Source organism: Cavia porcellus, unplaced genomic scaffold (genome assembly GCF_034190915.1).
Source record: "Cavia porcellus strain 051 isolate PalLab524CR breed Dunkin Hartley unplaced genomic scaffold, mCavPor4.1 scaffold_50, whole genome shotgun sequence".
In the NCBI taxonomy this organism is placed as follows: Eukaryota; Metazoa; Chordata; class Mammalia; order Rodentia; family Caviidae; genus Cavia; species Cavia porcellus.
Genome location: NW_026947533.1, coordinates 4,444,966 through 4,570,642, shown reverse-complemented (window position 1 = coordinate 4,570,642; position 125,677 = coordinate 4,444,966). Strand labels below are relative to the sequence as shown.

Below are 125,677 nucleotides of genomic sequence, written 5' to 3'. Positions count from 1 at the left end.
AATCAATCTCTTGAAAAGAAATCTTGAAAATTTGTGTAGCATTCTCTGTTGGAGAAACCTCTCTTCTTAGTCCTGTGAGGTCTAATGACGGTTCTGTATATAGCTGTGATGGGAGCTATGGTACAGGATTCTGTCCCCCATGTTCTCTTCATTGCTGTTCAGCTCCTGCCTTAAAATGTGCCATTGGATGGGGACACAGCACATCTCAGTGATTTGTGCCTGTGCTTATCAACTTTGGGAGGCTGAATGTTTTCTGCACCTGTTGGCCACAGGTGGTGATTTCCTTTTGAATTACAAGACTTTCTCACTTCTCTCACAAAATGAACTGGTGAGACCTCTTTTACTCCGATAATTCAAACCCTGGGAAGGTGAAGCACTTTCATCACCAATCACAGCACTAAACAATGAACCAATCACAGATGCTAGGTTTAGCTGCCTCTTTGACTTCAGGAGGCTTTGGTGGGGACACCCAGATACAAACAATAACACCTTCAAAAGTAAATCCTCTGAAGATGCCCATGCTCTGAACTAGAAGATAATCCTTGCCTTAGTCCAGGGTTTATCTTATTTTATTTTATTAATTTATTTTTAAATCTCTCACTGTGTAGTTCAGGCTGGCCTTCAATTCACTATGTAAATTAGGCCGACCTAGACCTTGGAATAATCCTCCTGCCTCAGCTTCCTAAGTGCCAGGATTACACGCATGTACAATCACACCCAGCTATTGTTTGTTAAGCTGTATTTATTGATTTACTTGAGATTACTCAATTCAATTACGTTTGTTATTCTTAAGTATACAAAAATGCTAATAAATGTAATAATTCCAGCTCAATGTAAACAATTTAGCAACTTAGCAAGGCCCTGTCTGGGAATAAATTATGATAAAAGGACCAAGGCACTGGATTCAATCTTCAGCACAGCAAAATTAAATAAATCTATAAATAACAGACTTTGTATAAAATAATCTATAAATAAACAATACTGCTTAGAAATAAATCTATAAAAAACACAATTGCTTGTCAGTAAATCTATAAGTAAATAAAGCTTTTGTGGATAGCTCAGATCAGAAGTGTTTTAAAAGCAATTTTATTTCATTATAATTGACATACAATGAACTAACAGGGTTAAATACAAAATTGGATGAAACTTGACATGGGTCAGAGATGTAGCTCATTGGCAAAGTGCTCCCTAGCAATCACAGGGTACTGAATTTGGTTCCTGGTACCAAAAATAAACAAATCTGAAACTAAAAACAAACAAACCTCTAGGAATCTTGTCATACATGAGCCCCTTGAAAATCATAACCGAAGTGGTGATGTATACGTCGCCTTCACATTTTCCTTATGGTTCCTTATACTTGCTTCCTTCCATCCTAAGCAATGTGTCTGCTTTTTGTCTCTGGGAAACACTTTGTATTTTCTAGAGGTGACAGGTCTGTAACTACACAGGATGCTGGTATACTAAGATGCTAAAAATTAAAATAGTTGATTGAAAGATAATTAACAAAATAGTTACTTAAAAATATAGTTATTAGTAATATTGTCATGATGTACTAAGCTCATTACCCTAGTAACCAAGCACCAACCACATAGTTATAAATTAACTGACTGCGTAGTTCTGCTGTTCTGTAATGCGTCACCCCCCCCACCTTAGTGACCTGTGTGCTATGTCAACATTTGTTCCCCTTGTAAGAGACAAATGATCTTGTGTCAACCAATATTCCCTTTATGAGAGACAAATATTCCCAGAATTGGCTGCCCAAAGGCTATGAATTGGCTAACCACCCACTGTGAAATGCCTCTTACCTCTGCAAAGGGGAACAAAGTCCCACCTTATTTCTGTTTCTCATCACTATGTACTTAATGATCAATGAGCTAATCATAAATGAACTATAAAAATCAGTCAAAACTCTAACTCAGTTGCAAAGCTATGCAAATTCCATCTGCACTGTGGTGCTGGGCCAGCTAAAATAAAAGCGATTCTTTTAAAAAAGACATCTTGTGCCTTTGTCATCTTGGGGTCTTGCCCATTTTTCATCATGGGTCCCTGTTTTTTGAGTAGAGTACAACATTTGGGGGCACTCCGGGATAACATGGGGACCCCTCCCCACATTTTTTCACCAATCGATCGGCTTGAAACATCTGTAAGTATTTGGATCTTTTATTCTTTGTAATTTGAGTGCGCACCTTTGAAGTTGTAGAGAGCTTGGCTGGTTCCTTCTGCACTGGAGCGGGATGCCCTCCGGGACAGGGCTTCTAGGCCATTTGTGATTTGGGATTTTTTTTTATCTATTTGGTTTTGTGCTTGGCATATTTTTACGGTGGAGCCATTTGTTCATTTGAATCTGTTACCTCAGTACTAACATTTAGATTTCTTTTTTCTCTGAAACTACTGTTGCAGGTTCCATGTGGCTTATTGGACTTAACGGTCATAATGAAAATTTATTTCGTTTTAGGTCGCTGAACCATGGACAGAAAATCCTTTGTTTTTGTCTTTAATGTTGGTCTTGTCTTTTGTGGCGCCTTGTTTAATGTTTTAGTTCTCAACTGATTATGTACAACCTTGGCATGTCTTCAAAAGTATTTTTCTGGTTAAAATGTAAATATATAACAATACATATATATTTACACACACACACACACACACACACACACACACATATATATATATATATATATATATATGGCTTTTAAAATCATATTGGCATTACTAAATAAAGCCAGGTCATACTATTATTGAGCCAGTTTAAAAAGTTACAGTTTTTAAAGTGTAACATTTTAAGATGGTAAAAAGACATAAAATGATTTAATATATTTTAGACTACTAAGAAAGTCACTTCAAGGATTTTGTTAAAATTTTTAATGTTGTCTAAAAAGCTAGAAAAAAGGTAATTGGTAATAAACAGAAACAGAAAAACAAATGTGTTCAGAATTTGACAGTACTGGATCAGTAAACCTTTACTGCAAAATGTTTCCATTAAAATGAGATTGTATTCTAAAAAGGGGAGGACAAACTAGAGCCCTTTGTCATCCCAAGTTTATATAATGATAAAAAGTCAGTGTTGACCATATATAAAATATATTTGCCTATGAAAATAAAAATTAAAAAGGACTGTAATTCTCAGTCCCATCCGGACTAGAAACCATCAGCATTCAGAATTCCTGTACTCCTCTTCCTCACCCCCCTTTTTCTAAGGACCCTTGGGGCCTTATTTCTCTTGTGAAATTTGTCTTCTCCATTCATCACCCCACTTGGGATGACTGCCAGCAGATTTTACAAGTTTTGTTTTCAGTAAAAGAGAGAAAAAAAAAAACCCTTCGTGTTGTGGGATAAAAAGCGGTGTGCATTCCAAATAAAAACCTGTCCTCTGACCCCAAATGCCAGAACCATGTTTTCCCTTTGTCCTGCCCCAATGGGACAAACAGAGGTAAGAAGGCTCTCATTCAGTATTGCCAGTTGTTCTCAGAAGCCTTTAAGGGCTGCCAGAAAACCCACCAATTTGTCCAAGGTAACAGAGGTGAGACAATTAGATGATGAGTCTTCCTCGGGGTTTCTAGAGAGATTGCTAGAGGCCTATTACATTTATACACTTGTAGATCTGGTAGCACCTAAAAAGGCAAGGGCCATTAATAATACCTTTGTAACTGTCAGCACCTGATATTAAGCAAAAGTTGCAAAGAATTAAGAGACTTTAAAAAATGTCCCTCAGTTAGTTATTAGAGTTTTCTTAAAACTGACTCTTTCCTCCAGCTGGTGCAAGCCATTCAACAGATTCCAGTTCCTGTGACTAAAAAACAAATATAAAAATTTCTAGGAGCCATAGGATATTGCCTGCTTTAGATTACAGACTCACGAGACCAGGCTTTTCAGCAATTGAAATCAGCCTTAACAGAAGCTCCAGTTCTGGCTGTGTCAAAGTTGCAAAAACCTCTTTCCCTCTATGTTGATAAAAAACAAGGGATAGCAAAAGGAGTACTGACCCAGAGTTTAGAACCATGGCAAAAGCCTATTGCCTATCTTTCCAAGAGACTTGATAATGTGGCAGGGCAATGTCTGCCTTGCCTGCAGATGATTGCCTCGGTGGCCCTCCTGGTGAAACTGGCCCAAAAGGTGACATTTGGACAAAAACTTTTAATTATCTCCTCTCATTCACTGGGGACTCTCATCAAAGCTTCACCGGATGGATGGCTGCCTATCAGGCATTACTTCTAGATCTGACTACCATCAGTTTCAAGGGGACAGTGTCTTTAAACCCAGATACTCAGCTGCCTGATGATGACCTCTCCTTGCCCCTCTGATCATTTCATGGGGTTTTGACCAGCCTTGACAGATGAGCCACTGTCCGGAGTTCCATCATATTTCTCTGATGAAAGCAGCCACATATATCAAGGTAAGCAGCTCATGGGAGCCACTGTCACAGACTCTCAGATTCTATGGGAACAAATCTTAGAGCCAAAAACATCAGCCCAATGGGCTGAACTCATTGCCCTCACTGAGGCCCTCAAGTTGTAAGACTGGTAGCGGATATGCATTTGCTACTGCCCATGTTCATGGGGCCATTTATCAGGAATGTGGTTCACTGACTTAAGGGGGCCACAAGATAAAAATGCTCCCCAAGTTTTGGATTTGTTAGCTGCCATTTGGATGCCAAGGAATATGGCTATTAAATAATCTAACAGATGCAGCTCCCCATAAAGCAGCCACAAAATCAGTGGGGATTGAGACAATCCCGGCATTGCTACTGATTCCACCCACTCTGTCAGAGCCCCTTTGCACTCAAAAAGACTTACATTTGGCAGCACATCTCCAAGCAAAGTCTGATATCCCTGGGGTCTGGTACCAACTGCTTCATACTCAAGTCCTCCTCTGCAAGGCCTTGAGATAAAAACTCATCCAACAAGCTCATCTGTCCACTCACATGGGAGGATCAAAACTCGCTGCCCTTTTTGAGATCATTTCTTTATCCCTCAGTTATCAAAGCTTACTCAGTCTGTGAGCCTTAGAGGCCCTCAGTGCCACTTGGTAAAACTTAAGCAACCACAACAAATGAAAACCACTTGGTATCATGGGACTGTGCCTGAAAAACATTGAGAATTAGATTTTACAAAAAAAAAAAAAAAACCTGGACTTCAAGGGAATGAGTACTGGTAGATAGCTTTTCCTAATAAGTCTTGAGTCAGCCCTGATAGCAGTTTTCCCAATTTGGCCTCCCTTTATCCATGGGGTCTGACAATGGCCCGGGTTTTATAGCCCAGATAACTGAAAAACTAACCCAAGCTTTGCAGATTGATTAAAAACTCCATTGTGCTTACCGGCCTTAAAGTTGAGGACAAATAAAAAGGATAAACCAGACTTTAAAAATGGTAGTAACTAAGATGACATTCAAAACTGGCGAGAACTGGGTGAGTCTCCTTCCTTTTTCCCTCTTGCGTGCACAACGTACCCCCTATATTACAGTTGTTTCCCCTTTAATGTTCTATGTGGGAGACCTCCTCCTCTTATTCCTAAGATTTCTGAAAAAAAAATTAGCTGATCTGGCTAATCAAGATCTTGCTAAGTTCCTCCAAGCCCTTCAACTTGCTCTGACTTCCATCCATCAGTTATTCTGAGAACAACAACCTCTGCCTACAGCCCATCCTGAAGACAACCGTCCTGCCTTGAAACCTAGGACACTACTCATCAAGAGACATCACCGTGAGTCCCTCAAACCATGGTGAGAAGACCCTTACACAGTGGTTCTCAGCACTCTGACTGCCTTCAAAGTCACAAAAAAGCCTGCCTCAATTCATCATTGCCACCTCAAGCCAGTTCTGGCCTCTGACAGCAGTCAACCTAAAGGTAAGTGGACTGTTGTTCTCTCCAAGGATTCTTTAAAGCTTAAGGTTGCCAAATGTATCTGATAATCTTGTTATTAGGTGGTATTCCTTATGGAGACCCCAAGGAGATACCTTGTAACCCACTGTTTAAAACTTACAATTACTGACTATTTCACTCTTAAATTATTGGAAGCCAAAGCTACTGTCTATAAGATAATTACAATAAATTTATGTTCCCTATTAGATAACATCCCAGCAAAAATTAGACAAAAATTTGTTGTTGGGTTTGCATGTCATGCTGCCTGATTGGTTGCTAATAGTGACTTACAGGGACCTATGTATTCAAAAAAAATTACAGTACACTCACTGGTATCTTTGTCCCCAAAAGCAACAGCCAGCCTCTGATAATAGGTGTTCACAATCTGTAGAGATGAAATATTTTTGTAGACATTGGGGTTGTAAATTTGTATCTCCTTGACAGGGAAATAAATGGGGTCATTAACTTTTTCCTCACTTTTGAGACCCAATCTTCTGTTCTCCTCCACTAGACTTCCTGCTCCTGAGACCTTTTTGCCCTCTGCGATTTCTGTGACATCTCTAGCCCCTTCTTGCCTCTGGACATTGCTTATGGAAAAACAACTTTTAAATTCCTATACAGATGACACCTTTGTTGGTGGGATGCTAAGCTCACACCGGACAATGTACAGGGTGTTCCAGGAATCTGTGTTTACTCTGCCTCCTACTCCTTGCACACTTCCCCTAATGCTGCACTCTGTAATCCTACCTCTTCAGCTTTGATTTATACTTTTTCCTATCCTGCTAATCAACACCTTGTTGCTCCCAATGGAGCCTGGTTTGCCTGTACTTCTAATATAACTCCTTGCTCCATGCCTCACCTGTTTACCCAGTGCTCTGAGCTTTACATATTAGTCCATATCTTTCCCCAAATGTATTGGTACTCTAGAGATAATGGTAAGAATCACTTGTTCCCTACCTTTGACTTAAAGAGTCCAGTAAGAACAAAAAAATATCCTGTATTATTACCTGTTTTACTAAAATTTGAGATAACAAGGTCAATAGGTTTAAGAGTGTCCAGCCTAATAGTCAAAAGACCAAAATTATAGACACTTACATGCACTCATTGACCAAGATTTAGCAGCCCTTAGTGACTCTGTCTCCAAATTAGACGATTCTTTAAATTCACTGACTGAGATGGTTTTACAAAACCGGTGGGGTTTAGATCTCCTGTTCTTAAAGGAAGGAGGCCTTTGTCTGGCATTAGGAGAAAATTGTTGTTTGTATGCCAATCATTCTGGGGTTATCAGACAAAGTATGGCCAGCATTAAAAGGCAGCTACAGGATCAAGAACAAGCCAGAGAAGCTGAACAGAATTGGTTTGAGCGATGGTTTTCTCTATCTCCCCAGTTGACAACATTAATCATAGCAGCTCCAGACCTCTGTTAATCTTACTTACTTGTTTAACAATTGAACCTTGCATTATAAACAGATTAGTAAATTATGTCAAAGACCAGGTTCAAACAATAAAACTATGGTTTTAAGGACACAAGTTTATGAACAAATAGCACTGCTTGAAAATTCCATGAGCCAATGATTTGGTTCACTGACAAAAATCAGTGGGGAATGTTATACTAGGATGCTACAAATTAAAATAATCGATTAAAAGAAAACTTTAAAAATAGTTACTTAAAAAGATAGATATTAGTAATATTGTCATTCTGTACTAAGCTCATTACCCTTGTAACCAAGCACCAACCACATAGTTATAAATTAACTGACCACTTTGTTCTGCAATTCTGTAATGCGCCACCCCCCCACCTTAGTGACCTGTGTGCTATGTCAACTTTTGTTCCCCTTGTAAGAGACAAATGATGCTGTGTCAAATATTGTTCCCTTTATGAGAGACAAATGTTCCTGGAATTGGCAGGCCAAGGGCTATGAAATGGCTAACCACCCACTGTGAAATGCCTCTGATCTCAAGCAAAGGGGAACAAAGGCCCACCTTATTTCTGTTTCTCATCACTATTTACTTAATGATCAATGAACTAATCATAAATGAACTATAAAAATCAGTCAAAACTCTAACGCAGTTGCACAGCTTTGCAAATTCCATCTGAAGTGTGTCGCTGGGCCAGCTAAAATAAAAGCGCTTCTTTTAAAAAAAGACGTCTTGCCCCATCTGTCATCGTGGGGTCTTGCCCCGTTTATTCATCATGGGGCCCTGTTTTTTGAGTAGAGTACAACAAAGAGCTGAGTGCCAATTAGTGACAAGGGAACTATACGGCAAGGGAAAATTAGAGTTTGAAGTCCTCGGGCGTCCCTGCCTCATCAGAAGGAAATGTTTAATTGGATTAGGAATTTGGTTCCATTTCAGCAATAATTATAACCCCCATGCTTGGCAATATGGTCACTTTCAGAATTCAGCATTTTTATGAGTCTGAATGAGTATCAAGCTGGTCTTGGAGATGCTTGCTTTTATTTCATCCTTACTGTGTTGCAGATCATTTAAATGTGATGTCTTCACTTTACACGGTAACCGTGCTCCTTTTGTGTTCACATACTGGGTTTCTAGGTGGAAAATTAATAGAAACAAATGAAACTCATGAAAATGAAGTCTGCTGCCTCTAACACAGACTTCTGACTCTCTGTTCTTTTGTGTCCCGCCGTGGCCTGTTCTCAGAATATTTTCTGACATCAGTGGATTTTTTATTCCTGGAGGACTGAACCTTAATCCTGAAAACATTTGCAGCCTATTATGGAAAGAGTCTACTGATCCTTGAAAGAAAGCAGGGGTAGCTATGAAATGGCAGGGATAAATAAGAAACTTAGAGAAGACCTAACACCATCACTTCACAAAATTTAATGAAATCGAATGGGAAATGGTACTTCCCAATTCATTCCTGGAAGCAAGCTCTGATACCAAAACCAGAGAACAATCCAAATAAGAAAGAGAATTACAGACCATTCTGCCTAGTGAACATTGAAGCAAAAATCCTCAATAAGATACTGGCAAACAGACTGCAGAATATCATCAAGAAGATTTTACACTGTGATCGAGTGCAATTATTCCCTTTGACGCAGGGGTAGTTCAACTTACATAAATCCAAACATATAATACACCGTATTGACAAATCCAAAACAAAAATCATTTGATCATTTCAATAGATGCAGAAAAAGATTTTGACAAACTCCATCACCTATTCATAATAAAAAACATACAGAAATTGGGAGAGATGATCTTTATCTCAATATGATAAAAGCGTTTTATTACAAACCAACAGTCAACCTCATACTAAGTGGACAAAAACTGGAAGCTTTCACTCTAAAATCAGGAACAAAACAAGGATGTCTACTATCTCCACTCTTATTCAATATAGTCCTGCAAACTAGCTGGAGCAATTAGACAAAAGAAAGAAATAAAAGGAATAAAGATAGGAAAGGAAAATCTTAAACTATCATTATTTGCAGAATCTATGATACTCTACTTAGAAGACCCTAAAAATTCCACCAAACTTCCAGTTTATGAAGCAAATTCAGTAATATAGCTGGTTACAAAGGCAACACTCAACAATCAATAGACTTCATAAACAAGAATAAAAAACTCATGGAAAGAGAAATCAAGGAAACAGTAACTTTTACAATAGCATCCAACAAAATGAAATACTTAGGAATCAATCTAACAAAGGCTGTAAATGACCTCTACAATGTAAACTACAGTACTCTCAACAAGGAGATTGAAGAAGATATTCTAAATTGAAGAGCTATCCCATAGTCTTGGGTAGGGAAATTCAATATAGTGAAAATGACCATACTTCCAAAGCTATTGCACAGATTTAGTGCAATCCCAATCAAAACCCCGTAGCAAATCTCAAAGAATTACACAAAATAAATCCTAAAATTTATCTGGAACCAGAAGAGACCTAGAGTAGCAAAGGTGATGCTTTGAAACAAAGGAAAGATAGGGTTCATCAAAATCCCTGACTTGAAATTATACTATAAAGGTATTGTGATTTAAAAAAAAAGGTGCGGTACTGACAAAAAACAAAACAAACAAAACCAGAGCCAAAGATCAAAGGAACAAATTAAAAGATGGAGAAACAACCCCAGACCACGAAACCATCTTATCTTTGACAAAGGTGCCAAACAGAGTCATTGGAAGAAAAGAAGTCTCTTTAATAAATGGTGCTGGAAAAACTGGCTCTGTATGTTCTGAATATTATCTTTCAACGTGAGTTAAGCTAAGATCAGAATAGATCAAAGATCTTATATTAAAACAGAAACATTAAATCAGCTGCAAGATAGAGTAAGTAAAACTATTGAAGACATTGATGTAAGCAAAGACTTTATGAAGAAAACTTGGATTGAACAGCAAAAATCAAAGAGAATTATGTGAGAATCTCACCTTAGTGAAAAACTTTTTAACAGCAAGAGAAGTCACTAACAGAGTGAAAAGATAACCCACAACATGGGAGAGAATGTTTGCCAACTGTTCCTCAGACAAAGTATTACTATTGAGAGCACGGAAAATTAAAAAAATTCAGTCTTCCCAGATTTAAAGACCCAATCCAAAAATGTGCATCTGAGGTGAAATACACAGTTCTCAGATGAAGAAATACAAACAGCAAATAAATATGTGATAAAATGCTCTGAATCAGTCGTCATTTAACAATTGCAAATTAAATAACACTGATATGTCACCTTGCCCCAGAAAAAATGCCTACTGTCAAGAAATCAAGCAATAACGAATGCTGGAGGAGTTGTGTGGATAAAAGAACCCTTCTCCATTGTTGGTGGTAAAGCAACCACTGTGGAAATCAGTGTGGAGATTCCACACAAACTAGGTCTACAGGTCCCACTCAACTCAGCTATTCTCCTTCTGGGTATCTACCCAAAAGAATAAAAATCATCATACAACAGTGTTATATGTGCACCCGTTTATAGCAGCACAGTTTGTGGTAGCCAGATCTTGGATGGAATGCAGGACTTCTAGCATGCCAGGCAGGCACTTAAGCTAAATCCCTGGACCACTTTTTTTACTTTTTAACTTTCAAATAAAATGGGTTTGGGATAAAAAAACAAGGACTGAGGTAAAGACTTTCGTTGCAAATACCCATCAGAGGAGCTGAGGTCAACATTCCAGAAGACAGCCAGCTCCAGAAGCCTCCACCATCTTTCATTGGGGATCCACAGTTACAGGGTGGGTTTTTTTTCTGTAATTATTCTTGGTGGGGATGGTAGGCAGGAGAGCAGGAGCCAATCAGTGATGAAGAGGCTGGCTGTAAAACTGTCCAATCAGGCGGGCCAAGGTAGGCGGTCTCTTCCGGTGTCATAGCGTCAATTGCAAGGTCAGGGCAAAAAAGGGAGCACTAGATATTTGCTAGACCAATATTTTTTGCTTCGATTCGCTGTGGACTGCTTAGAAAGAACCTGGGAGACCTCCAAACTACGCAATGGTGATGTTATGGGATGGGAGCAGTGAAATGGGGTGGAATCCGGTTGAGACCAGTTAGAAGTTTTTTGAAGGGGCTGGGGGTTTAGCTCAGCGGCATAAGTGCCTGCCTTGAAAGCAGGCAGTCATGAGTTTGATCCCCTGTACCGATAAAAAGGAAAAAGACAAAAAAAAAAAAAAAAAAAAAAGAAAGAAAAGAAAAAAAAAAACAAATGGTGAGAAGCAGCTGTGCTGTCTAGAGCCTGTGTGCTTAGCCTCAGACCCTGAGGTCGTCTAGTGCTAGCAGTGAGTCATCCTCTGACCCTTTTACCTCTCCCTCGGGCCAGGACAGTTCTGGGTCCCTAGAACGCTGTCGCCACTGTGATACCACCAGGCCACAATGCTATCTTTGAAATCGCCTGTTGCCCTTGCTCCTCCAACAGTCTGGGCCCAGGAAGGGGCATGAGGAGAGCCTGATTCCGATGTGGTTTCAAGCTGGATGCAGCTGTAATAAGCTAGGTCTCTGCTCTCATTCCTATCAGCAACAGATCTGAAAGCCAGAAGTTTATAAATGTCTGTGATGCAGGACCTCATAGCCACAACTGCTCCTTAAACTTATGCATTTATGTATTTTGTGATCGCCTAAATTTATACTATATTCTCGTATTTCCATGCTCATGAAAGGTGGAAGCAAAGGTTCTGAGAATTCAAGGATGTGTAGTGATGTGCCTCAGTGGAGGAAGTCTTCCCAAACACTGGATGAACTGCTGTGTATTATACAGAACAATGCAAAGAATTTCTGAACATACTTTATGTGACACATGTGCTCATAGACAATGTTTGGGAGAACATCCATAGAGGTTTAAATTTTGAGAAAAATGAAGCAGATATAAATGTGTCATCCAAGGCAGGTGTGTTTACTAAGGACAAATTCCAGAAAGAGCTGCCTGTTAAATTCTCATTGAAAAATGCCTAAATGTAGTCATTTGTATGAACATATACACGTGATATCCTTCTGAATGGAAAGGAATATGGGTGTCATCTCCGAATTAAGAGCTGACTTAATAGCTTGGTTGATCATATACATTGTTGAAATATGGAAATGCTCTGCAATGGACTTTACTAAGTGGTGTAAAGGAGATGAGATAAATTGAATTTGTGCAGGGATATAAGTAGTTTAGTCATGAAGGGTTTTCTACTTAGGGTGGATCAGACGAGCATGGAAAGGATGTGGAAATGACTGGCAGGATGCAGTGTACCAATAGCAGTACATACAACAGAGAGGGTCTTCCCTGAAAGTCAGGTAGTTCTTAGGGTAAGCATGAAGATAAAGTTGTCTTATGATTTCTTCCTTGAGGTGAAAAACACCAGCTCTGGTAAGAATCAGTATTCCACATCCTTGTCAACCCATGAATTCTGTGTTCTTAACTTGAGATCTAATTTTGATTATCTCTAATTGTGACCCAGTGTCATGAAGGTGAACTTTGAATTTTTTTGTAACAGGGATCGAACTCATTATCTCAAGTTTGCTAGGTAGGTGTTCATGCTGCTGAGCTAAATACCCAGCTTTGAAAATGCATTCTGTATAATATGTATGATATCAACATTGTTCCTCAGAAAATGTTGAATATTGTGGAATTTTTCTATATTGTATGGATATAATTTTTAAAGCAAACCAAAGGTGTCGTATGCAGTCACTTTTCAAGTTTCACATTGTCTGTGGGGTGTCTCAGTCAGGGTTTCTATATTTCAGACAGCTCTGAAACTTAGGCTAGGCCCAAACTCAAGGAAGTTCTCCTGTATCAGCCTCCCAAGATATATTTCTTATATCTGAATGGAGAGTGATCACTTGGTGACACTGAGCTATAATTTGAAACTTGTACCTGGTTTCATTGTTTATACATTTTTTACATACAGCAGTTTTCGATGAACATTTGAGTTATTAATTATGTATAATATTTGATGTTATTCATGTTTTGTTCTATGAAACCAAATTTAAATATCAAAATGCTGCTTAAGTATATTAAGAACAAAGGACTCAGTGGCCTAAATGAGATTTGAAGAGATATCATTGTTAGTACATCAAAGTGATTCATGAGATATTTGTCTGCCTCTGTGCTTTATGGATGCTGGTCCTGTAGGCTCTCACTATGAGCTCTGCTTTAGAGACAGTGCACAGGGACTCTTGCAGTGACTCATCATAAGAATCAGTGCTCCTATTTGGCTGTTACAGTAGCTGTGAGTTGCAATAGAGCATTAAATTTGCTGTTTCAAAAAATGTGTCTATACCAAAAATTAATCCCCAAGATGTGGAATTAAGATTTGAAGAAATCAGTCTCCATTCAGCTGTTTTGTTTGGTTTTATTTGCTTAGTTTTGTTTTGTTTTATTGAGACAAGTTTTCTCTATGTATATCAGCTAGATTTGAACCCTTATGGAGTGCAGAATTGCCCTAACCTCAAAGCAACAGTTCTGTCTCAGCGTATTGCGTGTGGCATTATAGATATGTGTGCTTTTACCCTAGAAAATATTGAGGCTTGTAACTTACCTGTGCTGTTGATTGGCATAATAGATGCCATCTTGAGCTTTGCATTTAACTAGTGCCCTGTATTTCACTCAGAAAAATGGAAAATCACCCAGGGTATAAATCCCAGGAGAAAAGCAAAATGAGCTGTAACCCCCCAAAAAATTAACCTGCTCAACAACAGAAGCGGAATACAGTTTTTATCCAAAAAGTATTATAAGATTCTAGCTAAATGATTTCCAACTGGATCTTTTTGTGATTTTATCTTTTAAAACATCTTCAACTTTCCAGTTCAGAGCCTCTTGTTTAGATCCTGAAATGGGGGTAGTGGTCCTGACACCAGCTAATGAAATTCCACATTTCTCAATTGGGTTGCTTGGCTTCCTATATTATTGTTCACAAACTCACCTGAAACTGCAGAAACCTTACTGATACAAGCAAACCTCAGGATTAAATGACAGTACCCCTGAAATGAAAGAATAGTAGTGAAAAGGAGAAGAGAAAGAAGACAAATGCCATGTGCTATAATGCCCACCTCTTTTCCCCAGCAATGAAGAGGCTGAAACAGGAGAATAGCCATGTATTCAAAGACAGCCTAACCTACATAGTGAGTGCAAGGCTGGCTAGATCTCCAAAGTGAGACCATGTCTTTAAATCAGAAAACTAATATGAAAAAAAAGCAACCAAGTGGACAGAAAGACTTTTGAAAACAAACAATAATAGAGCTAAGTGAAATTTGAGTTATGTAAATGGGAATTATTGAATGATGCTGCAGAGGAAAGAAGGACATGTAGTGGCATCCAGGAGGCAGTGACAAACACAGACTTATGAATGGCACCTATTATGCTACAGGACAACAGTGACCTTCCTCCAATACATTTGCAGTTCACTAGACTGAGGACTTCTAAAAGCTCATGGAAATGTTAAACTCAGGGCAAACAAGCAGCTTGAAATTCAGGCTTTGGAACAATGCCTTTAGCAGACATTTCATATTTAAATTGAGATAAGAGAAATAAAATCTTGCCCTGTTTGATATCAAATGCATCAAGTTTAATGGCTCATAACATTGAGAAATGAAGTCATAAACCAAAAGAAGTTCAAAAATTTTGTTAGAAAAAAAAGAGAGAAGAATAGCCCTGAATTTTCAGGAGTGGTCTTCAGTGTTTTGGCCACAGTCATATTGTCACGGGTCATTTATACAGGATAGTCACAATGTGGGCAAAGTGTGTGTCTCAGACTTCAATCAACCTATAAGCTTATAGCTGCTTAAAATATTATTCATCAGGGGAACAAATCAGCCAGAAAAGGTATGTGGAAAGAGCCAAGGCATTTTGTGGGAACAATAGTCCAGTAGATCTGGTCATTGAGTATGGTAATTGATTCCCATCTAAACTTCCTGGAGGAGGTGATGGTAACTTTAGTACATTTCAAGCTGTTGTTTTTCTCTTCAGGAGCATGTAGACCTGGTCACTGCATCTTCACCTTCAGGTCTGGCTTTTTTCAGCTTTTCCTGTAGCAGTGATTGTTGTATAATTTTTTTGCATTGACTATTTGAGGTTCCAGTTCCTCTCTGATTGTATAACAATTTCTGTCTACATTGACATCCTTTGCTAAAAATCACAGTACTATTTGAATGAATAAAGTGAAATATTCATTAATACAGGCCAGGAATTTAGCTCAGGAGGCAGAAACACCTGGAAAGTGCTAGGTTGTAACTTTGATCCCTGATACCTAAAAAAAAAGTAATTTAAACCACAAGGAAAGAAAATAATTTCATTTGTGAAAATGTAGGTTTACAAAATTTATAACTAAATATGTCAATGGCAAATTAAACATTGTTAATAGTCATATTTAGTATCTAAAGTTGTTGGGGCTGGGGAATGAGCTCAGTGATACAAGGAGCTGCCTGGAGAGCACAATGTCATGAGTTGAATCCCTCATTACAGAAAAAAATAATCACAGTTGTTAACGATGCAGTGCTATGAGTACATTTATTGAAACTGATACTTGGTATTTAATAGCTTAATTTTTCTTTTGTGGTCTATGAAATACCTGCAGGTGGCATGGCAATTACAGTGAAAGATATAATGTCCCCTGTGGGATTTCTGTTTTCTGAGTTGTTTTCATTTTTGTTTTCCCACATACTTGAAAGTTGAAAACGTTGGCTGGTGCTAGGTAGAAAAACTGTGATAATCATTTTTTCAATTTAATGATATATTTCCCTATATTCATTAAGAACATTTTATTTGCTACAGTTACTCCAAGTCAAATTGATAAACAATTCTTAAATCTACAGGCAGCTGAGTTAGTTAGAAATAGAGGCAACCATATCATGATATAGTGGAATGAAATTCCTGACCTTCTGTATCTGGTAAGAGTTTGCAAGAATGCAAGAGTGAATTTTAGGAACAACAGAGTTGAAGAGCAGAATATATTTACTGAGAGAAAGAAAGTGAAAGTATAGAATATTTTGGAAGTGGATGTGGGACCAGGGGACTTTTAGCTTGAAGTCATTTTCCTCTCCCCTATTCAACCTACCTCTGGCCAGAAAAGTATCTCAATCAACTAGTTGCATATCAGCAATGCCAACTTTAAGCCCCACCCAAGTCAAAAAGCATATGTGTGCTGCCCACACATTTCCAGAAAAAAAAAGCCAGACCTCCAGTGGTCATGGGGTTGTCTCCATGGTGTTAGAATAAAGGCCATTTTGACTTTATATTCTCTTCTTTAGTACACCAAAAATCCTATCAGAAAGCTTCTGTCTGAGAGAAACAGGAGGGATTCAGAGCCAGTAGCAAAGGACTCTGATTTATAGAATAAAATCATGTGGTGTGTGTGATAGCTCGGACCCCAGCATAAAACCCAAGGAAGCAAGAAATTAAAATTTGGGGAGCAAAGGCTTTATTTTAGGCCAGGTCAGGTGATGCCATCTCAGGGAGCCAACTTGGAGACTGTGTGCCTTACAGCTAAAAAGGTTGGGTTTTAAAGCTGAAAACCACAGGAATGTTGTGAACTTTGACCCAGTTTGATAACTTTCTTGTAGTTAAACATTTCTTAGGGACAGTACATTGTATTGCAGATAGGCTGAAGGGGGGGGGGTAACAAGAAACTGAAACTTAAAAGATTTTTTGGGAAACGGAGACTTAACCTAAGAATGGGGAGGCGAGGGGAAATTACAAGAAGCTGAAACTTATGTCTACTGGAGATGGAATTTTATTCTCTATTTAAATGGCACATATAGAACAGAAAGGGGGCACATTGATTAGAACTAGGTGAGATAGGTTTAAAGTGGGTTAGATTACTGAGGTTACTGAGGAGGTAAATTAGCACAATAGAGAAGCAGAATACAAAAAATGTAAAAGTGGCCTTTTATTTAAAGAATGTGGAGAGGAGACCATAGCCACCAAGGTTTTGGCTCCCCTCCCCCTGGACTAACTATGGGGTTATGTGGTTGTGATAACTCAGACCCCGGAATAAAATCCAACGAAGCAAGAAATTAAAATTTAGGGAGCAAAGGTATTATTTTAGGCCAGGCCTGGCAAGGAGTCTCTGGGAGCCAATTTGGAGACTGGGCATCTGACAGCTAAAAGTCAGGGCGTTTATCTTGTAAATCCACAAACAGATGCTGGTCACATAATGCAAGGAGGGGGATGGGGTGTGGTGCACTACAAAACAGAAACATGGTGCCTTACATTTCATGGGAAGAGCAAGATTCAGATAACAAGTAAGTTTTCCTGTAAACAAGCAAGTTTAGATAAGAAGAATCCTGTTTTCCTCAGCAGAGACTAGAAGTCTAGCAGTGATTAACAACTTCTGTTATCTTATCTTAGCATCACATCTGTTATTTTTAGGGGGCAACAAAGGTTAACGTATCAATTAGGTAAGATTTTACAATTCTTTACAGAGGAGAGCATTGATTGACATACTAATTAGGTCATCCAGCAGGGGAAGGGAAACACACATATACAGTAAGGCCAAGTTACAGGTATTGCTATGATACAAAAATAACGAAGATATTTTTCTAGACTACAACAGAGGTATATGTGACTTTTGAGTGGATCTGATGCTTGGAGGGGACATTGATGTCATGCAAGGAGCTGATGGGAATTTTCTTTAGGGCCCTGGGAGAGAAAGAGGAAGTTGTAATCAAGGAAAAAAGAGGAAGTGGCCATATGAGTAAGCATCCCTGATTTGCCTTCTTCCACCTTCAACTACCACCATGAGGTTCTGTAATTGTTTCTAGGGCAAAACTCTTTCAAGTACACCCTTCAGTTTCAAGGAAGAAATCAAAACAAAGAATTTTTGCCACCTGTCTTCCTCTATGGCTGGTAGTAAACCATTCATAAGAAATATTGTTAGTCATTTCCTTAATGCATTGTAGATACCATAACCAAAATTACAGATCATTTCACTTTCAGAAAACAAAAGTAGCACTTAAAGGCAGGAATAAAGCCCTTTAGTGCAAGCATTCCTGGAAAGGTGAGATCAACATTGTAGAATACAAACTACTACTGATTTATCTGACTTCAGGAAAGAGAAAAATTTATAATGATATTGCTATAGAGTAATGAATCTCCCGGTCTAATATGTCTGATATGAGTTTGTGTTCTCTAAAGTCAAAGAATGAATTTTAGGAACAACAAAAATTAAGAGCACAATATACTTATTGAGAGAAAGAAAGCTACATGAGAGAGAGAAGGAGTCCTGAGCGGGATGCCAAACACTGTCCTTCTAGGGACCTTTATAGAGTAAAATCATGTGGTGAGATGAGTTTAAGGTGGGGAAAAATTGGAACTCACAATGCAGATGGGCATAAGACGGGACAGAGCTGTGGTAGCCAATAAGATTATAAGTTCATGTAAAGTTGATTAAATTGGGAACAAAGTTGGAAGGGAGTGTCATAGAAAGCAGGAATTCTTAGGCAGCAGTGACTTTTCCCTTAGGGTTTTGGGAGGGTGACTCATGAGTTCATCAGGATGATAGGAAATATTTAAAATGTCCGTCTTTAGGATAAGGATCCTTTTCTTTGAATGGTGACTCCTAACCTCCTCAGAGTGCTATGGAACTATTTAGAATATCAGTCTTTAGGATATGGATGAATTTGCTTATCATTTGTCTTGAGACTTGGCCCATGGCATGAGGTGTTATAATAGATACCATAACCAAAACCAAAACCATAACCAAAATTATAGATAGTTGCCCATAGTTGCATGGTATCTGGTCTCCTGCATAGACTCCTTGGAGGACCTAGCCCTGCCTCATGCCAATACTATTTAAATAACTCAGGTGCCTGTAACAGTACTGCTTGGAAAATTGATTACAGATGTCTTGTGCTTGGGGTGAATGATCTGGGAATGACAGTGTGCAATGTATATACCAATGTTGCCCCCTGATTGACATGTTTTGAAATTTAATTTTAGTTGATGTGTTCTTTTTTCACTGAAATAAAATGGATTTGAAAATTAAAAGCCTGAGGTGAAGCTCTTCAGTACAAACACTCCTCTGGTCGAGATGAGTTCACCACTATAGAGGAATGGCAGCTCCAGAAGTCTCTGCACTACAGTCTATCATTTGGGATCCTCTCTTGCAGGGAGGGATTTCATTCCCTGTTGATTCTTTACTCAGAAGGAGGGCAGTAGAGCAGGGGTCAATCAGTGATGCAGGGGCAGGCTATATGAACTGTCCAATCAGGTGTTCCATTGCTGGCTGTGACTTCTGTCTTTTCCAGTATCTCAGCATGATTTACCTGTTCTGCATACAACAGTGGTAGCAAAATGCTTGCTGGATCTCACTTAGTACTTTTGATGTCCTGTGGCCTGATTAGCAAAGAACCTGAGAGATCCTGCAGCCATGGAATGGTGAAGCTGTGGATGAGAATCCAGAAATAGGGTAGATTGGGTGAAACCAATTACAAGTATTTAGGAGTAGTTCTGCTGTCTGGAGCCCCAGGTATTTAGTTAGCTTTAGCTCCTGAGGTCCTCCAGCATTGGCTATGGTTCATTCACTGACCCTTTTGCCTCTTGCTGTTGGCAAGGGTGATTTAGGGTTCGCAGAACCCTGGCTTCACTATGACAGTAGAAAACTCAAGTATCATCTTTGAAATACACTGCTGGCCTGGTACCTCCACCATCTTAGGCATTGGAAGGAGCTTGGGAAGACACTGGCTATGATGCTTTTTGTAGCTTCTAGAGCAGAAATGAGCTAGATCTATGCTCTCTTTCCTCAGAGTAGCAGATCTGGAATGTCTGAAGTTTATTAATGTCTGTAATGCAGGGCCTCATAGCCACAATGGCTCAACTTAAACTTGGGCTTTTTTGTATTTATAATGATCTCCTAAATTTATATTCTCTTATTTCCATCCTCAGGACAGGTAGTGACAAAGGTCCTGAGGATTCAGAGATTTGTAGTAGTGTGCGTCATTGGAGAAAGGCTTCCCAAACACCTGGTGAACTCCTGTGTATTATACAGATCATTGCAAATTATTTCTGAACATAATTATTTAGGTGGCACTACTGCTCACAGACTAGGTTTGTGGGAATAGCCATAGAGTTTTGAAGTCTGAGAAAAATGAAGCAAATATGAAGTTTTATCAAGGCTAGGGTAAAAGTTTGTGAAGGACTAATTCCAGAAAGTGCTACATGTTAAATTCTCATCGAAAAATGCTGAAATTTAGGCATTTGCATGGACATATACTGGGGATATCCTTTGAATGGAAAGGAATACAGGTGTCATCTCTGAATTAAGAGCTGATTTAGTAGCTTGGTTGTACATAGACAGTTTAAATATGGAAATGCTCTGCAATGGACTTTTCTAAGTGGTGTAAAGGAGGAGCCATCAATAGAAATTTTTCATTTATATCAAAAGTTAGGCATGAAGGGTTTTCTTCTTAGGATGGAACAGAGAAGTGTAGAAAGGATGTGAAAATGATTGACAGGATTTAGGAAGCAAATAGCAGGACATACAACAGAGAAGGTCTTTACTGAAAGTCAGGTAGTTCTTAGAGTAAGTATAAAGTTAAAGTTGGGTTCTGATTGCTTCATTGAGGTGATCAACACCAGCTCTGGCAACAATCAGTATTCCTTATCCCTGTCAACCTATGAATTTTGTGTTTCATACTTGAGATCTAATTTTGATTATCTCTACTTATGCCCCAGTGTCATGAAGGTGAAATTTGAATATTTTTGTAGCAAGGATCAAACTCATGATCTATGCTTTCCAGGCAGGCGGTCATGCCAGTGAGCTAAATACTCAACTATGAACATATTTTCTGTGTAGTATGAAAGATATCCACATTGTTTCTCAGAAAGTGTTGAGTATTGTTGGAGTTTTTCTGTATTGTATGGCTATAATTTTTTAAAACAAACCAAAGCTATTTTATGTAATCACTTTTTAGATTTCACATTGTTTGTGGGGTATCTCAGTCAGGGTTTGTCTATTTTAGACAGCTCTGTAACTTTAGGATAGCCGCAAGTTCAAGGAAGAACTCCATCACCAGCCTCCCAACATATAATTCTTATATCTGAATTGAAAGTGATCACTTGGTGACAGTGAGCTATAATTTACAGCTTGGGCCTGTTTTCATTTTATATACATATTTTTAAAATATAGCTGTTTTCCACTAACATTTGAGTTATTATTTATGTACCATATTTGATGTTATATATGTTTTGTTCTATGAAACCAAATTCATATTTCAAAATGCTGCTTAACTATATTAAGAACAAAGTACTCACTGGCCTAAATGAGATTTGAAGATACATCTTCCATAGTCTATCAAAGTGATTGATGAGACTTTTTTCTTTTTTTAAATTTTGAAATAGATAAAATACAACAGAAGAAGGCAGAATAAGCCCAACTAAGATCATACAGTGAAATTGGTACACAACTTCACAACAGGTTACTGGGATAACAGTAGTAGGTATCACAGTATATTTCATTATCTTTATAATAGTTTTTCTTTCAAACATGTATATCAAAATGAGATGAAATACAGAACATTATAGAACTTATCAAAACAGAATATTGAATAGAGCAGTACCATTAATCAGTATAGAGCCAAACAGTAATAAAAATATTTGCCTTCAAAGAGATAGTAGAAGAAAGTCCCCCTTATTTGCTATGGTCAACTTCCAGGAGACGCTCAGATTTCTAGTTCATTTGCTAACGGGGTTGGGGGGGGGTAGGGGAGTGACAGGAGTAGAGGGGTAGGGGAAATGGAATATTTGACTCTAGGTGGTGCATCAGTAAGTTCACTATTGCTTAGTAGAGAGACAGGATGGTGTTTGGTTTCACAGCATCCTAAGTTTCAATATTGCATGTATCTCAGGAGCTGCTGCTGGTTCTCCCCCTGGAAGGACTGCAGTTTGGAGACTGCCACTGCTCACCAGGGAAGGCAGATGCTTGCCTGGCTTCCCAGTGTCCTAAGTTCCAACATGGCATGGATCTCAGGAGCTGCAGCTGGTTCTCCCCCTGGAAGGGCTGCAGTCGGCCAAACCGCCACCACTTACCAGGGAGTGGTGGTGCTTGCTTGGCTTCCCAGTGTCCTAAGTTCCAATATTGCATGGATCTCAGGAGCTGCTGCTGGTTTTCACCCTGGAAGGGCTGCAGTCTGCCAAACCACCACCGCTGACCAGGGAGAGGAATTGCTTGCTTGGCTTCCCAGTTGATTGATGAGATATTTATTTGTCTCTGTGCTTTGTGGTTGCTGGTCCTGCAGGCTTCTCACTGTGAGCTGTACTTTAGAGACAGTGCACAGGGAATCTTGCAGTGACTCAGCACAAGAATCAGTACTCCTATTTGCCTGTTACATTAGCAGTGAGTTAAAATCTAGCATCAACTTTGCTGTCTTCAAAAATGTGTATATACACAAAATTAATGACAAAGACATGGATTTAATTTGAAGAAATCAGTCTTCATTCAGCTGTTTTTTTCATTTTATTAGTTTAGTTTTGTTTTATTGAGAAAAGCTTTCTGTATGTATATCAGCTGGATTTGAACATCCTATGGAGCCTAGAATTGCCCTGACCTCAGCGAAACCATCCTGGCTCAGTCTTTTGAGTGCTGGGATTATAGATATGCACCACCACACTTTGCTTTTGATTCAGATTTGTAGGAGAGAGTTTAAGATATCCCAAAACTGGGGTCTCAATCTTCCTTTGAGAAATATATGTATGATCCTTTAGGACGCAGTGATCTTTGAGGATGTGGTCGTGAACTTCAGCAATGAAGAGTGGACTTTGCTGAGTCCATTCCAAAAGAACCTCTACAGAGATGTGATGGGCGAAACTGTTAGCAACATGATTGCGATAGGTAAGGATGAAATCTTTTTGTCACTCACGCTGTCAGAATATTGTTTGTTGCTCATCAATGCTGTTTCATTAAAAAGAACATGAAAATATTTTTAAAACTACCTCAAATCTGGACACGTTATATCATATATCTAAACAAAATGTATTAATTTGTATATATTACTCTAATGAGTCCTGGTATTTCTATGTCTACAATTCAGGAGGACTTGGGAATATCCAGGAAGCTGAAAAAGAATGCAAAATTTACTGGAGATACTTAAGGTAATCCACATTCACAAGGACAAGGAATGTTCCTGAGTAATTAGTGAGTCAATAGAAAAATGACCACCATTCAATTTAATGTCAATAATATTCTCTGAAGATATGTAAGCTAGGGTATGTATAATGAGTGAATTAAATCATGGAAATGTATGACATTGCATATAGATGTATACAAAAGGCATACACTTTGAGTTATGACATTCTGTCTTCAGTTTTTGTACACATATATACATGTGAATGCAACACATTCATTATCTAACAAATTTTGTACCAATATATACATGTGAATGCAACACATTCATTATCTATAAATTGCTATGATTGCAATAGATTTGAAATAAAACTGAGTGCTCGTGTTTCCAAGCCATGTTCTAGAGAATCAGCCATTCTAATTAAAATTCTTAGTAGGCTGGTGGAATGTTAATGCACTCATTTTGAATATCAGTATGCAGTTGTCTCTGGAAATTGATCCCCTCATACTTGTCTTGGTTATATTTTTAAAATCTCAAAATATGCATAAAATACTGATACATGCTTACTCATTTACAAAGCAGATAAAGTTATAATAGATCAGGCCTTGAAGAAGCTTAGCTATCTATCACTGGATTTGTGAAGAAGGAAAATGTTAATAGACTCTCTGTGATTGTGCATTCTTATAAACCCAGCACACTATGAATCAGATTTTGCAGAATGGCAAATTCAAGTTCAAACTTCAAAGCTTAATGATCAATGAAAGTCTCTTAAAACGGATTTTAAAAAGCTATAGATATTATGCTAATACCTGTTGTTCATTTCCAGCCTGGAAAAGAAAAAAATGTTTTACATAATGTCAAAAAATAAATAATATAATGTCATTTGCCATAAGAAACAGATGGGCCTTTCCCCCAGCATTTGAGAGAAATAGCTCAGCTATAAAACGTAAAAGGTCACAGGGTTTCTTTTAGATAGGAAACCAAAATAAAAATTGTGGAATGAAGCAAAAGAGAATTAATAGATAAAAGTAAGACTGACCATATGAAAAAGGGAACTACAAGTTAAGGACAGAAGCAAGATTGTGATGGGGAACCATATCAGAATAATCTGTCTGTGATACACGTAAGTGCCCATGCCCAAAGAGAAGCTAAATATTCTGCATTTCATAAGGTACCACCTTTTAAGATTTCTAAATGTGTACCAGTCTTTTGGGAATGGCTGTTTTCAGGCCATTCTGTTGCTTCATGGTCAGAATTTCTTAGGCATTAAAAACAGAACTTGACATTAATGCAGTCATTAAACTGAGACCCATTTCACTGTGAATTTTTCTTTTTTTTTTAATTTAATGTAAGGAAAGATTAAATAAAACAAAGTAAGTAGAAATAATACTACATTCAAAGTGAAAATGAACAGTAAGAAATCACAAGACGATGATTACATATGCTGCTCATAGAAATAGTTAATCAAATACAAAAGTGAAACATATGAAATAGGGATTCAAAAAGCAAGACTGCGAACAGTTTTATTCAACTCTCCAACAAAACTTAGTAATATAGTTATCAATCTGATATATGATTTTTTTCTTTACAGAAATGACAAGCTAGGGAAATTCTATGGACATACATCTTGGAATCTGTGTAAAGAAGTATTCCTTTGTACTGCAGGAGGTAATGTGAATGTGAAAGAAACAGAAACACACCACAATGTTCAGACCCATGAAAAATATTGCAATGGAGGGAACCCCTATGTATGTAAGAAATGTGGGAAAGGTTTTAACACATGGGGAAATTGTGAGAAGCATGAAAGAATTCACACTGGAGAGAAACCTTATGTATGTAAGCAATGTGGGAAAGCTTTTATGACACAAGGACATTGTAAGGAACATAAGAGAATTCACACTGGTGAGAAACCTTATGTATGTAAGCAATGTGGGAAAGCTTTTACCAAACACGGACATTGTAAGGAACATGAAAGTATTCACACTGGAGAGAAACACTATGTATGTCAGCAATGTGGGAAAGCTTTCAACACAAGGGGAGGTTGTAAGAAGCATGAAAGAATTCACACTGGAGAGAAACCTTATATATGTAAGCAATGTGGGAAAGCTTTTACCACACATAGATATTGTAAGGTTCATGAAAGGATTCACACTGGAGAGAAACCTTTTGTATGTCAGCAATGTGGGAAAGCTTTTAACACACGTGCACATTGTAGGATTCATGAAAGAATTCACACTGGAGAGAAACCCTATGTATGTAAGCAATGTGGGAAAGCTTTTACCACACATAGATATTGTGAGGTTCATGAAAGGATTCACACTGGAGAGAAACCATATGTATGTAAGCAATGTGGGAAAGGTTTTAACACACGGGGAAATTGTAAGAAGCATGAAAGAATTCACACTGGAGAGAAACCATATGTATGTAAGGAATGTGGGAAAGCTTTTAACACACGTGCACATTGTAGGATTCATGAAAGAATTCACACTGGAGAGAAACCCTATGTATGTAAGCAATGTGGGAAAGGTTTTAACACACGGGGAAATTGTGAGAAGCATGAAAGAATTCACACTGGAGAGAAACCCTATGTATGTAAGCAATGTGGGAAAGCTTTTATGACACAAGGAAATTGTAAGGAACATGAGAGAATTCACACTGGCGAGAAACCTTATGTATGTAAGCAATGTGGGAAAGCTTTTACCAAACACGGACATTGTAAGGAACATGAAAGAATTCACACTGGAGAGAAACCATATGTATGTCGGCAATGTGGAAAAGGTTTCACCATATCTGGACATTGTAAGCGACATGAAAGAATTCACAGTGCAGAGAAACCATATGTATGTAAGCAATGTGGGAAAGCTTTTAAAACACAGGGAGATTGTAAGAAACATGAAAGAATTCACACTGGAGAGAAACCATATGTATGTCAGCAATGTGGGAAAGCTTTTAACACATGGGCAGGTTGTAAAAAACATGAAAGGCTTCATACTGGAGAGAAACCCTATGTATGTAAGCAATGTGGGAAAGCTTTTACCACACATAGATATTGTAAGGAACATGAAAGAATTCACACTGCAGAGAGACCATATGTATGTAAGCAATGTGGGAAAGCTTTTACCACACATAGATGTTGTAAGAAACATGAAAGAATTCACACTGGAGAGAAAACGTATGTATAAGCAATGTGGGAAATATTTTACCACACATAGATATTGTAAGAAACATGAAAGAATTCACACTGGAGAGAAAACATATGTATAAGCAATGTGGGAAAGATTTTACCCTACATTGACATTGTAAGCAACATGAAAGTTCACATTCAAGAGAAAACCAATGTATATAAGCATCATGAGAATGATTTGAGCACACATACATATTTCATAATGCATGAAAATCTTCACACTTGGCAGAAAACTTATATATGTAAGTAATGTGGGAAAGGTTTCAGCAGAAATGCTCATTGTCCAATACATGAAAAAATTTACACTGTTGAGAAAGCCTGTGTATGTGAAGAATGTGGGAAAGCTTTCATCACACATGGATACTGTAAAATACATCAATGACTTCACGCTGGTGAGAAACCCAATGTATATAACAACGTGGCAAAGCTTTTACTGCATACAGTCATTGCAAAACACATGAAAGAATTCACTCTGGGAAGAACCACTGGCTATGTAAGCAAATGGAGACACTCTCAGCAGCCAGATTGTAAGTGAAATACATGAAAAAACTCACACTAGAGATAAATCCTATGTGTTATGGGAATACTCTCAGCACACATGATCATTGTTACATATCTGAAAGAACTCACTGGGTAGAGATCCTATGTGGATTAACTATGTGAGAAATATGGCAATCCATGTTTGTTGTTAAATACATAGAAAAAGCATCGCTCCTCAGACAGTTTAGATCTAAGTTTACTTTAAAAATCCCAAGGAGACCTGAAGAAATAACCAATACAGAAGTTTGATATGAATATTTCTTCACAAATTTTCCAGAAATGACAAATCTGTGGTGGAGCTCTACTGGAGTGCACATGTTGTATGGTTGTCAGTTAACCACTTGTACCTCTTTAGATTTTTTAAAATGTCTTTGTGCTTCAACATGGCATCTTGTAATTAAACATGGTAAACTGAAATGGGCTTTTAACTTTCAAGTATGGATAGTGTCTATGTACTTAATATTTTGTCTTTAAAATTGAATTTTTATGTTTTTTGGTAAATTGCAATGTTTATTTAAAGAGATAAAACAGAAAAAAGTGTAGAAATAATACAGAATTTCAGAAAAATAAACAATAAGAAATCACTAGTTGATTAGTTACATATTGTCATCTTAGGAGTAGTTGTTCAAGTTACAAAATAAAGCATACAAAGTGATATTCAAATAATGACACTGCGAACAGTTCACCTCAATGATCAAACAAAAACTTATTAATATGCTTATCTGTCCTTCACACTTGTTTTATTTCTTAAAGAGGGTAAGATTAAACATGACAAAACAGAACAGAACAGTTCATAAGTAAACAAGTTAAGGAAACACAGATTTCAAAGCAAGTCCACTGGAGATGTTCACTGTCTATCTTACTGTCTCTAGTTTTCTTCCAAATAGTTGTTCCCATCTAGAATGCATTGAATATATACTGAAGGTTATAGAACTAATCAAATAATTACAGGATGATGTAGGCTTTTTCAGTCTTCAAACTGATTTTGGGGAAGTCGATAATAACTACCACAATGTCTCTCATTCTCTTCATAGTAGCTGTCTTTATCTTTGTGTATGCTGAAATTGAACATAAGAGAATAGACTAATATCACTCTCAACCGTGAAAAATAGCATCCTGAGAAGGAGAAAGGTGAGGAATTGCCTAAAAAAAAAGAAGGCAGAGGGCATTGTTAAAAGTGTATCAGGATTTAAAAGTTACCGTAGACTTATTGCTCTGGTTAGTTTGATTATATTTTGTTCCAGCCTGTCTACTCACATTAGATTTGAGGGCACAGAGAGATAATACAAAAAATAGCAGGTTATAACATGGTAACTATCCTTAATTACCTATTAACTTAAAATGAAACCCTGTATTACTTATATTGTCTTCTATGACTGATCTTCTTTGAAGCTGGTTTGTTTGAATGTTATTTGGCCTTGACTGATTTTATTCACATTTGGTATGCTTGCTTGTACCAAGTCCAAGAGCAGAGGCAACTACTGTGAAGATGACAAGATGTAACATATGTACTTTGGGGAGCAGGGGATTTAGCTCAGTGGCTTAAGAACCTGCCTGGCAAGTGTGAGGTCGTGAGTTTGATCTACAGTACCAAAAATAATTTAATAAAAGATATCCGTTCCAGGTTTGATTATTTTTTTATTTAAAGAGAAAAAAGAAAGGAAATAAAAAACAAAGCATTAAAAGTGTATAAATAATACAGAATTTCAAGAAAAATAATACAGTAAGAAATCACTGGTTAATAGGTTACATATTTTCATCTTAGAATCAGTTGTCCAAATTATAGAATTAAAGCGTATAAAGTGGACATTCATACAGTCAGATTGCAGACAGTTCCATTCAATGATCCAACAAAAGCTCAGTAATATGGCTTTCCATCCTACACACTCAAACATGCAGTTATATCCCTTATACCACCTTCATTTCCTCTCTTTTTTACAATAACAATTACACTTTTTGTGTTTTTTTACTGCCACAGTTCTAACTACTTTTTTTGAAGAGAATAAAACCTAACATGACTAAAAAACAAAAGATTCGGTTAGAACAGAAGGATGGGCATAGTACATGATGCAAAAATAGAATATCAGGTGATCAAAAATGGGTAAGAGTGTGCCTCTTGCTATTTTTAAAAAGAGTTGCCCATCTCATCAGGTATAATAGAATTGATCAAAACAGTACAGAACAAGACCAATAAAACCTACACTGGAGACCTTACAGTATTTCAAAACAAGATAATAATCAAACCATAATGGGCATTATAGTAAATCTTATTGCCTTCAAAGTGGTTGCCTATACCTTCAAACTTGATACTATCAAACAATATAGAATTCAGTAAAATCAGACAGAAAAAGATGAGGAGAGCAATAGTGGGGTTCAAATCAGGCTAATAAGAAAACAAAAATGTTACTATAATATATCCCGCTATTTTTTAATTTAGTTTTCCCTTAATTGAAAAAAAATTAAGAAAACATAGATCGATTTTTGAAAAAGAGTGGAGATTCAGATAAAAGAGGACATTGTAATAGAACAACACTGGTCAGAACCGAACTATTTAAGCATCATTGTGTTTCACCCCCCAAATAATCTAACATAATATTAGTCACCATAGTGCCTCATTCCTTGAATTATTTGAATATAACTTTGTATACTGTAGCATCAAGCATATCAAGACAGTGTGAAGCCATTCAAGAGAATGAAAGAATTACAGGGTATTTAGAACCAGTTAACAGAAAATGAAAAATGGTTTCTATATTATCTCTTTGCCTATAAAAATTTTGCTTATATTGTCACGTATAGTAAACTATAGTAAGATACAACATGTTAAAGCCAGTGGAAACAGATGTACAACTGCTTGATGGGACTTCGAAACAAGACGATATTAAATCACTAGCTTTTAGGATGTGTTGTTTTCTTCAGAATAGCTATTCATTCTATCACTGACACTAAAATCGAACAACCCAGGTTAAAACCATTGCACTTAATGAGTATGTTTATTTTTTTATCAGGATTGCATTGAATCTGTATAAAATTTTTGGGAGAATGGCCATTTTCACAATATTTATTCTTCCTATCCATGAGCAAGGGATGTCTTTCCATTTTCTGAGATCATCTTCAGTTTCATCTTTCAAGGTGTTATAATTTTCCCTGTATAGGTTTTTTACTTCTTTCATGAGAGTAATTCCTAAATATTTCATTTTTTTGGTTGCTAGTGTGAAGGGTGTGATCTCTCTTATTTGTCTCTCTGTAACTTTGCTGTTAGTGTATAGGAATGTATTGATTTTTGAATATTGATTCGGTATCCAGCTACATTACTGAATTTCTGTGTTCTATCTAGGGGTCTTTCAATGGAGTTTTGGGGATCTTCTATGGAGAGTATCATGGCATCTGCAAATAGTGATAATTTAACTTCTTCTTTTCCTATATGCATTTTATTTCTCTCTCTCGTCTATTTGCTCTGGCCAGTATATTCAGTACTATATTAAATAGGAGTGGTGATAAGGGACCTCCTTGTATTGTCCCTGATTTTAAAGTAAATGTCTTCAATTTTTGGCCATTTAGTATGATATTGACTGTCGATTTGTCATAGGCAGCCCTAAGCATATTGAGGAAACGACCATCTATTCCAATTTTCTGTAAGGTTCTTATCATAAACGAATGTTGAACCTTATCAAAAGCTTTTTCTGCATCTGTAGAAATGATCATGTGATTCTTACTTTTGGCTCTATTGCTATAGTTTATTACATTTATTGATTTACATATATTAAACCATCTCTGCATGCCTGGGATGATTCCCACTTGGTCGTGGTGTATGATCTTTTTGATTTGCTGCATCCTGTTTGCCAATATTTCACTGAGGATTTTTGCATCTGTGTTCATTAAGGAGATTGGTCTGTAGTTCTCTTTTTCAGTTGGGTCCTTCTCTGGTTTTGGTACTAGAGTAATATTTGCTCCTAGGAACAATTTAGGAAGAATTGCTTCCCTTTCAATTTCATTGAAGATTTTGAGGAGTGTTGGCATTAGGTCTTCTTTGTATTTCTTGTAGAATTCTGCAGTGAATACCTCTGGGCCTGGGCTCTTCTTTGTAGGTAAAGATTTAATTTCATCTTCAATTTCATTAATAGAAATTGGTTTATTCAGTGGTTTTACATCTTCATTACCTAGCTTTGGTACTTCGTATGCTTCTAGGAATCTGTCTATTTTCTCTGTGTTATCAAACCTTTGAGAGTAGAGGTTTTTGAAATAGGTGTTGATGATCTTCTGTATTTCTTTAGGGTCTGTAGTAATTTCACCTCTTTCATTCTTTATTGCATGACTTTGAGCTTTTTCTTCCCTTTTTTAAATAAGGTTAGCTAGGGGTTTATCGATTTTATTTATTCTTTCAAAGAACCAGCTCTTTGATTTGTTGATTTTTTGAATTGTTTTTTAGTCTCTATTGTATTGATTTATGCCCTGATTTTTACCATTTCTTCTCTTCTTTTGGCATTGTGCTTGACTTGCTCTTCTTTTTCTAGATGTTTGAGGTGTGACATCAGGTTATTTATTTATATTCATTCTGTTTTCCTAATGTGGGAACTCAGTACAATAAATTTTCCTCTGAGAACAGCTTTCATTGCATCCCACAGATTTCAGTAAGTTGCATTTGTGTTTCCATTTGTTTGTAGGTATTGTTTAATTTCTTCTTTAATTTCCTCTGTGATGCACTGATTATGCAAGAGTGTGTTATTCAGTTTCCATGTGTTTGTGGGATTTTTGCAGTATCTTTCACTATTAATTTCTAATTTCATAGCGCTATGGTCCAATAGCATGCAAGGAATAATTTTGACACTTTTGCATTTTAAATATGTTCTATGAGTTAATATATGGTCTATTTTAAAGAATGATCCATGTACTGCTGAGAAGAATGTGTATTCTGTTATTGTTGGGTGGAATACTCAGTATATGTCTATTAAGTCCATTTGTTCAAAGGTGCGATTCAGTTCTTTTATTTCTTTGTTGATTTTCTGTCTGGTTGATCTGTCCATTGATATCAATGGTGTGTTAAGGTCTCCTGTTAAAATTGTGTTACTGCTAATTTGGTTTTTCATTTCTGTTAGTACTTGTTTTATATAACTGGGTGCTCTGGAGTTTGGTGCATATATATTTAAGATAACAGTCTCTTCCTCTTGGAGTTTTCCCCTAACCAGTGTGTAGTGACCTTCTGTATCCCTTCTGATCATTACTGGCTTGAAGTTTATATTGTCTGCTAATGGAATAGCTACCCCTGCTTTTTGTGGGGTTCCTGTTGCATGAAGTATTGTTTTCTATCCTCTGACTTTTAGTCTGTGAATATCCTTTTGCATTAGATGGGGTTCTTGGAGACAGCATATCAATGCATTTTGTTCCCTGATCTATTCTGCCAGTCTGTTTCTTTTAATTGGTGCATTGAAACCATTTACATTAATGGTTAGAATTGTTGTATATTGGTTTATTGTTGACATGTTATCTTTCTGCTGTTGCAACTTTATCTTTCTGCTCTGTTTAATTGTCTGCTTTGTTAATGGCTTTTTCCTAAATGTATCTAGGCTGTCTTTCAGTATTCTTTGCAGGGTTGGCTTGATGATCATGAAGTTTTTCAGCTGTTCTTTGTCATGGAAGTATCTTATTTCTCCATCAATTTTGAAGGACAGTTCTGCAGGGTACATCAGCCTAGTTTGGAAATAATTTTCCTTTACAATCTGAAATACTTCACTCCATGCTCTTCTTGACTTTATTGTTTGTGCTGAGAAGTCTACTGTGATTCTGATAGGTTTTCCATTATAGGTGATCTGTCTCTTCTCTCTGACAGCTTTAATATTCTATTCTTTTGTTCAGTTTCTGTGATGGTCATTGTTATATGTCTGGGTGTAGATTTATTTTGGTTATGGCTATTTGGAGTTCTATATGCTTCATTGATCTTGATATCAGTTTCCAATCTCGTGTTTGGGAAATTTTCAGCTATTACTTCTCTAAATATCCTCTTGACATCCTTTATGTTGTCCTTCTTTTTCATTTATCCCTATCAACCTTATGTTGTTCTGCTTTGCGTCATCTTGCAGGTGTTGAATAGTTATTTCCTGATTTCTTGTGGTATTTTTAAAAGATCTTTCCTTTCCTGTTCACTGGCTGCAATCTTGTCTTCGAGGTCTGAGATTCTATCTTCACATTCATTGAGGCAGTTTTTACAAGTTTCAATGGAGTTTTTGATTTCCTGTATATCAGTTTGCATCTGCTTTATGTATTCTGTTTGTTTCTTATAGAGTTCATCCAGGGATTCTATCTTTTTGTTTAGTTCCTCCAATTTTTTAACTGTGTCTTCTTTAGATATGTTCAGAATATCCTTCATTTCTTTTAACGTTTCTTCTTTTACCTATGAGATTATTTCTAGTTTGAATTTCTTTAATGCTTCCCAAAGTTGCTTCTTTATTTCAGTTACTATTATTTCAGGTATTTCAGTTATGTGGAATGTGTTTTCTTCTATGCACATAGCTCCTAGGCTTTTTTGGGATTGCATGGATGTTTGAGATTGCATTTTGGACTATCGTTTTGTCATTTTGCTGTATTTTCAAGATTCAAGTGTTGTTCCAAGTGAGGGAGCGAGTTCCCCCGGGATTCCATGCCTTGGCCAAACTTGCTGGCAAGTAAGGAGTTCCCCCTTACTGGAATTGGAATCTGTACCTCAGCCCCACTAGCTGGTCCCAGCAGGAATCCGCAGGCTGGTCCCCAGGTGAGGAAGAGTTACCCCAGACTGGGAAAGGATTCTGTGCCTTGGCCCAACTCCCTGGTTCTGACTCGCTGGTCCCAAATCACTGGTCCCGGTGGGCAACCATGGGCTGGTCCGCAGGTGAGGAAGGGAGTTCCCCCAGACTGGGATGGGACTGTGTGCCTCAGCCCAACTTGCTGGTCCTGGCAGGAAACCACGGGCTCTACATCAGGTTTGATTATTAACTGCTTTCACATCCTATAATGTCTTCAAAGCTGTGTTTTTATAAAAATAGCTATATAATGTTGTGCTTAATTATATAGTCCCTGATGAGGTGGACAATTCTACTGAAAATTATAAGAGAAAGCATAGTAAGTACTGTATATCACCTGATATTGTGGTCTTATATATCACTTTCATATCATGATTTTCTAGGAATTTGTTTTGTTGTCTTATTTTGAGCTGTTTTCCCCCATAACACAGAAAGCATAGATATACAGATAGAGAGTCACACATGGGAAGAATTTCTAACCTATTTATTGGAACAAATAATATAATGCATAATGTAATGAACAAATACTCTGAAGACGAAGTGACACTAAGAAACCCAATGCTAATTCTGTAGCATTATGATATAAAATTGAGTAATACTATTATTCACTGTTCAGAGTGATATTAGTCTAGTCTCTTATTTTTTTGGGAATTGTAATTTTAACATGGCATTGCTTTAATCTTTTGACGCACATGCTTCATTTTCTCTTTCATAAATGATGTTTATGAAGTTGATGCAATATTTGGCATTAAGATATACATTTGTAGAGGCTTGAAGTATGTGTTTTTGACAAAGTTGTGTTCTTTTCACATAATTTGTACATTAATGAATGTTGTGTTTTCCAAGTTGTGACAAGACATCTGCTGATTTCCTAACATCACTGGATATCATACCATGTAAATTATGTTGCCTGATTTTGTTTCTCAGTGGAGTCAAAATTTGTCATTTAAGTGAACCTTTGTTTTTCTAACCATCAGAATTTTACTTGTTATGTTTATATTACATCTTTATTTGATAGCAAGGTTTCCCCACATGTACCAAATGTAAACCATACTGCTGTGAATTTCTGATTGTGCTATACTGACAGCATCATAACTTGTCTCCAATAGCACATCATGATATATATATATCAATATCTCCAGAAATTATAAAATTTGGCATGATTTATGAGTAACCATAATTTGAAATCAATTTTTCTTAACTGTGGAGTTGTTTTGGTTTAAAAGGTTGTTATTGGTTGTATCATGCAAATGCCTTTATTTTATTTCTTGATGCTGTTAATGCATTATATGTTTAATAAAATATTATTTAATAGGGCCCTGGGTTTTACCTCAACAGACAGAAGTACCTGCATGGCAAGTGCCAAGTTGTGAGTTTGATCCCAAGTACCTAAAAAAAGTGATTTAAACTGCAAGGAAAGCAAATAATTTCATTTGTGAAGATGTAGATGAACAAATTTCAATTGAATCTGTCAATGGTAAATTAAACAGTGGTAATAGTCATATTTAGAATCTAAGGTTGTTCAGGCTGGGGATTGAGCTCAGTGGTACAAGTACCATCCAGGCAAGCACAAGGTCATGTGTTCAATCCCTGGAACCAAAAATAATTTTCTACAATGCTCAACGATGTATGCTATGAGCATAATTATTGAAATTGATAGTTGTTCATTCAATGGCTCAATTTTTCTTTTGTGGTCTACAAAATATCTACAGATAACATGATAAATGCAGTGAATTTTATACTGTCCTCTATACTATGGGTATTTGCTGAGAGTTGTTTTAGGTTTTATTTTTCCACATACTTGAAAGCTGAAAATGTTTGGTGATGCTAGGTAGAGAAACTGTGATAATTAGTTTTTCATTTTAATCATATATTTCACTATATCCATTAAGTACATTTTATTTGCTACAATTATGCTAAGAAAAGTTGATAAATGATTCTTAAATTTATAGGCAGATGAGTTAGTTAGAAATATAGGCAGTCAGTGATATAGGGGAATGAAACTCCTGACCTACTATGTATCAGTTTAGGTTTTCCAAAATTGAAGAATGAATAATTAAGCACAATGGAGGTAAGAGCAGAATATATTTTTTGAGAGAAAAAAATTGAGAAGATTTTGCTCCAGATGGGGTATTTCAGCACTGGAGGTGGAACCAGGGGACATTTACCTTGAGGTCAATTTCCCTTCTCTTTTTTTTAAATTTTATTTAAAAGGAAAAAGAGCAAAACAAAGCAGTGTAAAGGTACAAGTAATACAGAACTACAAAAAAAAAAAAAAAACAGTAAGAAATCACCAGTTAATAGATTACATATTATCATCTTAGAGATAGTTGCTCAAATCACAGTATCAAAGCATACAAAGTGGACATTCAAACAGTAAGACTGCAAACAGTTGTGTTCAATGATCCAACCAAAAACATTAACATGGTCAGCTATTTAACACCCCTAAACACACTTGCAGTTGTATCCTTTAGAGCTCTTTTTTTCCCTCTCTTTCTTACAAAAAAATTTACACATTTATTACTCCTTAGTTCTTATTACTTTTTTGGGGGGGAGAAAATAAAGTCAAATACAGCAAAACAAAGCTGTCAGTCAAAACCAAGGATAGACATAGCACATGATGTAGAACAGAGTACAAGGTTATCAACAATGGTTATCAACGTTGTCTCTTGTTTCCTTAAAAAGAATTGTTTATCTCATTAGATATTATAAAGTTGGATAAAACAGTAGAGAACAAGACCAATAAAACTTAGGCATTGTAAACATTAAAGGACTTCCAAAGGAGACAATAGTCAAACCAGAATGGGCATCTTAGTGAATCTTATTGCCTTCAAATAGTTGCCTATACCCTCAAACTTGATACTATCATACAGAATGGAACAGAGTCTAATCAGTCAAAACAAGATCGTGGGAGTATTACAGGACTTCAAAACAAGTTAATAGGAAATCAAAAAGAGTTACTATTATATATCCTATTTTTTTACATTTTTCCCCTTAATTAAAACAAACATAAGAAATAACTAAATATTTTTTTAAAGAATAAGGGAGAGATTGAGATAAAACAAGACATAACAATATAACAATAGAGGTCAAAGCATGACTGTTTCAGCAACCTAGTGCTTCACCACCAAATAACCTGACTTAATAGTAGTTACCATAGTGTCTATCTTTTTCCTTGAAATATTTGGATAAAACTTCATATACGATAGCTTCAAATATATCCATATCAAGAAGCCCAGAATAAAGCCTTTCTAATTAATAAGTGAAAACTTTATAAGGCTTCAAGGCCACATAATGGGGAATCATGATTACCACATATTTTTATATATTTGAATCATTACTTACATTAGGGAAACTATTCGGTATTCACACATACGAGATTGATTTATTTCACTTATGAGTATGGTCTCAAGCTGTGCCCATTTATTGATAAATATCTCAATGTGATCCTTCTTTATAGCTGAATAATGCTCCATTGTATAGAAATACCACAACTTTTTTATCCATTCCTCAGTTGATGGACACTTGGGTTGTTTCCAAGATTGGGCGATTACAAACTGTGCTGCTATAAACATAGGTGCACATATATCACTGTGGTATGATGCTTTCAGTTCTACTGGGAATATGCCTAGAAGTGGAATAGCTGGAATAAATGGGATTTCCAATCCCAACTTTTTGAAAAATATCCAGATAGACCTCCACAAATGTTGTACCAGTCTACACTCCCACCAACAGTGCAGGAGAGTTCCTTTGTACCCACAGCCTCTTCAGCATTTGTTTCTGTTGGTTTTCTTGATCCTGGCCATTCTTTCAGGAGTGAGATGGTATCTCAGTGTGGTTTTAATTTGCATTTCTCTAGTGACCAATGATGATGAGCATTTTTTCATGTATTTATTTGCCATTTGCATTTCTTCATCTTGGAATTGCGTATTCATCTCAAATGCCCATTTTTGGATTGGATCTTTGAATTTTGGAGGTTTATATGTTTTAGACAAGAGTCCCTTGTCTGAGAGAGAGTTCACTAAAATCTTTTCCCAGTTTGTGGGTTTTCTTTTCACTATGCTGGAGATTTCTTTTGACATGCAGAAACTTTTTAATAAGAAGTGGTCCCAGTTATTGATTCTGGGAAGTATTTCCTGTGCGGTTTGAGTCCTGTTCATGAATTCTCTACCTACCCCTACGTCTCCAAGGTTTCTACCCAATTTGTCTTCCAATAGATTTAGTGTTTCTGTTTTAATATTCAGAACTTTGACCCATTTAGATTTTAATTTAGTACATGGTGACAAACATGGGTCTAGCTTTAGTGTTCAGCAAATGGAAAGCCAGTTTTTCCAGCACCATTTATTAAAGAGACTGTCGTTCTTCCAGTGAACCTGCTTGGCTCCTTTATCAAAGATAAGGTGGTTGAGTGTGTTTGTAGTTGTGGTTCTATCTTCTAATCTATTCCATTGATCTTCAGCTCTGTTTTGATTCCAATACCATGTTGATTTTACTACTATTGCTTTGTGGTATAACATCAAGTCAGGGATTGTGATGCCTCCTGCTTTGTCTTTGCTGCTTAGAATTGCCTTTGCTATTCTGGGTCTCTTCTGGTTCCAGATGAAATTTAGGAGTGATTTCTCTAGATCTATAAGGTATGTTGATGGTATTTCTATTGGGATTGCATTGAATCTGTATAACAGTTTTGGGAGAATGGCCATTTTCACGATGTTTGTTCTTCCTATCCATGAGCAAGGGATGTCTTTCCATTTTCTGAGATCATCTTCAATTTCCTTTTACAGTGTATTATAATTTTCACTGTATAAGTCTTTCACTTCTCTTGTAAGAGTAATTCCTAAATATTTCATTTTTTTGCTTGCTAATGTGAATAGTCCAGTTTCTCTTATTTCCCTCTCTGTGATTTTGATGTTCGTGTATAAGAATGCTATTGATTTCTGAGTATTGATTTTGTATCTAGCCACATTACTGAATTTATTTATTGTATCTAAGAGTCTTTCATTGGAGTTTAGGGGGACTTCTATGTAGAGTATCATGTCATCTGCAAACAATGATAATTTAACTTCTTCTTTTCCTGTCTTTACCCCTTTTATTTCTCTCTCTTGCCTAATTGCTCTGGCTAGTACTTCCAGTACTATATTAAACAGGAGTGGGGATAAAGGACATCCTTGACTTGTGCCTGACTTTAAAGTAAAGGCTTTCAATTTTTGGCCATTTAGTATGATGCTGGCTGTTGGTTTGTCATAAATGGCCTTTATTATATTGAGGTAAAGACCATCTATTCCAATTTTCTGTAAACTTCTTATCATGAATACATGTTGGACCTTATCGAAGGCTTTTTCTGCATCTATAGAAATGATCATGTGATTCTTATTTTTGGCTTTATTGATATGGTGGATTACATTTATTGATTTACATATGTTGAACCATCCTTGCGTTCCTGGAATGAATCCCACTTGGTCATGGTGTATAATCTTCTTGATGATTTGCTGCATCCTATTTGCCAATATTTTATTGAGGATTTTTGCATCTGTGTTCATTAGGGAGATCGGTCTATAGTTCTCTTTTTTAGTTGGGTCTTTCTCAGGTTTTGGTACTAGAGTAATATTTGCTTCCAGGAATGACTTAGGAAGGATTGCTTCCCTTTCAATTTCATTGAATAGTTTGAAGAGTGTCGGCATTAGGTCTTCTTTGTATTTCTTGTAGAATTCTGCAGTCAATCCGTCTGAGCCTGGGCTCTTCTTTGTAGGTAAGGAGTTAATTAAATTTTCAATTTCATTAACAGAGATTGGGTTATTCAACAGTTTTACATCCTCTTCATCTAGCTTTGGTACTTCACATGTTTCTAAGAATCTGTCTATTTCTTCTGTGTTATCAAACTTTTGAGAGTAGAGGTTTTCGAAATAGGTGTTGATGATCTTCCGTATTTCTATTGGGGCTCTAGTGATTTCACCTTTTTCATTTCTTATTGCATGAATTTGAGCTTTTTCTTCCCTTTTTTGATAAGGTTGGCTAGGGGCTTATTGATTTTATTTATTCTTTCAAAGAACCAAATCTTTGATTTGTTGATTCTTTGGATTTTTTCTTAGTCTCTATTGCATTGATTTCTGCTCTGATTTTTATAATTTCCTCTCTTCTTTTGGCATTGGGCTTGACTTGCTCTTCTTTTTCTAGCTATTTGAGGTGCAGCATCAAGTTATTTATTTGTATTCGTTCTGTATTCCTGATGTGGGAATTCAGTGCAATAAATTTTCCTCTCAGGCCGGCTTTCATTGCATCCCACAAATTCCGGTAAGTTGTATCTGCATTTTTATTTTCTTTTAGGTATTGTTTAATTTCTTCTTTAATTTCTTCTGTGACCCACTGATTACTCAAGAGTGTGTTATTCAGTTTCCACGTGTTTGCAGGATTTTTGCAGTATCTTTTATCATTAATTTCTAATTTCAGAGTGCCATGATCCCATAACATGCAAGGGATGATTTCAACGCTTTTGCATTTATTTCAATATGTTCTGTGAGCTAATATATGGCCTATTTTAGAAAATGATCCTTGTACTGCTGAGAAGAATGTGTATTCTGATGTTGTTCGGTGGAACATTCTGTATATGTCTATCAAATCCATTTGTTCGCAGGTGTGATTCAGTTCTGTTATTTCTTTGCTCATTTTCTGTCTGGTTGATCTGTCCCTTGGTATCAATGGCGTATTAAGGTCTCCTGTTACAATTGTGTTATTGATAATTTGAGTTTTCATTTCTGTTAATAGTTGTTTTATATAACTGGATGCTCTGGAGTTTGGTGCATGTATATTTAAGATAGTATCTCTTCCTCTTGAAGTTTTCCCCTTACGAGTATGTAGTGACCTTCTTTGTCCTTTATGGTCATTGTTGGTTTAAAGTTCACATTGTCTGCAAACAGAATGGCTACTCTTGCCTTTTTTTGGATTCCTGCTGCATGAAGTATTGTTTTCCATCCTTTCACTTTCAGTCTGTGAGTATCCTTCTGGGTTAGATGGGTTTCCTGTAAACAGCATATGGTTGGATTTTGTTTCTTGATCCATTCTGCTAGTCTGTTTTTTTGATTGGTGCATTGAGACCATTTACATTAATGATTATTACTGTCAAATGCTGGTTTATTGTTCACATATTAACTCTCTGCTGTTGCATCTTTATGTTTCTGTTCTGTTTAATTATCTGCTTTGCTTAGTGGTTTTTTCCTTTGTGTATCTAAACTGTCTTTCAATATTTTTTGCAGGGTTGGTTTGGTGTTCATGAAGTTCTTCAGCTGTTCTTTGTCATGGAAGTATCGTATTTCACCATCAGTTTTGAATGATAGTTTTGCAGGATACATCAGTCTAGGTTGGAAATCATTTTGCTTTAGGATCTGGAATACTTCTCTCCATGCTCTTCTTGACTTTATTGTTTGTGCTGAGAAGTCTGCTATGATTCTGATAGGTTTTCCTTTATAAGTGATCTGTCTTTTCTCTCTGACAGATTTTAATATTCTACTCTTGTGTTGGATTTCTGGGATGGTGATTATTATATGTCTGGGTGTAGTTTTATTTTGGCTATGACCATTTGGATTCCTATATGCTTCACTGATCCTGATATCGGTTTCTGATCTCATGCTTGGGAAATTTTCAGCTATTACTTCTCTAAATACCCTCTTGACGTCCTTTATGTTGTCTCCTTCTTCTTCATTCATCCCTATCATTCTTATGTTATTTTTCTTTTCATCTTCTTTCAGTTATTGAATTGTTGTTTCCTGATTCCTTGTTATTTTTAATAGATCTTTCCTTTCCTGTTCACTAGCTGCAATCCTGTCTTCAAGGTCTGAAATTCTATCTTCACTTTCATTAAAGCGGTTTTTACAACTTTCAGTGGAGTTTTTTATTTCCTGTATATCTCTGTGCATCTGCATTATGTATTCTGTTTGTTTCTTATATTGCTCGTCTAGGGATTCTATCTTTTTGTTTAGTTCCTCCAATTTTTTATCTGTGTTTCTTTAGATATATTCAGAATCGCTTTCATTTCTTTTATCATTTCTTCTTTTACCTGGGAGATTATTTTGAGTTTGAATTTCTTTAAAGCTTCCTGGAGTTACTTGTTAATTTCAGTAGCTATTGTGAATGGCTGATATTTGAGGTGAATGGCATATATTTTCTTCTATATACATTGCTCCTAGGGTTTCTTGAGATGGGCTGGAGGTTTGAGGTTGTAATTTGGTCTTTCGTTTTGTCATTTTCCTATATTTCTGTGTTTCAAGTGTTGTTTGAAAGCTTCCTCAGGATCTGTTGGAAACCCCCTTCTATGTTTGCAGCTACTGAGACTCTGGCACCACCTTACCCCAAGCCACTGGGCCTTCAGAACCAATGGCCCTCCTCTGCCTGTTCAGAACTCTGCAATTCCAGATAAACTGGGCCTCAGGGACACTGTGCACCCATCTGCCTGTTGGAAGCTCCACAGCTCTCCAAGTGCAGCTGGGATGTGGAGGTGGATGTAGAGGCCTCAAACCCACTTCTCCACTTCACTGCACCTGGAAGCTGGGAGGGTCCTGAACAGTCTGGGATTTGGGCAGAGTGCACTGAACACTCACCACAGGCCAAGGTGCCTCTAGAACCTGCTATCCTACCCTGCTTGCTGAGATATCCACAGTCCTCCAGACACACGGGGAGGCTGATGCAGGTGCCCCAGATCCACCCAGCCCCTCCTCTGCACACTGATGGCGAGGTGCGGGAGTCCCAAACAGGCTGGCCTCTGGGGATAGTGTGGGCCCGCCAACCTGTTGGAAGCTCCACAGTTCTCCAATTCTTTCCCTTCTCCTATGCAACTTACCGGTGGCATGAAAAGAGTCCCAATCAGCTACTTGCACATCAGCAATGCCACTTTTAAGTACCACCTCAATGGAAAACTATATGTATGCCCGCACATGACATTTTTACTTTGTATTCTCTCTTTTACCACGCCAAAAATCCTATCATTTGGTTCCCTGACCACTAAGGCAGATTGAGTGGTTCCTGGGAATCCCTCCCATTTTGAGTTCCTCTGCCTTAAAACCACCTCTTTCTTTCTCTGGGACAGTTTGCTTGCCACTGCTAATCTGCATACAACTACAGCCTTACTCACTGAACATGGATGAGACACCGTCTGGGTTTTGTTGTTGTTGTTGTTGTTGTTGTTGTTGTTTGTTTCTGTTCATTAGCCAGCTTGGGGTTACTAGTTTCCACACTCCTTAGGCCACATGGCTAGAGGTAACACTGAGATTTTTGTGTGCTGAGATCCCGCCCTGCTCTCATGGTTACCTGCCAAGAAGAATGGGTGCTGGGACTTTGCCTGTCACACTTTCAAAATAGATTATGATCTCTTATGTTGTGTGTGACTGAGCACAGCTTCCACGTTCCTTGGGGGAGCTACAGCTCTTAGTTCCTGAGGTGAAATTATTCTCTCAGCTCCCTTATAATTCAGTCATGGGGACCACTTCCTGTCCTCCACAAAACACACCTCTGTGGTGCCTGGTTCATAACCTTGGTGCTTTTGGCCTCTAAAAGGCTACAACAACCAAAAAGTTGATCTTTTATTTATGCTTTTGTCACAATGTTGACAGGTTGACAAAAACCCTTCATCTTTAGGCCTTCTTCACTTTAAGGACGTGGTTTTCTCTCACTCTGTCTTCTGTGATGGCCCAAGTACTCCTGACTCACTCTGCTCCACCAGGATTTCTCCGTTCCCCTCACTTATGATGCAGCTTCTGTCTTTGCAGCTTCTCCCCATATCTCTCATACCAAATCGTGCAGCTTTCTCAGCCAAAGGTTTCTATACCCCCTGCATCATCTGCTCCTCCTCCTTCACTCCCAAGGGTCTCCAATCCTCCCCCTAGGATCTCCAATCCTTCCCCTAGGGTCTCTAATCCTCCCCCTAGAATTTCTCACCAGGCTCTGACTTCTCAGTCCCCCTCCTCTTGCTGTCTGCCCTGTCTGAGGGTTCTTTTTCTCTTTCCCCTGTATCGCCATTTTCTCTGCCTGCCCACCATACTGGGTCTCAGGCATTGCAGCCTTCTGGAAGGCCACATGGTTGCCAGCAACCATGTTGATTACGCACATCCACCTGCTGGGCTCATCTCTACTGCTGCTTTGGGAACAGGCTGGACCTAAAAGATTAACTAATATTTGTATTCCTTCTTTTTAACTTTCTGAGCTACCTCAGGTTAACCATCAATTAGGGTCCTTTTCTGGTATTCTTTTTTCATGAGATCTCTATTAATTGATCTATAAGAAGGTTCACTCTATTATAGTTCAAGTTGGCCAAATATATTTGAGGGCATTCTAATTTTATAAGATGATTGTCAGTTCATATATATCTGTTATCCATTTGTCCAATTGTCTGCTTTGTTAGCAGCTTTTTCTTTTTATTTGAGCTCGACAACTTTTTCCTCAACATTTATATTTTCAGATCATGTAATAAAGGTTTATTTGGGTAACAGATTTAAAAGACATGCTTCCACCTAAGTTGCCAGCTGGTCAAAATGATGCTAAAAGTGGTTAAACAAAATCCATTGGTGTGAGGCAAAATCAGACAGCACTTTAATTGATAGACAAGAAAGTGGCACCTGGTAACTTTTTTAAAATTTTTTTTAATTTTAAAGAGATTAAAGTAAAAGAGCACCTAACAAACATGATTGGAGCACAACAGTTTAATCAATACAGTATTTCAACACAATACAACCTGACATATCAGTAGCTACCATAGTGTCTCTTTCCTCGAAGTAGTTGAGTATATCTTCATACACAATAGTATCAAACATAACAAAATATTATAAAACCATTAAAGAGCATGAAATTATTACAGATTATTCAGAACCAAATAACACAAAATGAACAATGGTCACTATATTATCTCATTGTCCATAAAACTATTTGTTTATACTATCACACAAAATACAATCCAATATGATGCAACAAAATAGAACCAATGGAAACAGAAGACTAAAAGCATGTTTGCACTTCAAAACAAGATGATATTAAATCAGCACTGACTAGTAGAATGTTTTGTTTTCTTCAAAATAGCTATTCAAATAATCATAGATAATAAAATCAAACAACCCAGGATGAAACCATTCTGAGTAATGAATGGGAATATTATAAGGCTCCAAAGCAATGTAATGGGGAAGCAGGATTACCACAAACTCTTATGTACTCTTACCATTTCTCACACTAGGGAGACTATATGGTATTTACACATGAACAACCAGGTAACTTTAACCAGGTCAGCTTCACTGATTGGAGGTGCAAATACACCTTATACCCTTATGGGAGAAAGCTCAAGTAAAGTTCATATTACTAAGACAATTCATTTTGCTGATCTCATGGTATATTCATGCCTTCAAATATAAAATTGTGATTGTTTATGATGACAAATGTTTTCTTTCATATCTAGATGTCTTATGCCTTTTTCTTGTGTTCCAGCCTGGTGATTTAGATCAGAACAATACATGGTCACCAGTCAAATAATATTTTTTAACACAAATTTATGTAATGTAATAGTGAGCAGTCCAAAATATGTCACACATTTCTTCAGTGCTCAAATGTTAAAACACCCATGGTTAATAGAAAATAACAGTTCCATTTAATGTTCTATATTAAGTTTACTGCTTGTCCTTGCACTGTATAGTATTAATCTTCTGGATGTTTAACAGCTACAGTTAAGAGATAATTATAAATTCCCTTTGGATTCCTTGTGCTAGGACCCACCAGATATTTTCTAGAAAAAAAAAGCTTCTATGATGCAGGGGGCAACAGAACAATGAGACCAGCAATGGGGCTGAGACTGGGGCAGCAGCCAGGTCAGAGCCAATCCAAGCCTGTCTGTCAGCACTGGCTCAGCACTTAGGATAGGGATGCATTTGCTTGATGTTTTGTCTTGTGGCCTGACCCACAACAGGAGGTATCCATCTCCCCCATGGTTGCAAGGTATCTGGGCTTCTGCATTGGCCACTTCTAGGACCTAGTCCTGTCTCACTGCCTATATATTTCTATCTAAGTCAACTGCCTGTAACAACAGGGCTGGGACCTCAAAGGAGCAAGAGGATAAATTCAGATTGCTTATAGCCTTGGAAGAGACAATCACCTCCTGCTCTGGGCCAAATCTCAAGACAAAAGCCAACAGAAATACAACCAAGTGCTAAGGACCAATAGTCCAAATAATTCTATATCACCCTGAAGAAGTCAAGAGTCATCATCCCAACTCCCTACAGGAAGAGTCTCTGCTGTTAAGCAAGCCCACTTATTATGTGACATAGTCCCCCATTTGTTCCTAACTGAATCAATTTTACCTGAGCAATTGACCTTATTGGTTGAACACAGTTCTATCCCGCCTTATGCTCACTTTGCAAATTCCCATTTTTCCCCTCTTTTGACCCATTTAGCCTCCCGTGTTTACTCTATAAATGTTCTTCAAAATACAGAGTCTTTGGCAACCCACTCAGGACCCCTTCTGTCTCTCAGACAGAAGCTTTCTTTCTCTCGATAAATATAATCCATTCTTAAACTCCATCATTCCTGAACTTTATTCTTCTATTTTAGAGAACACAAACTCATACCAGACATATAGTAGGTCAGGAGTTTCATTTCCCTGTATCATTAACACGAGCCAAATTAACATAAATGTCTTTATGATCTGTCTGAATGATTTTCACTTTTCTTGCAGTTTTAAGTGATCAATACAACTCACAGTGGTTGTATTCCTGGCAATGTATAAAGTTGTATACATCAGTCATTATAAGTGTAAAATACTTAGTTTGAGTGTATAATTTAGCAAGAACTAGATATTGCCATGGCATACGTTACCTCATATAAAAGTGAAGGTTCACCTAAAATTGTCAGAACAATTTCCACATTACTGGCTGCTTCAACAATTTTAAGATACATAAACTGTGTATTTTTTCCTTTTTCTAGAAGGCTTCATTATGTTATTGAAAGAAGTCTGTATGCCTGTAGGACCCTGTTTATATTTTGATGCTTTTTCTGCACTGAAGTTTATATGAAGATTTATTTTTACCTTAGGATAAATCTCACTGCATTGACACTGATGGAGTGAAGCAACAGCCCACTACATTAATTTCAATTGGATATTCTTGGCATTGATCATATGAATTACTGAGAAGGTAAATTAGCTACATGCATAGACAAGAATCAGTATTGTTAATATTTTCCGTTGCAATAGAGAAGCAGAATATTAGAAAAAGTAAAAGTGGCTTTTCTATTTAAGGAATGTGAGGAGGAGCCCAAAAAAACCAAGGGATTTTTTTTGACTGACTATGGGGTTAGGGGTATATGTGACTTTTACCTGGATGTGGAAATTGGAACAGATATTTCTCCCACTCCCTGCAGCTCCACATGTGGGAAGCTGATTGGAATTTTCCTCAGGCCCCTGGGAAAGGAATGAGGAAGTTGTAATCAGGGAAAAAGAGGGAGTGGCCATATGGTTAGCATCCCTGAATGGGCCTTCCACCATTTTGAACTACCACCAGGAGGTCCTGTAACTCATTCTAGGGCAAAACTCTTTCAGGTACATCCCTCAGTTTGAATGACAAAACAAAAATTAAGAAGTTTTGCTATGTGTCTTCCTCCAAGGCTGGTGGTAAACCATTAACAAGAAATATTTTGAGTCATATCCTTAATAAATTGTAGACACCATAACCAAAATTACAGATCAGTTTACTTTCAGAAAACAGAAGCAGCACTTAAATGCAGGCATAAAGGCCTTCAATGAGAGTTTCCTTGAAGAGGTGAGATCAACATTATAGAGCACAAACTGCTATTCATGTTGTACTCTAAGAAAATAGCTTCCTTGTATGTGTATTATAACAAAACCTGTAACGGGGCTTATTGTTTGTTTTTTCCTTCTTATGTCTTTGGATGACCTAATTGATTTGTTAAACAATGTTCTTCTCTGTAAAGAATTGTAAAATCTTACCTAATTGATATGTTAACCATTGTTGCCCTCTACAAACTACAGAAGTTGTGCTAAAACAAGCTAACAAGGGTTGTTAATCACTCTTAGGCACCTCTATTCTCTGCTAAAGAGCTAAAGAAAACTAGGATGACCCTCTAATTTACACTTGTTTGAAGTAACTTGCTTGTGTGCAGGGAGATTTGCTTATTAGCATAACCCTTTACCTGACCTTGATCCCCCTCCCCAGAAAGAAAGAAAAACATAACTGCCGTTTTCTGTTCTGCATGGCACCTTATTGCCTCCCTCTCCCCTTACCTGTCTATCTAGGCTAGGCCATAAAGATTTTGGGTTTCTGGTGGCCTCTTCCTGACCCAGTAGTGGTCTGTCATAAAATGTGCCTTAGCTTCAGAAAAATTACAGGAAAATGTTGTGGCTTAACCCTAATGCACCAAAAGGGTTAAGTTCCAAATCCTTGTGAAGGCTTAAGTTTCAGTTTCTTGTAACTTTCAACCCCTTCCCACCTGTTTGTGTTAATGAGCTGTCCTGAGATTATTAGCTTTCTACTTTCTTCTTCAAATGTTATTGCAGATAATTCTTATCTGCAAGATGGGTGTAACTCAAAAGGTGCCAAAGGCTCCCAAGGTTGTCAGAACTAAGTGGACTGCTATACAGTTTCCAGATTCGGGTCAACAAGTTTGATGGCTCTGCAGGCTTCTTTGTTTCTCCCCCACCCTTTTCCTCCAGCCTCTTTTTAAAGTCCTCCCTTCAGTCTCTGGCACGCAGTCTCCAAATTGGCTTCCAGAGACTCATCACCAGGCCTGAAAATAAAGCCTTTGATTCCCAAATTTCAGTCTCTTGCTTCCTTGGATTTTATACCAGGGTCCGAGTTATTACATTTGGGGGCTTGCCCTGGATGGGAGCAAGACCCCAGACTCATTTCTGAACATTTGAAAGTAAGTACTCTGGAGGGTTTGTTTGGGCCCCAGTCAATTTGTAATTTTGAGGGGATGCCCTCAATTTGGGGAGTGGGAACCTCCCGAGCACAGAGTCAATTGGTTTTTCAGATGACTTCCGTCCATTTGTGACCCTGCCCCGGGTGGGGAACCGCTCCATTGGGAAGCGGACGCCCTCAATTTGGGGAGTGGGAACCTCCTGAAGACAGAGTCAATTGGTTTTGGTTTTGGGGACGAACCTCCATCCGTTTGTGACTCTGCCCCAGGTGGGGAAACTGCTCTGTTGGTTAATTTGTTAATTCCCCCAGATCCCAAAACTGGACTAATTTTCGAGCAAAGGCCATTTTGCTGCAGCTTGTCTTGTTTTGTATGTCTGTGTGTGTGTCCATTTGTTCTAATTATTCTCCTTTTGGTTACCCCAAATCTAATGAACGTTCTCTCCTAGGAACCCCTTCTAACGAGCCCAAAATGGACAAAGGGATTTAGATATTGATGTGAAGTGTTTTTGTACTTTGAATTGTTGGCCAGTTTAAATTTGTTACTACCTTAGGGGATTGCTGCCCATTTCTGTTGCAGGATCCATATGGCTTATTAGACTCAAGGTTCATAATAATAAAAAGATTATTTTCTTTAGCTCACCAAACTGTGCACAAAGCAACCTTTGTTTTTGTATTTAATGTTGTGGCACCTTGTTTAATGTCTTAGTCCTTAACTGATTACTTGCAACCTCAGCATGCCTTTTAAAAAGAGTATTTTTCTTTCTGGTTAAAATGTAAACATATGTACACATATTTGTATATATATGGCTTTTAAGAATCATATCAACTTTACCAAGTAAAAACCAGGTCATACTGTAATTGAGCTAGTTAAAAGGTTTCAGTTTTTTTTTTTAAATACAGCATTTTAATGTGGTAAAAAGACATAAAACAATTAAATATGTTTTAGACTACTAAAAGGTGACTTCAAGAGTTTTGTTGAGAGTTTTAATGTTGTCTAAGAAATGAGAGGAAAGGTAATTGACTGGTAATAGTAAAAAGAGGGACATAAAAAGTGGTTTGTCTTCAAGTAAAATTATCTGGCTGTGCCAGAATGTGAAAAAAGATAAAACTTGGAGGTATATTGTAAGTTATAGAAAGCTCAAGATGATGTAAATTTTATTTGTCTTGGTTTATAGTACTGCAAATAACAGGTTTAACAAGAAGTAAATCTGTTCAAAATTTGACAGTATTAGATCAGTTTTGGTAGATTTATTTATAAGATTGGTAAACCTTTGCTGCAAAGTGTTTCCATTAATATGAGATTATAGGTGATAATAGAGATAAGATGCAAGTTCTTGCATGTGCTGTGAACATCTGGGAGATTATAAAGCACAATTTTGTTACCTATGAAAAAGCCTCTTTTCGTTAAGTATGTAATTTCAGTAAAATGATGGCCTGCCATGTGGCACCCTGGGACAAAAGGTGGTGTGCCATCCAGATAAAGCCTGCTCTCTGATCTGGAATGCCAAAACCATGTTTCCCTTTTGTCCCACCCCACTGGACATCCAGAGGTAAGGAGGTTTCCCCAGTATTGCCAGTTGTTCTCTTTGCAACTCAGTCGGCCCGACATGTTAGACAAAAATTACAAAGGTTTGAGAGTTTTGAGAAAATGCCCCTCAGCCAGTTAATAGAGATAGCACAAAAGATCTTTTAAAACAAGAAAAAATTACCATCTACTGGGAAATTTGTCTGGTGTACCAGAGTCATCACAAACTGACTTAAAGTTAAAACTGTTAAGTAAATAAAAACAGGAGATTCCAAAAGTCTGGGCAGAAGACAATCCTCCAGGGCTAGCAATTAACCAGGTTCCCCTTGTGGTGGAACTCTTACCCAAAGCGTGCCCCATCTGCTTGTGGCAATACTCGATAAGCCTGCAGGCCCAGAAAGGGATTAAAGTCCGCATACAGAGGCTAAGAGACAATGATATTCTCATTCCTTGTGTCTCTCCCTGGAACATGCCCTTGCTTCCAGTACAGAAGCCAGGAACAAATAACTATCACCCTGTACAGGATCTCAGAGAGGTTAATAGATGAGTTCTGAGTCTACACCAAACAGTGCCAAATCCTGAGAATACCTGGTACTCTGTTCTGTATCTGAAAGATGCTTTCTTCACTTTGCCTCTTGCTCTGGTGAGTCAACCCTTTTTTGCCTTCAAATGGACTGACCCAGATACAGGGGTAAAAGAACAGCTGACATGGACACATTTACCTCAGGGTTACAAGAACTCTCCCACTCTTTTTGATGAGGCATTAGCAAGAGATCTTTTGGAATTTAGGGAAGAACACCCTGAGATAGTGCTCCTCCAGTTTGTGGATGACTTGTTAATAGCCTCGACCCCCCCCCCCAGAAGCTTGTAAGCTTGTGAGAGGCAACTGAGGAACTGTTAAGGACTTTGGGGCGATTGGGCTATAAAGTCGTGGCTAAAAAGGCCCAATTGTGCTGTCAGGCTGTGACTTATCTGGGCTACAAATTGCAGAAAAAAAGAGGACTTTGTCTAAAAAAAGAGTCCAGGCTATGTTGTAGATGCCATCCCCAGAAACTAACAAACAGGTGCTCGAATATCTGGGAGCTGTCAGATACTCCAGGCTGTGGATTCCAAATTTTACTGAAACAGCTCACCTCCTATATGACTCCCTTAAGGGAAAAACTCACTGAACTGGACTGATAAATGTGAACGGACCTTGCAGCAGCTCAAATGGGCCTTGACAGAGGCCCCAGCCCTGGGACTCCTTGATGTTACCAAGCCACTCACCTTGTTCATAGATAAACTCAGGGGCATTGCCAAAGGAGTCCTAACCCAGGACATTGGCCCTTGAAGAGGTCTATAGCCTATCTTTCTAAAAGACTAGATCCAGTGGCAAAAGGGTGGCCTCCATGCCTAAAAATTCTGGCCGCTATGGCAATGTTACTAAAAGAGGCTAAGAAACTCACTTTTGGACAGAAGATTTCTGTAGTGACCTCCCATAGTTTAGAGACTCTTATCAAAACCCCTCCTGAAAAATGGCTTTCAAACACTAGAATTTCACACTATTAGGCCCTGCTCCTATACCAAGTTGGTAGTTTTCTTTTTTTTTTTTTTTTTTTTTTTTTTGGTCTTTTTCGTTTTTATCGGTACCAGGGATCGAACTCACAACTGCCTGCTTGCAAGGCAGGCGCTTATGCTGCTGAGCTAAATCCCCAGCCCCAGAGTTGGTAGTTTTCAAGACTTCTTCAGCTTTAAACCCAGCCACCCTTATGCCTGACAATGACCTGAGGAATTTCACAGATGGAATCAGCTTCATCCAGAACGGCAGATGAGTGGCCAGGGCAGCAGCGACCACTGAAAAGGAGGTACTCTGGGTTAAGCAGTTAGAGCCTGGCACCTCTGCCCAAAAGGTGGAACTCATTGCTTTGACTGAGGTACTAAAACTAGCCACAGGAAAGAGGGTAAACATTTATACTGATAGTAGATATGCTTTTGCTACTATACATGTACATGGAGCCATCTATTAGGAGCGAGGTCTCTTAACCTCAGCTGGGACTAAGATAAAAAAAATGCTCCACAGATCCTAGACTTGCTGGCAGCATTCTGGTTGCCTCGGTGGGTTGCTGTTATTCATGCTAGGAAACAATTTGGCAGATCAGGAGGCTCAAAAAGTAGCAACCACATCAGAGGAGCCAACCAAAAAAGTAACTGCTCTGATGCTAGTCCCTCCAACCTTGTCAGAACCAGTCTACACAAAGAATGACTGCACTGCAGTCATTCTTGTGAGCATTGTTGTGAGCCATCCAACCGATTCTAGTCCCCTGTGACTAAAAGGCAAGTGAAAAATTTCTAGGAGCCACAGGACTGATCCAGAGTTTGGGACCCTGGCAAAGGCCTGTTGCCTATCTTTCCAAGAGACTTGATTCTGTGGTAGCCAGATGGCCACCCTGTCTGTGGTGATTTCCTCAGTGGCCCCCTCATAAAGGAGGCTTAAAAATTGACTTTTAGACAAAAATTGTTTCCTCCTATTCACTGGAGACTCTCATCAAGGCCCCACCAGACCGATGGATGTCTAACTTCTGAGCCATACATCATCAGGCACTACTTCTGGAAACAGCTGCTTCAAACTCGGCTACTTTGCTGCCTGAGGACGACCCCTCGTTGCCTCACCACAATTGTACTGAGGTCATCAATCACCTCACGGGACTTTGACCTGATCTAGTGGATAAGCCACTATCTGGAGTTCCATGCTACTTCTCCGATAGAAGCAGTTACGTGTCTATCAAGGTAAGTGGGTTGCAGGAGCTGCTGTTATACACTCTCAGGTTCTATGGGAACAAATCTTAGAGCCAGAGACATCAGCATAGTGGGCTAAACTCATTGCCCACACTGAGGCCCCAAGTTGTCTTTATCAAAAATGGTGTTTATTGTCTTCTGGGGTCAAAAGATTGAAAATGCTCCCCAAATTTGAACTTGTTGGCTGCCATCTAGATGCCAAGGAGAGTGGCTACTATCTGCTGTATGACCCATTGGGCAGAAGATGATCTTGTTATATGGGAAAATAATTTGGCAAATGCCACCTTCCAAAAGACAGCCAGAAAGCCCCAAAATCAGTGGGGATTGAGATAAGCTTGACATTACTGCTGATCCCACCTACTTTCTTTGTCAGAGCCTATTTGCCCTTGAAAAGACTAGCATCTGGTAGCTCAACTTCCGAGAGAAGTCCCCAGGTGGGGGCTAATATCAAGCTAGCCCAGTCTGTGAGCTTTAGATGCCCTCAGTGCCAATTGGTAAATCCAAAAGAACTGTGACAAATAGAAACCACTGGTTATTGTGGGACTATGCCTAGAAAACACTGGAAAATAGATTTTGCAAAAATAAAAGGCCTGAATTTCAAGGATATAAGTGTTTACTTATGATGGTTGATACTTTCACTAGATGGGTAAAAGCGTTTTCTACTTAGTCTGAGTCAGCTCTGATAGCAGTTTCCCTGATTTGGTCTCCCTTTTTATCCATGGGGTCTGACAATGGCCTGGCTTTTATAGCCTAGTAACTCAAATTAACCTAAGCTTTGCAGATCAATTAAAAAACTCCATTGGGCTTACCTGCCTCAGAGTTCAGGAGAGGTAAAAAGATAAGTCAGATTTTAAAGACCATAATTATAAATGGCCTTAAAAACTGGTGAAAACTGGGTCTCTTTTCCTTTTGCCCCTTTTGCGTGCATGATGTACCCCCTATGTTGCAGATATTTCCTCTTTTGAGGTTTTATATGAGAGACCTTCCTCTTATACTTAAAGGTTTCTAAAAAAATTAGCTGATTTAACTAATCAAGATCTTATTAAGTCCCCCCCCCCAGAATTTTCAGCTAGCTCTGACTTGCATCCACTGGTTATTTCGCTGCTGCCCACTTCGAGCTGGAGAGCCTAGGCACCTAGATAAAGCGACCTCACTGTGAATCTCTTGAGCCGCAATGGACTGTCAAAGTAGCTGAAAGCCTGCCTGGATTCATTGTTCCTACTGCAAGCAGGTCCGGGCTTCAAAAGACAATCAGCCTGCAGATAAAGGAACTGTCATTTCTTCCAAGGACACTTTAAAGTTCAAGATTGTCTAATGTAACTGATAATTTTGTGTTCTCCTCCTTGGTAGAGACCCCGAGGAGGCCTCTGTCTGACTTAAAAATGTTACTTGTATGATAAAACAGAGTAAATTTAAATGTTGGTTTTCTTTCTCCTTTTGGTTAACAGCTTTAATGACAGCTGCAAGACCTTTGCTAATCCTCTTACTGGGCCTTGTATTGTAAACAAGTTGATAAACTATATCAAAGATCTTAAAAGCTTATGATTTTAAAGACACATGCAATGTTATAAACAGATACCAATGAGTCAATGATTTGACTCACTGACTAAAATCAGTGGGGAATGTTGTACTCTAGGGGAAAAAAAGCTTCATTATATGTGTATTATAATGAAACCTATAACATGGCGTACTGTATGTGTTTTCTTTTTCCCTCTGGATGACCTAGTTGGTATGTTAATCAATGCTCTTCTCTGTAAAGAATTGTAAAACCTTACCTAATTGATATGTTAACCACTGTTGCCCTCTACAAACAGATGTGGTGCTAAGATAAGCTAACAAGAGTTGTTAATTACTCCTAGGATTTCCCATTCTCTGCTGAGGAAAACCAGGATGTTTCCCTGATTTAAACTTGTTTGAAGTAACTTGCTTGTATGCAAGGGAGACTTTCTTGTTAGCACAACCCTTACCTGACCTTGCTCTCCCCAAGAAATGTAATCTGGCCATATCTTCTGTTCTGTAAAGTGCCGTACTGCCTCCACTTTCCCCTACATATATATCTAGGCTAAGTTTCAATTTCCTGAAAGGCCATAAAGACTTTGGGTTTCTGGTGACCCCTTCCCAACCCAGTGATGGTCTGTCATAAAATGTGCCTTAGCTTCAAAGAAATTACAGAAAAATGTTATGGCTTAACCCTAATACACCAAAAGGTTTAAGTTCCAAAGCCTTGTGAAAACTTAAGTTTCAGCTTCTTGTAACTTTCAACCCCTTCCCACCTGTTAGTGTTAACGAGCTGTCCTGAGATAATTAACTTTCTACTTTCTTCTCCAAATGTTATTGCAGATGTGCTATTCTAAGATAATGTTTATCTGCAGGATGGGAGTAACTTCAGAGGCACCAAAGGCTCCTGAGGTTGTCATAACTAAGTGAACAGCTATACAGTTTCCAGATTCGGATCAACAAGTTTGATGGCTCTGTGGGTTTCTTTGTCATTCCCCCCCACACACACCTTTTCCTCTGGCCTCTTTTTAAAGCCCTTCCTTCAGTCTCTGGCACGCAGTCTCCAAATTGTCTCCTGGAGACTCATCACCAGGCCTGGCCTAAATAAAGCCTTTGCTCCGCAAATTTCAGTCTCTTGCTTCCTTGGATTTTGTTCCAGGGTCTGAGTTATTAGAATTTCCTGGCAAAATAAACATGAACTTAGAATAGACCCTTGTGCTTAGCAATGCTTCTGAATTAAGGGACACAGGAATAGCTGCCCGAGCAAGGTTTGTGTTTTTACCTGAGTCAATACCATTCACTGACTGTGGGCGATGGGAGGAAGAGTACAAGAAATGAACAAGAAATAAGCCTCTACCACGATCCAGCTCCATGCACAGGTCACTGATTCCTGGGGGACAGCCAGACTCCAGCATTTTCCTGTGAGTCAGAGCCATTCATGGACTGTAGGGGGAAAGAACAAGAAATAAACCAGAAGCTTTAAAACAAAAAAGCCAACTCTCTTCATCTCAGTAAGCAATTTGCTGATCTAGAGAAACACAGGCTGTGATGATAGGTATTCTTGTGAAATGAAAGTTGATGCTTGTGGTGTTTGGTGTTTCACTGACTCTGGAGGTCTAGGGCTGGTGGTCTGATCATCTATTCAGAGGATCACAGTACACAGTGTGACATCTATGGGGGGATCTCCTTCTGAATGCAGTAACCATTATTAACTTTCTATTATCTTGTTTTGAGGTCCTGTATCAGTTTCTTTGCTTTGTTGGGTTGAGTTTTATTCTGTTTTGTTTTGTTTAATTTTGTTATATCCAATGGCATGGACAGCTATTTCCAAGATAACAAGATATACTATCGTAGCTATTGGCTTATTTTGAAGTCATTTATTGCATTCATTATTTTGCTTTTATTGTTTCTATTCTGTTCAGTTTTGTTGGATTTCTACTATATCTGAAGATATCTACAGCTATTTTGAAGACAACAGGAGGCATTATGGTAACCATTGTTGATTTCATATTGTTTTGAAGTCCTGTGTCACTCATACTGGTTTTTTTATGATTGGCTTTGCTCTGTTTTATTTTGCTTGTTTGTATTCTTTTTAAAATTAAAAAAAAAGATTTGTATTTCCACAATTTTGGGGAGCAGAACTGTTTCCTTTTTTCCTGATATAATGAAAATAAGCATTCACATCTTGTGTAGGGGATATCAAACCCTGCTTCACAGAGCCTGAGTTCATTGTGACTTGGAACCTCATACATTCTTTCCAGGCTGCATTCTTGGGTCTCTTTACCCAAGGAAGGTTTAGAGCACCCCCTTACCAGCTGCCTCCTCCCACCCCATGTGCATTCACTGTAGTTTCTTTTCTTTCTTTTTACAGAGAAAAAAGAAATAACAAAAAAATCAAGAAGCAAAAATACATAAAATACATAAAAAACAATAAAAAAGCAAAACAACAACCACAACAAAGAATGACAATAGCAGCTATGTAGGTTTTCAAAACAAGATGATAAGAACTTAACAATGGTTGTTACATTGCATATTGTCTTTTTAAAAACAGTTTCTCAGTTTACTAGGTACAGGAATGCAACAAAACAATAAAAGGAACAAAACATTGGATTTCAGAAACCAGACAGAAAGAAATGCCTGACAGTTGCTGTAATGTGTATTGTTATCTTCCAAGGAGATGCTCAGACTACCAGTTTTAGGCCTGTAAAGTCAATAAAACAATACAAGCATTATGTTATTATTATTGCTTTTACTTCAGTTGCTAGCATTTCAGCCAGGCTTCCTCTGAATCAGTCCATTGCTTATGGGGGTGGTGGGTGGAGGAGGTGGGGATGTTGCTCTTCTTGTCTCCCAGCCTGCACACTGACTGGCTCATGGGAAGGGATGTTTTGGCTTCTTGATTTTCTTCCATTCTCCTTGGAGGCTGCTCTGGCTCACAGGAAGTCATGGTTTAGTTCTTGATTCTTCTGCCATTCCCTGTGACAGCTGCTCCTGTGCAGTACTTTCTAATCTCTAAGTTTAGTGCTACAGGGAAGTGGTCTCCAAACTCTTTTGGAATGAGGGACCATTTTCCTGGAAGACAACTTTTCCAGAAATGGCAGTGGAGTATATGTTTCTTTTCTGGATGATTTAAAGGACAGTACAATCTAAAGCTGCCTCCTGTGTAGTTTTTACCAAGTTTCAGTTTCCTATGAAAAACTAACACCACAACTGATGTGACAGGAGGCGGCACTTGAGTGGAGATGCCTGTGATGTGCAGCAGCTACAGATGAGCTTCACTATTCTGTCCACTGCTCACCTTTTCCTAGGTACTTTGTGCCTAACATGTTGTAGACTAATACAAGTTCATGTCCCAGTGTTGGTACTCTTGCCTATATGGTCTAAAGCACTTGTAAATCTTGTCAATTTCTATGATATCAGATCAGAAAGATATGCAACATTAACACAATCAACAAGCAAATGAAACAAAACCAAAGCTTCCTTCACCTCAGATGGCTGAGCAACACCCAACCCAATTTGCATGCTGGATACTGGGGTCCAGGGAGATCCTTTTCCACCACAGAACCTGTGTAAGCCCCATGATGTCCTGAAATGAGCCAACATTGTGGGAGGAGTTGGGATTCCCCAAGGATGGGCATGACTCAGTCTCTATATGACTGGTCACATTCCAGCATCTTCCTCCCAGATCCTTTACCTAGAAGTCAGAAGTCACATAGTACCAATTCCAGGGCATTAGATGGATGATCACACACTGTAGCCTCCCTTTCCACTGAAAAGTACTTCGCAGCACTATTCATCCTGCCTTTGTTTGTTTGTTTGTATCTCATTTTGTAGAGACACTCAGGAAAGAGGACTTCCAGCAGTTCTTTAAAAACTTGTAGGAGTAGCAGGGTACATGTATTTGAAGCAAGGGGGAATAATTTGAGGGTGATTGGTGTTACCATATCTTTTACTCTGATACACAATCACCAAATAATCACATGGTGTCTAGTATTCTCACTCAAGGATTCTAAAAAACCATATCCTGTGAAACAATGTATTATAATCTGTGAAAGAAGAACATACTGAATTGAAAGAAAAAGTAATGTTGAAGTTAACTAAAGGAAAAATTTGAGTGAACATTTTGCTCATGTGCACACGTGTGTTTCCTGCACTGAAATGGAGGAGAAAATGAGGATAGATGAAGACCCAGTGACATCCTACATTTGGTGCCTTTGTGTTTATGGAAATGATGTGTCTGAGTGAACTTCTTACTGACATAGCCTCTTCAAAAGATTCAGTGAATGTATTCGTGTAGTTTTTAGTAGTGAAGACTGGAAAGGTTAGAGAATCTGAGGCAGCAGATTAGAGTGTGGTGAAGCAGCTGAACAATTAGCTGTGACCTTTCAATCACAAAGACCTTTTAATCACAGGCCAGAAAATGTGTGCAAAACATTGACCTGCCCTGCACAGGGCCTGAGTCTGATGTCAGAGTGGGATATAAAGATGGAGGCCATTGGCCTCAAGGTCACTGTCTTGTTTCTCTAGAACTGTCCCTGTCTGCCTACAGGATGTATTTTCTTTTCCACTCTCACTTTTTGGAGCACTTCTTTTCCTTCAGAACATTTCTTCTTCCTTCTTTTTCTCCCCACTTTAACCCTTCATAAATGTACAATCACTTATAGTCTTCATCTGTCCCATTATTTGACCTAGGGCCTGGAAGGGATCCAGGTGTACCAGTAACCTGTAACAACCCCATAATAATTCATTTGCCTTTATTTTGGCATTACAATGTGAGTCCCTTTCTAGGTAAGCATCTCTGTCTACCTTCATTTCTTTTGGTGTCAGAGTTCCATTAGGTACAGGCTTGGGGCATGAGGCACACATGGTGGGGCCAGTTTTTCACTACAAGGTACTTGGGCCTAGTGCTCTTAGTATGGCTACAGAATTTTTATGGTACTTCTTCACTTGGGGAAACTCAGCATTTGTTCCATCACTACCGAAATTTTACTCAGTAAATATGCATTTGCCTATAAAAGAGATAAAATGAAAGAAAAAATTTCAATCAAGCACAGAAAACAAACCAATCCCAGTGGATTTTCCAAAGATTAAAGACAGAATACTTTAGTTCCCTTTCAATAAATTCCCCAAGGCATGGGTTACTTTGGGGACATGTAGCTTCCAATGTAGAAATGACATAACAACCTGGGAGAATGTTTATGTAACTGAAGAAGATAGTTAATTTGTTCCAAAGTGGAATCTTAATATTCCAGAGATTAAAATTAAGAATAAAACCATAAAACTCCTGGAAAAACCTGACTTTTTTCTATGTAGGTGCACTAGCTGGGCAGGAGATAGATGGCACCCTGGAAAGGAATGCAGTTCACACTGATTCCAATTTTGTTTTAGTTCTTTGTGTCACCTTAAAAGAAGAAAATAATTCATCAGAATGTAATTTTATATCATACTGAAACTTCATTTTTGTCTCTTTATTCTGAGAGAATAAATGTGGCTGGCATTTAAACAGTGACATACAAAGTGTGGTAGAAAGTATAGTGAGTGTTTAAATAAAAATTATTACAGTAAAAGACACACAGGCATTCACCCTACCCCTCAAAATACTCCTTTTAGTTTCAAATATCTTTTGGAAGCATTTCTGCATTCTCTCATGAATGTCTTTAGCTATGCCATGTGGCTGTCCCAGAACATAAATGGTTTCAAAATATTTGTCACTCATCTTCATTTTAATTGTGGAAAATTTAGAAGCCACAAGATACCAGATAAAGTGAGAAGGTGGTTTAGGACACACCGTAATGTGTTTCTGGCCTCCCTCTTCCATTGAGGGCACTTAACGTGAGGTTTTCAAACCAGTTTTGTTTACCTCATGAAGACCTTCATGAAAGAGGACTTCCGGAAAAGCTTCGGAAAGTGGCAGGAATGATCGATACATGTGTTCTAAGTCAAGAGGAAGAGATGGTAAATAGGATTTATGGCACTGTTTTACTTTTTATATCAATGGCTTTTTAAAAAATTTATTTAAAGAGAAAAAATACAAAACAGAAAAAGGTTAGAATAATATATAATTTCAAAAAAGTAAACAGTAAGAAACCACTAGTTGATAAATTATATATTTTCCTCTTATTATAAATAGTTGTTCAAGTTACAAAAGTAAAGCATACAAAGTGTACACTCAAACAGCAAGACTGCAAACAGTTCTGTTCAATGATCCAATAAAAACTTAGTAATCTGTTCACCAAACCTACACACTTAAATATATATGCAGTTATATCCTTTCTTTTCTTCTCTTTTTTATAATAGAATTCCACAATTTGGGTTTTATTACTCCTATAGTTCTTATTACTTTTACACTAGATAATTGCTTTATTTTTTATTTATTTTCTCCTGTAGCCCACCAGTTGTTTAAAATATTGTTATTTAATTTCCATGTTTTTATGCAGGTTTTACAATTTCTTTTGTCATTAATTTCCAATTTCAGTGTCCTATGGTCAGATATTACACATGGGTTAATTTCAAAACCTTTTTAGTTACTTAAGAATGTTTTATGGGATATATATATATATGGTCTATTTTGGAGAATGTCCCATGCACAGGTGGGAAGAATGTACATTCTGATGTGCTTGATTGGAACACTATGTAAACATCTACTAAGACCAGTTTCTCTCAGGTATGATTCAGTTCTATTATTTCTTTGCTGACTTTTTGTCTAGTTAATGTATCTGTTTGTGACAATGGGCTGTTAAGTTCCCCTGTTATAATTGTGTTCTTGTGAATTTGGTTTTTCATGTCCATTAGTATTCGTGTTATATAGTTGGGTGCTCCTGTATTTGATATATATATATATATATATATATATATATATATATTTATAATTGTTAGTTCTTCCTCTTGAATTTTTCCACTAATGAGTACTCTCTTTATCTCTTTCAATCATTTTTAGGTTTGAAGTTCACGTTGTCTGCAAATAGAATAGTTACCCCAGCTTTTTTCTGGGTTCCTGTTGCTTGGAATACTGTTTTTCATCCTTTGACTTTTAATCTATAAGTTTCCTTTTGGGTCACATGTGTTTCTTGTATACAGCATATTGTGGGATCATGTTTCTTGATCCATTCTGTCAACTTATTTCTTTTGATAGGTGAATTGAGGCCATTTATGTTTTTGGATATCACTGATATGTACTGACTTGATTCTGCCATGTTATGTTCCAGTTGTTTGCTTTCTGCATATCTCCCTTGTTTAACTGCTGGTCCTACCTGGTGGCTTCTTTCTGTTGTTGTTCTGGAGATTGTGGGTCATTTTTATCTCTGTCTAGTATGTCTTTCAATAACCTTTCTAGGGTTGGTTTGGTGAACGTGAATTTCTTTAGTTGTTCTTTGTCATAGAAGTATCTTGTTTCTCCATTAAATATTTAAATGTTTTCTGGGGGGGTCTGGGGATTTAGCTCAGCAGCATAAGTTTGGTGGGACTTAAAACAAGATGACATTAAATCAGCACTAGTTAATATTATGTCTTGTTTTCTTCAAAATAGCTGTTCATATCATCACAGACAATAATATCAAACAGCCCAGAATAAAGTCATTCCAATTAATGAGTGAAAACTTTATAAATCTTCAAAGCTACATAATGGGGGTTCATGATTACCACATAATTTTATATATTTGAATCATTTCTTCCAATGGGGAAACTATTTGGTATTCATACATGTGAATTTTATTTATTTCACTTATGAGTATGGTCTCAAGCTGCATCCATTTATTTATAAATATCTTAATATGATCCTTCTTTATAGCTGAGTAGTACTCCATTGTATAAAATTACAACTTTTTTATCCATTCCTCAGTTGATGGACACTTAGGTTGTTTCCAAGATCTGGCTATTACAAATTGTGCTGCTATAACCATGGGTGCACGTATATCACTGTATTATGATGCTTTCAGTTCCGGGAATAAGCCTAGAAGTGGAATAGCTGGAACAAATGGAACTTCCAATCCCAGCTTTTTGAGAAATCTCCAGACTGACCTCCATAATGGTTGCACCAGTCTACACTCCCACCAACAGTGCAGGAGAGTTCCTTTTCCCCCACAGCCTCTCCAGCATCTGTTGCTGGTGATTTTCTTGATCCTGGCCATTCTTTCAGGATGAAATCTCAGTGTGGTTTTAATTTGCATTTCTCTAGTGACAAATGATGATGAACATTTTTTCATGTATTTATTTTCCATTTGTATTTCTTCATCTGAGAAGTGTATATTCATCTCAGATGCCCATTTTTGGATTGGATCATTGAATTTGGGGGGGTCTGATTTTTTAAAAATTCTTCATATGTTTTAGACAAGAGTCCTTTGTCAGAGGGACAGTTCACTAAGATGTTTTCCCAGTTTGTGGGTTTTCTTTTCACTATGATGGAGATTTCTTTTGACATGCAGAAACTTTTAAATAAGAGGTGGCTCCAGGTATTGATTCTGGGAAGGATTTCCCATGCAGTTTGAGTCCTGTACATTACTTCTGTACCTACCCCTTTGTCATCAAGTTTGTCTTTCCATAGATTTAGAGTTTCTGTTTTAATATTCAGATCTTTAAACCATTTAAATTTTAATTTAAGGGGCTGGGGATTGAGCTCAGTGGCATAAGCACCTGCCTTGCAAGCAGGCAGTCCTGAGTTCGATCCCCGGTACCAATAGAAAAAAAAAGTAATCAGTAGATTTTAATTTCGTACATGGTGATATGCATGGGTCTAGTTTTAGTTTTCCGCATATGGAGAGCCAGTTTTTACAACACCATTTATTAAAGAGATTGTCATTCTTCCAGTGAACCTGTTTGGCTCCTTTATCAAAGATAAGGTGGTTAAGTGTGTTTGTAGTTGTGGTTGTATCTTCTAATCTATTCCATTGATCATTGGATCAGTTTTGATTTCAGTACCATGTTGATTTTACTACAGTTGCTTTGTAGTATAACTTCAAGTCAGGGATTGTGATGCCTCCTGCCTTACCTTTGTTGCTTAGAACTGTCATTGCTATTTTAGGTCTCTTCTTGCTCCAGATGATTTTAGGAGTGATTTCTCTAGATCTATGAGGTATGTTGATGGTATTTTTATTTGGATTGCTTTGAATCTGTATAAGAGTTTTGGGAGCATGGCCATTCTCACAATATTTATTCTTCCTATCCATGAGCAAGGGACGTCTTTCCATTTTCTGAGATCCTCTTCAATTTTGTTTTTCAGTGTATTATAATTTTCCCTGTATAGGGCTTTCACTACTTTTGTAAGAGTAATTCTTAAATATTTCATTTTTTTGCTTGCTAGTGTGAAGGGTGTGGCTTCTCTTATTTCTCTCTCTATGATTTTCTTGCTAGTGTAGAGGAATGCTATCAACTTTTGAGTATTGATTTTGTATCCAGCTACATTACTGAATTTATTTATTATATCTAAGCATCTTTCAATGGAGTTTAGGGGGTCTTCTATGTAGAGTATCATGTCATCTGCAAACAATGATAATTTAACTTTTTCTTTTCGTGTCTTTACTCCTTTTATTTCTCTCTCTTGTCTAATTGCTTTGGCTAGCATTTCCCATACTATATTAAATAGGTGTGGTGATAAAGGACATCCTTGTCTTGTGCCTGATTTTAAAGTTAAGGCCTTCAATTTTTGACCATTTAGTATGATACTGGCTGTTTCTTTGTCATAGATGGCCTTTATTATATTAAGGCAAAGACCATCTATTCCAATTTTCTGTAAAGTTCTTATCATGAATGAATGTTGACCTTATCAAAAGCTTTTTCTGCATCTATCAAAATGATCGTGTGATTCTTAATTTTGGCTTTATTGATACGATGGATTACATTTATTCATTTACGTACATTGAACCATCCCTGCATGCCTGGGATGAATCCCCCTTGGTCATGGTGTATAATTTTCTTGATGATTTGCTGCATCTATTTGCCAATATTTTATTGAGGATTTTTTCATCTGTGTTCAATAAGGAGATTGGTCTATAGTTCTCTTTTTTAGTAGTCTTTATCAGGCTTTGGTACTAGAGTAATATTTGCTTAAGAAGGATTTCTTCGCTTTCAGTTTCATTAAAGAGTTTGAGCAGTTTGGGCATTAGCTCTTCTTTATTTCTTGTAGAATTCTTCAGTGAATCTGTCTGGGCATGGGCTCTTCTTTGTAGGTAAGGACTTGATTATGTTTTTGATTTCATTAATAGAAATTGGGTTATTCAGCAGTTTTACATCCTCTTGACCTAGCTTTGGTACTTCATATGTTTCTAGAAATCTATTTCTTCTGTTTAATCAAACCTTTGAGAATAGAGGTTTTCAAAATAGGTGTTGATGATCGTCTGTATTTCTATAAAGTCTGTAGTGATTTCACCTTTTTCATTTCTTATTGCATGAATTTGAGCTTTTCTTCCCTTTTTTAAATAAGGTTGGCTAGGGGCTTATAAATTTTGTTTATTCTTTCAAAGGACCAACTCTTTGATTCATTGATTCTTTGGATTGTTTTCTTAGTCTCTGTTGCATTGATTTGTGCTCTGATTTTTATAATTTCCTCTTTTCTTTGTTTTGATCTTAACATGCCCTTCTTTTCTAGATGTTTGAGGTGTAACATAAGGTCATTTATTTGTATTGTTTTTGTTTTCCCGATGTGGGAACTCAGTGCAATAAATTTTCCTTGGAGGACGGCTTTCACTGAATCCCACAGATTCCGGTATTTGTATTTTCATTTTCTTGTAGGTATTGTTAATTTTTTATTTAATTTCCACTGTTTACTCAAGAGTGTGTTATTCAGTTTCCATGTGTTTGTGGGATTTTTGCAGTATCTTTATCATTAATTTCTAACTTCAAAATACTATGATCCTATAACTTTGAAGGGATAATTTCAACTCTTTTGCATTTATTTCAATATGTTCTATGAGCTAATATATGGTGTATTTTAGAGAATAATCCATGTACTGCTGAGAAGAACATGTATTCTGAGGCAGTTGGATGAAACACTCTGTATATATCTATCAAGTCCATTTGTTCACATGTGTGATTCAATTGTTATTTATTTGCTGCTTTTCTGTCTGGTTGATTTGTCCCTTGGTGTCAATGGTGTGTTAAGTTCTCCTGCTACAGTTGTACTACTGATAATTTATTTAATACTTACATTATATAACTGAGTGCTCTGGAATTTGGTGCATATATATTTAAGATAGTTATCTCTTCCTCTTGAATTTTTCCCCTAACAAGTATGTATTGGCCTTCTTTGTCTCTTCTGATCATTATTGGTTTAAAGTTCACATTGTCTGCAAACAGAATGGCTACTCCCGCTTTTTTTTTCTTTTGCTTCCTGTTGCGTGAAGTATTGTTTTCCATCCTTTGACTTTCAGTCTGTGAGTTTCCTTTTGGGTTAGATAGGTTTCTTGTAGACAACATATGGTTAGATGTTGTTTCTTGATCCTTTCTGCCAGTCTGATTCTTTTAATTGATGAATTGAGACGATTTACATATAACTGTTATATGTTGGTTTGTTGTTGACATGTTATCTTTCTGCTGTTGCATCTTCATCTTTCTGTTCTGTTTAATTATCTGCTTTGCTTAGTGGTTTTTTTCCTAAGGGTATCTAAACTGTCTTTCAATAATTTTTGCAGGATTGGCTTGGTGATCATGAAGTTCTGCAGCTATTCTTTGTCACAGAAGTATCTTATTTCACCATCGATTTTGAAGGACAGTTTTTCAGGGTACATCAGTCTAGGTTGGAAATCATTTTGCTTTAGGATCTGGAATACTTCACTCCATGGTCTTGACTTTATTGTTTGTGCTGAGAAGTTTGCTGTGATTCTGACAGGTTTTCCTTTATAAGTGATCTGTCTTTTCTCTCTGACAGCTTTTAATATTCTATTCTTTTGTTGGATTTCTGGGATGGTGATTATTATATGTCAGGTTGTAGTTTTATTTTGGTGATGACTATTTGGAGTTCTATATACTTCACTGATCCTGAAGTTTCTGATCTCATGTTTGGGAAATTTTTAGCTATTACTTCTCTAAATATCCTCTTGACATCCTTTATGTTTTCCCCTTCTTTTTCATTAATCCCTATCAATCTTATGTTGTTTTTTCTGTGTCATCTTGCAGTTGTTGAATTGTTATTTCCTGATTCTTTGTTATTTTTAAAAGATCTTTACTTTCCTGTTCATTAGCTGCAATCTTGTCTTCAAGGTCTGAAATTCTACCTTCACTTTCATTGAGGTGGTTTTTACAGCTTTCAGTGGAATTTTTGATTTCCTGTATATCTCTGTGCATCTGCTCTATGTATTCTATTTGTTTTATATTGCTCATCTAGGGATTCTATTTTTTGTTTAGTTCCTCCAATTTTTAACTGTATTTTCTTTAGATATATTCAGCATGTCTTTCATTTCTTTTATCATTTCTTTTTTTACCTGGGAGATTATTTCTAGTTTCTTTTTTTAAATTTTATTTAAGGAGAAAAAAGAAGAAAAAAACAGAAAAAGGGTACAAGCTATACAGAATTTCAGAAAAAATAAACAGTAGGAAATCACTAGTTAATTACATATTGTCATCTTAGAAATAGTTGCTGAAGTTACAAAATTAAAGCATATAGAGGGGACTTTCAAACAGTGAGACTGCAAACAGTTTTGTTCAATGATCAAAACAAAACTCAGTAATATGGTTATCTATCTCATACTCTTAAATATATATGCAGTTATATCTTTTAGAGAACTTTCTTTTCCTTTCTTTTGTACAATGACAATTACACATTTTGGGTTTTATTGCTCCCACATTTCTTATTACTTTTTATTTCTAGTTTCAATTCCTTTAAAGCTTCCCAGAGTTGCTTGTTTATTTCAGTTGCTATTATGTCTGACATTTGAGGTATATAGCATATATTTTCTTCTATATACATCACTCCTAAGGTTTCTTTGGATAGGCTGGAGGTTTGAGATTGTAATTTGGTCTTTCATTTTGTCATTTTCCTATATTTCTGTGTTTCAAGTGTTTCAAGTGTTATTCTAAGGCTTCCTCAGGGTCTGTTGGAAATCCTCTTCTATGTCATCAGCTCCTGGGACTCTGCCACCTAGTTCCCTGGATTGATAGAGGGTCACTGGGAGTGGAGCAGGCCAGCTCAAGCCCAGTCTCTGGAACCTATAGTGCCTCCCTGCTTGCTTAGCACTCCACAGTCTGCTAAGTGCAACCCATAGAGGGGAGGCTGATGCCTGCTCCTGGGACCTGCTGCACTGTTCTAGTGCCCCCGGAAGCCATGGGGTTCCCTGGCTGGGCTGAGAGAGGGTCCCAAACTAACTGGGCTCAGGGGAAAGTGTGCAGGGCATTTATCCCAGGCCGCTGGGCCTCTGGAATCAGTGGCATTCACCTGCTGGCTTAGAACTCTACAGTCCTCCAAGCACAGCCAGGAATGGGGAGGCGGATACAGGTGCCCCAGACCCGCCGAGCTGTTCAAGTGCACCCAGAAGCTGTGAGGGTCCCAAACAAGCTGGACTCAGGGGAGGGGGGGAGTGCATGGAGCACTTACCGCAGGCCACCAGGCCTCTGGAACCAGTGGTGTTCGCCTGCTTGCTTAGAATTCCACATTCCTCCAAGCACAGCTCAGAACGTGGAGGTGGATGCAGGTGCCCCAAACCCACTGAGCTTTTCCAGTGCACCCAGAAGGCACTAGTGTCCCAAACAAGCTGGATTTGGGGGAAAGTGGATGCCCACCTGCTTGCTTAGAACTCCACAGTCCTCCAAACACAGCCAGGAACTGTATGGTGTATTCTAATCTCCCTTTTGTAGAAGAATATCCCTTAAAACAGTGTAACAAAATATAGCAAGTATTACTGTGAATGACTGTAATTACAAAAAAGTGGTTTTGATAAATGAATCCATTTTAAGGTACAGCAAATATCACTCCCTCTACTGCACGTGTCTAGCATGACTGTGCCCCAAAGAGAGAGATGTTGGGCCCCCATATCAGGGCCATTAGTATGGAATACTGCCCTGGACAGTATCTGATCACACTGGCCACATTACACAGGGAAGGTAAGAGGGCCTCTCATGGCAGCATCATTGCCAGATGTTTGTGAGCCCTTATATCAGAGCAAATTTCCATCAAATACAGGATTGCTCTAGTAGCTCACTGCTTTCTTCCCCATCATGGACTCCTTCATTGTTTACTGTGCTTTTGACATTGACTGATTTTGTTAAAAAAAAAAAAAAAAAGATTCACTTCAGTTGGGATATTGAGGGATCTGAGTTTTCCCCTGGGAGGGTGGTGTTATTGAAGGAATAGGTGCTGTGAAATTGGACAGAGCATTCTGCATCCCATAACACTCTTACAGTCTTGACAGCCTACTCTGTAAAAGAGGGGTGATCTGATACTCCTTACAAGGGCACGGATGAAAGTTAAATGTAATGTAATTGACCCAGTATTGGGTTTGTTGCTAGGACTTTGGTCTTGTGAGCTACAGCAGAATTTCCCAGAGCAGCTTGTTTGGTAAAGATACTATTTGAAGGGGAACTGATCAGGGTCAGTAGCTTACACAGAAACAAGTGTAAAGCCAAGGGCTACAATCGCACTGGAGCCCACATTTTCCATCCCCTCAAAGCTCACTGGGTCTTTACACCCTCTGAAGAGTCCCTCAGACCTTGCACCATGGTTATCTGTTAGGCAGTGTGGAGACTCAGTTTTCTTAAAGGTTAAATTGGGGCTAGATTTCTCACTTCTTGGTAGTAAAGACATCTAGAGCTCTGAATGCAGTGGATTCACAATTTCTACCTCCTGTGGCTGGCACATTTCTTCCTTCCTCTTTTCCTGTCCTAGACTAATATCAGCTATTTTCTTTGATATTTTTCAGTGCTGAAATACATTAATAAATTATTTTATTTTACTGCTATTTTTAGATAGCTTTCAGATATTTAAGCAGTAAGGATAATATAGGTATACTCTCTCCTTGTTTCAAAACCTTAAAATTGCAAGTGAAGCTAAAACTGCAGATGAAGTTAGAAATCCATTTGATTATGCAACTAACTGTATTTCTTGGCCCATTGTTATCAGAGATAGTGACGGGTTATTTGGTGTATATTCTTCCAGATTGTTTTTATTTTTTTATGTATGAATTTACAAAAGTAAAATCAAGGAGAATACTGAAGTCATGAAAAACATTCCTAATCCTATGTGGTGCTCATTATGCTACCTTTATTCTTTTGAAGATATCCTGGCAAATAAACTGTGTTTATACCTATAAAATTACTTAAATTTTAAACTTCTGCACAGTGTTTCTTAGACTACTAGAAAATTTACATTACTCTTCCTCTTTTGGAATGAATTTATTTGAAGTATAGTTTTTCTTCATTGTAGACAGTAGTGAAATGGACATTATCGTTACTCCCTTCTGTGTTTCTTAAGGATAGAAATAAAGAATTTTCTGAGTCATTAGACTGTAACAATTTTCAGTGGAAATTAGTGGAAAAGTGTCAAATAGAGGCCCTTCCCTTGGGCTTGTGCTGTTTTAGCATTTGATATTCATATTTCTTACATCTTCATGTTTCAGCTTGGTTTCTGTGATTGTTAGAGAGATTGGGCATCTGGCAGTACACAGAGCTGTGAGATTCCTCTCTTCCTGCTTGGTGTTATGTATCTTCTACCTTGCAATCCAGTGAGTATCTGCTGTGTTAATTCAGTGGTTGTTGGCATTGTCTGTATGTTCTGATTTTAACCCCATGTAATGTATGGTGTACCATTTCTCCTGTCTGAATGAAAAAATTTTGTGTAAGAGTTCATGTTTAATAAAAGAGTGAATGTTGGCACACATACATTTAAACTAGTGTGTAATACAATTTATCTCATTTTCCTTACCATTATTGATTTGTAAGTTTTGTTAAAGAATACCATTCTTACAACAAAATCATCATTTTATTCTTTACTATTTCTTGACATACTTTTACAGTTAGGGCATTTTTAGTTAAAGTAGTCTTGGGTAAAATTTCAAAATCATTTATTTTTTTCAAATTCCTTAAGATACTGTAGTACATTTTTATGGTGAGATCACTTTTATTTCCTTATTTTTAAAGAAATCTTTATTCATGGTCACTGGATATATGTGAATAAGTCAACTCACAGTGCTCCGAACTTTTCTGTGGGGACAACATGTTGCTGTTTGGTTTAATGATGATAGATTTATGATCTACATTGATATCTAGATTAGAAATGTCCTTGTTTTCCTCTTCAAAATTCTCCTGGCTCGTTTGCAGCATTTTTCTTTTTTACAAATTTTAGTTTGAGTCATTTCATTAAAACATTTTAAAAGTATGGCTGGAATGGAATTGCTTACCAAATAATTTGATAAGCACAATAAACTAACTTGCCTAAGTAAGATAGGAGCAAGCCAGCTCTCTAACCAAATCAGCTGAGTGACTCATGGCAGGAAACAGACTCACACCCTCGCATGCATGAACATCTTGAAAAACAAGAACAGTGTCATCATCAGAGCCACAAGGAGGGTTGACTTTAGGTGAGGTCTTTGTCAGGGAAAATATTGTGAAGCTGACAGCAAAGCAATATGTAAAAATGTGTATGTAAAAGAGTCCACAGTGGTTCCAAACAGCAAAGCAGACCCAGGACTCTGTTTCCTTGGAAACCACAAAGTCAGGGGGATGAATGCCTGCCACTCCTTACCTGGCATCCTTGTAGTAGTGTTGAGAACTGGGCCTGTTTCACTATGTAAAAGTGCCACAGCTGTTCCAGATGTTATTTCAAGTCAAAAAATTTAGATACCGTATTACTTTAGAAAAAGGATTTCTCATGGAATAAGGAAGCAGTAAGTAGCCAATCAGAGGGAAGTGCTGTGAGGGAACTTTACAGCAGCAGTGAACTCACGGGAGAAATATTCTTTCCCAGTAACCACACAGTGGCTTTATGTGTCTCTGCTACTCCAGCTTGGAGAACGGAAAGAGGGTCAAGAGAGATGAGTTGAGTCTTTTGATCCTAAGACACACAAAGTGAGCCAAAAAATGTAAAGGCCCTTCAACAGTTAGCTGTACTACTAAATGTCTGGACTCTCATGGTCACCATGTTGATGACCTCTTGTAATTGTAGATGGCAAAGATAATTTGTATCAGTCTCAATAAATTTAGTATTACCATACTTATGCAAGTTTCTCTTTTCTTGATATATGCATTTTGTACGTGACTTTTCATTCCTTTACTCACTTCTCTGTTCCAATAAAAGTTTCATAATCTACATTTTTACATTAACCATTTCTACTGTGACATGCCTCCTCTTCTCTCCCTAGTGTGCACTGACACTTGGAATAACACATTGCTGGATTTCATTGTGGTCAGTGCTATCCTGGCCATCAGTAGCCTGACCATTGTCACCTCCTACTCTTTCATCTTCACCACCATCTTGAGGATCTGCTCTGCTGATGGGAAGCACAAAGCCTTCTCCACCTGCTCTTTCCACCTCATGACCATCTCCATCTCCTATGGGATGCTCTTTTTCATCTATGTGTGGCCCAGTGCTATTTCTTCTCTGGACCTCAACAAGGTGGTGTCTGTGTTCTATGCCATGGTCATCCCCATGCTGAACCCTCTCATCTACAGCCTGCAGAACAAGGAGGTGCATGCAGCCCCGGCAGAACCATCAGCAAGAGCAAGCTCTTCATCCAGGACAGAATACATGTTAGAGGAGCCACTCTTACACAGAGTTAGGCTACAAGGATGCTATGCAAAGTTGTTGAAGCCTTTATAGAATTTGAGGAGTGGCATGTTTGCTTCCTATTATTTTGCTGCGTGCTTTTTTGACCTTTAAAATTTATTAATGCATGTGAGTTATACAGAATAACAGGTTTCATTGTGACATTATCATGCACACATGTAAGATGCTTTTATCTGATCTGACCCCTCTATATCTCCCCCAGAACTTCCCCTCCAGACTCTATCCCATAATAGTCACTCCTCTATTTTCATATTCTCTCTGCACCTCCCTGAATTCTAAAGGTGAGAGTCAGCATACACCTGCTTTTTTGGGTCTGGCTCACTGAGCATGGTATGATGATCTGTAGTTCCATCCATTGTCTGGCAAATGATGTGATTCTAGAAGGAGATGTCTCAGATATGAACATGTGTGATACTCAGAGCTCAACTCAGAGGCTCCTTTTTAAAAATTTTGTAAGTTTTTCTCCAGTGAGGAAGATTATGAAGGTTTTGGCTGTGTCCCAAAAGGGATCCTCTTGTCAGGCATGGAATGCACACATCAGCTGGAGTGCAGTGTTCGGTGTTCCTGCTCTGTTATGAAGAGGCCATGTCACCACACCAGGTCATTGCTGTGCACTGGACTCATGAATGCCATTGGAATTTGTGATATCTGTTGATTTCTAATGCTTCACTACTTACCTCATTCAACAGAGTATCACTTAGAACTATTACCTATATAAAGTAGCAACAAAGCATAGTGGATTTTTATATCTTCACTCTCTGGGTTGGTATTCCTTACCTGTGGGGTTAATCGGGGGTTACAATAAGCTTCTGTGGCCTAAACTTCTGGCTATTCCTCATTTCCATTTTATGGTCATTGTAAGGAGTGATTTTGCTACTTTTAAGTGCTAAGAATCCTCAGGCTTTTGTGATGCCTGAGCTCCATCCTGAATGAGAATCCCCATTCGCATGTATTAATTATGTACACAGAGCCAGTGTGCTGTCCTGGGATGAGGGGTAGTAAGTCCCCCCATCCGTGGAATTCCCTTTAAACAGAGCAGCTGAATTCCTGTGCAGGATGGGAAATGGAAAAGAAAAGGAGCTTCCTGGCAAAGCAATTGACTGGGCACCTGCCTATGAGCGTGGGCGGCTCAGCAATCCTTCCAAATCCAGGGACATGGGGGCAACTATCTGACCACGATTTTCTTTTGTAGCATTTTGGTGACCAGGCCTATCCCCTCCCTTCTTCAGAGAATGAAAATAAGAGTCCAAATCTCACTCCTGGTGAGTCAAGCCTGGCTTTCCAGGACCTGTGCTCACTATGTTTCTGAACCAGACACCTTGTCTCTGCACTCTTCTCCAGGGAGGTCCAGCATGGTCCTGGAACTGCAGAATTTGTAGATGTCAGAGGCCCAATTTCCCTCAAACTGCAGAGTGTACATGAGTGTGTGTGTGGGTGTGTGTGTGTACGTGCATGTTCAAGATTTTTTGGTCATTTTTGTATCATTATTTTTACTAGTACATATGCATCTTGTATACCTTTTACATTCCATGTGGAGAATTGGTAATTGTTATAACTTGAGCCCCGGTATAAAATCCAAGGAGGCAAGAGACCGAAAATTTAGTGGCAAAGGCTTTATTTCCAGGCCTGGCGACCAGTCTCCGGGAGCCAATTTGGAGACCGTCCCCTAGAAGCTGAAGGGAGGACTTTAAAAAGGGGCTGGAGGAAAGGGCGGGGGGGAGAGAAACAAAGAAACCTGTAGAGCCATCAAACTTGTTGACCCGAGTCTGGAAACTGTATTGCTGTCTATTTAGCTCTGACAGTCTAGGGAGTTCCTGGTGTTTTTTAAATTACTCCCATCCTGCAGACTGACATTATCTCAGAGTGGCACGTCTGCAGCAATATTTGGAGAAGAAAGTGGAGAGTTAATTATCTCAGGACAGCTTGTCTTCACTAGTGAGTGCGAAGGGGTCACAAGTTATGAGAGGCTGGAACTTAAGTTTTACAAAGACCTGATATCTAACTCATTTGATACATACAGAACAAAAGGAAAGCACCGATTGGGGTTTGGGCCATAGTATTACCCGGTAATTTGTTTAAGCTAAGCAGTTCTTAAAATTGGGGCAGGCTCATTTTACAACAGATCATCACCGGGTCGGGGGGAGGTCACCAGAAACCCAAATTTTTTATGGCCTAGATAGATAGGTGAGGGGAGAGGGAGGCAATAAGGCGCCATACAGAACAGAAAACGGCGGTAATGTGTCAAGGTCAGGGTAAAGGGTTAAACTCACACGCAAATCTCTCTGCACACAAGCAGGTTACTTTAAACAAATGTAAATTAATTGCCATTTTAGTTTTCCTTAGCTCTTTAGCGGAGAATAGAGGCTCCTAGCAGTGATTAACAACCCTTGTTAGCTTGTTTTAGCACAGCTTCTGTAGTTTGTAGAGAGCAACAATGGTTAACATATCAATTAGGTGAGATTCTTGCAATTCTTTACAGAGGAGAGTGTTGCTCAACAGATCAATTAGGTCCCTTAACATATCAGTTAGGGAAAAAGGATAAAACAAACACATTTAGTAAGCCCCTATACAGGTTTGCTATAATACACATATAACAAAGCTATTTTCTTAGGGTACAACAGTAATATGCATAATATACCCTAATTCTTTCTCTTGTAGCTCAAAAATGAGCCCCCCAACTTGGTGTCCAAAAATGGGGCAAGACATGTTTTTGAAGAAAAAGCAGCATTTATTTATTTTACTGGTACTAGGGACACAGTGGGGTTGGAGTTTGCAAAGCTGTGTAACTCACTTAAAACTTTCACAGACTTTTTTTAGAAAGAGCAATTACAAAGTGAATGGCTTATGGGCGTGGATCAGGAAATGAGAAAAGCCTTGATCCTCTAAGGAATGAGGAAGACCTTTGTTTCCCTTTGCAGAGGACAGAGAGGTCTCACAGGAATTTACAATCTTTTGTTAACTAATTTTAGCACTTAATTTTAGATAACATCTGTCCTTTGCAGGGGTTAGCAATGGTTAACATATCAATCAGGTCACCCAGAAAGACGGCACATACGGAACAGTATGACTGTACTACAGGTTGTATAAAATAGTTGTGTTTGCAAAGGAATTAACAGGTAATTTGGTCATAAAGCTTGGCAAACATAACACAAGCATAATGAAGCTCTTTTGGTTAATGTTTAACACTTCTTTTTTAAAAAATAATTTATTATATTGGTACATTTCAAGTGCACATAATGATCACATTGACCATAGGAAATTTCTATTTGTACCTGATATATCTTTATTCTTCTTTTTCCCCATTCCCCTCCCCTCCCTTTAACCCCTCTTCCACTCCTTATTTACAAAAGCTGTTTCCATTTTTTATTTCTTTTCTTTCCCCTTCCTTTCGTTCCCCCTCCCTGTCCTGTGCCTCTCCCCATCTGAATGTTTCCTTCCCCTTTCCCAATATCTATCACCCATTGTGGTCCTTGTTTCCAGGCTAAAGGGCTGGCAGCAGAGGGAGGCCCACGGCTGGGTGCTCGCTCCAGGCCTGCAGCACTCACAATGCTGGTGTCAGATTCCAGTGAATTTGCTTTAGAAAGGATGTGCATCATTAGAACAGTCAACAAACAGAACAAAACAAATGTTTCCACTTGCTCGGAAGACTGAGCAGCAGGCAGTTGGATTCCTGTGCTGGTCCTTGGATTCCAGGCAGCTGTGGTTCCACCTGGGGCCCCCATGGCACCCCAAGGTTGGGGAGCAATATGAGAGGAGGTGAAGTCCCCAGGAAAGGGCCGGACAGGACTCCAGTGTCCCCCCCCCAGCCCTGAATCCTTGACCCTGGCAGGGACCTCTGGAGCACAAGGGAGCCAGGAGTGAGTTAGGCCCTGGAGTCTTCATTGGCTGACAGCCTCCAGTACTTCCACAGAGGTTGCTGCAGTAGGCACCATCACAATTCATGCCCTTGCAAAGGAGGGAAGTTTCCCTAATCATGTCAGGAGGAGTTCTGGTCTGGAAAGGGGTTCTGTTCCAGACGCCTTGAAACCCCTAGTGTCACACACCTGGACCACTGAGCCCTTATGTGCTATGTGGGGTTCCCACCCAGGAGCAGAGCCTCAGGCAGTTTGGAAGGAGAGGGTCCTGCCTTTGCTCTGGACAAAGTCCAGCAACTGCTTCTCCAAAGCTCTGCCGGGCAAGGCCATGGCCAGGGATATTTGGAGGTTTTTGAAGCAAGATTTCTTCATTCTTCAGAGAGCAGCCAGAGACTCCAGAGAGGCCGGGAGAGATGTGTTTCTCTCCCAGAGACCCAGGAATATCTATTTTTAAATCTTTCTCAAGGAGCACTACTCTGCCTTAATGCAGGACACACCTTTAGGTAAATGGATACACCTTGGCGCCGTTCATTGTAAGTGAAGCAAATCAAACACACACTTGCAGATCTTACACTGTTTCTCTGATGTGAGAATCCAAAATTCTAAATTAGGATCAAAATGTGTTCTAGATATTATGAAATAGGAAGAAAATGTTCAACCCGGAAGAGGAACTCGGGAAGAGGAGGGGCAATAAAGAAAAGGAAAAGAAAAAATGAGAACAGAGTGAAAAAATGAAACAAAGCTTTGGAAATAAGGAGAGGAAAAGAAGTAGGAGGCAGGAAAAGGGAATGGGAAAAAGGGAACTGAGATAAGTCCATACAGGCACAAAGCCCCCGTCATGAGAGTGATAATCATGTGTTTAAAATGCATTTAAATCATGTGTTTAAATGATAATCATGTGTTTAAAATAAATTTAATCAATTAAAGTAAAATGAAAATGTCAGGCAGTAGTTTTGATTTCAGAAAAATCTTTAAACATACTTAGGTCTATTGGTCATCAGTATTGCCTAGGAAAAGCAATGAATGCTCATCTTTGGGGAGGGGAGTCTTCAAAGTATCATGGAACATTTGGAAAATAGAACACAAAGATGCTCAAATCTTGTACAATTCCACTATCACAAGCAAGAACTTGCCTACTTTATTTAGTTTAAACATTTTTCTAAAATACATGTGAAATCTAGGAATATTAATTTAATAATCTATTTTATAGGACAGTGGAATTTTGAAAACAAAGTGTGTCCTTACATTGTGGGTAAAACTGAATCAACAGAAGCTTAACAGAAAAAAGGAAATTTTATTGACCCTAATAAACCTCAGAAAAGTAATCTCCGAAGTCTGATGTGAGGTTTAAAGTTTGTAAGTTTGCAAACGGAAGTTGCGGAAATAAGATAAGCTTTGCTGAAGGCCATGAACAGTGAGTACACTGTGGAGCGAGCATAGTTGTATGTAACAGGTTATTTGCAGCACAGAAGTTTTAACTCAATGATAAACCATATGATCCAGCTGAGTTTAGTGGCAGAGAACAAAATGTAGCTTTATTGAATGAAGTAGCTGTGGTTAGCTCAGGATGTCTGCTTCACTCATCATGGGTTCTTTTTTGTTTTCTTTTCTTGCAATTAGACCAAAGTTATTGCTTATCATCCTCTGGCATTTTCTGTGTGTGTGTATATGTGCTATGTTGACAGCAAGATAATATCATATACTAAGTTGATTTAAAGTGAATTATAATTCTGGCCATTTTATTTTATTTTATTTGGAAACAGGGATCAAACTCATGACCTCAGGCTTGCCAAGCAGGAACAATGCCGCTAAGCTACATCCCCAGCTGATTCTAGAAGAATGTAAGTTACATTCCATTTGGTGTTTTTCAAAAAGGAGCCTTTCCAGATAAAATGATCTTCATGCTTTGAGTCTCCTAGGGGCAACTGTTTGCCTGCAGCTCTGTTCTCATGCTCCAAGGGTCTAGTGGTGCACATGCTGCTCCCGGATGGGCTGGGCTCCTTGGGAGGTGAGGGGGAGGTGGGGGTGGATGCAAGGTGAAACCAGTGGAGCTCAGGTCCTGCAAAGCCCCAGGGAAGCCCGGGGTTGTGTCTGAGGTTGGCAGTGCAGTGATGCAGCTAAAAGCCTGGTGAGGCTGAGTTGCTTACTCAGGACCCCTGAGGCAAAATCTAGGCTATTAGCTCTCTCTCAGCTGCAGTCCACTGGAAGAGAATACAGTCAGGAAAAGGTTTGAACTTGCTTTCCCTGCTAGGATTTTATATCTTAATAGGAAAAAGATTCCATGCGGCCCAATTTCCATCCTGTCTGCAGCTGCATTGGCCGAGTCACTGTCTCTGACACTGATTTCCTCTCCCCCATCAGGGGCTCTGCCATCAGCTGGTGAGGCACAGGCCTCAGGGATCAGGCCCAGGTGAGGAGGAGGTGGCTTCCCCAGCCAGTGGCTCTGTAGCCAGAAGAAGGAACTGGGCCTCTACTGGGGCAGCACACATTTGGGATGAATTTGGGAAGAAAAAGATGATGATGTGACCCAGATGTCTGGAGAAAGAGTGGAAGCAGTGTGCTGGGTTCACTGTTTCCTTTGCTGATTGCAGAAACCATTGGTACAAAGTTGGTTTAAACATTCATTTTTATGCTTTTAGATTCAGGTATGATGTGTGTATATGTGAGAGAGGAAGAAAGAAAATGAAAGGGATAGAGGAAGAAAAGTGGAGAGAAGAAACTTAAAAATGCAGATATCACAGCTCTGTTTATGCTCGTTACTATGGCTACAGGAAGGAGTGAAGTCATCCCTTAGAAACCTAGTCCTAAATATGCTACTTTGGAATGAGACCATCCATTGGTCCTCTTCAGGTCTTATCAAAGGTTGCCACTAGATGGAAGTGTGAGATTAACAAACACAGAAAATGTCCCCTAATGGTGTTTTTGATAATCCAAGCATGCTGGAAGACAGGCTTGGAAACAACTTCCCAAGCTAGGAATACATTTTATAGATTGTGAAATTGTACACACATTTTGAGTTATTGTTCCTCTGTGTGTTGGTTATTTTTTATTCATTGATGAGACAAAATACCTGATGCTCAAAGTTGGGAAAGGAAAGGTTTATTTTTTATAGTTTTTGGAGGTTTTAGTCTATATTTAGTTGGCTCCAAGGCAGGGTGGCATTGTGGAGCTATAGTTTATGGTGATTGTAAACAGCAAGGCAGAAACTGGCAAGAGAGAGAGAGAGAGACATGCCTTTTTTAGCCATTATATTGTATGTTGGCTTTACCCCTAGATGGGGGTAGCATTTACACCAAAAATCTAAGTGTTGGGCAATGAACCAATCACAAATGCACAATGTAAGCACATGAGGCCTGGAGGCCATTGACATAAACCATGACACTTTAACCCTGGCCTCCAAGACTCATGCGCATTCTTTATATAAAAGACATTTAGTTTATCTCCAAGAGTTGTTAAAGTCTTAATAGTTTTAGCATTGCTGAAAAGCCTAAGTATTAAGTCTCTTTTAAGATCTATGGCAAGCTTTTAACTGTAACCCCTTATATAAATGAAATGAGGTTAAACAGTTTTAAAATGTAAAGGCACAAGATAAACATCATTTTAAAGGTTACACACAGGGGGATATAAAGCATTGGAAATAAAGCAAGTCTAGCATTCAGCAGGATGAACATTAAGTCCTAGAGTTCTATGCTCAGCATTGAAGCAATCTGTTTGAAAGCTCTAAAAGGTTTGGGTGATTTTATCTCCATGGCATTTTTAGGATTTTAGCTCTTGTACCTTTTTTTTATAAACCCTCTCTGTTTACTTTTTTAGCTTTTTTTGGATTATCTATGTTTTTGGCTTTATTAAACTTTTGGATTCTCCATCTGGAGACCTTTGGCTTTACCTTTATATCTTTTAATGTTGTCTTCTCAGGGACACACTGTTTGGCCTCCCAGGCCCTTTGTAATTGAGGTGAAAGCCATCTTATCCTCAGAATTTGTATTTCTTTTGCACTTAAAATCAGCACCATGTGGATGCCACCAATGTTTGCTGTCAGTTGGAGCAGTAGCCAGATATTCTTTTCTCTTGGCTATAGGGGTTGACTGCCTGGATCGAAGGGCTCTGTGAACCTAATTATAAAGAAAATCCTTTTATGTTGCCACCATTTCAGAACTTCATGTGGCCTCTGTTGCCTTTTTGGAGTATGGTGCTCTGCAGCTTTCCCCTCTGAGCAAATTTTTCACTTTTGCAGTTTTGAGGCTATAAAGGGTGGAGACCCGCTATTTAATGGAATGCCCTGTGGCCATCTTTTTTTATCTCTGTTTCTTCTAAGCAATCAAAGTCTCAGTTTCAGCTTTACAATCCACAGCTTTACTGGAGTTTTTTTTCTGGCCAAACTCACAGTGTTTTAAATTATCCTTTTGGGCTGTTTGCTCTTGTTTTTTAACATATATCTGGCTAAAATCCCCCAACAATAGCCATGCCACAGCCTCAGCATTTGACTGCTTTGAAATTTTCTTTGCCAGATTAAGTAGTCTATTGCCCTTAATCTCAGTTTCAGGCCAAGTCTCTGGGCATGAGCAAAATGCAGACAAAATTTTTGTCAAGCCATAATACACATGGTGGGGAGTCCAACAATGAATGCAGTCCTTTTTTTTTTTTTTAGCAGAAACCTGCCAAGCCTGGTCTTTACCATCAGCCTTTTCACTAGCCTTTTGGTTTCCTGAGCTCTGACCATAATCTCTTCTACAGAGCAGCTGAAAATGCTCCATATCTATGTACCTAGGAGACATGTCTGAACCTTTTTAAATTTTAACCACAAGCCATTTTTAAAGCCTCTTGAAAAACATGGTGAGTTTTAGTCCCAACAATGACATCACTCCTGGTACCAAATTCTGTTTTAGTTACTTTTTACTTGTTGCTGAGACAAAATACCAGGTGCTCAAAGTTGGGAAAGGAAAGATTAATTTTTTAACAGTCTTTGGAGGTTTTAGTCCATACTCAGTTGGCTCCAAGGCAGGATGATATGGAGAGGCTGCAGTTCATGCCAGATGTGCTCAGCAAGGTGGAAACTGGCAAGAGAATGGCCATTTTCTAGCCATTACATTGTATGCTGGCTCCACCCCTAGGTGGGTGTAGCACTGACATCATCAATCCAAGCACTAGACAATGAACCAATCACAAATGCACAATGCAAGTGCATGAGGCCCGGAGGCCACCAACATAAACCATGACACTATGCACATTTAGTCCATGGTAAAGGACTGGAATTTTTATTGGATTCTTTAAAGTTCACACCACATAAAAATGTTAAATCAAGCATCTATGGTAACATTTCTTTTTTTTTTTTTTTGTGGTACCGGGGATTGAACTCATGGCTTTGCGCTTGCCAGGCAGGCACTTATGCCGCTAAGCTAAATCCCTGGCCCATATGGTTACATTTTCACTTTTGATGGTTTGAGGAGAAATTACAAAGGGAAAAAACCTTCATTGTGACATGATTTAGAAGTAGACAGTTTGGAGTTTTGAGTCACCAATGTTCCTTAAGTAAGCAAAGCAGTAATAAAATAAGAGGGCCGTGTTCCATCAAGTGCCAATACTTTTCATGTTATGTCATTTGCTGCTCTCAAAATAAATGAAAATCGCTGTTGTTTTTAATACTGTTTTCATTTTTGAACACTGTTCATGGATTAGCATGTTTGGCAAAAGTCTTTTGTATTCCTATTTTATATTTATCCTTTAATTTGCAGAAATTTTTAGAAACCTAAAGTGTTATCTTCCTCTTCATGAAAGAATACTCACCCACGAATAGCAATGGTAGTTACAGAATGTTAATGTCCACCAAGCTTCTGAGATACTCTTTAGGAACAAGTGCTGTTATACGGTGTAACAGATGACAGCAAACACTTACAGAGATAATTCTATTTCCAGATTACTCTGGAAAGGAGGAAAGAGAAGCTAAGTCATAGAAGCATCACAAGCTTCCTGAAACTCCATGGAAAGAGATGGCAGACTTAGAGGCCAAATTAAATTCTTCTCTGCTAAAACTCTTTCTCCTTTTTTATTCAACTGTCTGACTTCTCATGTCTGTTATTATTAGGAAATACTTTTATCAATCTTTTTTTTTTTTTGGTGTCAGTATCTCCTTGCTCTAACATTTACTTGAAAGTGTGTTATTCAGTATGTCTGGTCTTTTGGGCTCACTTTTAATTTTAGGAATTTTGTTAATATATTTTCTGGTCAATGATTTTTTTTTGAGATATGGCCTCATCCTGCAGTTCAGATTGGCCTTAAACTCACTTTGTAGCCCATGCTGGCCTTGAATTTGCAACAATCCTCCTGCCTCAGCCTCCTGAGTGCTAGGATTACAGGCATGCACTGTCATACTCAGCTCAAGTGAATTTTTTTATAACTTTGAAATCATTTATACAATTAAAATGTAATTTTGAAAGACGTAATCCTTATAGAAGTCTGATTCAGGATGTTTGAGCATGTTTCACAATTCCAAGTATGGAATTAAAACCAAAAGGCCACATACATCCATTGATTTAACATGTAATTGTTGAATTTTTATGTGCCAGGCACTGATCCTGTTACTCTGTACAGGAATAAAGCAAACAAATATCATCCCTGACCTGGCACAATTCACAGGAGGCAGAGCCGAAGCACACTTCCAGTGACTCAAGGTTTGATGGGTAGGTCAAGACCAGTATGAGAGAGATATAAGCAGAGAAACTGTCTTTCAGGGGCACTGCATGTGAAGATTAAATTAGCTTTCAGGTAAATAATTTCATGAGCCATAACAGAGTTACTACTTCATAATAAAAAGTTTTCAGTGTAATAAGCAAATGTGTGGAGCCAGGACCTCACCCTGTGTGTGAAATTTTCCAGGATTGATTTTGTGGCAGGTTTGTGGGCTGCACAAATACACAGGAAAGTGAGAAGCAGTTCTGCACAGCAAGGCGCTCTGGTGTTTTGGAATGAGTCACTTAAGTTCTCAAACTGAATCCACTATATAAGTGTTGTGAATTTAGGGTTGGGGTGTTTGGGGTTTTTTTTGCAGAGTCGGGGAGTCAAACACAGGGTGTTGTGTTTGCTTTTGAGACAGAGTCTTGTTCTGGTTTTCAGGCTGAGCTTCAACTGACTATGAAACCCAGGGTAGTGTCAAATTCGTGGCAATCTTTCTGCCTCAGCCTCCCAAAACTGGGATTTCAGAAGTGAGCCACCATGCCTGGCTCAGCCCCAGGGCCTGATGCATGCTGGGTAAGCTCCTACCACTGAGCCCCAACCCCAGGCCTTCCTTCCTTCCTTTCTTTCTTTCTAGGTTGAAATTGCTTTTTTACTACTTTAGGTTACTGGCTGTGTTTTTTTAATTTTAAAAGCAAAATGACAACAACAATGACAAAAATGAATAAAAATGATGCTGCAGAATTTCAAAACAAAATAATAGGACATTTATACTACTTGGTATATTGCATATTGTTATCTTCAAAGTAGTTGTTCAGGTGACAAGATTTAGGGATTAAAAAAACGATCAAACAAACAATGAAAGCATAAGTGTGGCTAGTTTTTTGAAGGAAGTGAACTTTTTAGACTGTAAGCAAGAAAAAAACAATTACTTTCATCACTGCTTCTTCAAAATGCCATAAATCTCCAACATCTTACTACTCACTCATATCTTCCTTATTTAAGCACGAAATGATTTCCTTTTCTAAGTTAAAGAAATAATAGTCAAGTCCCCAGCAACGTCACAATATACAGCCTTCTCCAAATTAAAAGATCTTCACTTCACGATCTCAGGCCCTCGAGCACAGAAGTGGTAAATGGCAGACTAGATAGTATTTTTCGGTGCTTGGAGAACTGTGGAGCTTCCAACAAGTAGGCAGGCACATGCTACCCCTGGAGCCCAGCCTATTTGGGACTCCTGCAGCTCACCATCGGTGTACAGAGGAGGGGCTGGGCAGATCTGGGGTGCCTGCATCCGCCTCCCCGTGTGTCTGGAGGACTGTGGATAACTCAGCAAGCAGGGGAACATCACAGGTTCCAGAGGCCCCGTGGCCTGTAGTAAGTGCTCAGCACACTCTGCCCAAAGCCCAGACTGTTCGGGACCCTCCACGCTTCATGGTGCAGTGAAGTGAATAAGTGAGTTTGAGGCATCTACATCTGCCTCCCCATCCCGGCTGCATTTGGAGAACTGTGGAGCTTCCAACAAGTAGGCGGGTGCATGCTATCCCCAGAGCCCAGCCTATTTGGGACTCCTGCACCTCACCATCGGTGTGCAGAGGAGGGGCTGGGCGAATCTGGGGCACCTGCAACAGCCTCCCCGTGTGTCTGGAAGACTGTGGCTAACTCAGCAAGCAGGGGAACATCGCAGGTTCCAGAGGCCCCACAGCCTGCGGTAAGTGCTCAGCGCACTCTGCCCAAAGCCCAGACTGTTCGGGACCCTCCAGGCTTCCGGGTGCAGTGAAGAGGATAAATGGGTTTGAGGCATCTACATCCGCCTCCCCATCCCTGCTGTGCTTGGAGAACTGTGGAGGTTCCAACAAGCAGGTGGGCGCACAGTGTGCCTGAAGCCCAGCTTATCTAGAACTACGGAGTTCTAAACAGGCAGAAGAGGGCCATTGGTTCTACAGGCCCAGTGGCTTGGGGTAACGGGGTACCAGAGCCTCAGGAGCTGCAAACACAGAAGGGGACTTCCAAAGACTTTGAGGAAGCTTTCAAATAACACTTGAAACATAGAAATATAGGAAAATGACAAAACGAAAGACCAAATTACAACCTCAAACCTCCAGCCCATCTCAAGAAACCTTAGGAGCAATGTATATAGAAGAAAATATATGCCATTCACCTCAAATATCGGACACAATAGCTACTGAAATTAACAAGCAACTCCAGGAAGCCTTAAAGAAATTCAAACTGGAAATAATCTCCCAGGTAAAAGAAGAAATGATAAAAGAAATGAAAGAGATTCTGAATATATCTAAAGAAAACACAGTTAAAAAATTGGAGGAACTAAACAAAAAGATAGAATCCCTAGATGAGCAATACAAGAAACAAACAGAATACATAATGCAGATGCGCAGAGATATACAGAAAATAAAAAACTCCATTGAAAGTTGTAAAAAACCTCCTCAATGAAAGTGAAGATAGAATTTCAGACCTTGAAGACAGGATTGCAGCTAGTGAACAGGAAAGGAAAGATCTTTTAAAAATAACAAGGAATCAGGAAATAACAATTCAACAACTGCAAGATGATGCAAAGAAAAATAACATTAAAATGATAGGGGTTAATGAAAAAGACGGAGACAACATAAAGGATGTCAAGAGGACATTTAGAGAAGTAATCGCTGAAAATTTCCCAAGCATGAGATCAGAAACTGACATCAGGATCAGTGAAGCATATAGAACTTCAAATAGTCATAACCAAAATAAAACTACACCCAGACATATAATAATCACCATCCCAGAAATCCAACACAAGAATAGATTATTAAAAGCTGTCAGAGAGAAAAGACAGATCACTTATAAAGGAAAACCTATCAGAATCATAGCAGACTTCTCAGCACAAACAATAAAGTCAAGAAGAGTATGGAGTGAAGTATTCCAGATCCTAAAGCAAAATGATTTCCAACCTAGACTGATGTATCCTGCAAAACTATCATTCAAAATTGATGGTGAAATATGATACTTCCATGACAAAGAACAGCTGAAGAACTTCATGAACACCAAACCAACCCTGCAAAAAATATTGAAAGACAGTTTAGATACACAAAGGAAAAAACCACTAAGCAAAGCAGATAATTAAACCGAACAAAAAGATAAAGATGCAACAGCAGAGACATAACATTTCAACAATAAACCAGCATTTAACAGTAATAACCATGAATTTAAATGGTCTCAATGCACCAATCAAAAGAAACAGACTAGCAGAATGCATCAAGAAACAAAATCCAACCATATGCTCTTTACAGGAAACCCATCTAACCCATAAGGATACTCACAGACTGAAAGTCAAAGATGGAAAACAATACTTCATGCAGCAGGAACCCAAAAAGTAGCAGGAGTAGGCATTCTGTTTGCAGACAATGTGAACTTTAAACTAACAATGACCATAAAGGACAAAGAAGGTCACTACATACTCATTAGGGGAAAACTCCAAGAGGAAGAGATAACTATCTTAAATATATATGAACCAAACTACAGAGCACCAGGTTATATAAAACAACTATTAACAGAAATGAAAACTCAAATTATCAGTAACACAATTGTAACAGGAGACCTTAATACGCTATTGACACCAAGGGACAGATCAACCAGACAGAAAATGAGCAAAGAAATAACAGAACTGAATCACACCTGCGAACAAATGGATTTTATAGACATATACAGAATGTTCCAGCCAACAAAATCAGAATACACATTCTTCTCAGCAGTACATGGATCATTCTCTAAAATAGGCCATACATTAACTTACAGAACATATTTAAACAAATGCAAAAGAGTTGAAATCATCCCTTGCATGTTATCAGATCATAGCGCTCTGAAATTAGAAATTAATGATAAAAGATACTGCAAAAATCCTGCAAACACATGAAAACTGAATAACACACTGTTGAGTAATCAGTGGGTCACAGAAGAAATTAAAAAATACCTAAAATAAAATGAAAATGCAGATACAACTTACCGGAATTGATGGGATGCAATGAAAGCCATCCTCAGAGGAAAATTTATTGCACTGAGTTTCCACATCAGGAAATCAGAACGAATACAAACAAATAACATGATGCTACACCTCAAGCAGCTAGAAAAAGAAGAGCAAGTCAAGCCCAAAGGCAAAAGAAGAGAGGAAATTATAAAAATCAGAGCAGAAATCAATGCAATAGAGACTAAGAAAACAATACAAAGAATCAATGAATCAAAGAGTTGGTTCTTTGAAAGAACAAATAAAATCTATAAGCCCCTAGGCAACCTTATTTTAAAAAAGGGGGAAAAAAGCTCAAATTCATTCAATAAGAAATGAAAAAGGAGAAATCACTACAGACCCAATAGAAATACAGAAGATCATCAACACCTATTTTGAAAACCTCTACTCTCAAAGGTTTGATAACACAGAAGAAATAGGCAGATTCTTAGAAACATAAGAAGTACCAAAGCTAGATCAAGAGGATGTAAAACTGTTGATGTAAAACCCAATCCCTGTTAACAAAATTGAAAATGTAATTAAGTCCTTACCTACAAAGAAGAGCCCAGGCCCAGATGGATGCACTGCAGAATTCTACAAGAAATACAAAGAAGACCTAATGCCGACACTCCTCAAACTATTTAATGAAATTGAAAGAGAAGCAATCCTTCCTAAGTCATTCCTGGAAGCAGATATTACTCTAGTACCAAAACCTGAGAAAGACCCAACTAAAAAAGAGAACTATAGACCGATCTCCCTAATGAACACAGATGCAAAAATCCTCAATAAAATATTGGCAAACAGGATGCAGCAAATCATCCAGAAGATTATACATCATACAAGTGGGATTCATCCCAGGAATGCAAGGATGGTTCAACATATGTAAATAAATAAATGTAATCCACCATATCAATAAAGCCAAAAGTAAGAATCACATGATCATTTCTATAGATGCAGAAAAAGCCTTCGATAAGGTCCAACATTCATTCATGATAAGAACTTTACAGAAAATTGGAATAGATGGTCTTTACCTCAATATAATAAAGGCCATTTATGACAAAACAACAGCCAACATCACACTAAAAGGCGAAAAATTGAAAGCCTTTACTTTAAAATCAGGCACAAGACAAGGATGTCCTTTATCACCACTCCTATTTAATATAGTACTGGAAGTACTAGCCAGAGCAATTAGGCAAGAGAAAGAAATAAATGGGGTAAAGATAGGAAAAGAAGAAGTTAAATTATCATTGTTTGCAGATGACATGATACTGTACATAGGAGACCCCCTAAACTCTTGAAAGACTCTTAGATACAAAAAATAAATTCTGTAATGTGGCTGGATACAAAATCAATACTCAGAAATCAATAGCATCCTATACACAAACAACAAAATCACAGAGAGGGAAATAAGAGAAACCACACTCTTCACATTAGCTAGCAAAAAAATGAAATATTTAGGAATTACTCTTACAAAAGTAGTGAAAGACCTATACAAGGAAAATTATAATACATTGAAAAAAGAAACTGAAGATGATCTCAGAAATGGAAAAACATCCCTTGCTCATGGATAGGAAGAACAAACATTGTGAAAATGGCGATTCTCCCAAAATTGTTATACAGATTCAATGCAATCCCAATAAAAATGCCATCAACATACGTTATATATCTAGAGAAATCACTCCTAAAATTCATCTGGAACCAGAAGAGACCTAGGATAGCAAAGGCAATTCTAAGCAGCAAAGACAAAGCAGGAGGCGTCACAATCCCTGACTTGAAGTTATACTACAAAGCAACAGTAGTAAAATCAACATGGTATTGGAATCAAAACAGAGCTGAAGATCAAGGGAATAGATTAGAAGATACAACCACAACTACAAACACACTCAACCACCTTATCTTTGATAAAGGAGCCAAGCAGTTTCACTGGAAGAATGACAGTCTCTTTAATAAATGGTGCTGGAAAAACTGGCTCTCCATTTGCCAAAAACTAAAGCTAGACCCATGTCTTCACCATGTACTAAACTAAAATCTAAATGGGTCAAAGATCTGAATATAAAACAGAAACACTAAATCTATTGGAAGACAAATTGAGTAGAAACCTTGAAGACATAGTAGTAGGTAGAGAATTCATGAACAGGATTCAAACTGCACGGGAAATACTTCCCAGAATCAATAACTGGGACCACTTCTTATTAAAATGTTTCTGCATGTCAAAAGAAATCTCCAGCATAGTGAAAAGAAAACCCACAAACTGGGAAAAGATTTTAGTGAACTCTCTCTCAGACAAGGGACTCTTGTCTAAAACATATAAAGAATTAAAAAAAAAAACTCAGACCCCCAAAATTCAAAGTTCCAATCCAAAAATGGGCATCTGAGATGAATATACACTTCTCAGATGAAGAAATACAAATGGCAAATAAATACATGGAAAAATGTTCATCATCATTGGTCATTAGAGAAATGCAAATTAAAACCACACTGAGATTCCATCTCACTCCTGAAAGAATGGCCAGGATCAAGAAAACCAACAACAACAAATGCTGGAGAGGCTGTGGGAAAAAAGGAACTCTCCTCCACTGTTGGTGGGAGTGTAGACTGGTACAACATTTGTGGAGGTCTGGAGATTTCTCAAAAATCTGGGATTGGAAGTGCCATTTATTCCAGCTATTCCACTTCTAGGCATATTCCCAGAAGAACTGAAAGCATCATACCACAGTGATATATGTGCACCTATGTTTATAGCAGCACCATTTGTAATTGCCAGATCTTGGAAACAACCCAAGTGTCCATCAACTGAGGAATGGATAAAAAAGTTGTGGTATTTCTATACAATGAAGTATTACTCAGCTATAATGAAGGATCACATTGAGATATTTATCAATAAATGGGCGCAGCTTGAGACCATACTCATAAGTGAAATAAATCAATCTCGCATGTGTGAATACCGAATCGTCTCCCTAATATAAGTAATGATTCAAATATATAAAAATATGTGGCAATCATGATTCCCCATTATGTGGCCTTGAAGCCTTATAAAGTTTTGACTTATTAATTGGAAAGGCTTTATTTTGGGCTTCTTGATATGGAAATATTTGAAGTGATGGTATATGAAGTTTTATTCAAATAGTTCAAGTAAAAAGACAGACACTATGGTAACTACTATTAAGTCGGGTTATTTTGTGGTGAAGCACTAGGTTGATGAAACAGTCATGCTTTGACCTGTATTGTTATATTGTTATGTCCTGTTTTATCTCAATCTCTCCCTTATTCATTAAAAAATTATTTAGTTATTTCTTATGCTTTTTTAATTAAGGGGAAAATTTTTAAAAATTAGCCAGATATATAATAGTAACTTTTTTGATTTCCTATTAACTTGTTTTGAAGTCCTGTAATACTTGCATTATCTTGTTTTGACTGATTAGACTCTGTTCTATTCTGTATGATAGTATCAAGTTTGAGGGTGTAGGCAACTACTTTGAAGGCAAGAAGATTCACTAAGATGCCCATTCTGGTTTGACTATTGTCCCCTTTGGAAGTCCTGTAATGTTTACAATGCTTAAGTTTTATTGGTCTTGTTCTCTACTGTTTTGTTCAACTTTATAATACCTAATGAGATAGACAATTCTTTTTAAGGAAACAAGAGACTTTATGGTAACCACTGTTGATAACCTTGTACTCTGTTTTACATCATGTACTATGTCTATCCTTGTTTTTGACTGACAGCTTTGTTTTGCCATATTTGACTTTATTCTCCCCCCCACACACAAAAAGTAATAAGAACTAAAGAGTAATAAAACCCAAAATGTATAAATTTTGTTGTAAAAAAGACAAGGAAAAAAAGTGCTCTAAGGGATACAACAGCAAGTGTGTTTGGGGGTGTTAAATAGCTGACCATATTAATGTTTTTGGTTGGATCATTGAGTACAACTGTTTGCAGTCTCACTGTTTGAATGTCCACTTTGTATGCTTTGATACTGTGACTTGAGCAACTATCTCTAAGATGATAATGTGTGATCTATTAACTGGTAATTTCTTACTGTTTTGTTTTTGTGTGTGTGTGTGTGTGTAGTTCTGTATTACTTGTACCCTTACACCGCTTTGTTTTGTTTTTTCTCCTTTTCCTTTTAAATAAAATTTAAGAAAAAAAAGATAGTATTTTTCTTTCCCACACTGACAACAATGCCTGGAAGAGCAGGGAGCTTGTGTGGACAAATTTTAAGAAGAGCTGCATGATTGCTGGCTCTGGGAGGACACTGTCATGGGTTCTTCAGGGCCGAAACTCCCTGTCTCTCCAGCATTTGCCTCTTGAGTTCAGTGCTTCAGGTCCTGGAAGGCCCTTCCAGCCCTGGGTGAGTGCTTGCAGTTGCCCCCAGTAGCTCCTTCAGGACTTCTGGCTTGTTTTCTGTCCTGGTATCCCTTCACTTATCCACAAGGCAGGCCTGAGAGAGTTCCCTTCCAAGAGGATCTAGAACCTTCTGCCTACCAGGAAATCTACTTCTGGGTCCCAGGGAGCACAGATACCCCCTGTTCCACCCTACTCTGGGTACACAAGCATCTCCCAGAAATGCAACTCTGTGGAAGACTGTAGGCTGACGTGGGGTTCAGATGTTCAGTGGAACATAGGCAGTTAGTTCTCTTCTCCTCTACTCCCAGCTCCCTCTCCGGGAGGCTTAACCAGCTCAGTTTGCAAACAAGGAGGAAATAGCAGGGTATACTCCCTGCTCCAGACAAGTGGTTGCCCACAGCCTGCTTTAGACATCAGAGACTTCATGCAACCCATGGTGTGGCAGGTGTGGGAGCCCGAGGAGACCCATGGTCAACACTAAGATGGGAGCCACACAGACTAGGCAGCTCACGCTGGACACAGGCAGGCCGTGGATGTATGGGGGTCCAGGAGTGCACTGGGCTTCTTTCCAGCGCTCTCAGAGCAGGCCTCCTGGGAAGAACATATGCCTGAACCAGTCTCTCACCATACAGGTTGGGACTCCTGGTGCAATCCTGCCTGAGCTCGCAGGGCTGATCTCAAGGAATCCATGCAGAACGTGCGTCCTCCCTGTGACTTTCACTAGTGGCTGTCTCTCACAGTCATGGTGGGAGGGTAACTCCAGAAACCCTGAAAGGCAGCTGTGCTGTGGTTCTGTGGATTCTGATTCCTGGAGTAGCTCAGGCTTAAACAATGAACCCCTTCCCCAGTGGCTCCAGATTAAACCCTCTCAACATGCTGCGTGCTCCACCAGACTTCTTTCTTCTCCCAGGCTGGCCTGCCAGGTGGAGGGAGTCACTTTATGGTATAATCCCATGCTGCTTTGGTGCTTTCCAGCCAAGCCATTGCTTCCCCCGGGGCTGCCAGCCCACCCAGGTTTAGTTTGTGATTTTGAGACCCATCCCCTCCCCGGCATTCAGCCTCCAGTTCCAGCCTGCTCCTTCTTTTTTCTACCCTGTCTTCCATTTCTCTAGTTTCTCTGTGATTTCTTTCTTTCCTCTCAGCTCTTTATTAATTCCTGAGGCTTTTCTTCTTTTTCTCCTCACTAGGTTGTTGTTTTTCGGGTGTCACACATAGGTTTCAAAGAGTTCAGACATCTAAGTTTACCCTTGATTTAGGGACCTTTGCTGAAACTCTGAGGCAATATTTATCACTCCACTGAAACTTAGGTACCTAGTTTTGTGCCTAGTTATACTAAATGCTTAAAAATGGAGCTATTTCTTGTTTTCGTTTTTTTTAATTTTAAAGAGAATAAAACAATAACAAAAATCAAAACAAACCATTGTAAGAGATATAGGCCTAAAATATAAAATCAACAAAATTTACAATAATGTCTTTTGATGTCTTCAAAATTGCTTCACATAACTTCAGACACAGTAAAAATCAAACAGAACATAATAGAATAGAGACAATAAAAACAAGACAATGAATGAAATAAAGGATTTCAAAACAAGCCTATAACAATTCCAAAAATGCTACCATAGCATATCTTCCTATCTTTGAAACAGCTGCTCCTGCCAACAGATTTGACATAATTAAGCAAAACAAAAGAAAATAAACCCAACCTGACAAAACAATGGAAATGACATCGGACTTCCAAAACAAGACCAAAGGGAATCAACAATTGCTACAACCCTCAGAAGGAAATCCACCCCTAGCTATCATAGTGTGTAGTGCCATCCTCAGAACTTACGATCAGATCACAGATCCTAAACCTGCAATGTCAGTGAAGCATCAAAGCACCACAGGCATCCAACTGCATTTCACTTCCATAGCTATCATCACAGCCTGTGTTTCTCTGGATAAGCTGATCACTTACAGCGGCGAGGGGTGGGGAGTTGTGGGGCAGGGAGTGGAGGGATGGTGGCCTGTGGTGGAAAACAAACTTCTTGTTTGCCAGCCTGTGTACTGGAAGAGGCTGGGGTCTGGCTTTTCTAGTCCAGAAGAGGTCTGCTCATGACGCTGGTTCCCAGGCTGAGTTTGCTTGCTGATGTGTCCTTTGTTTTCTCTACCACTGATCCATCAATGGCACTCACTCACTGGGAGAGGCTGGGGTTTGGCTGTTTCGGTTTGGCAGAGCTCCGTGCATGGTGCTGCTTCCAGGAGAGCTATTTCTATCATTGTGACTTTGACTAAGTTGTTTGACCTGTGGAAGTTGCTGAATGGTGCTAGATACAGAATAATTTATGTTATTATCACCAAATACTTCATCATGCATCCTTTGAAAGTCCTTTCTAACTCTTCAGTTTACTGTGAGTTTCTCAGAACTAAGAAAATATACTTAAAAATATATGTCCTGCAGTAATCAATTAAAGCATGCAAACCTTATTTTTTTCTTTGTAGGAAAAATGTTACGAGTCATTGGGCAAATTACTTTACTAAAAACTGTGTCAAAATTTAAACAGTATTTATATCTTTCTTTTATAAAGAATGCTTTCAAACTGTAGGGAAAAATGATGCTCACAATGACTTACAAACTTCTTCAGTTATGTACTGATTCAGGTCAGAACAAGGATGCTGAAGCCTTAATTATTCATACAATTTTAACTTTAAATCTGTTCTTGCACATAGAAATAATATTTGTCTTAGAGTGTTGATAATGGCAAGATCATTTTTCTTTTCTTTTAGCTGGGAGGGTACTGGGGATCAAACCTTGCACTTACCAGGCAAGTGCTTGAGCTACTGAGCAACACCCCCAGCCCTTTTTCTTGTATTTTCGAAGAAGATTTCAGAGCAATGTGTTCCATAAAAGATTCTTTTGGTGCAGAGAACAACATACTATAATGAAACAATAATTGGGGTAGAACACGGTTAAAACGTAAAATGGTAAGAGTGCGTGAAGTATTGTATCTATCTCCTGAGAAATAATAGCACCGAAAGCATGAATTTATATTGTTATCAACATTGTTGCATTTCATTATCATTATTGACAATATTGCACCATCCCACACCCTACATCTGTGTATTACTTTTTCTGATTTTCTTGGTTTTAGTGTGGATGGCTTCTTACGATGTGACCACACTTCCTAAATGGACTTCAGTGAGATTCAGGCAAACAAGTGAGATGGTTACTCTTTGGTTAACCATGTAGGGTTATGTCTGCTAATCCCAAACCCGTGAGCTGTGGGGACACCCTGCTTATAGGCAACACCCCACTGTACTGCCTGCTGATGCTGGAATTCGGTGCTCCATGTGCCTGAGTTGGAAGGAAGGAGAGACACAGATAGTGAGGGATTTTCTTGAAGAAGAACCCACCTGATGGATCTTCCAAAAATGTGTGACTTATTTCTAAAGACAGAAGAAAATTCACACTAAGATACTGTGAAGAAGACTGTAGTTTTGTCTTGCAAGGGAAGAAAGACTAGGGTGGGAATATAGACCTTGACTTCAGATAAAATAAAGAATTGACAGAGCAATTAACCACTTTTCTTTAGTTGTGACTTTTCTTTGCTTCACTAGAAAAAAAATCAGAAGGGCCTGAGGAAAGAAATTTTGGGGGGTTCATCTTTGCTTTGAAAGTTGTCTTAGATTATGACCAGTAAATACAAATAATGATGTCAGGAAACCCAGTAAAGGTGGTGACTGCATTTTTTTATGTTAAAAGGTGTAGGAAAAGCCCAATAGAGAGATATGATCATATTTCACAAAACTTACATGTATCAAAAATTAAAAACTCCATTTTAAAAATGTGAAAAAGATAGATATGTATTTAAAATTTTTGTTATATATTTTTTTGGAGACCACTAGGTAGAGAGGATACAATTCTGCACATATTATCCAGAGAAAGTGAGCTCTCTATGCTTAGCTTGAGATGAGAAAGTATCTCTCAGTATGATAAGGAAGGTGGGATTTGTTGTAAAAGGTAAAAGAATTCCCAAAAAGTTATCCGGAGACTCTAATATGTTCCTATAGTTTGGCTAAATAATTTCATTTCAGATAAAATTATTTATCTTAAGGAAATTTATCTTACAGAAATAATGGGGGCAGAAAGGGGGCGCCCTTTCAATTTAGGAATGTCCACCCACTGCTGCATGGCCACCGTTCCACGAATGCTTGGCAGAGGTCCTCCTTGCTCACCCACAGGAACCCTCTGGGCCAAATGTTCCAGAGGTCGACTTGGCCCAAATGAAGCTGTCACAGCAAACGAGAGAGTAGAGTGGTGGGTGGGTGCTGGATCTGGACTCTAGGGGCCACGGGGCACAGCTTGGACCTGCTCTGAGTGCTCCTTTCTAGGTGGTGCCCAAGGCTGCCCATGGCCCTGCCTGCCCAGTGACCAACAGCTCCATTTTAGGCCCACTGTGACCCATCAGTCTCTTGAGGTTTCTGGGGTGAAGGCCCATGAGAGGATGAGAAAAAGAAGAGACAAAACTGGGGTCAGGTGGAGCGTTTACTCTCCAGATGGGAGGAAATGACTTTCTCAACCACTGTGACACACTTATTTATATGCTCAGGAAGACGATGTCATTTTCAGCTCAGGTGCCATTGCTGGAATTATCTAGGGGCCTGGTGTTTTCCTGGATGAAGCAGCTTCTTCACCTGGCTGATGTGGGCATGGCTTGTTTTGGGGAAGGGCATGCCTAGGCCATGCCATGCATGTGTGGTCAATTTCAACAGCTTCAACAGCTTCAACTGCTTCAATTTCAAACAGTTTCAACAGCCTCCAGCAACTCCCCAGATTTCTTGGCACACCTATATTTTGCATGCTGATTGAGAAATTCACTTTCTACATACTAGAGATCAAAAGTAAGGTCCTGCACATGCTGGGCATGTGTTTTACAACTGAGCTACACCCCCAGGGAAAATCTCTGAGCACCACTGGTCCTTCCGCAGTTGCTTAGTTACACTTGTTAAATGGACCTTCTTATGTAAACTGGTCAGTATCATAATTATCATTTTCATCTCAGCAAGAAATATTTATTTTGGCTTTGCATAGTTTCAGTGCTGACTGATATTCATCACAGTATGCTTTGCCATATCTTAAAGAAAGAAACATCACACATGTCCATCAGTGTATGAATGGACAAATGAAACATAATTTACCAAAAAGGGGGTATTATTCAGATTTAAAAAGAAATGACATTGTGACATAGGCTGCAGATGGATGAATCTTCAAATTACTGTACTAAGTGAAAGATGCCAGATGCAAAAGGACCTGCATGGGCTAGGCCACTTTTAGGAAGCATCCAGGGTACTTTAATTCATGGAGACAGAAAATAGAATGCTGGCCAAGGGAGGCTGAGAGTTTGGGAAGCCATGGTGCAATGGTTTAATGTCTATATAATTTCTCTTCGAGAAGGTGAATATTTCTGTTGCTTGGGTTTTAATGATGTGTTAATATATTGAATTAATGATGTAGAAGTGATACTGAATTAACCTTTTACAACACTTTACGGTTAATCAGCTGTTGAAAATGGCTGAAATGGCTAATGTGTTTCTCTCCACATGTACAAAAATCTATCAGAATTTGCATAGAATAATGGAAAGACTTCTGCATGAAAGAAGTAAGCATTTAATACAGAAAAATGAATACTAGTTCAAAAATGATGTTTTTACAACTTTCTTTCAAAACAAAAATGCTATATCCCAAGTGACGTTGGCTATAGACAGAATGGTCGGTTACTGAAAACAATTATTATTCTCTGTCAAGCATTTAAGAGAAGTGAATGACAGCACTGCGGTCTTTATCAAAAGTACTGTTCAGCTATTATTACTCTTTACCACATTTGTGTAGAATCACAAATATATTACCTATTTTCTTGCTTAGTGAGAAAATAAAACATTATATACACATTCTAAAATCTCTGCACAGACAGGAAAATCAAAACCAAAACAAAGACAAAGAACAGAAATAAAGCTAGAAATAAATCACATCACTTAGTGGTTGTGTGAGACAAATGCACATAACATTTAAAAATATTCTGTGGGGCTGGGGAGTTAGCTCAGTGGCATAAGAGCCTCCCTGGCAAGCGTGAGGTCATGTGTTTGATCCCTGGAACCAAAAAAACCAACCAAAACAAAACAAAGCAACCCAACACCCCCCACCACCAAAAGCCCCAAAATAAAAATTCTGTGCATTGCTTAGACTTTTAAAAATGATTACACTCTTTAAAATGTTTGCTACAGATTGCCAAGGAAGTCCCCTCAGTAGCTTCATCTGATTTTTGCCTGTCCTTTTCAAGTGACATGAATCTCCTTTTATTGATTTTAACCTGAGTCTGATGTAGTAGCTTGGGTGACAGTCACAGTGATGGCTGAGCTGAGCAGCAGCTGGGCCCTTACTATGTTCCAGTAAGTGTGCAAAGCTCACAGCATGCTCCCTTGCACTGCCCTTCTTAGCCGCTTTTCACATCTGAGGGAAGTGAGACCCAAGAGTTTGAAATATCTTGCTCCATGTCAAAAGCTGGTGTTCTAACCTTAGAAGTTCCTTCTGAAAGACCCATGGTCTTCCATATTAATAGGGTTTACATTGTAGCTTTTCCTCAAGCTTTTCATTTTCACAAGTTAATTTGCTGAATTTTGCTAAATTGGAGTGCATTTGGTTCAGTTTGTTTTATTTGATTTTGCAGCCAAGAGGATCAAACCCAAAGAAGACAGAACACCAGCTAGCCAAATCCATTCTCGTCTTAACGCTGTGTGCTCTTTGCTGTGGGGATAACTTTTGGAGCTGAATGTCAGTGATCATCTAGGAAGTTTTCTCACTTAAAATTTCCCTGATTAATTAGTCCCTCTGAAACTTGTTTAGAAGTGAGGTAGAGCACTTATCTTTTGGAACTGGAGATCTCTGAACACGCAATTAACCCATAATGGTACCCCTGGGACTTTGTTAGAAAGAAGATCTGTAGAACTGTTGGGCCTTGGAGTGCTAGCCTCACACTGGTGTGGGTACGTCAAGCTACTAACTTGCTGCAGTATCTAAAGAGTTAAGTACTCTTTGCTGGGCTCCAGACTCTTGTTTTTGAGTCACAGGAGTGTAAGAGCAGAAAATTACCCAAATTACTTAAATGAGCCTGGGGCGAACTCCTTCATTAAGTGAGGGAACTAGAAACAATGGAAATTAATTGGTTCATGTTCACTCGGTTAGAAACATAAACTGATTTCAAAGCAAGTCCACTGGAGATCTTCACTGTTTATCTAATTGTCTCTAGTTTCTTACAAATAGTTGTCCCCATCTTCACACACATTAAATACATATTGCATATTATAGAACTAATCAGATCATTACAGGATGATGAAGGCTGTATTTCTTTAAATTGTTTTTTAACTGTTTTGTTCTGTTTTGATATGTTTAATCTTACCCTCTTTGAGATATAAAACAACTGTATAGGACTGCTAACCATATTACTGAGTTATTTGTTCGATCATTGATCAGAACTGTTTGCAGTGTCACTTTTTGAATGTCATTATACATACTTTAATTTTGTAATCTGAACAGCTATTTCTAAGATGACTTACCAACTAGCAATTTCTTACCGTTTATTTTTCTGTAATTTTGTATTATTTCTACCCTTTTTTATCTCCATGTATTTTTTGTTTCCTTTTCTTTAAATAAAAAATAAAATAAATTTAAAAACTCAGTTAGAACCTGCAGTGCTACTGCAAAAAAAAAAAAAGAAAGAAAGAAAGAAAGAAACATAAAGTGGCTTGGAGCTAGATCTGCTTATCAGTCAGTGATTGCGTGTAGTGTGACAGGGTACTGTCTCAAAGGGAGAGAAAGGAAAGGGGACAAAAAAAGGAGAATATAGATGAAGAAAGCAAAGAAAGCTCAAGTAATTGTCATGCTGAAAAGGAAAACATTCACCATTTTATGCTTCACTCATGATTCTTCCCAAAGGAACTGCCGCTGTGAAAGAAGGACACTGAAAGCATGATGCTCTTGTCACGTCTTTTGAATCTCTGAGAGGGCAATGAAGAGAGTTTTTCCAGCTTGAGAGTCAGTACTGTCTGGTAATTTTGGATGAAGGAAGCCATTGAGGAATAAATACCTCTGATCTCTTGCCCTCCTCTTTTCTTCTGCTTTTTCTTCTTTGCTAGTTAAGTTTATTTTTAAATTCCCTTAGATTTTCCTCTGAGAAATGTTGAAAACAAGCTGAATAGTAGCTATACAAATAGGTGCAGACCCATATGATCTTGCTTATGCATCTGCATACAACATAAACATCAGCTACACATGTATTTATGTACATAATAATATTTTATTTGTTAAATGTGAAACCTCTGTGTGCCCATACACATACCATAGAGCAAATACTTTACCTGGGAAGGAGGATTTGCAATGCTGAGTTCAAATAATTAGATGCAGTGTTGAGATTAAGTGTGAGGGTGTTAGCCCCTTGTCAAGTGTTTGGTGTGGAATATTTTCTCCAGTTCTCTGTGTCATCTCTTTGCTGTGCTATTTCCTTTGCCGTGCAGAAGCCATTAATTTTGATCTCCTCACTGATCCATTTCAGTTTCTGTTGCTTGTGCTTTTGAGGCAGTAACTACAAAACAAAATCCTTGTCTGTCATTGGCCTGAAATATTTCTGTTACACATTCTAGTGGTTTCATTATGTTAAGACTTTGAGTTAAATCTTTAATGCATCTTAAGTTGAATTTTGTATTCAGTAAGGATCCCAATTCATCCCAGTGTCCTCCATTTTAGCTCCACAATGGATGTGCTTGGAAGCCAGTAAGCTGGGCAGTCCACTCTATCCCACTGATCTATATGTCTCCTTTTTTATGCCAATAGCATACTACTTTGGTTACTATAGCTTTTAGCATATTCCAGACTGAGGTAGTGTGATAGCTCCTGCTTTGTTCTTTCTGGTTAAGATTGTTTTTGACTAACTGATATCTTTTATTATTTTATACAAAGTTAAGGATCTTTTCTTTTTGCTTTCCTGTGAAGCACACTATTAGTAATTCAATAGGGACTGATTTGCTTGTATAGATTGCTTTGACTAGCACAGACGTTTTAATAATACTAATTCTTCCACTATATTAGTATAGATATTTTTCTACTTATTGCATCTTCTTCAATTTATTTCATCAGTATTTTATACTTTTTATTATAAAGCTCTTTCACCTCCTTGGATTAATGTATTTCTAGTATTTGTTTTACTTTTTGAAGCTACTGGAAGTGGATTATTTTGTTGATTTTTCATTCAGTTGGTTTGCTATTTTATGTTGAGAAATGCTACCCATTTTTAAATGTTGATTTTGTATCCTGAAACTCCACTGAACTTGCTGATTTGTTCTGTGTTTTGGGGGATGATTAAGAATTTTCCAGATGTGAGATCATCTTCTCTACAAATGGGAGCAATTAAGTTCCTCCTATCCAATCTAGATAACTTTTCCTCCCTTTTTCCTTGCCCGTTTGCATTAGCTAGAGCTTCTAGTACTATCCCGAAGAGAAGTAGTGAAGTGGCTGTGCTTGCACAAGGAACACAAACAAATTAGTAGGAAATAAATAAAGAAAAAAACATACAAAGCAAATAAATAACCTGGTTCAAGAATGGGTAAAACCCTAAATGTCTATTTAGACATTTCCATAAGAGAAGGCCTATAAATCGCCATCAAGCATGGAAAGAATTCTCAGTATCACTAAACATCATGGAATGAAGATTCTAATAACAGGAATATGTCAATTCATTCTAGTTAGGATAATGATTATGAAAAAGAGGGTGCAAGAAAAATGTTGATAGAAATGTGCTGAAAAGAGACCACCTCCCTGCCCATGCTGGTGTGGATATAAGCTGGTGTTTCTAGACAGGATGTGCTCATGGATTTAAAATCCATGGTACTAGAGCACTTGGTTAGCATGTGGATTCAATATCCAAAATTAAAAATATAAAATAATAAAATAAATATGACATATAAAATATAATGGCACTGCTGTATAATCCAGGGATGACACTAATAGATACATATCCAAAGACAAAAAAATCAGCTTGTTGGCAAGAAGTCTGCACCCTTGTTTGTGGCTGCATTTTTCTCAACAGCCCAGGTACAGAATCAGTGTAAGAGTCAACCAGTGGATGAAGGCATAAACAAAATGTAGTGGAGGTACACAAAGGAGTACTATTCAGCCATAAAAAGGATGTAATGCAGACACTTGAGGCCACTTAGATGAACCTGGGGCAACTGTGTTCAGGGAAATCATCATGGTGTGAAAAAGTAGAGCCTGCAAGAGCACACCTGCCTCTGGGCCCCACATGTCGGTCTCCTGAGTGGAGCGGTTAGTCTGACATCTCTCACAGGCTGAGGTGACGAAGAGGATAAGGTCATGTGACAGTTGCGCTCTGGTAGACACAAGGACTCTGAGAGGTCTACTGTGTAACAGAATGACTGGATTTTAACAAGATGGATTTAATCATTAATAAATCTATGTAAAAATCTTATTGTGTCCTAAAAACATGAAATGTTATGTATGTTTAAAAATTAAAATAAAATAAATTAAAAGTTAAAACGTAAGGGTTGTGATATCAAGGCATGAGGAAGTTCGTTTTCTCTCTTTAACAACTCGTGCAAATACGAATGCTTTGCTGCCTCGGTTTGGCAATGCTTATCCTATGTTCTTTGGTGCTGTGCTCTTGTATTGAAAATATTGTATTTTCACAATAATCTTCCACTACTGTAAGCAGATAATAAGAACTAAGGAATCTCATAGCCAAGAGCTCTGGTTTCCCTGTGTAATAGTAAGCACCGTGAGTTTCTGTGATTTCTTCTAAAGCATTTTTATTGGCTAGCAGGGGTATATAGTAATAATTTTCTAGTACATACACTAAGGCAATGGAAAGGTTCTGCATGTGTCCTTCAGTGATATCCTTCTTTCAGCTGGAAAATACTGTGCACCTCGGAGGTGGCACAGAAACATTCACCAATGGCTTCATCTCCTAACATTTATCCAGGGCTGTGTTCCCAGCGGCTGTGCAGGGGCGGTGCCAGCGCAGGGAGGCATACACACCAGGGGACAAAGCCTTTCTCAAGGCTTTAGGTCTGGGGCTAATACCAGTCTTCCAGTAGTGCTGCACCACAGAGACGCCAGGTGGCAGGTGCTTCAGAGGCTGCGCTGCAGTTTCAGCTGAAGTGTTTGGTCAATGCTTCCATTCACCTCTAGAGGGCGACAGCTCTCCTGGAACGGACTTCCGCTGACCCGTTGAAGCTGCAATCTGTTCTTTAACTGGCTGCACATAAAAAGTTACATAAAAAATTAACACATTGTTTTTAATAAATTAATATTATATGTATTTAAAGACACTAGTGGGACCAATTTTTAAATTCTCCTTTGCTTTAGTTATAAAAGTGATATGTCGTGATTAAAAAGGTAAAACACCATGAACTATATAGAGAATAAATAGCAACACCTCATTCACCTTTCTAATTCATATATGGCTCCCTTCAAATTCAAATTTCATTCCATGGGCTATCTCCCTCTCTCTGTTTAAAACAGACTTCTGGACAAAGAAAATGTGGTATTTACACACCAGAATATACAGTTTGTTATGCACTCTCTAAAAAAGATCGACTTGAGTCATTGTAGCATAGTGGACACAGCTGGAGACCTTAATATTTGGTGAAATAAACCAGTCACACAAGTGTAAATGTCTTGTAGTTTCTCTTGTTATGAGAAACCCAACATAGAAAGGTAGTGCAGTGTAAAAGATAAGTTCTAGAAAGTGGGGAGAGAGAGCTTTCTCAAATGGGAAGAGGATCAGGACATTGAGGGGGAGAGAGAAGATATGGCAACAAAATTAAGATAAGATGTGATTAAGATAAAAAGGAATGTGACCAGTATGCACTGCAAGTATGTGTAATAAAAATTTAAGAAGAAAAGCCTTCCTTGATTTTCATCCCTTCATTTCTTTCTGTCCTTTTTCTTCCTTTTCATGATAATATTTTTTTCTTTGAGATAGGGTCTTGATATCTGGCCCAGGCTGGTCTCAAACTCACAGCAATCCTCCTGCCTCAGCCTCCAGAGTGCTGGGAGTACAAGCATGTGCTACCACACCCGGTAGGTTAAGAAAGTTTTAGATGTCCTACAGAATTGAATGGAAAATACAAAAAGACAATCGCTTTTACCAGATTCTTTTCCTTTACATTTTCCTATAACATTTTATTATGATAACTTGGTTTCAGTTATATATTTTCCATTCCTAAACTCTCTTCCTTGAGGGGCCTGTGTTTCTCTCTGATTTGTATGGCTAACAGTCCCAAAGCCTGTCATCTTGGGCTTTCCATAGTTGATAGTTAACTGAATGACCTCCACCTATTTTTGCTAAGTGTAGGCTAGACTAGTTTTCAGTGCTAGTTCTGTAGAAGTTTCATCTTTGCAGTGGGCAGACACTCAAATCCGTGTTGGTTCTTTCTTTGGGTGGTGCCATTATCACTGTGGCGAGCAAGGTTTGGCAGCAGCTGAAGCGGAGGCTGGATAGCCCAGTCTGAGGTACCATGCCTAGAGAGTTACAGTGTCCTTGCCTCTGGCCATGTCGATTGGCCAGAAAGTGAACACATGACCCAGACTTTAATTACAAAGCTCCTGGGAAATGCAGTTTTCCTGTGTGCCCAAAGACTGACTACACCTGTGCTTGAGGAAAATCTCACCCCTCTGTGCCACTCGGTACCAGGTGAGACCCTTGAGCATGCGTACACTTGTCCTACATATCTTCCCTTTCACTGATGCGATTCTTCACACTTGTGATCCACAGTCATTCTGTTCTTATATGAAATTATTTCATAATTCCTTTTTCTTTTAAAAGAAAAACAAAGCAAGAAAAGGATAGAAACAATACAGAATTTAAAAAATTAAAATATTAACAGTAGTTCATATTTTGCATATTGTTATTTTAGAAGTTGTTGTTCATATCACAAGGTTTAAATCATGTAATTTGATTTGAAAATTTTTATATGAAAGGAATAACTTTTCTTAGAACTTATCCCCTTTATCCACTCACAGTGTCTACAATTAAACATCCATATAACCCTGCGTCCTCTTTTTTGGAGTATTTTCATATGATTTTAGCAAAATTTCCTCTTGCAACTTTGTTTAAATTATAGCATAATGAACAACACTAATGCACCTCTGTCAAGTATTTAAATTAATTAGCAAAATCTAGAAGGTCAGAAATCCAAGACCATGTGGAGGAAATGTGTTTAATTTTCCCATTATTACTCAGTTTGTATCAGTACAGTTCATTTCCAAGGCTTTTAGCATATCCCTAGAATCCTTCCCACTGGGTGGTGGAAATCTAAACCCTGTGACACATTGGCTTTGAACCCTGCACCCTGATTGACTCTTCCACAGATGAGCGCATTAATAAGACTTCCCAGACACATTCTGGGGGAATCTTGAATTTCTTGAGGCCCATCTCCATCTTCCCAGTGGTCTCTGGGCCCAAACTGAACATTCCTGCCCAAGTAGAGTTACAGAAACCAATGAGAATTTTAGAGTAATGGTACAGATAATAGGGCCAAGTGCTGGAGCATCTGAGGCACACAAAATGCACCAAAAGGAGTTTTGATTATACTGAGTCAGCCCTTAACATGCTTAGTGACCTTCGACAAAACATAGATCCTCTCCCAATTACTCTAGGCAATTGCTTTACTTCATGTTTATGACAAACTAAACTAAAATCAGCACAAGGACCAGGGCTGTTTCTACTTATTTTGTGCTGTGTTTCTGATGATTGATGCATAATCAGATGAATTATTCGTAGTCATTTTTCAATGAATATTTGACATGTATGCTAAGTGGGATCTGGATTATCCATATTTCTAAAAATGATTTCTCTTACTCAAATACTCATCCATGAACCACTGCTACTGAGTTTGGAATGGAGCTGTGGAAGGAGCTGGAGGAAAGGTCGTGGTCAGTGTGCAGGCATCTAGAAATCTGGCAATGCAGCCTTGGCACACATGTACGTGGTTTATGGTTGATCTGTGGGGTAAACAGACAGGAGACACATATTCTCATGAAACATGGAAGGGGTTTTGTCCCTTGTCATATTTTTTGTCTACCTTTGTGATCATAATTATTGATTTTTCTGCCAGACTACTTTTCCTTGAAGACAGAGGCCATCCATGCCTTAGCTCTCATTCATTTCCCAGGAACTGACATTACTGAGCAGTGTTTGCCTAAATTGAAATTCAAAGTGGTAGTTGAGAAAATATGCTTTAGAGTTGGGGAAACCTAGGTTCAAGCCTTACATATCTCTACAGATCACTATCAGTGTGACGTAGCCCAATTTATGCGTAACCATTTCTAGTCCTCAATTATCATGGCAGTGAAACATTCCTGTGTCGTGGTGTAATAGTATTATGCCTTATCCCTGATAATTTTATTGCTACACTGGCCAAAATTCTTCAGGAAATGTTGGTAATTATTACTGTATGGTGGACAGTCACCGTGAGAATTGTAATAGGCTCAGAAATGTATAGTTTTCTCCTTGGGCAAAGGAATGTCCTTCAGGCTCCCTGAAGGAACTGTGCATGGCAGTGGTGCAGAGGGCAGCTAAGGAAATTTGTGATGCCCAAGACATCTTTGAAGGGTCTATATGACCAAAACTGCTCTACTGAAATAAGCTTTATATTTTGTGAATACCGTTTGGTGAGAGGTGGTTTATGATGGAAGAGTATTTCAAGCATCTGTAAATATTATTTACATGTTTTCTCCTTTTCTAATTGTTCACTTTCAGGATGAAGTTTATTTATATATTTAAATCAAAACAACCTCAGTAAACTGAATGCACAAGGACATGTGAGAATTTCATCCATTGTGGATTAAGCCAGATATTTTAAAAATTGCAAACCTATTAACCGGTATCACTATGGTCATTATATGTTTTGGTTTCAACATATAGTTATGTAATTTGTTAATCTTTTATTTATGCTAATGTGTAATGGGTTTTTTTTTATCTTTTTAAGAAGGTTTTTTGGTACCAGGGATCAAACTCACAAACTCACACTTGACAGGCAGGCACTTATGCTACTGAGCGAAATCCTCGTAGTTTATTATTGTTTTTAACGAAGTATAAAACATTAAAATATTTAGATTTATTTATGATATAAAAAATTTTGACAGCTATAGCTCACATAGCACAGTCTTTTAGAGATATTTAATAATACAGAGTCCACCAAGCAATATGATATTTTTTCAACAGATACTGTTAATCTCATGTGGGGGGCCCTGGAGGATGTCATACAGCACAGAAAACCTACTGCACTGCTGGTCTTTAGACAATAAGCTGAATATGAATGAGTAATAGTTTCAAGAACCAAGGTTACCTAAGGAGCAAATTGCCTAATAAATATCTAGAAGCTAATAGCCTCCACTTTGAGCACCTCTTGTGATTGTGGAGACCAAAGTTAACTCGTTTTAATCTCATGAAGTCTGACTAAATTTAGTAGTAAAATGTTTACATAAATTTTTATTTTCCTGACATGTGCATGCATATTTTTGGTAGACTCTGAATATATAAGGTGTGCTGCGATCAAAATCTTTGAAGCTCATGGGTTTATTTGATAATTAAATAGATTGCTCATAATTGACCCACCCAACATTATCTCTTCATGCTTTTGTATTCCCTCTTTCAGCATACGTAATGGATGGTCCTGTATTTCAACTGTATGTGTTATGTTTTTCTATTGGACTATTCATCACTCATTAACCTTTGTTTAATTCTCTCAGCATTCACACCTGGTATTCTCCCGAGTACCTGGAGTGACAAATAGCAAGGCCCTGCCCTTCTTGGTGCTCCTGTATTTTTAGAGAAGTTTGTGGATTCCCATCTGGGTCACACTGGGACATGCTTCTCTCTCATCTGGATGCAAAGAAAGATGACAAGGTTAGAGACACAGGAAGCATTGGCATTCGTCACAATCCTACCCTAGACAGGCACTACGAGTCTTATTTTACCCTCAATAGAGGAAAAGAACTGATTTCCATGAACAGTAAAAATGACAAGCAAAATCTTACTTCCCAGGTAGCTCTCTGATTGGTTTACTTCTCACCAAACCCTTTGTTATTAATCCATCTGAATGCTAGCCAATCTCACTTGGACATTTGTAAGAGTCATCTCAAACATTGCCTCTGCCTTTGCTGTCTGCTTTTTGGATACTATGGAGAGGTTTTTAATTTCTTTAATTTTACATTTTTTATTACAGTTGACTGTACCTTGAATCTGAGTAAAACACACCAAACGCTCTCCACTGTACTTAGACCACCCTTCAGAATCACCGAGATGGGCTGCCTGATTCCCATGGGGTCCAGCCTTGCAGTTTTTCTCATTAAACCTAACACTGCTCTCTTTACATCTCTGGGTCCCTTCACTTCTGATTTCCTTCACTTCTCTTAGTGCACTGCTCTGCAGTCTGAAATCCCTATTTTCACTCCCAAATCCAACTGGTTCACTGCAGTTATCTGTGGTCCTCAGGTCAGATGTGACCTGTGCAGATGAATCACCCCCTGATGTCATTCTTGTAGTGCAGCCTTATGTCACCCTGTTCAGTTCACATAATAGTCATCATTATAATTAAGGATGCTCAGAGTTGCTTGACTGTCTTCTCGGTTACAAGCTTTATGCGGGGAGATTCTATATGTATATATGCATTGCTCACATGTGCACATTATTTTCATTGTAGTTGAAAATTACACAATTTAATTTATATAAAATTTAACTTTATTTTAAAGTTATTTTTCTTTTTGACTTTACAATTATTACTTCATTTACTCTTAACAGGTTACTCTTTTATAGATATGAAATGAAGCTTTAATGTTTTTATTTTTTTGCATTTTTTTTATTTAAAGAGAAAAAAGAAAGGAAATAAATAATTAAAAAACAAAGCAGTAAAAGGGTACAAATAATACAGAATTGCAAGGAAAAAATACAGTAAGATATCACTAGTTAATAGGTTACATATTGTCATCTTTGAAATAGTTGTCCAAATTATAAAATTAAAGCATGTAAAGTGAACATTCATACAATGAGATTGAAGACAGTGCTGATCAATGATCCAACAAAAGTTCAGTAATATAGATTTCCATCCTACACACTCAAACATACATGCAATTATATCCCTTAGACCACCTTCCTTTCCTCTTTTTAATAACATTTACATATTTTGGGTTTTTTTACTCCCACAATTCTTATTATTTTTTTGGAGAGAATAAAATCTAATGTGGCTAAACAAAACAGAGTCGGTTAGAACAAAAGGATGGGCATAGTACATGATGCAAAAGTAGAATATCAGGTGATCTAAAATGATTACCATTGTGCCTCTTGCTATTTTTTAAAAAGTTGCCTATATCCTCAGGTATAATAGAGTTGATCAAAACAGTACAGAACAAGACCAATAAAACCTACACTGGAGACCTTACAGGATTTCAAAAGAAGATAATAATCAAACCATAATGGGCATCTTAGTGAATCTTATTGTCTTCAAAGTGGTTGCCTATACCCTCAAACTTGATACTATCAAACAAAATAGAATATAGTAAAATCTGCCAGAACAAGATGGGGAGAGCAATACTGGGGTTCATATCACTTTAATAGGAAAACAAAAAAGTTACTATAATATATCCCACTATTTTTTAATTTAGTTTTCCCTTAATTGAAAAAAATGTAAGAAAAACGTAGATTAATTTTATTTAAAAAAAGGGTGGGATTGAGGTAACAGAGGACATTGTATTAGAACAACACAGGTCAGAACCGAACAGTTTAAGCATCATTGTGTTTCACCCCCAGATAATCTAACATAATAATAGTCACCATAGTGCCTCCTTCCTTGAATTATTTGAGTATAACTTCGTATACTACAGCATCAAGCATATCAAGTCAGTTTGAAGCTGTTCAAGAGAATGAAGAAATTATAAGGTTTTTAGAACCAGTTAACAGAAAATGAACCATGGTTTCTATATTATCTCTTTGCCTATAAAAATTTTTGTTTATACTATTGCATATAGTAACATATAGTAAGATATCCCATGTTAAAACCAGTGGAAACAGGTGTACAACAGCTTGATGGGAGTTCAAAACAAGATGATATTAAATCAGCACTAGCTTTTATGATGTGTTGTTTTCTTCAGAAGAGCTATTCGTACTATCACCCACACTAAAATCAAACAACCCAGGTTAAAACCATTGCAATTAATGAGTGATAACGTTATGTGGATTCAAACCAACATGATTGGGAATCATGATTACCACATACTTTTATGTATTCTTATCATTTCTTATACTAGGGAAACTATTCGGTATTTACACATGTGATTTTGATTTATTTGACTTATGCATATGGTCTCAAGCTGCGTCCATTTATTTATAAATATCTCAATGTGATCATTCTTTATAGCTGAGTAGTACTCCATTGTATAAAAATACCACAACTTTTTATCCATTTCTCAGTTTAATGGTTTTAAATATGTTACTCTTGGTTGTCTAACAGGTGGATTATAGATCTGGAATTCATTCCATGCTATTTCCATTTTCATTCTGTCTCTTAGCCATTAATAAACTCACTCAAGACATTACTTTGTCCTATAGGTGAATTTCTCCTGATATCTACCTCACTGTCAATCTCATATGAATTGTCATATTTATTTTAAATAAATCCATACATTGATGGGCAGACGTAGAAATAAAGGCTGCTCTAACTTTTGGGGTAATTATTAATTTTCTCCTCTCAGTATAATTGTCTATCAATAGAGCAACTTTTTAAAATGATGCTTTTATTACCTATTTTTCATGTGGAAGGGATAGCAGTTTCAGAGGGTTCAGTCCGTGGTTGATGTTCTTCAAAGCAGGAAGGTTTCTCACTTCATGGAGGTGAGGGAAGCCAAGCAGGAGACAGTGCCAAGGAGAGTTCTAGGGACCATATATAGTGCCCCCAAGGTCACATGTTTGTGTCCCACCTAGAGGTGTGTGCTACTGTTCTTCCTTTGGTCAAGATGACATTTCCTGATGAATGATTACAGGGTCAACATATTGCAGATCTAGAACTTGAGATCTTTTCATTTTCATTATTTTTATCATTTTTATTATGGACTACAATAATTTCAGAAATTTCCATTTTTTCAGACTATTCTGTAGGTTAATTGTCCATGTCAGTTTCCTTTTATATCAAATTAGTAAATAAGACTCATATACCAAACCTTGTCTAGATTAATTGTGTCATGAGTATGCATGATGACTGACTGCTCCCATCTGCATTCCAGGATGATGCCTGAGCCTCGTAACTGGTTACTTGGCACCAGAACAGCATGTGATGATCTGAGGTTCACCAGCACATCTCGAAAGGACGCTAATCTTGTATAATATCCCAGTGTTGTTATCCCTGGGAAGAGGATTTCTATGAGTAGAAGAAACTTTCACATTAGATGATGAGGCAGAATCTGAATTTCAGTGCAAATTCAGTGGAAGTGCCTATTTACAATCATAGGGATAAGTGTTCTATTTACTTAACCAAAGGGAGTAGAAGTCCAGTAAATCACAATATAAAAAAATTAAAATGATTGTTAATGTAAGCAAATCATGGTTCAATTCTATTTCATGAAAGAGAATAAGGTTCTCTTATTCTATGATTATATTTAATGAAGAAAGCTGAAGTGTCCCCAGGAATCTCTAGGAAGGATTGCTTTTCAGGAAATAGGCAGTTAGACGTATGTCTAACAGGTGTCTTCATTCTTGTAAGCTCTCTGTAGCTTCTACTCTCTGCTTCCCCTCCTGCTATGCAGCAGGAATCATTTTAATACTCAGAGCATGTAAACATGCATAAAAATTAAAAAGAGTTAGCATTTTCATGAATTTAAATTGTTTTTCTTTTTCAATAGCTAGCTCATGATAAAACTTCTTGATAGGAAAGCATCTATTCATCTATCTTGGTATCCTGTCAAACATTTACAATTAATATATACCTGGAGAACTATCTAATAAAATACCGAACTGCTTTGTGCAGCCATTGGGTAAAAAAAGTTTGAGGAGGACAGAGATATTGCTAAGAGGTATGATATCTTTGCTGTGACCAAGTCTGAGTGTGTGAAGGGGGTGTGGCCATAGACAAGTGCATCCAGTTCCAGAGGCATCTAGTTCTTCAAGGATTCTCTTGATGCAGGGAGCTGTTTGATTGCTGGAGATGAGAGAACTTGTGGAGAGAAATTCCATGAGCTCCTTCTGTATCCAAAATACACATGGCAAGCTTTGAGTCTATGGTTGAATGGCAATGAAAAATAGCTTTAGGAAAATCTATGTAGGCATCTTCTTATCTATCTATCTATCTATCTATCTATCTATCTATCATCATCATCTGTCTACCTCTGTACTCATACTTATACCATTTAATATATGATGCATTATACTTCACTCTTCTATTTACAAGGAACTTTGGGAGATCTGATTTCAAAGTTAATGTCAGGAGTGGTAACATCTTGCTTGAATCTTTGGTTTATTGTCAGGTCATTGCACCATAATATATGTACATATGGGCTGCTAGATGTTTTCTGGTGATACGTGTGGCCCACAAAGAGCAGGGGGTGGGCCTGGGGTATGATATAGGTTTAACTCTGTCTCCACTTTATGTCAGGTTTTCCCCTTTACCATTCTTCCTTTCTGCAGTCTGCCTGCAAATATATGGAAAGTGTCTTAGTGTGCCTTACGCCTCACACCAAGCCTGCTTCTGTTCATTTTGTTTGGAAACTCACTGGTGTACATATTCAGGTGTGTTTGGTCATGTTCATATTCATATATTTATACTTTTAAAAACTGTAGAAGAACTAAGAGAGGTTGGGGAACAAATGTCTCTTGCAATTTTCATTCCTGCCTGAAGTTTCTTGGGTAAAGCTGGCAGTGACACAACTTGTGTTAAGCCCACGTGGCCACTAGGGGTGCTTTCACTGTGAAGACAGCAGGTCATCAGGGCAGTCACAGGATGGGCACAGGTGAAACTCCTTGGGAGGTAAATCCATGTGTCTGAGGGGTGGGGACCAAGTCAGAACATCAAGGAATTTAGAGATTAGACAGGGTCTTTCAAAATTTATTCTCACATTTGTGATGTAATGAAGTCTTGTTGAACAGATAGAGGCAGGCACAAAAATAGACTTCTGGAGGTAATTATGTTATTTTAAGTAGGCAGCAGCCAGCTGAGCTCAGAACTTGGAATTGCTGTCTCATGATCCCCAGCTTCCAGGAAAATGCTTAGTTGAAAACAGCCTAGGAGACTCACAGTCTTGATGTAGGGAAAAACCAAATGTCACTGATTGTACTCTTCTTAGTTTATTGTACAACCATTTCATTGGACAAAGTGCTAGCATCAATATATCTTTAAGTAAAAAAAAAAAATGTACCTCTGTGGATTCTTCAATTCCAGTGTAAAGAAATTGTGTCATTCTTTATAGGTTTTTTTTTAATTCCAGCTCAGTTTTAAGGCCGTATTCTAAAAGAATTGCTAAGACTAAGTTGTATTTTTAAGCAAAAAATAATTTTATCATTGGTACTTACCAGAAAAAAAATCTATCCTTGTCCATCTAGAGCTCTGGCCATCCTAGTTTGAGCCTCTCTTTGAATGAGGTAGGTTGCAGTACAAGTCTTTGCAGGACTATGTACCTCCCCTCTGCTGGCCACAGCCCTATCAGGCTTCATTCTTCACAGGAAGGAGGGCACTGAGGTTGGGACCCATCTCCTCCTGGTTAAGTTTACCACTGCTCTTTTAGCAAACTACTGCAAAATCAGCCCCTCGAAAACATATTAAAATCTATTCTCTGGAGATTTGGGGTTCAAAAATCCAGACTGAATGTCACTGAACCAAAATTAAGACGCATAAGATTTGTTTTTCTTCATCATTATTTTAAAATTATTTTTTACAATAGCCATTTTAACTGGAGCGAAGTGAAATCAGCACACAAAAGGGACATTATTCTCACTTTTGTTGTGGCCCCATTCACTACAGCTAAGGTAAAGGACCAACCTAGATACCATCAATAGATGAATGCATAAAGCAAATATGGAATATATACACAGTGGAATACTGTTCAGCAACAATAATAAAATTCTGGCTGCCTGCCGCCTCTCCCACCTGGGGCCCATACTACCACCGCTGCGGACCGGAAGGTGAGTGCCCACCCAAGCGGAGACGACTCCGGTTCGGCCCTGCCTGCCGCCTCTCCCACCTGGTCCCCTATGACTGCTGCCAGCCAGAAGGAGAGGGCCTAGCTCAGCGGAGGGGACTCAGGTCCGCCTGCCACCTCCTCTGGCCAAGGAGCACGCCACAGCTACTGGCCGGAAGGAGGGAGCTAGGCCAAGCTGCTGAAACCTGCTCTGACCTCACTTGTGAACTTCTTATGATCTGGAGAGCACCAGCACTGCTTCCACTGCTTGGAGGAAGGAGCAGTCCTGCTGAGGAGGTTTGAGGCCTACTTAGGCCATAAAGGAACCTTCGATAAGCCTGGGGAGCTTTGCCATCCAAAAAGCTGGATTGTTAAAAAACATCCAAACCCTGGGAGATTATGAGATCCTTGCTCTAAGGGGTTGGGGGTCCAATGGGCTTGCAGCCACACTATACTGGACTTAACAGGATTTTGGATTGCCTGGACCACACCAGGTGGCCTTCTATCCCTCAGGGGATCTTTGCTACCAGAAGGGGAAACTGTGCAAATTGAGGAGGCTTTAGGTCTACCTGAGAGGAGCCTGGCAAGCCTCTTTTAATCCAGGGGCTCCGCTGCCCAAGGAGGGAGCTACTACCAGAGGAGTCCCAAGAGCCCAGGACATAAGAGTGAATTTACAACACAACCAGGGGAAACTCTGGAACAACACTTGAAACACAGTAATATAGGAAAATGACAAAATGAAAGACCAAAATGCAATCTCAAACATCCAACCCATCCCAAGAAAGCCTAGGAGCCATGTACATAGAAGAAAATACATGCCATATACCTGAAATACCTGAAACAATAGTAACAGATAAAGAAGCAGCTCCAGGAAGCTTTGAAGGAATTCAAACTACAAATAATCTATCAGGTAAAAGAAGAAATAATAAAAGAAATGAAGGAGATGCTGAACATATCTAAAGAAGACAGAGCTAAAAAATTGGAGGAACTACACAAAAGGATAGAATCTCTGGATGAACAACATAAGAAACAAACAGAATATATAAAACAGATGCAAAGAGATATACAGGAAATCAAAAGCTCCACTGAAAGTTGTAAAAACCACCTGAATGAATGTGAAGATAGAATTTCAGACCTTGAAGACAAGATTGCAGCCAGTGAACAGGAAAGGAAAGATCTTTTAAAAATAACAAGAAATCAAGAAATAACAATTCAACACCTGCAAGATGATGCAAAGAAAAACAACATAAGGTTGATAGGGATAAATGAAAAAGAAGGCGACAATACAAAGAATGTCAAGAGGATATTTAGAGAAGTAATTGCTGAAAACTTCCCAAATATGAAATTGGAAACTGATAACAGGATCAATGAGGCATATAGAACTCCAAATAGCCATAACCAAAATAAAACTACACCCAGACATATAATAATCACCATTCCAGAAATCGAACAAAAGAATAGAATATTAAAAGCTGTCAGAGAGAAAAGACAGATCACCTATAAAGGAAAACCTATCAGAATCACAACAGACTTCTCAACACAAACAATAAAGGCAAGAAGAGCATGGAGTGAAGTATTTCAGACCCTAAAGGAAAATGATTTCCAACCTAGACTGATGTACCCTGCAGAACTGTCCTTCAAAATTGATGGAGAAATAAGATACTTCCACGACAAAGAACAGCTGAAGAAATTCATGATCACCAAGCCAATCCTGCAAAGAATACTGAAAGACAGTCTAGATACACTTAAGGAAAAAGCCACTTAACAAAGCAGACAATTAAACAGAACAGAAAGATAAAGATGCAACAGCAGAAATATAACATGTCACCAATAAACCAATATATAACAGTTATAACCATTAACATAAATGGTCTCAATGCACTAATTAAAAGAAATAGACTGGCAGAATAAATCAAGAAACAAAATCCAACCATATGCTGTCTACAAGAAACCCATCTAACCCAAAAGGATACTCACAGATTGAAAGTCAAAGGATGGAAAACAATACTTCATGCAACAGGAACCAAAAAAAAAAAAAAAAAAAAAAAAAAAAGCTGGGGTAGCTATTCTGTTTGCAGACAATGTGAACTTCAAACCAATAATGATCAGAAGAGACAAAGCAGGTCACTACATACTGGTTAGGGGAAAACTTCAAAAGGAAGAGATAACTAGCTTAAATACATATGCACCAAATTCCAAACCACCCAGTTATATAAAACAAGTAATACCAGAAATGAAAAACCAAATTAGCAGTAATACAATTATAACAGGAGATTTTTAACACACCATTGACACCAATGAACAGATCAACAAGACAGAAAATCAGCAGAGAGATAAAAGAACTGAATCACACGTGTGAACAAATGGAATTGATAGACATATACAGAGTATTCCGCCCAACAACAATAGAATACACATTTTTCTCAGCAGTACATGGGTCATTCTCTAAAATAAACCATATATTAACTCACAGAACATATTTAAAGAAATGCAAAAGAGTTGAAATTATCCCCTGCATGTTATCAGATCATAGCGCTATGAAATTAATAATTAATGATAAAATAATTAATGACAAAAATCCCATAATCACATGGAAACTGAATAACACACTCTTGAGTAATCAGTGGGTCACAGAGGAAATTAAAGAAGAAATTAAACAATACCTACAAATAAATGAAGACACAAATACAACTTACCGGAATCTGATGCAATGAAAGCTGTCCTCAGAGGGAAATTTATTGCACTGAGTTCCCACATCAGGAAAACAGAACAAATACAAATACATAATTTGATGCTACACCTCAAACATCTAGAAAAAGAAGAGCAAGTCAAGCCCAAAGCCAAAAGAGAGGAAATAATAAAAATCAGAGCAGAAATCAATGCAATAGAGACTAAGAAAACAATACAAAGAATCAATGAATCAAAGAGTTGGTTCTTTGAAAGAATAAATATAATTGATAAGCCCCTAGCCAACCTTATTTTAAAAAGGGAAGAAAAAGCTCAAATTCATGCAATAAGGAATGAAAAAGGTGAAATCACTACAGACCCAATAGAAATACAGAAGATCATCAACACCTATAATCAAAAACCTCTATTCTCAAAGGTTTGATAACACAGAAGAAATAGACAGATTTCTAGAAGCATATGAAGTACCAAAGCTAGGTCAAGAAGAAGTAAAACTGCTGAATAACTCAATTTCTATTCATGAAATCAAAAATGTAATTAAGTCATTACCTACAAAGAAGAGCCCAGGCCCAGATGGATTCACTGCAGGATTCTACAAGAAATAAAAAGAGGAACTAATGCTGACACTCCTCAAACTCTTCAATAAAATTGGAAGGGAAGCAATCCTTCCTAAGTCATTACTACTAAGTCAAATATTACTCTAGTACCAAAACCTGAGAAAGACCCAACTGAAAAAGAGAACTACAGACCAATCTCCCTAATGAACACAGATGTAAAGATGCTCAATAAAATATTGGCAAATAGGATGCAGCAAGTCATTAAGAATATTATACACCATGACCAAGTGGATTCATTCCAGGTATGCAGGGATGGTTCAATATACATAAATCAATAAATGTAATCCACCATATCAATAGAGTCAAAAGTAAGAATCACATGATCATTTCTATAGATGCAGAAAAAGCTTTTGATAGGATACAACATTCATTTATGATAAGAACCTTACAGAAAATTGGAATAGATGATCTTTACCTCAACATAATAAAGGCCATCTATGACAAACCAACAGCCAGTATCATACTAAATGGCCAAAAATTGAAGGCCTTTACTTTAAAATCAGGCACAAGACAAGGATGTCCCCTGTCACCGCTCCTATTTAATATAGTACTGGAAATACTAGCCAGAGCAATTAGACATGAAAGAAAAATAAAAGGCGCAAAAATAGGAAAAGAAGAAGTTAAATTATCACTATTTGCAGATGATATGATACTCTACATAGAAGACCCCCAAAACTCCATTGAAAGACTCCTAAATATAATAAATAAATTCATCAATGTGGCTGGATACAAAATCAATCCTCAAAAATCAATAGCACTCCTATACACTAACAACAAAATCACAGAGAGAGAAATAAGAGAAGCCACTCCCTTCACACTAGCAACCAAGAAAATGAAATATTTAGGAATTACTCTCACGAAAGAAGTGAAAGACTTATACAGGGAAAATTATAATACATTGAAAAATGAAATTGAAGACGGTCTCAGAAAATGGAAAGACATCCCTTGCTCATGGATAGGAAGAATAAATATTGTGAAAATGGCCATTCTCCCAAAACTGTTATACAGATTCAATGCAATCCCAATAAAATACCATCAACATACCTCATAGATCTCAAGAAATCAATCCTAAAATTCATCTGGAGTGAGAAGAGACCTAGAATAGCAAGGACAGTTCTAAGCAGCAAAGGCAAGACAGGAGGCATCATAATCCCTGACTTGAAGTTATACTACAAAGCAACTGTAGTAAAATCAACATAGTACTGGAATCAAAACAGAGCTGAAGACCAATGGAATAGATTAGAAGATACAACCACAACTACAAACACACTCAACCACCTTATCTTTGATAAAGGGGCCAAACAGGTTCACTGGAAGAATGACAGTCTCTTCAATAAATAGTGTTGGAAAAACTGGCTCTCCATATGCTGAAAACTAAAACTAGACCCATGCCTGTCACCATATACTAGAATAAAATCTAAATGTATCAAAGATCTAAATATTAAAACAGAAACACTAAATCTATTGGAAGACAAATTGGATAAAAATCTTGAAGACATAGGGGTAGGTAGAGAATTCATGAACAAGACTCAAACCACACAGGAAATACTTCCCAGAGTCAATAACTGGGATCATGTCTTATTAAAAAGTTATGCACATCGAAAGAAATCTCTAACATAGTGAAAAGAAAACCCACAAACTGGGAAAAAATCCTAGTGAACTGTCCATCAGACAAAGGACTTCTGTCTAAAACATACAAAGAATTAAAAAAAAATCAGACCCCCAAAATTCAAAGACCCCATCCAAAAATGGGCATCGGAGATGAATAAACAATTTTCAGATGAAGAAATACAAACAGCAAATAAATACATGAAAAAATGTTCAGCATCACTAGCCATTAGAGAAATGCAAATTAGAACCACACTGAGATTTCATCTCACTCCTGAAAGAATGGCGAAGATCAAGAAAACCACCACCAACAAATGCTGGAGAGGCTCTGGGGAAAAAGGAACTCTCCTGCACTGTTGGTGGGAGTGTAGACTGGTGCAACCATTGTGTAGGTCAGTCTGGAGATTTCTCAGAAAGCTGGGACTAGAAGCTCCATTTGACCCAGCTATTCTACTTCTAGGCATATTCCCAGAACTGAAAGCATCATACCACAGTGATATATGTGCACCCATGTTTATAGTAGCACAATTTGTAATAGCCAGATCTTGGAAACAACCTAAGTGTCCAGCAACTGAGGAATGGATTAAAAAGTTGTGGTATTTTTATACAATGGAGTATTACTCAGCTATAAAGAATAATCACATTGAGACATTTATAAATAAATGGACACAGCTCGAGACCATACTCGTAAGTGAAATAAATCAAACTCATCTGTATAAATACTGAATAGTTTCCCTAGTGTAAGAAATGATAAGACTACATGAAAGTACGTGGTAATCATGATTCCCAGTCACACTAGTTTGAAGCCATATAATGTTTTCACTCATTAATTGGAATGGTTTTAATTTGGGTGGTTGTATTTTATTGTCTTTGATACTACAAATAACTATTTTGATGAAAATAAGAGCGTAATAGCTAGCGCTGATTTAATATCATCCTGTTTTCAAACCCCATCAAGTTGTTGTTCATTTGTTTCCATTGGTTCTAACATGTATCTTATTATATCTTAATGTATGCGACAGTATAAGCAAGCTTTTTATAGACAAAGAGATAATATAGAAATTGATGTTTGGTTTCTGCTAGCTGGTTCTAAATACCCTGCAATAATTTTATTCTCTTGAATGGTTTCAAACTGTCTTGATAAAATTGATGCTATAATATACAAAGTTAGACTCAAATATTTCAAGGAAAGAGTCACTATGGTAACTACTATTAATGTCAAGCTATCTGGTGGTGAAACACAATGATGGTTAAATTTTTCGGTTCTGACTGGTGTTGTTCTATTGATATGTCCTTTTTTATCTCAGTCTCCCCCCTTTTTCTTTCCTTTTTTTAAAAATTAATTTATTTCTTAGTATCTTTTAATTAAGGGAAAACTAAATTAAAAATAGTGCGATAGATTATAGTAATTTTTTTGTTTCCCTATTAACTTGATTTGAACCCCTGTAGTGTCCTCCACATCTTGTTCTGACTGATTTTATTATATTCTATTTCGCTTAATAGTATCAAGTTTGAGGGTATAGGCACCATTTGGAAGGCAACCAGATATTCTATGATGCCCGTTATTATTTGACTATTATCTTCTTTGGAATCCTGTAAGCTCTCCAATGTGGTTTTATTGGTCTTATGTACAGTTTTGTTCAGTTCTTTTATACTAGCTGATATAGGCTACTCTTTTTAGGACAACAAGAGGCATAATGGTAACCATTGTTGATCACCTAGTAATCCCCCCCACTTTTGTTTCATTTTATGCTATGTCCATCCTCCTGATCTAACTGACTCTGTTTTGCTTTGTCACATTGGGGTTTTCTTTGGTCCGTCTTGTTTTGTTTTTTGGTTTTTGGCCTTTTTAAAATCTTTTTTCTTTTCCTCTTCAAAGAAAAGTTAAAAAAAACTGTGGAAGTAATGGAAACTAAAATGTGTGATTGTTAGCATAAAAAAGAGAGGAAGGAAAGTGATCTAAAGGATATAACTGCAAGTCTATTTAAATGTGTAGGATGGAGAACAATATTGCTGAGCTTTTCTTGGATCATTGAACAGAACTGACTGCAATCTCACTGTATTAATCTCCACTTTGTGTGCTTTAATTTTGTAATCTGGACAGCTGTTTGAAAGATGACAATGTGTGATCTATTAACTGGTGAACTCTTACTGTATATTTTTTTCTCTTGAAATTCTGTATTACTTCTAGCCTTTTACTGTCTTGCTTCGTTTAGTTTTGTTTTTCTCTTTAAAAAAAATGAAATTCTGTCAGTTTTCAGCAAAATTGACAAATTAGAGCAATAACAACATTAAATGAAATAATCCAAATACAGAAACACAAATATTGCAAATTTTCTCTCATATGTGAAAGTTAAAAACAAATTGACCTGAATTTAATACAGTGACTTGAAGAGATTGGGGAGAGACAGGTTGTACAGAGGGAGGTTGAATTTGAATAGCATACATTTTAGGTATCTGCTGAAACATTACACAAAGTTCCTTACTATGTATATTTAATATATACTCATCAAAACCAGAATAAATATCAGGAAAGAGAAAATAAAAGGGAAAAGATCTCAAGTCAGCAGATCCCTGAGTAAGTGTGATATACAGGGAAGAACTATACCTCCTATAATGGCACAGAATAAGGATAACTCTTGCCAATAAACCTGCTTTAATTCAGTTAGTGTTTAATGAATTTTCTCAGCCTGTCCTAGTTCAGTGCAGGAGGCCATGTTCCCAGTCTTCCAGCATTCAGGCTTACTGTTTTAGGGTAACAAAACCTAGTGATGTGTGTGCTTTGATGGCTGTAGACAGACTGTACGTGTTTTGTGTAAGAGAGTACAAATCACTCAGCATTACCAGGATAAGATCTGCTGATATTTGCGTGTGGATGTAGTGCTGCAGAAGCCCAAGGAAGATAGTCAGCAACCACAGAGGAAAGATTGCTAGCACAGACTTGTAAAGCATTCCTTGGTTGCCTTGGAAGAGTAAACCACCAAAAGAAAGTTGCATTCTTGTCAAATTTTGCCATCAACTGCTTTAATTTCAGAAGTCCTCTGTATTTAAAGTACATTAGACTCAGAGTTAACAGTGCTTTGGCCGGCCTTATTTCCAGAATACTTTTCATCTAGGTCAAGAGATCACTATCTCTTAATCAAATAACAGGAAAAGCTAAAGTGATTTTTCCTAGAAGTTATTTCTGAATTGTGCCAATAAATGTCTTCAAATGTTAAAGAATTTTTAAAAATTAGATCATGCACAAGGCTCCATTTCATCAAAATGGAGGAGAAATTGGACTGATAGGTGACACTCACTGTTACGTGTTTTATAGTGCACTTCTGAGTTAACTCAGGACTGGCTTCTTGCCTATCAAAAAGGAATTATGCTCAATTCAGCATAGACACATCTCATAGTAAACAGCCTCAATGAATCACCTGGGTATTTTCCATTATACAGAATGACAAAGTGGGGACAACCTACCGCCATACCTTAAATCAGGCTGTGTGTTCTAATCTCTTCATAGAAAAGATCTCTGACAACCACAATCAGAGGCAAGAGAAATTCCACCGAGGTACAGGAGTTCATCATTTTAGGGTTCACAGAATGGGGCTCCTGCTGATGCTTTTTCATCTTATCATTTATCTTCTCAGCCTCTTGGGGAATCTCACCCTGATGTCCCCCCTGATCTGTACTGAGTCTCAACTCCACAACCCATGTACTTCTTTATTGGAAACCTATCCTTCCTGGACCTCTGGTATGCTTCTGTCTATGCCGCTAAAATCCTGATGACCTGTGTCTCTGACAACAAACAGTTCTCCTTTGCCGGCTGAGTGGCCCAGTTCTTCTTTGCTGGACTGGCCTACACTGTGTGCTAACTACTAGCTGCCATGGCCTATGACACGATGTGGCCATCACCAACGCCCTGCTTTATTTCCAAGCCATGTCCCCAAAATTACGTGTCAGTCTTGTTACAACTTCCTACTTGGGTGGCTTTGTAAACTCCACTATCAGCAGCAGTGAGACTTTCATCCTGAGCTTCTGTGGTGACAGTCATCGATGATTTCTTCTGCAACCTGCCCCCACTTGTCAAGTTGGCACGTGACGTAGAGGCAAGCTACCAGGCTGCGATGTACTTCATCCTGACCTCCAACATCACTGCCCCTGCCGTACTCATCCTGGCCTCCTACATTTCCATCCTCCTGGCCATCCTGGAGATCCATTCTGCCCTGGACGCCTCAAGGTCTTCTCAACGTGTGGCTCCCCACTGGCAGCTCTCACCCTGTACTACAGTTCCATCCTCTTCATCTACTAGTGGCCCAGCTCTAGCTATGCCCTGAAGTGGGACAAAATGGTGTCAGTGTTCTACACCATGGTCATCCCCATGTTGAATCTCTTGATCTGCAGCTTAAGAAATAAAGACGTCAAGGAGGCCCTGCAGAAAATTCCAATTAGAGCGAAGTTTCCTTAAATACAAGTTCTTGATTACAGCAGTTTAACACTATATCCTTGTCACTAGCCTGGACTTTCTGAAAAAACAAAAAGAAAGGAAAACAATCCCTTTTGTGAAGATAGCAGTCTGCATGTATGTTTGATTCATAATAGTTACATTTTGGAGAACTGAGTTCTTGACTTTTTTTCAGTCACAATGCCTTGTTTGTCCCAAATTTCCTTCCCTTTCTGAGGTCTGCCTCTCTGTTCCCTACAGTCTCTCTTTTATTTTGCTCCTTAATTTATATCCTGTGTTTCTCATAAGAGAAAAATCATATTCTGCTTTCTTCTTCTTGTATAGTGCAACAAGTTTCCTATCTAATAAATGAAATAGAGAAAAAATATTACTTAGAGTCACTGTGAACCCCCAATAAAAGAGCATTCTTCCCCTTTTCCCCACACACAAAAAAAATTAGGAGATCCTAGCAACAGTCGGTCAGCGATGTGAGAAGGGCAGGAAGATGTAAATGACCGTGAACACAGGAATAGATTCATGAGTAGAGGCAGAATGAGTGATCTTGAATAAAAACTTTACATGCAGGGGAAACTCAGAATGGAAGTCTTTACTTGGTGAAGCAGGGATTGGTAATAACTAAGGACCTGCAAATGTTTGTTTCTTTTCTTTCAGTCTTTTGCATAAATTTAAAATAAGAGAATATGTCATTATGAAGTATCACATTTCTTAATCACAGTCATCTTTTTGCGTGTAAAACACGAGTCTGTGAAACAGAAAGAGGCTCTGCAGCCCAGCACACCGGTTTGCAGGTCTTTCCTAATGCAGTGCTGCATGGCAGGTGGTGTAAAAAGAAAAGTTTTCTCGATTTCCACAGCTGCAGGCCAGATGTCCAAGTTCAAAGCTCTGATGGGTCTGCTTCTCTCGAGGTTTTTCTCTTTGACTCACAGATGGCTGCCTGGCTGCAGGGGTCCAGCATGCTCTTTCTTCTGTGGCCTCACACCCTGAGTGACACTTTGTATCTTTGAATTCTTCTTGGCAAATAGGCAAGTTGGGCAGGATTAGGCCCCCACTAAATGCTGGGTTTGGCTTAACCGTATCTCCCCAGGCCTGATCTCCATCTGCAGTCACATTGCATGTCCTGGAGTACAGATTTCAGGGCACACATTGCAGTGAGACTTGATTCAGCTTTAACACCAGGGAAGCATAGGGTCTGTCCAGTGAAGGAGCCAGGGAAGGCCATTCAGGGCAAGGGAAGAGCACACATAACAGAAAAAATTATAGAAAATTCTCAGTAGCACAGTTCAGAGAAATTCTGTCAACTTTTAATAAGATCTTGCTCACTTGATCATATTGTAGTTAATATGTTATGCATCTCCATATTCCACGCAAACTCTTAATTGTGTCCCTGGAGACAGCGATACATATTTCTGGGTGCTGTGTGGAAGAGATCTCAAAGGGCTACTGAAGAAACATGCATATTGTGTCCTCCAAGCTGTACAGCAAATACCACAAAGGATGGACAGTGCTGCTTCCTGGAACCATTGCTGCTGACCAGAGGTAAGCATCTAAGACTGAGGGCAGTCGAGTGGTTTGGCCTTGCTGTGCCTGCAGCTGGACTTAGAAGGGGAATGCAGTGTGGTGTGGCTGTCAGGTGATCACTGTGATGTCATCACCAGAGATATGTGCGCGCACACACACACACACACACACACACACACACACACGCACACACACACATGGGCTCCACTCTAACTCAGATTCCATCCAGGGGTATATTTTTTCCTAATACACAATTTGAAATTCAGTCTGATATTTATGCTAAAAGATCATGCATTCAATAGCAATGAGAAGAAGCTGAGGACAAAGAACTGAGTTGCGATCTGTCTGTTCATGTTACTACCCCACCCTGCACTCCCTCCTAAGAGCGCATCTTTAGATGCTGGAGAAACACATCCTTTGCACAGGTTTTTGAGTCCAAGTGAAGGTTACAGGGAACAAAGATGCTCCAGGGCACAGTGCTCTGTGTGTACAGAGGTTTAGTAGGCATGGTTGTGATGTTGTCTGTGCCTTTTATCATATTCACATATGATCAACAGTTTAAACTCTAGGTGGAGAGGAGATCTCAGGAGTCCGTATTCATCCTTCTTATTGCAGTACCTTATACTGTGTCAGGAAAGTGCACTTTGTTTTTCTGAGAATTTTAAGCTATGTGAGAAGTAGACACTACATCAGGAAAAACAGGTCCACGATACAGAAGTAATTAATTAGATATCCTCTCAATATGCATGAGGTACTACTACCTGGCTAGGCATTGGTTGGGATACTGCAGTACAGCAGTAAATAAACAGACTTTTTTTCTTGTGGATGATGTGTTCTAGTAGGGAGACATGGGTCATAAATGTGAAAAATAAGAGTTAGCATATGATACAAATTAGAATGCAAGAGCTAGAAATGGAGCATAACAGAACAGGATCTGTGTATAGTCAGACGGATGAGGATTATTGGAGAGAAGTGGGAATGGAATCTTTTAAAAAATAAGTGATTAGTATGAGCCCTAGCAAGGACATATGCAAAGACCCAGAGGAGGTGAAATATGCAAGTTTCTGGAGAATAGTATTTCAGAGAGAAGGGATACACTGCTTAAAAGACAAATGCATATTTGAAAAGGTGGGAAAATCACAAATACAGGAGCAGAATGAAGGAACAGAAGAGCAGGCTGAGTTTTAAGAGATAATGTGTTTTAGAGAGATCTCAGCTGTGGATAATTGCAAGGCCATTTTGTGTGTGTGTGTGTGTGTGTGTGTGTGTGTGTGTGTGTGTGTGTGATAAATTAGGAATCTTTACAAGGTTTTAAGTACAGGAGTCACAGTGCTTCATTGATTTACTGGACCATACTGGCTACTCTGTCCACCATGTACCAGAGGCACAAGGGTGTAGACCAGTTACCTGGTGATTGCAATTCTCTTGGTGAAAATGGCAGTGGCTGGAGCCACAGTGGTAGCCGTACAGGTAATAGGCATGGGAAGGATGAAAGAAAAGGCATCAGGGTTTTGATTC

At 38.2% G+C, this 125,677-nt stretch overlaps 1 protein-coding gene and 1 pseudogene across 1 annotated transcript; both read left to right on the top strand.

Annotated features, from left to right (window-relative positions):
• Window positions 1–25,057: 25,057 nt before the first annotated feature.
• On the top strand, window positions 25,058–26,256 carry LOC134475036 (zinc finger protein 136-like; the record flags this gene model as incomplete). The annotated part of the gene is made up of 3 exons (XM_063244402.1): window positions 25,058–25,078; window positions 25,336–25,684; window positions 25,769–26,256. Coding segments are annotated over exons 1-3 (858 nt in total), but the record flags the coding sequence as incomplete, so codon positions are not given.
• Window positions 26,257–33,893: 7,637 nt separating this feature from the next.
• LOC100734289 (olfactory receptor 9G19-like) lies at window positions 33,894–122,644 on the top strand (annotated as a pseudogene).
• The last annotated feature ends 3,033 nt before the right edge of the window (window positions 122,645–125,677 follow it).